Source organism: Eptesicus fuscus, chromosome 4, assembly GCF_027574615.1.
Source record: "Eptesicus fuscus isolate TK198812 chromosome 4, DD_ASM_mEF_20220401, whole genome shotgun sequence".
NCBI classification, from domain to species: Eukaryota; Metazoa; Chordata; class Mammalia; order Chiroptera; family Vespertilionidae; genus Eptesicus; species Eptesicus fuscus.
In genome coordinates this window covers 12,417,673-12,555,283 of record NC_072476.1, presented here as the reverse complement: position 1 = coordinate 12,555,283, position 137,611 = coordinate 12,417,673, and the positions used below count along the sequence as shown (strand labels likewise).

General features: G+C 51.6%; 7 protein-coding genes, 3 long non-coding RNA genes and 1 pseudogene across 15 annotated transcripts; 6 read left to right on the top strand and 5 right to left on the bottom strand.

Moving 5' to 3' along the window:
* Positions 1-6,401: 6,401 nt before the first annotated feature.
* LOC114231590 (uncharacterized) lies at positions 6,402-10,047 on the bottom strand. The gene is made up of 4 exons (XR_008555655.1): positions 9,978-10,047; positions 8,081-8,141; positions 6,804-6,917; positions 6,402-6,591 (listed from the first exon to the last, which is right to left on the bottom strand). It is a non-coding gene; the product is annotated as an uncharacterized LOC114231590 (long non-coding RNA).
* Positions 10,048-21,656: 11,609 nt separating this feature from the next.
* LOC103286329 (actin, cytoplasmic 2-like) lies at positions 21,657-22,677 on the top strand (annotated as a pseudogene).
* Positions 22,678-32,443: 9,766 nt separating this feature from the next.
* On the top strand, positions 32,444-50,663 carry SRRM2 (serine/arginine repetitive matrix 2). Of its 3 annotated transcripts, none has more exons than XM_028145717.2 (15): positions 32,444-32,591; positions 35,828-36,104; positions 36,995-37,102; positions 37,278-37,442; positions 37,622-37,699; positions 38,178-38,240; positions 38,334-38,366; positions 38,565-38,615; positions 38,776-38,868; positions 39,536-39,731; positions 40,926-47,548; positions 48,297-48,578; positions 49,647-49,748; positions 49,881-49,997; positions 50,092-50,663. In XM_028145717.2, exons 2-15 carry the CDS (start codon positions 35,863-35,865, stop codon positions 50,099-50,101), a joined length of 8,163 nt encoding a protein of 2,720 aa, XP_028001518.2. In that variant the 5' UTR covers positions 32,444-32,591; positions 35,828-35,862; the 3' UTR covers positions 50,102-50,663. The 3 variants fall into 3 exon arrangements, with proteins under 3 accessions (XP_028001518.2, XP_054570612.1, XP_028001516.2); XM_028145715.2 differs by having other exon boundaries at positions 32,591-32,648; XM_054714637.1 differs by lacking the exons at positions 39,536-39,731; positions 40,926-47,548; positions 48,297-48,578; ... (1 more) ...; positions 49,881-49,997; positions 50,092-50,663 and adding an exon at positions 38,954-39,058.
* Positions 50,664-51,155: 492 nt separating this feature from the next.
* ELOB (elongin B) lies at positions 51,156-58,427 on the bottom strand. Its single transcript, XM_054714638.1, has 4 exons — positions 58,324-58,427; positions 58,071-58,205; positions 56,852-56,957; positions 51,156-51,341 (listed from the first exon to the last, which is right to left on the bottom strand). Exons 1-4 carry the CDS (start codon positions 58,324-58,326, stop codon positions 51,229-51,231), a joined length of 357 nt encoding a protein of 118 aa, XP_054570613.1. The 5' UTR covers positions 58,327-58,427; the 3' UTR covers positions 51,156-51,228.
* Positions 58,428-58,478: 51 nt separating this feature from the next.
* On the top strand, positions 58,479-60,973 carry LOC129148691 (uncharacterized). Its single transcript, XR_008555654.1, has 2 exons — positions 58,479-58,563; positions 60,755-60,973. It is a non-coding gene; the product is annotated as an uncharacterized LOC129148691 (long non-coding RNA).
* Positions 60,974-62,999: 2,026 nt separating this feature from the next.
* Positions 63,000-67,363, bottom strand: PRSS33 (serine protease 33). Its single transcript, XM_054714636.1, has 7 exons — positions 67,224-67,363; positions 65,517-65,625; positions 65,114-65,140; positions 64,807-64,969; positions 64,389-64,660; positions 64,018-64,187; positions 63,000-63,817 (listed from the first exon to the last, which is right to left on the bottom strand). Exons 2-7 carry the CDS (start codon positions 65,560-65,562, stop codon positions 63,647-63,649), a joined length of 849 nt encoding a protein of 282 aa, XP_054570611.1. The 5' UTR covers positions 65,563-65,625; positions 67,224-67,363; the 3' UTR covers positions 63,000-63,646.
* A 16-nt stretch (positions 67,364-67,379) lies between these two features.
* On the bottom strand, positions 67,380-74,438 carry PRSS41 (serine protease 41). Of its 2 annotated transcripts, XM_054714634.1 has the most exons (7): positions 74,357-74,438; positions 74,241-74,270; positions 74,125-74,151; positions 73,755-73,923; positions 72,330-72,613; positions 68,122-68,276; positions 67,380-67,737 (listed from the first exon to the last, which is right to left on the bottom strand). In XM_054714634.1, the coding sequence occupies exons 1-7, from the start codon at positions 74,421-74,423 to the stop codon at positions 67,492-67,494; spliced, it is 978 nt and encodes a 325-aa protein (XP_054570609.1). In that variant the 5' UTR covers positions 74,424-74,438; the 3' UTR covers positions 67,380-67,491. The 2 variants fall into 2 exon arrangements, with proteins under 2 accessions (XP_054570609.1, XP_054570610.1); XM_054714635.1 differs by lacking the exon at positions 74,125-74,151.
* A 4,645-nt stretch (positions 74,439-79,083) lies between these two features.
* LOC103286334 (serine protease 21) lies at positions 79,084-90,643 on the top strand. Its single transcript, XM_054714156.1, has 11 exons — positions 79,084-79,195; positions 79,684-79,846; positions 80,400-80,677; positions 82,879-83,007; positions 83,715-83,864; positions 83,950-83,979; positions 84,069-84,095; positions 84,279-84,468; positions 85,750-86,033; positions 89,983-90,137; positions 90,404-90,643. Exons 1-11 carry the CDS (start codon positions 79,084-79,086, stop codon positions 90,641-90,643), a joined length of 1,758 nt encoding a protein of 585 aa, XP_054570131.1.
* Positions 90,644-101,714: 11,071 nt separating this feature from the next.
* ZG16B (zymogen granule protein 16B) lies at positions 101,715-103,792 on the top strand. The gene is made up of 4 exons (XM_008141786.3): positions 101,715-101,815; positions 101,906-101,988; positions 102,176-102,281; positions 103,432-103,792. Exons 1-4 carry the CDS (start codon positions 101,715-101,717, stop codon positions 103,790-103,792), a joined length of 651 nt encoding a protein of 216 aa, XP_008140008.2.
* Positions 103,793-130,587: 26,795 nt separating this feature from the next.
* On the top strand, positions 130,588-133,030 carry LOC129148795 (uncharacterized). 3 transcript variants are annotated; one of them, XR_008555764.1, is made up of 3 exons: positions 130,588-130,610; positions 132,201-132,345; positions 132,810-133,030. It is a non-coding gene; the product is annotated as an uncharacterized LOC129148795 (long non-coding RNA). The 3 variants fall into 3 exon arrangements; XR_008555762.1 differs by lacking the exon at positions 130,588-130,610 and adding an exon at positions 131,075-131,372; XR_008555763.1 differs by lacking the exon at positions 130,588-130,610 and adding an exon at positions 131,075-131,372 and having other exon boundaries at positions 132,762-133,030.
* PRSS22 (serine protease 22) lies at positions 130,881-135,559 on the bottom strand. The gene is made up of 6 exons (XM_008141680.3): positions 135,400-135,559; positions 134,376-134,402; positions 133,753-133,924; positions 133,231-133,508; positions 131,944-132,101; positions 130,881-131,354 (listed from the first exon to the last, which is right to left on the bottom strand). Exons 1-6 carry the CDS (start codon positions 135,479-135,481, stop codon positions 131,106-131,108), a joined length of 966 nt encoding a protein of 321 aa, XP_008139902.2. The 5' UTR covers positions 135,482-135,559; the 3' UTR covers positions 130,881-131,105.
* Between the last annotated feature and the right edge of the window lie 2,052 nt (positions 135,560-137,611).

Below are 137,611 nucleotides of genomic sequence, written 5' to 3'. Positions count from 1 at the left end.
GAGGGGGCCAGGAAGTATGAGAACCCTGTGACATAATGAGAAATATCGATTTGGTCTGTGCCTGTGGTTCCTGACACAGAGCTCCTAAAGCCCCTGTAATTTCCCGAGTGATAGGGGCATCAGGATAAATTTTTGTTCTAACATTTGCTCTTTGGCTCCAGATCCTGACACAGTTTCTAAACCCCTTGGAATTTCTTGGGTGACAGGAATGTCTTTTGTTCTCATGTGGTAACACTGGATGGGGGCTGGTCACCTGACATAGCAAGGCTTGATTAGATCTTGAAACTGTTGCCCAGCCAGCGTGGCTCAGGGGTTGAATCTATGAACCAGGAGGTCACAATTCAATTCCCTGTAGGAGGTATGCAGGAGGCAGCTGATCGAGGATTCATGCTCATCATGGATGCTCCTATCTCTCTTCTTCTCTGAAATCGATAAAATGTATTAAATAAAATATATTTTTAAATATATATATATAAAGAACTTGGAACTTTCAACTCCATCCTTTGGGGTTGATGGTGACTATGGGTTGAAGCTGCCATTAAAATCCTTGAACTACAGGATCTGGAGAGCATCCAGGTTGGTGAACATGTGGAGGTGCTGGGAGAGCATGGAAGCACATGTCCCTTAACCCATACCTTGCCCTGTACATCTCTTTCACTATTTCGTTTTTTTAAATCCTCACCCAAGGATATGTTTTTATTGATTTGAGAGAGAGAGGAAGAGAAAGAGAGAGAAACATCGATGTGAGAATCATCTACATCGATTGGTTGATTCCCGTATGTGAAAGATCAGTCGGAGAGCATTGCTGGGTTAAGTGATAAACATCTAAATATTTTAAAGTAGCATACAATACTGAAACATTGATTGCTAGACACGTTCTAATTTGCCTGACAGAAGGTCTCTTGTACTTTATTGAATGTATATTTTCTTGAAAATAAGATGTGTTTAAGTTTAAAAGTAAAAACAGCAAGGATTAAGGTTCAGTAAAAATAAGAAGTTAAGCCAGCGAGCAGCAGCACAGCCAGTCTGTCTTACTTCTTATCCAGCCGTCCAGGTCCCTGCCTTCCACGGCTCCTTTCCTTCCCTTTCTCTTTTCCCTTGGATAACAGCCCATTCTAACATTCCCTGCCACTTTCACTGCAGCAAAATCTCAACCACCCATCTGTCACCCCTTATTGGTAGTGCCACGGCGACTACCCTCTCAGCCTGGAGTGCGGAACTAGAAAAAGGAACCTCATACTTTTTCATCCACCTCTTCTCCTTACACCTATCAGCTTGTCTCCGTGATCAGGGATTCTTCTTCCTCTGTGGGGAAAACACATCAGCTGGACAGGAACCTGTACTCACGTCTCTCACCCAATGTGGATGCAGCCCCCAATAATCAGTCTTTACCTGTCCACGTGACCTATCATATCTGACACAAAAGAGGAGTCCAGATCATCCCTCTCCTCCTAACCCTCAGCATCACAGCAGGGCTATGAGCCATAGGGAGCTTAACCACTGCTCTACCTATTTTCAAACCCTGTCTCAGGACCTGCAACAAACATGTGGATGCCCAGCAAGGGGCAAAACTGGGAAAACAACCACCTCACCCCCTGGGTAACCTATTCTCCCCTTTCATATCACTAGTGAGGCAACTGAGACCCCCTACTCCTTCCCCCCCTAAAAATAACATCTAGGTCTCAGTTGTCTTTCAGCTCCAGGCCCAGAAAAGCAGCAAAACCAGACAAGTGATGCTATGGCAGCCTCAGGACCAGCTTTTACCTCCCAAGTCACTCAACAGGATCGCGCTCGAGACTTCACCAACCAGTCTCTTGGGGAAATCATGCTGCTGCGACCCTCGTCCAGCCCACTACTATCAAAGTCCGCTCTCCTGTGAATCTCTGCCCCCGAATTCACAGTGTATCCTGGAGGACTGGTCCTGGTGGAGACCGAGATCTGCGTCCCCGGAAGACTTACATTCATGGCTAGTGGATCTTACCTGGCAAGGGACCCTCCAATTCTTTACTCCAGAAGAAGCTCAGGTTTTCAAATTCCTTTTTATATGTCTTGTCTCCTCACCATAGTCCTCCTACAAGCGACTAACAATGAATACACCAATGTAGGTTTCTGGTCTTTTCAGGTAAAACAGGCCTGGGATGATGAGAGGGTCATCAATTCTACTGTCTGGGATGGGAAATCCTCCAGTGTCACTCTCTATGTCGATGCCTGTGCGGCCATGGCCCCGGGGTGGTCTAGCTGCGGTGGGTGGCATCGGAGCTATGCCACCAACCACAAATATCTATGTATGAAATACCATCAGAAAGGGGACTGTGACAACATAGGGGAGTTTTGTCCCCGCCATGCCATGCTCCTACTACCACTCTGGTGCTTTACGTAGCCCGCTAGTAAACCTCAGACCCCCTCCGGACTGTGATCCCCTTACGTGTAACCCTGTCAGCTTGACCATATCAAACCCAGCAGACTCACTCTGGAACCAGGCTCAGCCAGCAGGAATTAGAATAGCTGGGGGAGGTAGGGATCCCGGGGGTATAATTGTCTTTATCAAAACCTATATTAACCTAGGTCCGGGTGAGGCCACACGCCCCTGGGTCTGGGAGAGGCCAAGAGCCCCTGGGTCCAGGTGAGGCCATGTGTCCCTGGATCCGGGTGAGGCCTCGTGCGCCTAGGCCCGGGTGAGGCCACGCGCCCCTGGGTCTGGGAGAGGCCACGCGCCCCTGGGTCCGGGTGAGGCCATGTGTCCCTGGATCCGGGTGAGGCCTCGCGCGCCTAGGTCCAGGTGAGGCCACGTGCCCCTGGGCCTGGGAGAGGCCACGCGCCCCTGGGTCCGGGTGAGGCCATGTGTCCCTGGATCCGGGTGAGGCCTCGCGCACCTAGGCCCGGGTGAGGCCACGCACCCCTGGGTCTGGGAGAGGCCAAGAGCCCCTGGGTCCAGGTGAGGCCATGTGTCCCTGGATCCGGGTGAGGCCTCGCGCACCTAGGTCTGGGTGAGGCCACGCGCCCCTGGGTCTGGGAGAGGCCACACGCCCCTGGGTCCGGGTGAGGCCATGTGTCCCTGGATCCGGGTGAGGCCTTGCACGCCTAGGTCCGGGTGAGGCCACGTGCCCCTGGGTCTGGGTGAGGCCACGCGCCCCTGGGTCCGGGTGAGGCCATGTGTCCCTGGGTCCTGGTGAGGCCTCGCGCACCTAAGTCCGGGTGAGGCCACACGCCCCTGGGTCTGGGAGAGGCCACACGCCCCTGGGTCCAGGTGAGGCCACGCGTCCCTGGATCCGGGTGAGGCCACGCGCCCCTGGGTCTGGGAGAGGCCACGCGCCCCTGGACCCTGGTGTGGCTGGGTCCCTGGGCCCGGGTGAGGCCACGCGCCCCTGGGTCCGGGTGAGACCACGCGCCACTGGACCCAGATGAGGCTGGGTCCCTGGGCCCGGGTGAGGCCATGTGCCCCTGGGTCCGGGTGAGGCCGTGTGCCCCTGGATCCATCCGGGTGAGGCTGGGTCCCGGGCCCGGGTGAGGCCACGTGCCCCTTAGTCCGGGTGAAGCCGTGCCCCTGGGTCTGGCCGAGACCAAACCAGAGGGAGTCGGACCTCCGTTACCACCATTTGTCCACCATCCAGAGCTGAGGGGTCAGTGCTGACATGGACACATAAGGAACTGGTGGACATTGAAATTGGGTCTCAAAAGAACTGTTGGTCCAGAAAGAAACTCACTACAGACTGATTCATTTGCCTGTCAGCATAACTATTATTGCTCGTCTCACATTCAGTTCTTATAAGTATATATCTAGTGACATATGATCTCGCTCATCTAGGGGAAATGATGAACAACATAGACTGAGGAACAAGAACAGAACCAGAAACCAGGAGGCATCGATCGGACTATCGGGCCTCAGGGGGAGGATAGGGGAGGGTGGGGGGAGGGGGAGGGTTCAACCAAAGGACTTGTGTGCATGCATATGAGCCTATCCAACGGTTAAGTTCAACAGGGGGTTGGGGCATGCGTGGGGAGGGTGGTGGGATGGGAATGGGGGGATGAGGACAAATATGTGACACCTTAATCAATAAAGAAATTAAAAAAACAAAACAAAACAAAAAAAACCTGTTATTAATCCCCGACCTATCCCTCCCCCACTAAAGGACATTCTCTCTCGCCCTACGAACCCTGGACCTACTCCTTTGCCCACCCTCATCAACACAACTTTCCATCTACTCTCTAACATCAATCCCTCCTTCTCTACATCCTGCTGGATTTGTCTGTCACTGGCTGAAACCCTCATCATAGCCACTCCAATCCCAACCTATTGGACACTAACTTAACTCTTACCTGTACCAAACCTCGGCGCACCCTATACAACATCTCTCTCTTTAATACGGATAATAGTACCTGTTTAACAAACACTTCTCAAACTACTACCTCAACTATCCCTGCACCTTACTACTGTGCACAGTCTATAAATTTACCCCCTCCCTTAGCCTGCCCTCCACCGGGTATTTTTCTCCTCTGTGGGACTACAGCCTACACCAGTGTTCCCCAAGACCTGTCACACTCGCTCTGCCTTTATGTCTTCCTCTCCCCCAATCTCTCCATCAGAACAGAGGGAGAACTCGAATCCTCTCTGGGTCTTCTCAGGCCCCGCCACAAGAGGGCGGCCCTTGTTCCCCTCTTAGTGGGTACAGGAGTCCTCACTGCAGTGGGGACAGGAGTAGGAGGTATTTCCTCCTCTGTTCATTTCTACCACAAACTTTCTGCTAAATTTTCAGAAGATATCTCCATCATTAGCAATTCCTTGAATTCCTTCAAAGGCAGGTAGATTCCTTAGCAGTGGTAGCCCTACGGAACCGGCGCGCTTTAGATCTCTTGACAGCAGAAAAAGGGGGCACCTGTGTCTTTCTTGGGGAAGAATGCTGCTACTTTGTAAATGAATCAGGAATTGCCAAAGATCACATTAAATCCCTCTGGGACAGGATTGACCAAAGAGGACATAACCAGATAGAAGGGGGGGTATGCCATTTTGGCTCCCTTACCCCATGGCTCCTCCCACTCTTTTAGTTTTGCTCTTTGGCCCCTGTATCATGTGCTATTTCACTAGTTTTTTGCAGAACAGAATGCAGGCATTCACCAACCAGAAGGTGGGAGATATCTATCTGGCCTTGAATTCAGAACCTAGAGACACCTATGTCACCAGAATCTTTGAGACCCTGGGTAGATGCCCCTGATGACGTTCCTTCTCAGCAGGAAGCAGCTATGGAAGAAGGACCTTCACCCCCTGACCTTGCCTGGACTCTCATTTTTTTTTTTTTACTATTACCAAAACCTTGGAATGATAGATCATCCCTTCCCCGACATGACGCAGCCTACAGCTTGGAAGTACCTTATATGGACTATACATTGAATTCTGAACTGGCGGGCAGAATAACAGTAACATGATGTAACCTGCAACCCGGAAATACCTGAGTACCTAACTATGTACCTTATATAGACTATACATTGAATCACCAATCAGCATCTGCCCTTGTTGCTAAGTACCTGAGTGCCTAACTATGTGCCTTATATGGACCATACATTAAGCCACCAATCAGCGCCCGCTGAGTACCCGAAGCCCAATCCCTTCCCCTTCCTCCCCTCAAAAGGAGTGCTCACCCCTGTACGGGTTGCTGCTCTCCCCTTGCGAGACAGCCCAGCAGGTTTCTCCTCTAATAAAGCCTGTGTCACCTGGTTTTCAGCCTCCACGTGATCCTTCAGTATGCACCCCAACCAGGGATGGAACTCACAACGTAGGTATGTGCCCTGACTGGGATTTGAACCCTCAGCCTTGTGGTGCATGGGGTGATGCTCCAACCAACTGAGCCACCCAACCAGGGCCTGCGTCATATCCTTTATAATAAATTAATGATCTAATAAGTGAACCATTTTCCTGGGTTCTGTGAGCCCTTCTAGCAAATTATTGAACCCAAGGAGAAGTTGTGGGAATCCCTGGAAAGAAATTTGTGGGCAACCTGGGACCCATTATCTGGGACTGGTATCTGAAGTTGGGGCAGATTGGTGGGACTGAACCCTTAGCCTGTGGGGTCTTCAATAACTCCTGTTGGTGTCAGAATTGAGTTAAATCAGAGGAAACAAAGTTGGTGTCCCCAGAGAGCTGGAAATAGCTTGGTGGGGGAATCCCACACAGCTGGTATGTGACTGAGAGTTGCAGAGGAGAAACAGAGCTGACTTTCCCTTTTCAGGTGCTGAGGAGGCCCCAGAAGAACCAGCGGCCCTGGGTCTGAAAGGTGAATCAGATCAGGCACCCTGGGGAAGGGCCAGGTGGGGGCTGATTGGGTGTGTGGAGGCCACAGGGCTGGGTCTCAAAGGAGCCAAAATCATGGGATAAAGATTGTGGTTCTGGAAGAGTCAGGCACACAGTATGCACTCAATACATGTGTATTTAATTAATTTTCATTTTGCTCAAAAGTTGACTTTGTTCATACTCAAAGTATAAACTGTGTATAGCATGTTGCTTCACACATTCGCCAGTAGGGTGGAGCCTTCTCCTTTTGTCCAGGGGATTAGAAAGGATTCGTGTCAATACATTTTCTGGATCTTGTTTTCGCTGGCCTGCAAAAGAAAGTGGGCATGTCAGACAACGGGAGGAGGGTATGGGCAGTCAGTTTGGAGGGGCTGCCAGACCTCCAGGCCAATGGAGGGCCCCACTATCTTCTCAGATCCCCAACAATCCCCAACCTTCCCTCTTACTCATATGCAATCCCCACCCCCACCCCCAGCCAGCCCCAGACCTTCCCAGTTGTTAATTCTAGGCTTGCTCTGACCTTATTCCAGCAGAAGACTCCAATTCCTACGAGTCCTATTGCCACTGCGCCCACGGCTAGCACTAGCGCACCGGGCCCTGTTGAATATGCTAGGAATTTCACACCACCCGCTCCCTATATGGAGGAAGAAAGGGGAAGGGTGACCTGTGAGCCCAGGCTCACCCTGCAGGATGGAGACAATGAGGGGACTATGGGGCTCAGGGTCCCGGCTGACAGGATGGGTGGAACCAGAGGGAAGAGGAACACTCAAGATGGCCCCTTCACTGAGCTGAGTGGGAAGAATGGGCTTCAAGGCAGATGCTGGCTCTGCTCCCCCCTCTGTAGTGAGCAACTGGTGGCCTCAGGACGGCCCTTGGCCCTCTAGGCCCTGCCACCTCATAGGTCCTGGGGATGGCACTCTCCAACCCCTGGGCTGGAGGGAGAACGCAAGTGGCCAGTGGAACTGCTCACAGGGTGAGCTGGGCACACTGCAGAGGGTCCTTCAGGCTCTGGAGGAGGTGGCCCTTCTGGCTCCCCCAGCTGGGGATGGAGGCTGAGGAGTCCCTGTGTAACTGGACAATCAGTGGGTCCGTGCTGCTGTCACTCCTTGAGCCAATGAAGCAGAGACAGGATTGAATTATGAGCGTTTATTCCAATACTGCTGGCAGTGTTGGTGAGAAGCAGGTCATCCACAGAAATCTGCTCTGCGCCCCACCATAAACCAGCTGCTTATATTGGGTAGAAGGACAAAGATTACATGGGGAAGTGGGCAAGGGTATGCCAAATGGGCAGTTTACAGGTAATACAGGCTGGAGATTTGCCAAGGCCTGCGTTATGCAAAGACTGGGGGTCTTCAAAGGGCTGGCGATATGGGAAGGGCTCCAGGCTCTGGTTTCTACAACCAGGTTGTCAATCTTTCCATGATAACAGGCTGCTCCCTGGTGGGGATGAAGGGCTGCATTTTCAGGTGAGCTCCCAGCCATGATAGAATGTGCCTTCTTTCATCAGAACAAAACAATCACGGTTAACAGAGCGTGATTAATATTTCTTACAACTTTAGTTGGTCCCCAATATTCTATTTCTGCCCCTATCACCTGGGTCCTCTGAGAATTCCTGGCCTGTGGCTTGAGATGCCCCACCCCATGTGTCCTGGGGCCTTAGCCCAGGGGGAAGCAGTGGACCCCCTTATAGGCCCTCAGTTGTCCTGCGTGCACCCTGTCAGTGGGGGAAATGACCAGAGTCCTGTGTTTGTCCCAGTAACTGGTGGCTGGGCACGGCCAGGCCTGGCTGAATCTCACCAGCAAGAGGAGGATTTCAGAACCTTTTCTTTCCATCTTCTCAAGGAATCAGAGCTCACACCTGTGGGGAGAACACCCCAAGTCACTTTCCCACACACTCCAATTCCCCGAGGGCCTCTGGGATCTGCTCCTGCAAGGCGGAAGCCAGGTCCCAACCTCACAGGGATCCTGCCTAGAGGGGACCACCTGGCCAACAAGAGACCTGAGGGTTAATTGCCCTGGACCAGGCCCATTCTCTGGGGGTGGGGGTTGTCTGTGGAGTCCCAGGGCCAGGCTTTGCCTTGGGCTCAGGAGTCTCCTCTGTAGGCCCCTCTTCCCCCTTTGCCTCTGAGCCCCCCAGTTGGCTGGGGCTTCCCATTGTAAGAGACATGCCTCTATGATTCATCTTCATAGAAAAGAAACAACCTGTAGCCAGTCAGTTACTGAATTTCCCCAGAGCAAGCAGGATGAAGGAGGTGAGGTGGGGAGAGGATAAGAGAGCTGTGCTCCTGGCTAGTAGCACATTTTCCAGGAAGATTCCCTAGAGCAGTGGTTCTCAACCTTCCTAATGCCGTGACCCTTTAATTCAGTTCCTCATGTCGTGGTGACCCCCAACCATAAAATTATTTTCATTGCTACTTCATAACTGTAATTTTGCTACTGTTATGAATCATAATGTAAATACCCTGTTCTCCGATGGTCCCTGTGAAAGGGTCGCGACCCACAGGTTGAGAACCGCTGTCAGGGTCGCCTAAGACCATCGAAAAACACAGATATTTACATTACGATTCATAACAGTAGCAAAATTACAGTTATGAAGTAGCAACGAAAATAATTTTATGGGTGGGGGTCACCACAACATGAGGAACTGTATTAAAGGGTCGCGGCATTGGGAAGGTTGAGAACCACTGCCCTAGACAAAGGGAGGTGGGGACAACTAGCAAAGGCCTCAGCCAATGAAAAAAAAAACAAACCCAAGAGGAGACAATAAGACCTAGGGACCTATAGGATAGAATGTAAACTCCATATACTCAGCCAAAGACCTGGAGGAGGGACTCTCACACAAGAGGATAAACATTGCCTGTGCCAGCTAATTCAGGTGTGCCTGCACCAACAGACACCCGCTCTGGAGAAAGTTTTAAAGTCTCGTTTTCGCCAGACTTCTCTCTCCGAGTCCGTTATTTGAATTCAGACAGGTGAGCCTTTCTCACACTGTCTCCTTACCCACCTTGGGAAACTGTTTTTTGAGGGAGCTCCTGTGGCCACCAGCCCAGCTCTGCCCACCTCCTGCCCATCCTCTTCAGCACCCTCCGGCTGTACCCCCCACACCTTGAACACCCAGGCTTGGCTCCTGGGTCCCTGGGCCCCTCTCCTCTGCTCCCTGGGTCACATGGGGATACTCACCAGCAGCCCCTCCCCCCTTCCCTGTCCACCAGGTATTTCATTTGGCTGCTCAGAATTCCTGACACCCCTCCTCCCCCAACTCACCGCTCCCAGCAGGACCCATGGGTCCTAAGAACCTGCCATGGGACAAACCTGGGGAGGACCTGAGGGGGATGGTCATCTGACAGGTGATAGTGGGGTGAGTGGGTACAGAGAAAGGGACAGCTGGGGTCCTTGACCCACTGACACTCCCTGCCCAACTCCCCACACACATCCGAAGGCACACATTCCAAGGCCAGGTTGTCGGCAAACCCTCGCTCTCACCCTTTGTCCTCAGTCACCCCTTCTAGAAGGAAGATCTGAGTCCTGCGTGCAAATCACTTTCCTGCTGTAACTAGGCCTTCCTGGCTGAGGACCCCATTCCCTGAGGCTAAGCCTGCCGCCCTGTTCCGGATAACGAACCCCCTGTTGGACTCCCACATCTTGGTGAGGCAGCTGTCCTACCCTGGTCCCCCTGCCTGTCACCTGCTCTTACCTTCAGAAAGAGACCAACCGCTCTCCTCCTGCTCTGGCTGGTCTGACCCAGAAACAGTCTTGGGAGTTTGCTTCCTGCTCTTCCCGGTTGTGTATCCAGTGGTTTCACTGAAATCATGTGACATTTTTCCTGAGGTTATTATGCTTCATTTTATTTTGTTTCCCTTTCACTTGCTCTGCAGAAAAAGCAGTTAACACATAGCTTTTTGGGAGTCAACTAAGGACAGCTGAGGGTGAGGGACAGAGAGAGAAAATTAATTCTGCATGGCTGCTAAAGGAGAAATAATTTGAAGCCCCAGACAGTAGGGGCAGTGCCTGGGGGTGGTGGGGAGTGAGGCCAAAGACTCCATAATTCTGAGTCATTTGAAGAGGACCCCGAGCCTGTTATGTAAACAGAGCTTCAGGTCCAGTCCCTGCCCCAGTCTGCAGCCCTGTCCCGTACTCAGAATCCCCGGAGCCAACATTTTTGACAAAGGCCCTTCCCCTGGAAGCTCACAGTGTTAGAAATTCTCTCAATGATGTCACAGGAATGAGGCAAACACTCAAAACTGGATCGGGAAGGCCAATTTACCCCTGCAGAGAAGGGTGCTCTGGCCAGCTGGAAATCAAGGGCAAAGCACATGGAAAGAGAAATCCAATCTGTTTAATTTCATGACCCAGGTTCTGCCCTGCCCCTCACTTTGAACTCTGACTTGATTGGTCAGGGCTCAGAGCTCAGTTTCCCATTATTGTGAGATTGGCTAATTCAGAGGAAGGGGAAGGGGAAGACAGAGGCCAAGATGGTGGCCTCCAGGGGAGCTGCAAGTCATGAGGGCCAAATTACTGGCACCAAGTCACTGGAACCAAAATGGCGGCTGCCTAAACTGTTCTTTGACAGAAAAGATTACTTGTTTATTCTCACATCAGCCAGAAGCCTTCAGTCCTGGGAGACTTTCTGGAGGAGGTAACACTTGGGCCTGGGAGGGCAACGACCAAGCAGCATCTGGGGAAGGCCAGCAGGAGGGGGCCTGAGGCCTCCTGGGGAAAGTCCTGCAGGGGAGGACCCTCAGGGAGGGCCCCCAACACAGAAAAAATAACAATCAAGCTCACCACCCGACACCTACCCACCCACCACCCAGCACCCACCATCCCTGTGTCTCTGCATCTGCCTACCTAGCTAACCTTGCTGAGCAAACAGCCTGCCTGACATGTGTGCCTTAAGAACCACGAGGATACAGAGTTTCTGTTTTAATGCCTAATCATTTCAGGTCATTGAACTAATAGCCTATAGATGGGCATTTAGTTTTTTTCTACTTTTTTTAATATTATGAAGTTGTATCAATATTATATGTACATGAATGTATTAACATAAAGACATTCAAACCTGTAAAGAATTTTTGTGAGTTTATTTGAGCCAAACTGTTGACAATTGCCGGGAAGCAGAACCTCAAGGGACTGAAATAATGCTCCAGAGAATGTCGGGTTACATCTATATTTATACATTGCAATCAAAGGAAGAGATGTAGGTGCGTTACATGAAATCCACTGGTGATAGACTAGAGCAGTGGTCGGCAAACTCATTAGTCAACAGAGCCAAATATCAACAGTACAATGATTGAAATTTCTTTTGAGGGCCAAATTTTTTAAACTTAAACTATATAGGTAGGTACATTGTTATTAACTTAATTAGGGTACTTCTAAGCTGGCCTTTGCTAAAAACTCAAGGGGCCAAAGAGCCGCATGTGGCTGGCAAGCTGCAGTTTGTCGACCACTGGACTAGAGAGAGGGGAGAAAGCAAAGCAAGGGGGTGGGGGGGGGGGACTTGAGGGGGACCCCCTGGGATTGGGTATAAAGTAAAATGATAGACAGGTACTTAGGTGGGTGCAGGAACAATTAACATGATAACAAGGAATGAGTTTGTGGTGTCTGTCCTGGCACATTAGGTTGTACCCCAAGGGGTCCAGAAAAAGGGAAGTTAACAAGTTACCCAGACATTCCAAAGAGTATGTTATTATAGACGCAAAAAGATCGATAGGCTCAGTTAAGGTAAAGGTTGACCTTGTCAGTGAAAATGACAGCCTAGGATGTAACTGTTAGGTTTGCAGTTCTCGGCACAGGAAACAGAGTCGGAAAACCAGACAAGTTAAAAAGAGGAGCTTTAATCTGCACCTAGGGGTGAGGTTCATTGAGAAAGAGGGTAGAAAAACCAGGATTAGAGGAGAAGGACCCAGCCTGGCTGTCTCGCAAGGGGAGAACAGCAACACGTGCAGAGGTGAACATGCCTTTTGAGGGGAGGAATGGGAAAGGGTGGGGCTTAGAGTACTTGGCACGCACTGATTGGTGGTTCAATGTATAGTCCATATAAGGTGCCTGGTTAGGTGCTCCGGAATGTCCGGGTGGCAGAAGCAGGTTACATCATACTCCGCCCACCAGTTGGGGGAAGGGAGGATCTATCATTAACTACCCACCATAACTGCTTTTAGTTAAAGTTTAATTTCAGACCACCCTTTGTGGTTACTTTAGGTCTCTGAGTTTGCAAGACCGCCTAGCAGGCCTTCCCTGAGCTTGTCAGGTCAGCATGTGGCCCCTTCCATCCACAAATGTTTCTGTTGGACCTTTGAAACTCGAAAATCAAATCAAACTGGGTAGGATGCGAAAGTGGCTTCCTGGGTTCTTGTCCAGGTGGATTCAAAGAGTGAAGCCACAGACAAAAGGTGGTATAGGAAAAGGTGGAAATTTATTGAGAAACCAGCACAGACTCCCACCTGGGGCGGGGGAGAGAGTCCCACTAAGTCCCTTTTTCTAAGGTTTATAAAGGCTGCAGTTCTTTGTGTCCTGATATCCCCTCTGTTTGGTCACTATGGCGGCTTCAGAGCTCAAACCTCAGGTGAGGTTCCCCTCTTCTTCTCCCTTTTGTTTTTCTATTCCCTTGGGCCTTCCTCTTCCTTCTCTGAATGAGTGGCTTCCTTCCTTTAATCTGTAAATGCACACCTCCTGGCAGCTCCCTCATTCTGTAAGTGTATACCTTTGGGCAGCTCCCAGCTTTGCAGCCTTGTGGTTCTCCCCATGGAACCCCTAATTCCTAAAACGTCCTAAACCTGCTATTTTACCCCTAAAAACTCTTTTCACCTTCACCCTGCATGGTGCTCTGTGGCCCTTCCAGTGAGCAGCTCCCGCTGTGCCTCTGGGGGCCTCTGCAGTGCAGGGCTGAAGGGTCTGGCCAGTGAGGGAAATGCCACTTCATATTTTATAATTTTTAAGTGATGGGATTTTGACTGATTGGTCTTTTACTTTTCAGCAGGCCCCCTGCCCCTTAGTATTTTAAAATAAAAAATATCAAGCCTGGCAGTTATAATTAATCTGAAATAAAACTTCAAGCCCAGCTGGCATGGCTCAGCGGTTGAGCGTCAACCTATGAACCAGGAGGTCAAGGTTCATAGGTTAAGGTCAGGGCACATGCCCGGGTTGTGGGCTCAATCCCCAGTGTGGGGCATGCAGGAGGCAGCCTATCAATGATTCTCTCTCATCATTGAATGTTTCTATTTTTCTCTCCCTCTCCTTTCCTCTCTGAAATCAATAAAAAAATAAAAAAATAAAAAACTTCAACTGCTAACCTCTCTGAAGAGACTAAGTAAATAATCCTAACGTGGTAGGCAGTTAGGCATGAGCAGAGCAAGGATGATGGGCAGGTACAGAAAGCCACCAGGGTGGAAAGCCCCAGGTGCCTAGCCACGGGAAAAACTGGTAAAACAAGAACCTTGCCCCCAGGGTGACCTTTGCTTCCCTAGCATATCATTGGTCATTCGGTTTAGATCCCCTGACCTCTCCTATTGCTGGTCATATGGTTTGGACACTCCCCTGACCTCTCCTCCCCTGGCATGTTGCTAGCCATACAGGTTAGACCTCCTTAGAGGGGAACAAATCAGGGGGCCAGAGAATAGCCCTTAAGCATTAAGCCCCCAGGACAATGAGGCTCTGACCCCATCAAATACATCTCGGCCTCAGTTGTGTTTCAGCTGCAGGCCCAGACAAGCAGCAAAACCAGACAAGCGACACTATGGCTGACCTCAGGACCAGCTGCGGTGACTAATGACCCCCTGCCCTGGCGCCAACCCTGAAAGGCCACTGGGAAAGCTGATAAATATTCCATTGGGACCCTCCCCTCAGCTGGAGTGTGGCTCTCTCCACGGAGCACACCCTATCCCTTCCCCACGCCCTTCCCCCTCTCTTTCTCCTAAGCTCCAAGGGCCCTCCTTTTGCCTCTGTAACTTGTTTCTGAGCCCATTTCTTCTACAGCTCACTTCTTCCACCTCTGTAACTTCATAAATAAACTTTCTTTTATAGTTTGAGTCTTGAGTCTTCCTTAGCTAGAATTCAAGTACCAAGGTTGCTGAACCAGGGTTTGGTCTGACTCCACTGGTCTCATACCTGGAGCTGTCTTCACTGCCAACACTAAGAAAATAAAAGTTAGTGCTTTAAGAGCTCTAGAACCCAACCTTGGCTGGTGTGGGTCAGTGGTTGGAGTGTCGCCCTGCGCACAGAATGGTAGCAGGTTTGATTCCCAGTCAAAGGCATGTACTTCGGTTGAGGGTTCCCTCCCCACCCACCCAATATGTCTCTCTCACATTGATGTTTCTCTCTCTCTCTCCCCCTCTTTCTCCCTTCCTCTCTCTCTCTCTCTCTCTTTCTCTCTCTCTGAAAAGCAATGGGAAAAATACCCTCAGGTGAGGATTAACAGAAAACAAACACACACACACACAAAACCAACCTCTAGAAACCCCCAAATTACAGAGAGCATCCACCCTGAGAAGAAAGGAGGGGGGAGAACAGTGCCAACCTGAGCGAGGGCTGCACAAAGGCCACGGTGTGTGGTGAAGGGGGCCGTGCCTGAAAAGGCTCAGACCAGGGACCATCCCTGTTGCCCAGGGGAAGGCCTTCCCTTACAGGGGTCTTTCTTGGCCACAGGAACAGGGGTATCTTCCAGGAGCTGAATCCAAGATTTCTTTGAGGGCAAATGCTCTGCTTGCCAGCTGCCCTGCTTCGCCTGTGCTGAGGCTGCACGGTCCTGGCCAAGCCATTGTGTTACAGAAAAACCGGAGAAGAACCAGCAACACTCAGAGAGATGGAGTTACATATATTACGCGTGGGCCCAGAGGTAAATGTCTCTCAAATTCTGGGCCCCAACATGGAGGAACTTTCCCTATTTATACGTTTTTACCTTCTTTGTCTCCCAAATATGGGGTGTTTTCGGTCCCCTTTGCAAGTTCTTTTTTTTTTTTTTAATATATTTTATTGCTTTTTTACAGAGAGGAAGGGAGAGGGATAGAGAGTTAGAAACATAGATGAGAGAGAAACATCAATCAGCTGCCTCCTGCACACTCCCCACTGGGGATGTGCCCACAACCAATGTACATGCCCTTGACCGGAATCGAACCTGGGACCTTTCAGTCTGCAAGCCGACGCTCTATCCACTGAGCCAAACCGGTTAGGGCTGCAAGTTCTTAAAGAGCCCTATGTGCTGGGGCTTTGAGACCTCAACCAAAGGCTTGGCCTGGCGCCAGCACTGATAACTTTGTCCAGGGAAGGTTTAATGGCCTCTCTGAAGTGGGAGTAGTCTTATTTTTCCTTATTATTTAAAAAAGCATTTACAGAAGCCAAATAGCAGGGTTAAAATTTCAAACAGCAGTTTTTATATAAGATGGATGCTTCAATTGAAACCACACAGGGCCTGGAAGCTGCCAGGCCTGGCCAGGACCACGGTTGCAGGCCTGTGGGAGCGGGCAGGCTGGAGCTGGGACATCCAGACAAAAAGGTGACGTAGGAACCCTCTCAGGCAGCAGAGGGTGCTATAGCACCAACTCTGGGAGCTGCTCTTCCACCTCTATCTGGTCTCCCTCTGGGGAGAGGGAGGAAATAGGATGCTTTCCAGACTCAAACCCTGCCTTTACACGCCCCCTGGCGGCTCCCAGAACTGGTAATTGGTTATCTATTTGTTTGTTTGTTTGTGGTTTGTCTTGCCTCAGAGGAATGTCAACTCCAGGATTCCTGGATCCAGGAATCAGACGTGGGAGTGGGAGAGGCTGCACTCTCACCCTTGCCCCAGGAGTCACTGAGGCAGGATAGTAAGAAGCTGGGCAGATTCCTTGACAAGTGGAATAGGGAAGCTGAGACAATACAATGAAACAGGCCAAACAATCTGCGCAATTTACAGCGAGCGAGCGAGTCACAAGGTTTTACCTTCCTTAACCAAGGACACTAAGGAGCAAATGGTTTACATATTACAGATCATCTCAGGACAGAATGGACTTGGTCCCGGTCCTTTTTCAATAACATTCTTAATGACGTTTTTAAAAAAATATATTTTATTTATTTTTTTACAGAGAGGAAGGGAGAGGGATAGAGAGTCAGAAACATCGATGAGAGAGAAACGTCGATCAGCTGCCTCCTGCACACCTCCTACTGGAGATGTGCCCGCAACCAAGGTACATGCCCTTGACTGGAATCGAACCTGGGACCCTTCAGTCAGGGCCAAATACCTTCTTTTAAAAGAAACTAACCAGAAAATGACCCCTGTCCCCTCTATACACACATTTGGATGAATGAACACATCTGAGAAGCTAATGAGCCCTGGCAGGTGTGGCTCAGTTGGTTGAGCATTGTCCCATGTTCCAAAAGATCGCTGGTTCAATTCCCAGTCAGGGCACCAGCCTTGGTTGCAAGCTCAGTCCCCAGTAGGGGATGGGTAGGAGGCAGCCAATTGATATTTCTTCTTCCCATTGATGTTTCTCTCTCTCTCTCTCTCCCTTTCCCTCTCTCTCTCTCTTCTCTCCTGCTCTCTCTTTCTAAACTTTAGAATCTAAAGTCAATAAAAAAAATTTTTTTTACAGAAAAAAAAGCTAATTAATATTCTGTTAAGACCCTCCCTGAGACCTCCCCTGGGATTCTGGCAGGTCAAAGAGAGATAAAAAGCCTCAAGACAAAAGAGCCACAGTGCGCCCTCAAAAGAGGATGTCTATGCCTTGTGTCTTTGCTGGTTTTCTCCCAAACTCTAGGGGACCCCATGAGACTTGTAACCAGGAGAGCAGTGGGCAACCCCCCGGACCTATCCCCATTGCCCCCTTTCCTCTGACTTTTCCTCTCCTGTTGCTTCTCCTACCTTAAGCCCTCCGTTGTTTCACTGTCCCCAGCTTTAATAAACATACTCTCAAAACCACCTGGACTCTTGCTGTGAAATCTTTCCTACACGGAGTCAAGAACCCACACACTACCGGTGACAAACAGGCTGTGTTCTAGGAGGCCCGATTAAGGAGTTTTAGATTTTATTCCAAAGGCATTGGGGAGAGATTTGAGCATTTTAGAAGTTTTCATTTTAGAAATATTACTCTAACAATATAGATGCTTAAATGTTACGGTGATTGTCTCTGGGGGATGGAATTGCTTGTGTACATTTTTTCTTTACTTTTTTCCTTTTCTGTTCATTTATCTGTATTTTATCGTGTTTTCCACAGTGAACACGGCTTACCTGTATGTATTAGTGTCCAGGGGCTGCCATCAAGAAAGGCCCACCAACTGGGTCACTTAAGACAGCAGGAATTTATTATCTCCCAGATCGGGAGACCCTGGGAAGTCCAAAATCAAGGTGTCACAGGGCCAAGCTCCCTCCCAAGGCTCCGGGGAGGATCCTTTCTTTCTTCCTTCCTTCCTTTCTTTCTTTCTTCTCTTTCTTTCTTTCTTTCTTTCTTTCTTTCTTTCTTTCTTTCTTTCTTTCTTTCTTTCTTTCTTTTTTTTTTTTTTAACATGGGAAGGATCCTGTCTCTCTTTTTCTCTTTTTTTTACTTGGGTTTTGGCTAGGAAATAATTCAGAGCCAAAACCCAAACTGTAAGCGAACATTTATGGGTAGATTACAGAGGTAGAAGAAGTAATTCCTAGAAGAGATGGGCTTAGGAAACAAGTTATAGAGGTAAAGGAAGGGGCCTTGGAGCTTGGGAGGGAGGAAGCTCACTGTAATGTGCCTGGGACCACCGAGGGGGGGGGGAGGGGGAAGGGGGAGGCAGGAGCGTGCTTCCAGGAGAGGAGCACCCGGGGAAAGATCCTTCCTGCCTCTTCGGTTTCTGGTGGCTCCTGGTGCTCCTTGGCTGGTGGCTGCATCCCTCCGGTCTCCACCCCCACCTTCACGTGGCCTCTCCCCTGAGTGCCTCTGTGTTTCCTCTTCTTATGAGGACACCAGCCACTGGGGTTAGGGTCCCCCTTAAATTCATAATGATCTCATCCAGAGATCCTTAGCTAATTGCATCTGCAAAGCCCTTCCTTTGTTCCAAACAAGGTCACATTCTGAGGTTCCGAGTGAACATCAAGTTTTGAAGGGCTACTATTCAACCCACCACATTGTAGGATACAAATAAAGCATCAAAGGAAAATGTAAACATCATTCTGGAGGCCCCATGAGGACTGGAAGCAAAGCCTAGAGGCCAGGAGCCTGGAGAGAAGGCTGATGCTGGAGTCGCGGCCCGGGTATGGACAGCAGCAGCTGGGAATACAGAGGGCAGGGTGAGGCAGAGGCTGTGGAGGCCATGTCAGGGGGTTAACTGGAGATGGAAATCAAGTAGGGCCAACTGCTGGCTTTCTGGCTTGGACAACAATGCTACTTATCCAGATGGGAATGAGGAGGAGGAGCAGGTTCGTGAGAAAGGCATCTGCCAGAACCCTGAGAAAACACTCCACAAGCCAGGGGTACAGACTCCGAGGTACCAAGATATGTTCTCTGAAGGCAGAGTCCTAAGACTAAAGAATCCAGTGAGAAAGGTGATCATGATTTCCTACTAATGGCAAGCCTACTTTTCTAATGGACATATTTGTCTAACTGCTCCATTTTACAGGTGGGGAAACTGAAAACTAGCCTATACCATTCAGAATATATGGCTTTATCTGTTTTACCTAGTTTAATCAGACTGTAAACTTTCATCAGACTGGGAAAAATAGATCTCATGTTCAACCTCACTTGTGATTATTGAAATGCAAATTCAAATGACACTGAGATAAACTGGATCTCATTAAAATTTAAAACTTTTGTGCATAAAAAGATACTATAAAAAAGTGATAGTTTTGCTCAATGGATAGAGCATCGGCCTGAGGACCAAAGGGTCCCAGGTTCGATTCCAGTCAAGGGCACATATGGTTGCAGGCTCCTCCCTGGCGCCGGCCCTGGTCGGGGCTCGTGTGGAAGGCAACTAATCAACGTGTTTCTCTCACATCGATGTTTCTGTCTTTCCCTCTCTCTTCCACTCTCCCTAAAAATCAATGGAAAAATATCCTTGGGCAAGGATTAACAAACAACAACAACAAAAACTGAAAAACAACTCACAGAATGGGAGAGAACAGTCACAAATCTGATAAGGAATTAATCTCCAGAATATATAAAGAACTCTTACAACTCAACAACAAAAACACACACACCCCAGTTAAAAAATGGGCAAAGGACTTAAATAGATATTTCTCCAAAGAAGATATACAAATTAACAATAAACATGAAAAGAGGCTCAAAATCACTAATCATTAGAGAAATACAAATCAAAATCACAATGAGATACCACTTCATACCCACTAGGATGGCTAGAATAAAAAAGACATAATAACAAATGTTGCGCCCTAACCGGTTTGGCTCAGTGGATAGAGCCTCGGTCTGCGGACTGAAAGGTCCCAGGTTCGATTCCGGTCAAGGGCATGTACCTTGGTTGCGGGCACATCCCCAGTAGGGAGTGTGCAAGAGGCAGCTGGTCGATGTTTCTCTCTCATCGTTGTTTCTAGCTCTCTGTCCCTCTCCTTTCCTCGCTGTAAAAAGTCAATAAAATATATATTTTTTAAAAAAAATGTTGCTAGGAATGTGAAGATGTGCATTGCTGGTAGGAATATAAAATGATGAAAGCCTTGTGGAAAAGAGTCTGGCAGTTTTTCAAAAAAGTTAAACATGAAATTATCATATGAGCCAGCAAATTATCATATGAGCTAGGTATATATCCAAGAGAAATGAAAATATACCCACACAAAGACTTGTATACCAATGTTCATAAATAGCAGCATTATTCACAACAGCCAAAAAATGAGAACAACTCGAATGTCTGTTAATGAATGGATGGATAAACAAAACAGTCTATATAGTCCATGGAATATTAGTCAGCCATAAAAAGAATAAAATTATGATACATGCTACAACATGGATAAACCTTGAAAGCATTATGCTAAGTACAATAAGCCAGACACAAAAGGACAACTATTACATGATTTCCACTCATATGAGATACCTAGAGTAGTCAAATTCTTAGGTACAGAAAAAAAAAATGGAATAGAGGTTACTAGGGGCTGGGGAGAGGGTGGAATGAGGAGTTATTGTTTAATGGCCATAGTTTCAGTTTGGGGGGTAAAACATGTTCTGGAAATGGATAGCGGTGATTGTTGCACAACATTGTGAGTATACTTAATGCCACTGAATTGTACACTTGCAAATAGTTGAATTGGTAAATTTTATGTTGTAGACATTATACCGCAAAAACCAACACAGAAACACCATTTCTCACCTTTCAGGTTAGCAACATAGAAAAGTATAGCAACCCACTCTGTTGGCTAGGCTGTGGGAAAGCAGGCCCTCTTATATTTTGCTCGTGGGAATGCGACCCTTACCGAGAGGAATCTGTCATTAGTAACAAAATTTCATGTCTTTACCTTTTGCCCCAGAAACCCCACTTCTAGAACTTTACCTTGGAGATGTAGTCCCAACAATATGAAAATACATATGTACTTGGTTGCTCATTGCAGCAGGGGAACTATTTAGATGCTCATACATAAAAAAAGTGGTTGAATAAAAGTTCTTCCACACACCTCTGTGAATTGAAGGGATGTGATTTCCAGGATATAATGCTAAGTGAAAAAGGCAAAGTGGGAAAGAATATATTGTGCTACTTTTGTATGAGAAACAAGGGGAACTAAGAAAATATACATTTGCCTCCTCACTTGAGCATAAAGAAACCTAGGAAGGGAAAAGCAGAGAGAACTGAGATTGATTACCAGAAGGCACTGGGCAGGAATTGCAAGGACAGGAAGGAGGGGACAGGGGAGAAGATACTTCTCTGAATGTACCTTTTTTAAAAAAGGTTTATTTTATTGATTTTTTTACAGAGAGGAAAGGAGAGGGATAGAGTTAGAAACATCAACAAGAGAGAAACATCGATCAGCTGCCTCCTGAACACCCCCTACTGGGGATGTGTCTGCAACCAAGGTACATGCCGTTGACCGAAATTGAACCTTCAGTTAGCAGGCCGACGCTGTATCCATTGAGCCAAACCGGTCAGGGTTGAATATACCTTTTTGTACAGATCTGCCTTTGGAACCATGCCATTCTTTTATGTATTGGAAAAAGTAAGTAAAATCTCCAAGATGGGAGGGGAAAGTCCTAAAATCTAATACAAACAGAACCAAAGCACATTTCAAATGAATAACAAACACACTTGTTCTCACTCGCTGCAGCAGGCCCACACTCCTCTCGCAGCTGTGCTCTGTGCTATTCCATTCTCCAAGACTGTTGTCTCCTCCTCCAATCGCCATGGAAGAAGAGATGTCATCAACAATGGCTATGGCTGTGCTGAGCTGGCTTTGTTGGCGATGATTCCACCCATCCCCCAGCTGCGTTTCCTTCCATTGCCAGATGCCCCCAACACCAGCATCATGGTGGGCATGGGGCAGAAGGACAGCTGTATGGGCAACAAGGCCCAGAGCAAGCACGGTATTCTCACCGTTTTGGATGACATGAAAATGGGAGAAGATTTGGCACCACACCTTCTATAACAAGCTCCTAGTGGCCCCCGAGGAACATCCTGTGCTGCTTCTGACTGAGGTTCCTCTGAACCCCAAGGTCAACCATGAGAAGATGACTCAGATCATGTTCGAGACCTTTACCACTAAGGCCTTGTGCATGGCCATCCAGGCTGTGCTGTCCCTGTATGCCTCTGGCCGCACCACTGATATTGTTAAGGACTCTGGGGATGGGGTCACCCACACTATGCCCAACAATGAGGTCTACTTCCTCCCATACTCTGTCCTGTGTCTGGACCTAGCTGGCTGGGACCTGGCCGACTATCTCACTGAAGATCCTCATGGGGTGTAGCTACACTTTTACCACCACAGTGAATGGGAAATCATGTGTAACATCAAGGAGAAGCTCTGCTATGTAGCCCCGGACTTCGAGCAGGAGATGGCCACTGCAGTGTCTGCCTGCATCCTGGAGAAGAGCTATGAGCCTGAGGGGCAGGTGATCATCATCAGCAAGCAGTTCCAGTGTCCGGAGGTACTCTTTCAGCCCTCCTTCCTGGGTATGGAGTCCTGTGGCATCCAAAAGACCGCATTCAACTCTATCGTGAAGTGTAATGTTGATGTCCGGAAAGACATGTATGCCAACACAATGTTGTCTGTAGGACCACCATGTACCCCAGCATTGCCGACAGGATGCAGAAGGAGATCACAGCCCTGGCTGTGATCAAGATCAAGATCATTGCCCTGCCGAAGAACAAGTACTTGATGTGGATGAATGACTTCCTTCTGGCCTCACTGTACACCTTCCAGCAGATGTAGATCAGCAAGAGTACGACAAGTTGGGCCCGTCCATTGTCCACTGCAAATGCTTCTAAACATACTGTGGGCAGATGAGTAGCATTTGCTGCATGAGTTGATCAAGTCTGAGTTTGCCCTAGCAAATGTATACACCTCATGCTGGCCTCGTGGAACTGGAATAAGCCTTTGAAAAGAAATTGTCCTTGAAGCTTGTATCTGATCTTGTATTCAAGTTAACTGTTCCCTTGGTACATGTTTTAATACCCTGTACATATCTATGATTTTAAAAAAATATTTTTTATTGATTTCAGAGAGGAAGGGGAGAGAGAGAGAGAGATAGAAACATCACTGAAGCCCTAACTGGTTTGGCTCAGTGGATAGAGTGTCGGCCTGCGGAGTGAAGGGTCCCAGGTTCGATTCCGGTCAAGGGCATGTACCACGGTTGCGGGCACATCCCCAGTGGGGGGTGTGCAGGAGGCAGCTAATCGATGTTTCTCTCTCATCGATGTTTCTAACTCTCTATACCTCTCTCTTCTTCTCTGTAAAAAATCAACTATATACACTGGGGATGTGCCCGCAACCGTGGTACATGCCCTTGACCGGAATCGAACCTGGGACCCTTCACTCCGCAGGCTGACACTCTATCCACTGAGCCAAACCAGTTAGGGCTTCAGGGATGTTTCTATCTCTCTCTCTCTCTCCCTTCCTCTCTGAAATCAATAAAAAATATTTTTTTAAAATCATATATATATATATATACATATATATATATATATATGAACATCACTGATGAGAGAGAATCATTGATTGGCTGCCTCCTGTATACCACCTACTGGGGATCAAACTCACAATCCAGGCTTGTGCCCTTGACTGGAATCAAACCTGGGACCCTTCAGTCCATAGGCCAACGCTCTATCCACTGAGCCAAACCAGTTAGGGTCATATTTATGATTTAAACTCCTGTACATGTGGTTGGTCGCTTGGTGGCCGAAACAAAAACATGATTGTGCAAGAGAAATCCAGTGGCTTGGTGAGAATTGGGGAGACCATGCATTTCTGATTTGTTCAGGTTACTAACCTGCAGAAGATGCCTATTCCAGGATTTCTTTAGAGGCTGGCGTGAGTCCTGAACCAGCTGTCATTTCTGTGCTGCCAGTCTGATGGTGTTGGGAGAGTTTAAGGCTTGGAAAGTTTCTATCTCTCTATCCCTCTCCTTTACTCTCTCTCTAAAAATCAATGAAAATATAGTTTTTTAAAAAAGGTTTAACTATTAGGGAATCCATTAGACATTGAGAATGACTAATGTTATGATGACCTCAAAAATAGTATTTCATGCTTTATCACAGTGCTACCTCACTAAATAGGAAATTTAGTTTCTAAAAGCTCTTATCTGTTTTTTTATTTTACTGGCTTGAAAAGCAGATTCCTGTTTTGAGAATTACATGTTGTAATATAATCACATGTAAGTTAATGGTTCAAAAACAAATGATAGTACTTTAAAAAAGGAGCAAGACCCTTTTCCTTAGGTTGTGACACCAGGCTAAGAGGGCTTAGGGTTGGAACGCAAGGAGTGTGGGTAGGGCATGGGCTCAGGTATAAATCTGCTTATGCTCAAGAAGAAGGGCAGGAGATGGGATCTAGAGAACCTAGACCTTTCTTAGCTGATGTTTTTCTGCCAGAATACCAGGGATGCTTGTTTCCTGCCTTAAGTTGGAAAATAATTTGCATTTTCACCTCTAAATTTATTCATCCTTTTTAAAAAAAAAACTGATGCTTTAAAAAATAGATTTTTATTGATTTCAGAGAGGAGAGAGAAACATCTTTGAGAGAGATACATCCATAGGCTGCCTCCCTCAAGCCCCCTACTGGGGATTGAGCCCACAACCTGGGCATGTGTCCTGACCGGGAATCAAATCCGGGACCTCTTGGTTCACGGGAAGACGTTCAATCCACGGAACTACATCAGCCGGGCAATTCATCCTTTTAATTTATATAAAATTTTTGTACACAATTTTCAATTCTTTAAGAGATAACAAGTTTTGGTTTTCTACTGTCATGTGAGAACATTAGGCTCCAACAACAAGTCATTGTGAGACAAATAAAGTGCTGCAGTAAAAAAAAGAGACACATACTTAAGGGTGAGAAAAAATAAAATCAATGAACTTAAGTAACTTTTGAATGTAGTATTTAGAGCACATGCCTTCAGGTTAAAGACAAAAAAAAACCCTCTAAACAAATATTAAACTCTACTAGGTAGGCATTTTCCCCCATAGGCATGAATAGACAATTTGAAGTTACTTTTTGGAATTCTAGAATTGAGCAAATATGTAAATACTAGAGGCCCGGTGCACGAAATTCATGCACGAAGGGGGGTTGTCCCTCAGCCCAGCCTGTACCCTCTTCAATCTGGGACCCCTCGAGGGATGTCCGACTGCCCGTTTAGGCCCAATCCTGGGATCGGGCCTAAACGGGCAGTCGGACATCCCTCTTACAATCCAGGACTGCTGGCTCCCAACTGCTTGCCTGCCTGCCTTCCTGATTGCCCCTAACCGCTTCTGCCTGCCAGCCTGATCACCCCCTAACCACTCCGCTGCCAGCCTGTTTGCCCCCAACTTGCCTCCTCTGCCGACCTGGTTACCCCTAACTGCCCTCTCCTGCAGGGTTGATCACCTCCAACTGCCCTCCCTTGCAGGCCTGGTCCTTCTCAACTGCCCTCCCTTGCAGGCCGGGTGCCTCCCAACTGCCCTCCCCTGCTGGCCATCTTGTGGTGGCCATCTTGTGTCCACATGGGGGCAGGATCTTTGACCACATGGGGGCAGCTATATTGTGTGTTGCAGTGATGATCAATCTGCATAGTACTCTTTTATTAGATAGGATAGAGGCCTGGTACAGGGGTGGGGGCCAGCTGGTTTGCCCTGAAGGGCATCCCGGATCAGGTGGGGGTTCCCTTGGGGTGTGGGGAGGCCTGAGCGAGGGGCCTGTGGTGGTTTGCAGGCGGGCCATGCCCCCTGGCAACGCAAGTGGAGGCCGTGGTATCTGGAATTTATTTTCCTTCTACAATTGAAACATTGTAGCCTGAAGCAGAGCCAAGCCTGGGGCTCCCTCTGAGGCCGGTAGCCATTTGTGTTGGGGTTATAATTGAAACTTTGTTGCCTTAAGTGGGTGGGCCCGGCCAGGGTGTGCAGAAAGCTTTGTTTCCCCTGTTGCCAGCGGCAACCCTGGCCTGCTCTCTCAAGCTCCATTCTGTCGCAATTTGTTTGAATTTGTTTACCTTCTATAATTGAAACTTTGTAGCTTGAGTGGAGGCTTAGGCCTGGCAAGGGCAGGCGGAAAGCTTGGCTTCCTCTGTTACCTAGGAAACCTTGCTCTCTGTGGCTGTAGCCATCTTGGTTTGGGTTAATTTGCATGCTTGCTCTGATTGGATGGTGGGCGTGGCTTGTGGGCGTGGCTTGTGGGTGTGTCGGAGGTATGGTCAATTTGCATATTTGTCTATTATTAGATAGGATATTGGGGGGATGAAAGCCAAGTTCCTCAAGGTTGGAGAATGAAGTTACAAATATGGAGAGGGGATGCCTGGCCAGTGTGGCTCAGTTGGTTGGGCGTTGTCCCGTGCACCAAAAGGCTGCCAGTTCAAGTCCTGTTCAACGCACATGCCCAGATTTTGGGCTTAATCCCCAGTAGAGGGCATTCAGGAGGCAGCTGATCAATGTTTTGCTCACATTGATCTTTCTCTTCCTCTCCTTTACTCTCTAAAAATCAATTAAAAATATATTTAAAAAAAGAAATATGGAACCCTAGCCTGTTTGGCTCAGTGGATACAGCATTGGCCTGTGGACCAAAGGATCCTGGGTTCAATTCCAGTCAAGGGCACATACCACGGTTGCAGGCTCCTCCCCAGCCCAGACCCTGGTCAGGGTGCGTGCAGGAGGCAACCAATTGATGTGTTTCTCTCACATCAATATTTCCCTCTATCTTTCCCTCTCTCTAAAAATCAATCAATGGAAAAATATTCTTGGGTGAATATAAAAAAAAAATATGGAGAGGGGAAAGGATAGAATGAACCCTATAGCATTACACTGGAATTGGAGATATCAGTATAAACTCACAGATGTATACATCTCATCCATTTCCCAGCTCTATCCTCCAAGAGGGTGTAGAAATAATGATGCCACAGCAACTATAAGTACACTTAGTACCCAGATCTTGGTTTCTAAATACATTTCCCACTAAACACTTTTTTTTATGTTAATAGTGATCCTCTATTGGCCCGACCCGCAGGTAAAGTCAACGCGGGCCCTAGAGGGGGAGTGGGAATGAAAGGACAAGAGGCACAAGAGACGAGACAAGACAGGCTTTCTGATCAAGTCTCGTTTATTGCAAGGTATACGGGGACAGATATAGTCAGGGAGGGTGAGGGAATTCCTCTAATGATGTCAGCGGGAGGGTAGTTAGGCCGTAAATATCAAGAATAGGTTATCTCAACAGAGAGGTCTTGTTGTGCCCCAGCCGCCAGGATGTCTGCCGTCAGGGTGTCTAAGTAATAACTGTCAAGAGCCCCCTGTTGTGCAAACAATGTTATCTTTGGTCATCCAGATGCAGTTCTGGGAGCACAGTTTCCCACACTCTATGGATGGTGTTTATTCCTTTATTATTATTATTATTATTATTATTATTATTGATTTCAGAGAGGAAAGGAGAGGGAAAGATAGAAACATTAATGATGAGAGAGAATCATTGATTGGCTGCCTCCTGCATGCTCCTTACTGGGGACTGAGCCTGCAACCCAGGCATGTGTCCTTGACTGGAATAGAGCCTGGGATCCTTCAGTCTGCAGGCTGACACTCTATCCACTGAGCCAAACTGGCTAGGCTCCACTAAACACGTAAAAAAAAACAACAACAAAAAAAAACCAAAAACAGCTACAAAGGGTCAACTAGAAATTTTATAGCAGAGAAAACCTGGTTGATCAATCAAAGTCAGCCTTGGCAGTAATGAAACTATTAGGCAGTATATACCTCTTCATATTATATACCAAAAACTCAGCATCACTTCCGTAGTCTTCCTGCCAAAAGTGTATAGCCTAAATCTAAGTATGATTAAACTGAAATTGAGGGACATTCTACAAAATAAATGGCCTATACTCTTCAAAATGACAATGCAAAAAAAAACAAAAACAAAAACAAAATGACAATATCATGAATTATAATAGCTAGGAACTATATCAGATTAAAGGAGTTTAAAAACTAAATGCAAAGCTTGTATGATTTTGAATTTTCTTTTGCTATAAAGAATATTATCAGAACAATTGATAACACCTTGATAAAATCTGTAGATAATAGTATCATTTCAATGTTACTTTCCTGGTTTTGAACACTGTTCTGTGGATATATAAGGGAATTCATTGTTGTTCCCATAGGAAAAGGAGAATAATACCTACCCCATAGAGTTGTCAGGAGCATTAAATGCCCTGATTCACATACCGAATTTAGCACCAAATATTTAGTAAATATAGAGAAGAATACCACTAGGAATTTGGTTACAAGAAAGGGTCTCATTGAAAGTGGTACGGTCCAAAAAACCACCATCCTATACCCTCAACTTCAGAAATACCAGCTTAGGTGGAGAAAGACAAAGGCTCTGCCACTATGGCAGTGGTTCTCAACCTTTCTAATGCCGCGACCCTTTAATGTAGTTCCTCATGTTGTGGTGACCCCCAACCATAAAATTATTTTCGTTGCTACTTCATAACTGTAATTTTGCTACTATTATGAATCGTAATGTAAATATCTGTGTTTTCTGATGGTCTTAGGTGACCCTGCTAGCGGTTCTCAACCTGTGGGTCGTGACACAGATATTTACATTATGATTCATTAACAGTAGCAAAATTACAGTTACGAAGTAGCAACGAAAATAATCTTATGGTTGGGAGTCACCACAACATGAGGAACTATATTAAAGGGTCGCAGCATTAAAAAGGTTGAGAACCACTGCACTATGGATATATTAAAAAAACAATATATCTGCCAGGAAGGACTCATAGTTAACTGGGCACAATCTGATAACTAAAGTCTAGCTGCCATTGTTGACAGAGGCCTGTCATGCACACTGCTTTTAGGGAAAAGCTACAAACTGAACCTTTAGATTCCTGTACTGTGCTCCTAACACCAACCCTTATAGGAGATTCTGGTATTGTCTTTTAACCATTGAGCTAAGAGCTGCACTGCTATATCTTCATTTACATCTTTATGGACTAGTCAGAGCAGCTCCATAATGACCAATCAGAACTGTGATTCTAACCAATCAGGAGAGTGCTATTTGGACCAGACTATATAAATTTGAATTCCTCATTTGCATAAAATGGGCCAATCAGGGAACAGGGTAGGAATTTTCTCTATAAAAAGTGGACTATGGCCCTAACTGGTTTGGCACGTGGGCCTATGGACTGAAGGGTCCCAGGTTCAATTCCAGTCAAGGGCATGTACCTTGGTTGCGGGCACATTCCCAGTAGGCAGCTGATTGATGTTTCTTTCCCATCGATGTTTCTAACTCTCTCTCCCTCTCCCTTCCTCTCTGTAAAAAATCAATAAAATATATATATTTTTAAAAAGTGGTCTATGGAGCTCAGTTGGTTAGAGCATGACCCAACATGCCAAGGTGTGGGTTTGATCTCTGGTCAGGGCACATATAAGTATCAATCAATGAATGCATAAATCAGTGGAACAACAATGGATGTTTTTCTCTCCCCCCTTCCTCTCTCTAAAAATCTACACTAATAAAAGAGTAAGATGCAAATTGTCCATACCTCCGCGATGTCCACCAGCCAATCAGGACTGAATATGCAAATTAACCAAAGATGGCAAGTTAATTTGCATATGCAGGCGCCAAGTGGTCGGGTGCAGGGTGGGGCACTTGCATTGTCGCCATCGATGCAGGCATTCTGCACCGCCCCAACTGCTCTGGGCCTCTGGGCAGTGTGGGAAGGCTGCAAGGCAGCTCTAGGCCGGAGCGAAAAGGCAGCTCTGGCTGGAGCGAAGGCGGTGCCGGCAGCCAGGGGAAGAAAGGCACATTCTTGCACGAATCTTTGTGGATCAGGCCTCTAGTCAATAAATAAAATGTATAAAAAGCAGCCTCTTCATGCAGGGGGTGGGCTCAGTTAGTTGAGCACCATTGCAGGTTTCATTCCAGATCAGGGCCCAAGCTGGGTTACAGGCTCGATCGCCAGTAGTTGTCATGCCAGATTCATGTTTCTTTCTCATTGATGTTTCCATCTCTCTCTCCTCCCTTTCTCTCTCTGAAATCAATGAAAAATATTACATACACACACACACACACACACACACACACACACACACACCTTTGTCTCTAGGGGTATACTTCAGGTTTCCACCTGAGGCTTCATTTCCTGAGTTTGCAAACTATTCTCTTGAATAGTTTTTCCTCTTTCCATACTCCCAATTGGGGCTTTTGTCATTATTACATTGGTGGAAGTGAACTTCTGTTGAAACCACTTTGCCGTAAGTTATTCTATTGGTGGGTCCAGCTCATGGAAGCAGTATGCAAAGGTGCCCAAATTCAAGGAGGCAGGCTTAGACCAACTCTTGGGCACTGTAAGCTCGTGCAGAAAACGGTGGGTCCCCCAGTTCTAGCATCTGAGGTGAGTTTATCCTTACAAGCGCAGGTTAACAAGAAAACTTAGTAATATCAAATATAATTCCTCAATTTCAAAACAACTATACTACCTACTAAAAGAGTAATATGCAAGTTAACCATCACTCCACTACACCCACCAGCCACGCCTACCAGCCAATCAGAGCGAGTATGCAAATTAACCCAACCAGGATGGATACAGCCACAGAGAGCAGGAGGGAGGCTTGGGTTTCCCAGGCAATGGAGGAAGCCAAACTTTCCGCCTACCCTTGCCAGCCTAGGCCTCCACTCAAGGCTACAAAGTTTCAATTATAGAAGGTAAACAAATCCAAATAGAAATGGCGGCAGCCACGGACCTGGAAAGAGCGGGAGGCTAGGGTTGCCCCCGGCAATGGAGGAAGCAAAGCTTTCCGCACACCCTGGCCGGCCCAGGCCTCTGCTTAAGGCTACAAAGTTTCAATTATAGAAGATACATAAGTCCCCAACAGAAATGGCTGCTGCCACGGAGCAAACAGGAGGCTTGGCTCTGCTCAAGGCTACAAAGTTTCAATTGTAGAAGGTAAATAAATTCCAGATACCAGGGCCTCCGCTTGGGTCGCCAGGGGGTGTGGCTGGCCTGCAAACCACCACAGGCCCCTCGCTCAGGCTGCCCCACGCCCCAAGGGAACCCCCACCCTGATCCAGGACATCCTTCAGGGCAAACCAGCTGGCCCCCACCCATGCACCAGGCCTCTATCCTATCTAATAAAAGAGTAATATGCAGATTGACCATCACTCCAACACACAAGATTGCTGCCCCCATGTGGTCAAAGATCCTGCCCCCATGTGGACACAAGAGGGCCACCACAAGATGGCCAGCAGGGGAGGGCAGTTGGGAGGGACCAGGCCTGCAAGGGAGGGCAGTTGTGGGCGATCAGGCAAGCAGGGGAGGGCAGTTGGAGGCAATCAACCCTGCAGGGGAGGGCAGTTAGGGGTGACCAGGCTGGCAGGGGAGGGAAGTTGGGGGCAAACAGGCTGGCAGGGAAGCAGTTAGACATCAATCAGGCTGGCAGCGGAGTGGTTAGGGGGTGATCAGGCTGGCAGGCAGAAGAGGTTAGGGGCAATCAGGAAGGCAGGCAGGCGAGCAGTTGGGAGCCAGCAGTCCTGGTGGGATCAGGCCTGAACGGGCAGCCGGACATCCCTCGAGGGGTCCCAGATTGGAGAGGGTGCAGGCTGGGCTGAAGGACACCCCCCCCCCACCCCTGTGCATGAATTTCGTGCACCGGGCCTCTAGTCATTAAATAACTATCATGTACTGGGTATTGCTAAAGGTGCGAAACAGCCTCTCACCCCAATGATCAAGATCACTGAGTGTGAGTCCAAGGTTAAGGGGCAAGTGAGTGGCATCTGGTTCAAAATTTTGGCCTGGCTGAGAAGTTTAGCTTCTTTCAACTCTGCTCTGAGACGGCTGGTTCTCAGGCTCAAAAAGAGAATGTACTTAAATTAACAGGAGACATTCTGTAAAGGTGTAAAAATTCAGGGGTGTTTGTAACGTTTTTGCCCTGCTTTGTATATAAATCACATTGTTGCCGGCCGCTTCACCTGGAGCTAAAAGAAAATTATCCCCCATTCCCCGGGATAGAGGACCCAACTCCGCTCTTCTGCAACCGTGAAAGCTGCGAACGCAAAGGACAGCTGGATAGGCTTTTGCCTCAGGCCCTGGGCCTGAAGCTGGGCTCTGGGGTCCCGCGGGAGCCCGCTGGCTGAGGTCTGAGGGGATTTTCTCCAGGTGCGGTCGCAAGGCCGAATTCCGCAGCGCCAGCGACCCAGGAAGCCCGCGGTCACATGGAAGCAGCAGGGTCTCTAGACTCGGGGCCAACGCCTTCCAACTTGGGGAGACAAAATGGCGGCCATGCCCAGGGCCGAAACTACAAACGGGTTCCGGGCTACGCTAAAACCACAACTCCCAGAATGCTCTCGGCCAAACTCAGAGTCTGTGGAACCTTCCAGCGTCGCTCGGTGTGGGCTCTAGGCCCGGTGTTCTTCTCCCCTTCGTAATACGTTGCCCCTCCCTAGCCCGTTATCGCACTGGCCAACGGGACTCGTAGTTCTCCGGCTACGTAATTGAACCGCCCTCGGGCCTAAGAAACTACACTTCCCGGTGGGTTTCGGCGCCTGCGCACAAGGCCGCGGTGCGTACTACGGCGCCCGGTGGGGACTGCGACGCCCGCGGCTGCGTGCTGACGCACTTAGTCGTGCTGACGTGCAGCGTGGCCCAGGCGGGGTGCGAGTGGCGCAGTCGGAGCCCGCTGCGGCCCTTGAGGAAGCGAGGAGGCGTCAGTGTCGACTGAGGCGGGTGAACCGGCGAGGCGGCGGCTTCAAGCCCCTAGAGACTCGGGAGCTCGAGCAGCGGTAGCACCTCTTCCCCTAGGGAACAGCGGGCGGCGGCGGCGGCGGAGGCGGCGGCGGGTGAGAGGGTGAGGGAGCGCGCGAGCCGGGTGGGGGAGGGGCGGCGGCTCCGGCTCGAGGCCAAAGCGCGCGGAGAACGGTCTAGGCCGCCGCGCGCACGCGCGCTCGCTTCCCCTAGCTCGCGCGGACGCCCTCGCTCGCCTGCCTCCCCTCCCCCTTCCCGCGGTTTCTGTCGCGCGCGGGTTTTTACCCTATTTCCCCTCCCCCATGGCAACGGCGCGCGCCGCCGATTGCACTCAAGCGCGCAAGCGCGCTCTCGGCTAGAAGCGGGGAGCGCGCGGCTCGGCTTATCGTCTCCCCCACGCGTGCGGCCGAGGACGTTCCGGGTGTAGCTGCCCTTTCTTAGCGGGGAGGCGGCGGCGGCGGCGACCAGGGCCTGCCCCGGGGTCATTTCCCCGGCTCCACTCTGGCTTCCCCATCCTTTCGGGGCCTGTGGTCGGCTAGGAGCCTCCCAGACTTTGGGGCGCCACGCAGCCCCTTCCCCCCTCCGCCATCTCTCAAGTCCGAAAATAAGCCTTGGCTTCTCACTGCAGAGAAGCCCCAGAGGTTTAAGGTCGTTCGGACTCCTTACTGTTGGCCCTGAAAGTATTAGGAAGAGAAAAGCCCCCAAACCTTTTTAAAAAATAACCTGGGTATGTAAAGGCAGACCATGTGCTTTTTTAAAATTTAAGTTTTTTTCATCGTCTCCCCAAAAGTTGTGTTCAAGTTAGGGAGGAGGCTGGCTGTTGGAGCCTTGCTTTGGGAAGAAAACGCTGGACTCTTTCAGGCATTATTTGGCCCATAACGTTTCTGAACCTTGGTTTCCAGTCACGCTTAAGATATCTTTTGGATCAAAATTTCGAAGAGCGTCTGTTTCGCCTTCCATTTTAAGTGTGCAGGCTTAGGTCTCCGAGCTAATACTTGAAGCTTTCTGGGTTTCATAGTGTCAACTCAGCTATACAGTGCCCTAGTGCTGTGCTTGCTATGCTTATATACGTCCATTTTCCGTAACATTCCCCCTTCCATCCTGTTTGGTGCCTTTCGTTTCTTGGATACCTTAATATTGGATTTCAGGACTGCCTTCTATCTCCTCATTAGTTCAGCATCGTGATAATTTCCCAAAAGAAAAAAATTCTCTTTTGTATTCCTTTGCAGCTTTTATTTTCTGCCTTTAGCTTGGGTAACTTTTGCATTTACAATCCCTCAAAAGTCCATGGACCCCAGTTTAAGAATCCCTATTTTATAAAGTCATCCGGTTTTGGTGATGTGTGTGTTGTTAATGTGCCAGTGGTCAGTCCTTCCTTTTAATGTTTTGAACACTGCCTTGGATGCTGTGGTTTGTTTTTTTCTTTTCCTTTTTTGGCTCATTCTCTGCAAGTTCTCCAGTTCGTTGTGACTTAATACCCTTTGCTTAGCAGCTACTGGTTTAACCTCCCTAGGGAGTGGGAGGATTATTGTGTGAGGTGGTATGGAAGTGTGGGTGAATGGTTCAACTGAAGAATTAATTGCAGGTCAGAAGCATTCTGCAAGGTAAAAATTAGGTGGGGTATAGAGAGGCAAAGAAGGACCTAGGTTTAGAGTGGGGAGGATTGGTATTTGAAAAAGTGCAAGTGAGGTTTGGAAGGTAGAGAAACTGATTTCTTGTGCTATAGTTTTTCATTTCTTTGTCATTATCACTTGCCTTTCCTAGACTTAGCCTCATCTGTCATTCCCTTTACCTGTTATGGTTACTTTTTTTGCTTTCATCTTCTTGAGTCTGCTACTGGGATGGGCAGGGACCTAGAATTAGAATTGGGGGTCCCAAGCTATTCTAGAGTTTGGGCTATCTCCCTTCCATTCAACATCTCGCCATACCTCTTTTTTTTTTTTTTTAGTTGCTTTAGTACATTTTCCCAGGCATTTGTATGATGCTTCTTTATTCTGGGATTTTAAAAAACATAGCCTTCCCTTTTATCCAATTCAGTCTCTTTTCCCTCTACTTTCACTAACCTATCCACTTTGTTCCTTGAGTAGTTTTCCTAACACATTTATGTTTTGTGAAATTACCTTGGCCAGGATAAGTTGGAGAAAGAAATAGTGTATATATAATATGAGAAAGGAGTAGACTATGTGTAGCCAAGAAATCTAACAAGAAAAGCTGGGGCTTGAGGGCTCCTTAAGAGTCATGCTGAGATTGGGGCAAGTTGAGAGGATAGGACCTGGTGGGAGGCATGGAGATAACGTGAGAGGGATAAGGCAGGGCTGGAAGAGAAAAACTAGGAAGTGAGATACAGGAGACTGGTAGGGAAAGCCGACAGTTTGACATAGTGATAGTGAACTATAAAGAGGGGTTTTTCATTATAAGACAATGAATAGCAAAGGTATGGGAACAGTTGAAATAGAGGAGGCTGGTTTGATGTATTTAGAGCATTGAATTGAAAACAGGTAATATTTAACAGGTGTTAGGGAGACTTGGATGAGCTGCAAATCGTGAGAAATCCTGTAGGAAGGAAATTGAAGGAATAAGGTATCAGGGTAGTTGACAAGAGGTATAAATATTTGGAATCAAGGAAATGGCCCCTGGGAAGTAAAGTATGAAGATTGTTTCCAAGGTTTATGAGTTTCTGACATGCATGTTGGCCTTTAGTCTGGGTGTGAGGCTGCTCAGAACACTTCTGATTTCTCTTAATCAGTTGGTCTACCTGTTTAGATATCTAAGGGCTGTTTAGTCCATTTTGTATTCATAACAGGGTAGACTGTACTCCTTAGGTCAGTTCTTGGAAGTCTTTGGACTTGAGCTGTAGGCCCTTGAGTGTTTGTTGTGCCAGTTTGGAGGCCTCCTTCAGTAACCAGAGGTTAGGAGTTAGAGTAGTTGGTGGAGACACCACTTGTGTGTGTTGGGGCCAAAAGAGAATAAAGGGACAGTACGGAGAAATTTGAAAGGATCTTTGTTTGCTTAGGGTAGAAAAAAGAAAATCTAGGTGCAAGTAGGAATGGCTTTTGCACATTGAAGGAAAATGCTGTAAGAGCTGGGCTATGAGTTGGTGGAAAAAAAGCATTGTGGGAAGGAAGGTTTTGTTAGAATAGGAAGATTATGCAGCTAAAGGTTGTTTAGTGTGTATGTACATGTTGTAATAGGGATGAAGAACAGGGATTTGGGTGGTGGTAAGTGGTTAGCTTGGGGCCAGGGGCCTGACCCGTGTTTCCCCGCTCCCCCTCAGGAGCGGTGGTGCCCCCCTCCCCCGGGCACGGGGCCATGTACAACGGGATCGGGCTGCCGACGCCCCGGGGCAGCGGCACCAACGGCTACGTCCAGCGCAACCTGTCCCTGGTTCGGGGCCGCCGGGGTGAGCGGCCTGACTACAAGGGAGAGGAGGAACTGCGGCGCCTGGAGGCTGCCCTGGTGAAGCGGCCTAATCCTGACATCCTGGACCACGAGCGCAAGCGGCGAGTGGAGCTGCGATGCCTCGAGCTGGAGGAGATGATGGAAGAGCAGGGGTGAGGGGAGGGCTCGGGGAGAGCCAAGCACTGAATGAGTACAGAGCTGGGGGAGTTAGGTGGGGTAGGAAGCTTAGGACTTGTTGAAAGAGGCCTGGAGAGGAGTTGTAGGAGGGGTGGAGGTAAAGGAACTAGCACATTGAAAGGAGTTAAGGGACAGTTCAGAGTGGGAGATGAGGAAACTGTGTCTGGGACATCTGAGGGAGCTTGAATTATTTAGACAGAGGCACATGGGGAAAGGGGGCCATTGAGGAAAAAAAAAAGTGCTTTAAGGGAGAGGTGGGAAAGCAGAAACCAGGCAAGAGAAGATTTAGGTAAGCTGACCAGTGTTGTTAATTGATAGAGAAGAGGAAGGTAAATGTATTTAAGGATTGAGGCCTTGGAAAGTAGCAAAAGCAGGAAAAGTAGCAAAGGCAGGAACTGGAATACCTGGCTGGATAAGAGAGGATCATGGGTTGGATAGGAAGTGAAATTTTGGGAAAGGAGCACATTCAGGGAGAAAACCTTTTTAGAGCAGTGGTTTTCAAACTTCAGCAGTGGCGCCCCTTTTATACAAGGCACCTTATTTTATAATCCTAGGAAATGAAAGACCTGTTTTTGTTGAAGTTGAGGAGGAGCACCTGAAACTCTGCCTGTTTAACTTTATTCTCTTGGCCCGAGTATAGCATGTTTAAAATCCACTGTTCTAGAGGGTGTAGTAAGTAGAAGGAAGATGACAGGGAAAAGATCAAGAGGACTTAAGAAAAGGGTGCTTTGGGTGACAGTGAGTGAAAAGTCCTATGTGTGCATGGAGAGGGAAGGGACCCTGCTGGGAATGAGGAAACTGTAAACCTGGGACTGGGGGAAGTGTCTATAATCAAGCTTTAACCCTGAAGGGATTTGTTCTCCAGGTACGAGGAACAGCAAATTCAGGAAAAAGTGGCGACCTTTCGACTCATGTTGCTGGAGAAGGATGTGAACCCTGGGGGCAAGGAGGAGACCCCAGGACAGAGACCAGCGTGAGTGTTTCATGCTCCTTTGATTTCCTCTGGAATATATACTGCTCCTTCTGTTCTCTCGTCTTACATTGTACTTCCTATTTTGTCTTCCTTTTCCTAATTCTGTTTGGCTCCTGCCTATAATTCTGTAAAAATGATTGTGTCCTTCACAGCTTTGCTACTTTTTTCCCTCTAGGGTAACTGAGACTCACCAGTTGGCAGAATTGAATGAGAAAAAGAATGAGCGGCTCCGTGCTGCCTTTGGCATCAGTGATTCCTATGTGGATGGGAGCTCTTTTGATCCTCAGCGTCGTGCTCGAGAAGCCAAACAAACAGCACCTGAGCCTCCCAAACCTTACAGGTACATAAGTCCAAGAAACCAGTGTCAGCTTTTCTTCCTAATTCTATGTACTCTGATCTATTGTATTTATTTATTTTGGTGGACTGTTTCTTCCCAAACTTTTTGGATTTTGTTCTTCTGAAGTTGAAATATCTATGAGAAAATTTGTCTTAACACCCATCCTTTTCATTTTTCCCCAGCCTTGTCCGGGAGTCCAGTAGCTCTCGCTCACCAACCCCAAAGCAAAAGAAGAAGAAAAAGAAGAAAGATAGAGGACGGTAAGTTAGTTGGAAAGTTACTGTAGTAAGCCAGAGGATTAGTCCTGTCATGCTTGCATTTTTTTCTCCCCAATCAACCTGTATATGTGTATCTCTCTATGTCTCTGTAGAGAATTCTTGCTTTTAGAAAGCAGGAGAGAATTATCTCAGGGAAGAGCGAGTTACCATTCAGATTTCAGCTGGGAGAAGGAATGTATATGCTTCTTTAGTGGAAAGGGTTGGTTCTGTAGCTTTATCAATAAAGAACTGGCCAACAGCATTTTGGATTTCTGAGATTTTCTTTTTCACTTTGATGTTTGTTGATATAAAGAGGAGGTACCTATGCTTTTTATTTTAGTAAGTCCTGGGCTTAGGTCTGGGACATTAAAGCTGTTGGAGTTGTTCGGTGCTTTAGAAGCCTTTAGTGGTGGGGTGTTAAAAGTGGGAGGGCTAGGGAAGGAGCCAAGCAGAATAACCTTGTTTCTGAACTCATCTTTAGGAGGTCAGAGAGCAGCTCTCCTCGACGAGAGAGAAAGAAGAGCTCTAAGAAGAAGAAGCACAGGTATGAGGTGGGAGTACATGGAGTGATTCGAGAGGCTTAATGAGTCCAGGTATAGTTATTGGTTTATGTTTTATCTTTTTTCGCCCCCAATAGGTCAGAGTCTGAATCCAAGAAACGGAAGCATAGGTAAGAGCTCTTTGGGGCATAGGGGACATAGTGGCATACAGAGCGGTGAGCCATTGCTTGATGGCCTTGCTTGCTTTCTCTGGGGCTTTTTTCTTGAAATAAAGCTCAATTCCTTGATTTTTCAATAACTCCCTAATTCTTTTCATTTCATTTTTTAAATGTAATTATTACTTTTAATAATTTTAATTTAATTCCTAGGTCTCCCACTCCAAAGAGCAAACGTAAATCTAAGGACAAGAAGCGGAAGCGGTGAGTGAATTGGAGAAGAATTAGCAAGTAGATGAATGCCACCTAAGGGGTTAGGATAGAATGTGTCATGTACCTGACTGATAAAGGGTTGAGGGATGGATGAGGGGAAACCAGTACAGGTGTGACAGTACCTGAGTTATGGGTGGTGGTCTTCCTTCAGATCTCGAAGTACAACACCAGCCCCCAAGAGCCGCCGGGCCCACCATTCAACTTCTGCTGACTCTGCCTCCTCTTCTGATACTTCCCGGAGTCGGTAAGGGGTGGTCCAGGAGGAAGGGAGGGAGAGGGACTTGTGGGTTAATTAATTTAATATTTATTGAGCGCCCACGGTGTGCTAGGCGCTGCACAGACCATTCGGAAGACACGGTCCCTGCCCTCTAGGAGCTGACAGGCTAAAGCAACAGGATGGACAGACATATACATTTCCCCTTCTCTTTTTTTTTTTTTTTTTTTGGTTTATTTTTGTTTTGTTTATTTTGTTACTTTTTGTTTTGTTCTGATGTATATGGACTGCCAGAATAGGGGGGGTGGTGGTTTGTTCGTGGTGTCTGGGGGAGGAAGGAATCCTTGCCCTGGCTTCCTTAATCGGGGAAGGCTTCCTGAAGGAGGTGGGCTCAGAGGTGAGTTGTGAATGAAGTGGGTAGGGAATGGTTGGGTGGAGGGTTTTGGGAGGTTTGTGGGAGGTGAACAAAGGGGTAGAGGGAGAACATTTTTTGGCATCGTGTTGGGAAGAGAAGGACCAACCAAAGTGAATTGGACTTGAATGTCAGTGAGTGATTTGAATCTTATGAATAAGAGAAGGTTTCTTGGAAGAGGGTTGTGTACAGTCAGGAAAGGTGGATGGGTGTTGGGGAGGGGGTTTTCTGTACTCCCCTGAACTGATTTCCTTTCTCTCCCCCATCCTCAATTACCTCCCTCAGGTCTCGAAGTGCTGCAACAAAAACCCATACAACTGCCTTGACAGGGCAGAATCTTTCCCCTGCTTCAGGGCGTAGAGGGGAGGGAGATGCACCTTCCAGAGAACCAGGTACCAACAACACAGGGCATCCGAGCAGCCCAGAACCCTCTACAAAACAGCCTAGTAGCCCTTATGAAGACAAAGACAAGAAGGAGGAGGTATGTTAATGAGTTAATGGATGTTTATGGGCTTACAGGGATATGGACTTAGGGTAGGTGTTTGCATGAAGAAAAGTAAGAGCTTATTGAGATAAATGAATTTGGGGTTGTTTTTTTTAAATATGTTTTTGATTTTAGAGAAAGGAACGGAGAGGGAGAGAGAGAAAGAAAGATAATGAGAGAGAAACATTGATTGACTGCCTCTCCTGCATGCCCCCTGTTAGGGATTGAGCCTGTAACCCTGGCATTGTGCCCTGACCAGGACCTCTTGGTTCATAGGTATAAGCTCAACCACTAAACCACACTGGCTGGGTGAATTCAGTTTTTTGTGGGTTTTTTTCCCCCCCCTGTATTTCTGTCTTATTTGTCAGGTTTTCTTTTATATTTGCAAATCCTTTAGAATTGTGGTTTTCAAACTTCACTTGATGTAGGTTTTGCATCATCATCCTGTTTATGTATATAGAACTCGAAAGTTTCTTTATACTTGGTCTTAATACTTAGATTCCTCTAATATTTTATCTCATTAAATGCTGGTTGTGGTTAACTAAAATGTTTGAACCCACTGGGTTGCTACCTGAAATCTGAAAACACTATTCTGAAATGGTTTTTTTCAGCACCTGTTCTTTTATACTTGCTATTCTAATGCAAACACTAATGTTTTCTTGCTTCAACTATTTTAATTGCTGTTTTGCTAAATTCTTAGCACTCGTATCCATTTTCTATGTTCTCTCTCTTTTCCTGTGCTCCATCCCAGTGTTTTTTATTTATATAAGTCCTCAAGTTTGTGCCTTTTTTCTTTTACTTAATACAGTTATTTTTCAAGGATAAAGTCAGAGTCCACCACTTTAGTGAACTGCTTTATCTTTCCACTTAAAAATACTTTTTTCTGTGTTTACAACATTTTATAACAGCTCTTTTCTGTAAAATGTACTATGTTGTTTGCATCCTGTTTCTATATTATATGACTCTTGAGGTCACAGACTTCCTATCTATGTGTTTCCCCCAATGTTTTTTATGTTAAATGGCCTCTTGTTATTGAATAAATGTGATGGTTTATCATGGGAAAAAGGATCAGTTGGTATAATGGGAAATGCAGAAAAATTCCTTTGGAAAGGGTGTTGGAATCTTATGGGTGATAAAAAGTTTTAGTGCTTACATATCCCTATTCCTGCTTTTTTTTTCCCCCACCCTTAGAAATCTGCAGTTCGACCTAGCCCCTCTCCGGAAAGGAGCAGCACAGGCCCAGAACCATCTGCTCCCACTCTGCTCCTCGCTGAGCAACATGGCAGCTCCCCACAACCCCTTGCAAAAGCCCCCATAAGTCAGGAGCCAGTGAACCCCCCATCTGAGGCTTCCCCAACCCGGGGTCGTTTACCACCTAAGTCTCCTGAGAAACCTCCCCAATCATCTTCAGAGAGCTCCCCACCATCCCCTCAACCAACCAAAGTTTCTCGGCATGCCAGCTCTTCCCCTGAAAGTCCTAAACCCACACCAGCTCCAGGGTCCCACCGAGAGATTTCTTCTTCTCCCGCATCAAAAAGTCGCTCACATGGCAGAGCAAAGCGGGATAAGTCACATTCTCCTACTCCTCGTAGGATGGGGAGGTCCCCTAGCCCTACCACCGCGAAGAGGGGGCGATCGCGGTCTCGAACCCCTACTAAACGAGGTCATTCTCGGTCTCGGTCCCGGTCCCCTCAGTGGCATAGGTCCCGGTCTGTACAGAGGTGGGGGCGATCTAGAAGTCCCCAGCGACGTGGCCGGTCTAGGTCTCCTCAGCGACCAGGCTGGTCCAGGAGCAGAAATACCCAGAGAAGAGGCAGATCTAGATCAGCAAGGCGAGGAAGGTCACACTCCAGATCTCCAGCTGCTAGGGGCAGATCTCGTTCTAGAACACCAGCCAGACGGGGCAGATCTCGCTCTAGAACACCCACGAGGCGTAGATCACGATCCAGAACACCGAACAGGCGTAGATCTCGGTCTAGAACACCAGCCAGGAGGGGCAGATCTCGGTCTAGAACACCGGCTAGGCGCAGATCTAGGACCCGCTCAGTACGACGGAGGTCTCGTAGCAGATCGCCAGCCAGGAGAAGCGGCAGGTCTCGCTCTAGGACCCCAGCCAGGCGTGGCAGGTCTCGCTCTAGAACCTCAGCCAGGCGAGGAAAATCTCGGTCTAGGACACCAGCAAGACGAGGGAGATCTAGGTCTAGGACACCTGCAAGACGAAGATCCCGTAGTAGAAGTCTAGTTAGACGGGGAAGATCTCATTCTAGAACACCACAAAGGAGAGGCAGGTCTGGCTCATCATCAGAGCGGAAGAATAAGTCCAGAACATCACAGAGAAGGAGCAGGTCCAACTCAAGCCCAGAAATGAAAAAATTCCGAGTTTCTTCAAGGCGAAGCAGGTCTCTCTCCTCTCCACGATCCAAAGCAAAATCTCGCTTGTCTTTGAGACGAAGCCTTTCTGGGTCCTCTCCTTGTCCTAAACAAAAGTCTCAGACACCACCTAGGCGCAGCCGCTCTGGATCATCCCAATCTAAAGCTAAATCTCAAACACCACCACTAAGGCGAAGTCGCTCTGGTTCTTCACCTAATCAGAAATCTAAAACACCATCAAAACAAAGTCTTTCTGGTTCATCTCAACCTAAAGGGAAATCTGGAACACCACCAAGACAAGGATCTGTAACAAGTCCTCAGGCAAATGAACAATGTGCAACACCACAAAGGCAGAGCTGTTCTGAAACATCACCTGACCCTGAGGTGAAATCTAGAACCCCTTTGAGACAGAGCTACTCTGTGTCCTCGCCTCCTGCAGTGAAATCAAGCACATCTCCAAGACAGAGCCGGTCTGGGTCATTATCTCCACAACCCAAAGTAAAGGCAGTAAAATCACCAACCCAGAGTCATTCTGGTTCATCTTCTCCAAGTCCTGATAGGGTGACGTCTAATACACCACCAAGGCAAAACAGATCAGAGTCTCCTTGCTCCAAGGCAGAATCTACATTGTTACAAAGACACAGTCATTCTAGGTCCTCCTCACCAGATACCAAAGTGAAACCTGGAACATCACCAAGACAAAGTCACTCAGGGTCTACTTCGCCAAGCCCCAAAGTACAGCCTCAAATTTCACCAGGCCACAATCTTTCTGGATCAAGGTCACCAGGTTCCCAAGAGATGTCTAAAGATTCATCAGCACAAAGTTCTGGATCTTTCTCACTCTGTTCAGGACTAAAGTCTAACACACCACCAGGAGAGAGCTATTTTGGCACCTCTTCTCTGCAACAGGAAGGACAATCTCTTACTTTACTAGATTCTAGATCTGACACTTCGAGTCCAGAAAGGAGACAGAGTCACTATGACACACTATCTCTGCAGAGCAAATCTCAAACACCTCCTAAGGGTGGTCAGTCTAGGTCCTCTTCTCCTGTCACTGATTCTGCACCCAGATCTCCAACAACACAAGATAGAAGCAAATTGTCAATGAGTCCTAGGCTGAAATCTGGAATGTCTCCTGAACAGAACAGATCCCAGTCTGACTCTTCCCCATATCCTTCAATGGACTGTAAATCTCTTCTGGGGCAGAGTAGATTGGAGCCTTCTCCTGAATCAAAAAAGCAAACAGACTTACTCCTTCAGGAGGATATTACTGCATCATCTATGCTAAGTGACAAATTGAATCCTACAGTACAGAATAGACCTGAGTCCTCACCAGTACTCAAAGATACACCTAGCACCTCTTCAAAGGAAAGAGGTGGTGTTGGGTCATCTCCAGATACAAAAGGCCAAAGTAGTCCATTAGCTAAGCCAAGCCAAGATGAGGAATTAATGGAGGTAGCTGACAAATCTGAAGTGTCCTCAAACCAGGTCTTGTCCCATGTTTCTCCAGAACTTAAAGAAATGGCTGGAAGTAACTTTGAATCATCTTCTGAAAAAGAAGAAAGGACTGCTATGTCTTTGACTCTTGACCATAGCCAGTTGCAGGCTTCTTTGGAAGCAGAACTCCCTGCAGTGGCCTCAACTTGGAGTGGGCCACATTATTCTCAAGAACGTAAGGAACTGTCTAATACCCCTCCCAGGGAGAATAGCTATGAGTCACCTTTAGAATTTAGAAACTCGGGCGCTGTTGCAGAAATAAATACTGGATTTTCTGCTGAGGTTAAAGGTTTGAATGAACCTTTTCCTAGTCAGTTGGAGACAGACCCATCTCTAGACATGAAAGAACAATTGAGGTCCTCCAGACGCAGCAGTTCTGAGTTATCCCCAGATGGAGTGGAGAAAGCAGGAATGTCATTAAATCGGACTCTCTCTTCACCAGTACTTGATGCTATACCTAGAACACCCTCAAGGGAAAGAAGTAGTTCTGCATCTTCTCCTGAACTGAAAGATGATTTACCCAGAACCCCCTCAAGGAGAAGCAGGTCTGGGTCTTCCCCAGGACTTAGAGATGGGTCTGGGACTCCTTCAAGGCACAGCTTATCTGGATCCTCTCCTGGAATGAAAGACATACCCAGAACACCATCCAGGGGGAGAAGTGAATGTGATTCTTCTCCAGAACCAAAAGCTTTGCCTCAGACTCCTAGGCCAAGGAGTCGTTCTCCATCATCCCCAGAACTCAAGTGTATTACCCCCCAGAGAGAAAGAAGTGGGTCAGAATCATCAGTTGAACATAAGACTTTGGGTAGGTCTCCTCTTGGGCAGAGAAGTCGATCTGGATCTTCTCAAGAACTTGATGAGAAACCCAGTGCATCCACTCAGGAAAGAAGTGAATCAGACTCTTCTCCAGATGCTAAAGTTAAAACACGAATGTCACTTAGACAAAGGAGTCGTTCTGGATCATCTCCAGAGGTCGATAGCAAATCCCGACCTTCTCCTCAGCTCAGTAGATCTGGCTCATCTCCTGAAGTTAAAGATAAGCCAAGAGCAGCATCAAGGGCACAGAGTGGTTCTGATTCCTCTCCTGAACCCAAGGCTTCTGCCCCTCGGGCACTTCCCAGACGAAGCAGATCAGGTTCATCAAGCAAAGGTAGAGGTCCTTCTCCTGAAGGAAGCAGCAGTTCTGAGTCTTCTCCAGAACACCCTCCCAAATCCAGAATGGCTAGAAGAAGCTCTAGGTCATCACCACAGCCCAAGACTAAGTCTCGCACTCCACCTCGTCGTCACAGCTCTCGATCATCTGAGAGGGCTAGGAAGACTAGACTCTCCCGTAGAAGTCGTTCTGCATCTTCCTCACCAGAGACACGTTCTAGAACTCCACCACGACGCCGACGAAGTCCTTCAGTGTCTTCCCCAGAGCCAGCTGAAAAGTCAAGATCCTCACGCCGGCGGCGTTCAGCTTCATCCCCCCGCATTAAGACAACTTCAAGGAGAGGTCGTTCTCCTTCACCAAAGCCTCGTGGGCTCCAGAGGTCCCGTTCCCGGTCAAGGAGGGAGAAGACCAGAACAACCCGACGTCGAGATAGGTCTGGGTCTTCTCAGTCAACCTCTCGAAGAAGACAGCGGAGCCGGTCAAGGTCTCGGGTTACTCGTAGGCGTAGAGGAGGCTCTGGTTACCACTCAAGGTCTCCTGCCCGGCAAGAGAGTTCACGAACCTCTCGACGTCGGAGAGGTCGCTCTCGGACACCCCCAACCAGTCGGAAGCGTTCCCACTCACGCACATCACCAGCCCCATGGAAGCGTTCCAGGTCTCGGGCCTCTCCAGCCACTCATCGACGATCCAGGTCCAGAACACCCCTGGTCAGCCGACGTAGGTCCAGGTCACGTACTTCACCAGTCAGTCGAAGAAGATCAAGATCTAGGACATCAGTGACTCGAAGAAGATCTCGCTCAAGAGCATCCCCAGTGAGTCGAAGGCGATCCAGGTCCAGAACTCCACCAGTAACTCGCCGGCGTTCAAGATCCAGAACACCAACTCGCCGGCGTTCCCGTTCTAGAACACCACCAGTGACTCGCAGAAGGTCTAGATCTAGGACTCCACCAGTAATGAGGAGGCGATCTCGAAGCAGAACCTCGCCTATCACTCGCAGAAGATCCAGATCCAGAACATCCCCAGTCACCCGCAGGAGATCTCGATCTCGCACCAGTCCCATAACTCGAAGGAGATCCCGCTCTCGAACCTCTCCAGTGACACGCCGCAGATCTAGGTCTCGAACACCTCCAGCTATTCGTCGTCGCTCTAGGTCTCGAACCCCACTTTTGCCACGCAAACGCTCTCGAAGTCGTTCATCGCTTGTCCGCCGCCGTTCTAGATCTCGTACTCCACGAATGACTCGGGGCAAACGGTCCTTAACAAGATCTCCTCCAGCCATCCGTAGACGATCTGTATCTGGAAGTAGTTCCGATCGTTCACGTTCTGCTACTCCTCCTGCAACAAGGAATCATTCTGGTTCTCGGACACCTCCAGTGGCACTCAATAGCTCCAGAATGAGTTGCTTCAGTCGTCCTAGCATGTCACCAACTCCTCTTGACCGCTGTAGATCACCTGGAATGCTTGAACCCCTTGGCAGCTCTAGAACACCCATGTCTGTCCTGCAGCAAGCTGGTGGCTCCATGATGGATGGTCCAGGTCCCCGAATTCCTGATCACCCTAGAACATCTGTGCCAGAAAATCATGCTCAGTCTAGAATTGCACTTGCCCTGACAGCCATCAGTCTTGGCACTGCTCGGCCTCCTCCATCCATGTCTGCTGCAGGCCTTGCTGCAAGAATGTCCCAGGTTCCTGCTCCAGTGCCTCTCATGAGTCTCAGAACAGCCCCAGCTGCCAGCCTCGCCAGTAGGATTCCTGCAGCCTCTGCAGCAGCCATGAACCTGGCCAGCGCCAGGACACCTGCCATACCAACAGCAGTGAACCTGGCTGACTCGAGAACACCAGCTGCAGCAGCAGCCATGAACTTGACCAGCCCCAGAACAGCAGTCACACCATCTGCTGTGAACCTCGCTGATCCGCGCACCCCTACAGCCCCAGCTGTGAACCTACCAGGAGCCAGAACCCCAGCGGCATTGGCAGCTTTGAGTCTCACAGGCTCTGGCACACCCCCAAACACTGCAAACTATCCATCCAGCTCTAGAACACCCCAGGCACCAACCCCTGCAAACTTGGTGGGTCCTAGATCTACACATGCCACAGCTTCTGTGAATATTGCCAGCTCAAGAACCCCGCCATCCTTGGCCCCTGCAAGCCTCACCAGTGCTAGAATGGCTCCAGCTTTGTCTGGTGCAAACCTCACCAGCCCTAGGGTGCCCCTCTCTGCCTATGAGCGCATTAGTGGCAGAACCTCACCACCGCTCCTTGACCGAGCCAGGTCTAGAACCCCACCGGGAGGCCCAGGCTCCAGAACCCCACCAGCTGCCCCAAGCCAGTCTAGAATGACCTCTGAACGGGTTCCCTCTCCTGTTTCTAGAATGGTTCAGGCTCCTCCCTCACAGTCTGTTCTCCCTCCAGCTCAGGATCGGCCTAGGTCCCCTGGGCCATCTGCTCTTTCTGACCAATCCCAATCTTTGCTTGCCCCGACCACCCCTGTAGCAGGATCTCAGTCCCTCTCCTCTGGGTCGGCAAAGACCACATCCTCTGCTGGTGACCACAATGGCATGCTCTCTGTCCCTGTCCCTGGGGGTTCCCACCCTGAGGGGGGGGAACCACCTGCCTCTACGGGGGCCCTGCAGCCAGCAAAGGAGCGGCGGAGTTCTTCCTCCTCCTCCTCATCTAGTTCTTCCTCGTCGTCGTCATCGTCATCCTCCTCCTCCTCCTCCTCCTCCTCTGGCTCCAGTTCTAGTGACTCGGAGGGCTCTAGCCTTCCCCTTCAACCCGAAGTAGCACTGAAGAGGTAAGGGGACTTGGCTTTTAAAAATTTTCCAAGGGGAAGGTTTTATAAAGGTTGGGTCGGGATGGGGAAGGGAACGCCCTATCCAGAGGGTTCTTGGCTTGTTGTGGTATGGGGACCTGACCATTAAGCTGGGAATAGAGAGAATGTGGGTTGGGGATGTTGGAGGGTGGAATGGGACAGAAAAATCTCCAAAAGTTAATTCTCTAGAGGATAATGATAAGTTTTCCATCTCTACAGAGGACAGAACTAGAGGAAATGGACTTAATTTTACAGCAGGAGGGATGGCAGTTAGACCTCAAGAGGAACTCCCTGGGCTGGAAGGATCTTCAGAGGTCATCCCATCCCTCTTCCTGCCTCCAGGCAGGACGGCTCCTCCCCCAGCCAGCGCACACACACACAGGAGCCTACCCAAGCTGGGTCTCCAAGGAAGGAGACCACCCAGCTTTGCACCCACACCTGAGCCCAGGGGCTGTTTTCCTTCATCAGGGGCATTCTTGAGGTTTAACCTTGATCCCTTGTGCTTCAGACCCCAGCCTATTGCTTATGTTAGCAGAGGTTGGGTCAGCTTGGGGCCACTGCTCTCCAGAGAATATGCTCACTGGGTCACTGGCTCTCTGGCTTTGGCTGGGAGAGTTCCCAGGACCTTTCTCAAGCACCCCTCCCCCACTGCCCTTCCTCCCGGTCTTGGAAGGTAGGGTTGGGGTTGGGGCAGCTTGTCTCTCCTTGTGACATTGTACTCTTCCTACAGGGTCCCTAGTCCTCCCCCAGCCCCAAAAGAGAATGAACGAGAGGGACGACCTCAGGAACCAACCCCAGCCAAGAGGAAGAGGCGCGATAGCAGCTCCAGTTCCAGCTCTTCCTCCTCTTCCTCTTCCTCTTCCTCCTCTTCCTCTTCCTCCTCTTCTTCCTCCTCCTCGTCCTCCTCCTCTTCCTCTTCCTCTTCTGCATCCTCTCCTTCCCCTGCTAAGCCTGACCCTCAGGCCTTGCCCAAACCTGCAAGTCCCAAGAAGCCACCCCCTGGTGAGCGGAGGTGAGTGCTACCTTGCTTGAGATGGTAGGGGTGGGATGTGACCCTGGAAGTGTGAGATCCCTGCTGGGTGTCTCATATGGACTCTGGTGTCTGGTTGTATGGGAGGAGTCAGAATCTCTTCTCTCCACATAACTCTTGTGCCTTGTTCTGACAAGGGCTGCGCCATCCAAGTGGGTGTCCCAGCCAAAATTGGGGAGTCTTAGGTTCCTTCTCTCTGCCCCTGACATGCAGCCTGGTCCCAGGGATTCTAGCTTTTAAGTCTCCCCATTGCTATTGCCAGGGCTCTGGTCTGGCCACCGTCATCTTCTCCTGACTCTGTCCACAGCCTCTTCCCTGTCTCCCTGCCTCCACGCCATTCTCTTCCACATGTAATCAGAGGGATCTTTCTAAAACGCACATCTGGTTACTTCCCTCCACTCCACAAATCCTTCTGGGACGCCCTGTGGCCTGCAGGATAAAGCCCCATCTCTGCGGGAATGGCGTGTGAGGCTCTCCACCAACTGGCCTTGCCTGCCCTGTGTTCTCCTCTCCTGCCCGCCCCCACACATGCCCTCTGCTCCAGCCACTCCCAGCGCCTTGCAGTCTAAGGAGAACCCCATGCCTTTGGACATGCTGTTCCTTCTGCCTGGAATTCCCTTGTCCGCCTGGTGAACTCCTCGTTCTGCAAGACTCCGCTCAAACAGCACCTTCGAGAAGACTACCCTGCCCCCTTCCCTTCATCTCCCTCCCGAGTCCCCAGATCTACCTGTATCAGTCCCTGTGGGGCTGCCTCCCACACATGAGGCTGAGAGTGCACCTCTTGGCCTTCCTTCATCACCAGACAGCCCCTCCAAGGGCAGGGACTGTCTTTACCTTTGTGTCCCCCACCGTCCCATCCCCCATGCCCTGCCCACTGGGGCACTCGGTGGATGGTATGCGGGCGGATGGGTGAGTGAGCAGACAAAGGTGGGTCTGAGGCTGGCCCTGTGTGGTATGAGGTTTGGTGGTCAAGACCTGGGGGGTGGTCCTGAGTGCTGGCTGGTGGGTTTGGAAGAGTGTGGCACTATGGGGACCTTCTCTGCTCTCTAGGTCCCGCAGTCCCCGGAAGCCAATAGACTCCCTCCGGGACTCCCGGTCCCTCAGCTATTCACCTGCCGAGCGCCAACACCCCTCACCACAGGACCAACAGAGGTAGGGCCACTAATGTGTTCTTGCCAATAGCCAGCCCAGTTTGGCCGACTTCTGCAAAAAAAGTTTTCAGGCTTAAAGATGCAAGAGATTGGGGTGGAGGGGTGTATGTGATCTGATGTCTGTCTGTTGCAGGAGCAGCAGCAGTGAGCATGGTTCCCGAAGAGGTCAGCGTGGGGACAGCCGCTCCCCAGGCCACAAGCGCAGGAGGGAGACACCTAGCCCCCGCCCAGTGCGGCACCGCTCCTCCAGGTGTGTCTCCTTGTGCTCCAGGACTGAGCCTTATTTTTTTTTTTTTAGCTCTGGCTGCCTGAGATGGCATTGATGGCATTCTTCTCTGTTGCAGGTCTCCATGAATGTTTTTTGGGGGGAATGGAATCCCACCGCACCCCAAGTTCTGGAGCCACAGGGAGTGCCCCCTTTCTCCCCAATAGCTGTGTGTGTGTGTGGGGGGGGGTGCTTGTCCCCTCCGAACCCTGGCAGCATTTTGAAGGGGTTCCCTTCTTTCTCTATCCCCCCTTTTTTTTCTTTGTTCCTGTGAAATGTTTAATCTCTGTGAGTTTTTCTGGTTCACATGTTTTGGGGGGTTGGGGGTATGTGGGAGTAAGAATGGGAGTGGCTGGAGGAGGAAATAGAGTTCAGGACTCCTCCAGTCTTGAGTCAGCAAGGGCCTGGGTGGCACTGTCCCCCGCCATTTACCCCTGAGTGCAGGAGAGGGGGAGGTGAGGATTTGGGACTTGGGAACTTGTATGTTATGGAAAGGGGCAGGAGTGAAATTAGCTGGCCCTTACTGCCCCCCAGTAAGATTGTGGCCCCTTCCCCCCAACTTTTCACATTTCTTAAGGACATTTTGGTTTTTTAAAAATCTGTACAGCAAGAGCAACTTTTTCTGTCAAATAAAAATGAGAAATGCAGGAATTGGCTCCACAGACTCTTTATTAGAGGATGGAGAAGGGCAGGGAGAAGAGCTGCCCCTTCTAGTGACTGGCTACAGGGTTCTTCATAGACTGCTCTGAACCACACACTGGTTCTGGCTTACACTTTTGCTTCTGGTCTCTGAGCAGGAAAGAGGCACCTGTCTGGAAGCCAGTGTGCTGAGGTGGAGGGGGAAGCAGCAAAGGGGACTATTGATTGGGAATGAACAAAGCTTCAAACCTTTTGCCCCTAGGCAGGAGCAGGCTGAAAAGACTAGCCTAGGGCTCTGGGTTTCTCCCAGTTCTTTCCCCATGGCCTTTGAGAAGACAGGCTGGGCTGGATTGATGACCACAGAGAGCCTGTGGTCCAGCAGGCCAGCCCTGGCAGGCAAGAGAGGCTGGGAAGGAGTCTTGCAAGGAGTGAGCCCCACCCTAGTGAGGCTGATGCCTGGAGTCAGGAGAGGGAGGGTGCACATAAAGAGGCAGCAACCAGGCAGACACCCAAATCTCTTTTATTTGGGGAGGGGGAGGAGGTTGGAGCACTGGGAAGGAGCGGGCCCCAGGCCCTCTCACTGCACGGCTTGTTCATTGGCACTGCTTCCTGAGTCCTGTGGCTTCATCACGTCAGGCAGCTCTGGAGGGCTGGAGAAAGGTTCAATGCGCAGAGCTTCAAATGCATCATCTGGAGAGGAAAATAGGGGGAGCTGAAGGAGATACCCACCCTCTAACTTCTGGGGACCTCCAAGCAAACCCTCTCCTTCCCCCCACACCCCAAAGTGAGTCTCCTCCACAACCCTGACCTACCTACATCCAACTGCCTAGATTCAGTGGCCCTATTGGAATGTCTCCCACCTCTACAGGGCTAACTGACCCTGTTCTCCTCCCTGAGCCTGGCCATCCTGGGGCCCATTTCCTTACCCTCTGCACCTATCTCCTTGTTTCCTTCACATCCCTTCTCTACCAAGCAGTGATTTTAAAAATCAAAACAGCCCTAGCTGGTTTGGCTCAGTGGATAGAGTGTCAACCTGCAGACTGAAGGGTCCCAGGCTCATATCCGTTCAAGGGCATATACTTTGTTTGCAGGCTCAATCCCCAGCCTTAGTCAGGGCATGTTCGGGAGGCAACCAAGTGATGTGTCTCTCCCTCTCCCATTGTCTCTAAAAATCAATGAAAAAAATATCTTCTGGAGAGGATTTTTTTAAAAATGAAACCAAACTATTTCATCCCTCCTTAAAATCTTCCAGTATCTTGTAACATACTCTGAATAAAATGTCAAGTTCTTGCCATCATGTTTTCTCCAATCACTCCTGTGTTATTCAGTTCCCATATCAAGCTTTCTGCCTCAGAGCCTTTGCACTTAGTGGCCCAAGCCTGCCATTCCATGACATTCAAACCAAACCACCTTAGAGAAGCCTTCCCCAGCCATCCCACATGAACCACCACTCTGCATCCCGATGCCCTGTGCATTGCCTTGGAGCACTTAACTGGCCAAAATGGCTCTCTGTTCTTTAGAAACTGTGGCTTCCCTGTCAGCACAGGGCAAATGAACCCCATTTCACTTTTCCTTATTTATTGTTAATCCTCACTCGATATTTTCCCATTGATTTTTAGGGAGAGTGGGAGAGGGAAACATCGATGTGAGAGAAACACATCGGTTGGTTGCCTCTTGCACAAACCCTGACCAGGGCCTGGGCCAGGGAGAAGCCTGCAACTGAGGTACATGCCCTTGACCGGAATCGACCCCGGGACCCTTTGGTCCGCAGGCCGACGCTCTTATCCGTTGAGCAAAGTGGGCTCGGGCCCCATTTCACTTTTCTTCTGCACTTCCTTCCACCCAGGAGACTGTTCACTTGATCTGGCTCAGGGTTCCCAATCTATTAGGTCCCCCAGGGAAAATTGGCCATATCCAGCAAATCTTTGAATTATCATAACTTGGGAGGTGGAAGTCTGCAGATGGCATTTCTGGTAGTGGTCAGAGATGCTAAGCATCCTGCAATACACAAGACAACCCCACACAAGATTATCCAGCCCCAAATGTCAATAGTACTGAAGTTAAGACAGCTGACCAGCTTTATAACTAATTCATCTTAAATCCAGTGACAATTCTTGCCTTAAGCAACCTTTCCTATTCCTTGGATCAAGTCTGGATGATGCCATTTAACACTTGAGTTGAACAATGTCAACTCCCCAACTGAAGCTAGTTTGTGGGTGAGGAGACAGACCAATGTCTTGTCCTTCTGCAAGCTGCACAAGGAAACACTACCCACCTTAGCAAATGATCTGAACTCCCCACATATAGTTAACTTATCCTTAATATGGTACAAGTTTCTGGCCTGCACAGAGATGCTGGGAGATTAAGTGATGCACTGTTAAGAGAGTGCCTGCCAACCTCAGGCAAGGTCCTGGCAGCTTGCATCTAAACCATGACTCCCCTACATAACTGCTGGCAAGTCTTTGCCCACATCTCCAAAATATGGATGGCAATGCTTACCTCTCAGGGCTACCAAGAGGATGAGATAAGCCCTGGCCAGTGTTCTCAGTGGTTAGAGCACCAGCCCAAGCACCGAAGCGTCTCTATCTCCCCATTCCTCCCTCCCACTCTAAAAATCAATGGGGGGACGGGAATATCCTTGGGTGAGGATTAACAAAACAAAGAGGAGACCTTACAATGAAAATAAAACACAGAGCACAGGGCCCAGGTACTCAGTAGGTCCTCTCAGGTCCAAGATGGTGGTAGCATAGGAGAAGGTTAAACACTCCGCCTCCCATGAGCAAACTCAAGTATACAAATAATAGAGCAATTCTTCATGCAAGATAACTGAGGGTCGAATGAATAATTTCTGAACAAGAGAATAGAGAAGGTTGGGAAGTCACAAAGCCATCTAGCAGCTGTGGGAACTCTGGCCAGAGAAGCCAGTGAGCACCGTTGTTCACATTCCCCTACACTTGATAGGGCTGGGGAGCTCTATCCAAGTGCTTTGGCCTACCTGCGAGATCACCACTGGGTGTTCCTGGCTACACTGCAGTCTTTTGCCTCCCAACAGAGGGAACAAGCCAGGAATAAGGCATCACCACAAATACCTGGCCTCCCTGCTGGGAGCCACTCTAGCCCACATAGGCTAGTACTCCAGCTAAGACTACATAGAGGTAACTTCTTCACAAGACCACTTTCTGTACAATAACAAAAAAGAGCATGTACAGAGAAAGGTGGGGAGCCCCGGGACTGCAGGGAATTCTACAAGGTTGGCATTGTTTCCCCAAACTTGTTTATGTCCCCCTCCGCCTCCACAGGGTGGTCATGGGCTCTATCCAGGTGCTCTGGCCTACCTGCAAGGTCCCTGGAGCATGTTCCCAGAAACTGCCTGAGCCCATTTCAGCCCTGAACAAAGGGAGCAAGGAAAATCTACAGGTCACTACTACATGCACCTGGCTGCCTAAACCCACCTGGAGCCATTCTGGCTCAGTGGACCAATGCCCTGACGCCTCTTACCAGCCTGCCAAACCCACCCAGCACACACAGCCTACATAGGGTGCTTCTACCTCAGGCTACTTTTTCATGACTGGGGGAGAGAGCTATTTTGTGTAATTCATAAAAACAAACAGAAAGTCAAACAAAATGAAAAGACAGAAGAGTATCTCTTAAATGAATGAACATGAAAAATCCCCAGAAAAATACCTGAAGTAAACGGAAACAAGTAATTTTCCTGACAAAGAATTCAAATAATCATAAGGATGCTCTCCAAACTTGAGAGTAGAAAAGAGGAACTTAGAGAGAACTTCAACAAAGTTAGCAAGTATAATCACAAGCACAACTTTAGAATACATAACTGAAATGAAAAATACATTAGATGGAGGCCCAGGCTACCCAGCCAGCGGCTTCCCTCTGCGGAGCCCCACAATCGATCTCCCCGCAAAGGGAGGCCCAGGCCAGCCAAGCAATCGCACCCCACGCCTGTCGCCCGCAAAGGGAGGCAACTTCACATATAAATTCTACCAAGCATTCGAAGAATTAAACCTATCCTTAAACTATTTCAAAAGAGGAAGAAACACTTCCAAACTCATTCAGCATTACCCTGATACCAAAACCAGATGAAGACATTACAAAAAAACAAAAAACAAATTATAGGTCAATACCTTTGATGGACATAGATGTAAAATTCTCAACAAAATATTAGCAAACCAGGATTAAACACCATGACCAAGTGGGTCATCCCAGAGATGCAAGGATGGTTGGACAACCATAAATCAATCAATGTGATACATCATATTTACAAAATAAAACATAAAAACCATATGATCATCTCAATAGATGCAGGAAAGGTACCGTATTTTCCGGCGTATAAGACGACTTTTTAACCCAGGAAAATCTTATACGCCGGAAAATATGGTGTATCTGAAAACTATAAGACACTAAAGAAATTGAAGAAGATACAAATAAATGGAAGGGTACAGCTTTACAGCTTGCTCATGGACTGGAAGGATAAATGTTAAATGTCCTTACTACCTAAAGCAATACACAGATTCAAGGCAATCCTATTAAAATACCAATGGCATTCTTCTCAGAATTAGAACTAATTCTCAAAGACCGGCATGGCTCAATGGTTAAGCATTGACTTATTAACCAGGAGATCACCACTGAATTCCTGATTGTGGGCTTGATCCCCAGTTGCGGGGAGGGGGGGGGGGCATGCAGGAGGCAGCCAATCAATGATTCTCTTCATTCATCTTTCTTTTCTCTTCTCTCCGCCCCCCCCCTCCGCCCACCATCTCTCTCTTCCTTCTTCTCTGAAATCAATAAAAATATATATTTTTAAAAACCACACAAAGCTACACCCAGCCAGCATGCCTCAGTGGTTGAGCGTCGACCTCTGAACCAGAAGGTCACAGTTTGATTCCAGGTCAGGGCACATGCCTGGGTTTCAGGCTCAATCCCCAGTTAGGGTGGCATGCAGGAGGCAGCCAATCAGTGACTCTCTCTCAATCATTGATGTTTCTATGTCTCCCTCTCCCTTCCTCTCTGAAATCAATAAATATATATATTAAGAAAAAAGAAAAACTTAACAAATAGAACTACGTTACTAAATAATTTTTGCATTGCAAAAGATATGATCAGCAAAATGAAAAGACAACCTACTGAAGAGAGAAAATATTTGCCCTGACACATCTGTAAGGAGTTAATATCCAAAGTATATAAGGAACTCATACAACTTAACACCAAAAAAACAATCCAATTACATAAAATGGTCAGAGAACCTGAACAGACATTTCTCCCAAGAGGACATACCGATGGCCAACAAACATGACACTCAACATCACTAATGATGCAAATTAAATCACAATGAACTATCACCTCACAACTGTCAGAATGCTATCATCAATAAATCAACAAGTAACAAGTGCTGGTGAGTACGTAGAGAAAAAAGAACCCTCATACACTGTTGGTGGGACTGTAAACTTAGTGTAGCCACTATGGAAAACAGTATGGAGATTCCTCAAAAAATTAAAAATAGAGCTACCATATGACCAAGCAATTACTTCTGGATATTTATTCCAGGAAAACAAAAACACTAATTTGAAAAAAAATATGCACCCCTTTGCTCACTGCAGCATTACTAGTAATAGCCAAGATATGGACGTAACCTAGATGTCCATCAAGAGATGGATACAGAAGATGTGGAGACACACACACACACACACACACACACACACACGATGGAATATTATTCAGCAATAAAAAAGAATGAAATCTGGCCATGTGCCATAACATGGATGGACCTAGAGGGTATAATACTAAATGGAGTAAGTCAGACAGAAAAACAAATACCTTATAATTTCACTCATATGTGGGATCTAAAAAAAAACAAAACAAATGAATAAATGCAATAAAACAGACCCATAGATAAGCTGATGGTTGCCAAAGGGGGAGAAGAGAAGAGGGATGGGAATAAAAAAAGGAAAAAAAAGTCCCCTGTAAATATAAACGGGTATCATGAATAGAGACCTTTGAATCCTTCACGAAATAGGCTCCAATTTCTATAAGCATCTTGTTTGTGGGATAACAAATACAGTCACAGGATATTGCCTGATGTTTGTGGGCTGGGAAAACATTGTCCTAGAAGAATAACTGCAGGCTCCCTGATGACCCCTTAACTTCGGCTGTTCGACCCTGTCTGGCTTGGCTGCGCCTCTCACCTGCCCGGAAGGCCAGCCCCACAGTGGCTGGAGCCTGTGGCCTAGCTGTTTGACTGGTGAAGCCACACTCGCCCAGTGTCTTGCTGTCATCCAGAAGTTGGTCATCCTGAGGAGAGAGGCAGGCAGGGTTTCAGGAGAGGCCCCAGGAGGGTCAAGTCCCAAAGCCTCCTCTGGTCAACAACTACAGTGGGCGTCAGAAAGGGTAGAGACAGCCCATAGTAGGGCCCAGCACCGCCACAGAGTTTATCCAAGTTTCCAGGGCCACAGTCAAGTCTTTCCAAATTGGAACCTCCCAAGGTAGGGCTCTGGAATGTTTTTTCCCAAACTCCAGGTGAATCTAATTTTAAGAGCCAGTTACTTAATCTGGCCACAGGCAGACATGGTTTGAATCCCAGCTCTGCCATCCTGGACAAAGTAAACTTTTTGACGTGATGTTTCCTTATCTGTAAAATGGGAATTACTGGAATTCCCAACAGGAGATTTCAGAGTGATGGAGTACATTTGGCAGGGAAGCCCCAGTAGGTATCAGCCACTTAGGTGAAGGACCTCATGCTTCCAGAGACTTTACTCAGGGGCTGACATACAGATTCCCCAATAAAAACCCAAACCACAAGCCATCCTTGCTAAATAACTAGTTGGTTGTAAGAAGGAAGGGGTGGGGGTGCGGGAGCTTTTATAACAACAGCAAGGTTGGGGAGTAATAACAGTTTTGCGAAGAGTTGGTGGGACCGGACTCATCCAAACACCATTTCTTTGTGTGGAGTGTCTGGGCGTCAGTGTGATTCTGATGGGCCTGCAGAGGATTGAAGGTATCCAGAATCAAACCCTGGCTGGGCCAATGACCTTGGGCTCTTAAGTGGCCACTTGCCGAGCTGTTTCCTTAACAACAGAGCAGGGATGTCAAGAGCCGGTACGTCGCGGGTGGGACCGTTGTCGGGATCAGATGCGACGCTGCCCTCGGCGCTCAGCATAGAGCCTGGCGCGCGCCTTTAATACCATCCTTAATCGAGACCTCACGCGTGGCGAACGCTATCGGTGCTTCATCTCCCCGAGTTCGAACACCGCCCCACGTGGGGGAGGTTCAGCCCGCGGCGGCCACCACTGTTTACATCAACGACGACGCCTCCGACCAGGCTCAGGGAGGCGGTTCCCGGCAGCGTTCGCCCCCGGTCCCAGCCTTCGCCAGGCCCCCGCCCTCCCGGAACCGGCGGGGCCGCACCTTGTACAGCCGCTGCTCGTCGGGCGGCCGCTTGAGAATGCCCTCGACGATGCGCTTCAGCTCGAACACGGTGCTCGACTCCTTGGCGTCCGTGAAGATGGTGGTCTTGTGGCGCCGGATCATAAGGAAAACGTCCTGGGGGCAGCGGATGGGCATGAACAGGGAACCCGGCCCCCACGCCCCCCCCGCGCGCGGCCCGCGGCCCCCGCCGCCCCCGGCCCCAGCCCAGCGCCCCTCCCCCACGACCGCTCACCATCGCAGCAGCTGCCTCTCCCACTCGACGCGCCGGCGCGGCCGCGCTCCGCCCCCGTTCCCGGCGTCCCGCGCGCTGGCCCCCAGCGTGCCCTGCGCCCGGCGGCCCCGCCCCGAGGCCGCCATTTTAAGTGATCAGAAAGCGGATTACTCAGACTGTGTGGCCGGCCGCCATCTTGGCGCCGTGGCGCGGGATATCTCCGGCCGGGGTGTCGCGGGTGGTGGGAGTCCGGCAGCGAACGTAAGCGGGAGGGACGTTGTTGGGAATGGCGCCATCTTGGGAGTGGCGAGGTCCCTATCTTTTTTTTTTTTTTTTTATTGATTTTTTACAGAGAGGAAGGGAGAGGGATAGAGAGTAGAAACATCAATGAGAGAGAAACATCGATCAGCTGCCTCCTGCACACCCCCCACTGGGGATAGAGCCTGCAACCAAGGTACATGCCCTCCAGCCCGTCGCTCTATCCACTGAGCCAAACGGTCCGGGCGCAGGTCCCTATGGATCAGTGAGAGGGAGGCCCCCACGCAGGTCCAGCCTTCTTTTGTTGATGGGGGGGCCTAGCTTAGAGCCTAGGGCACTCCCACACCCAGGAAGAGTGAATGAATGATGTGCTTCTTGGTCGTTGGCGAGGCAAACATTAGCATCTCAGTGAGACCTGGGCTGCCATATTGAGGGGCCTGACTCATGATTCCAAGGGCTCTCTGGCGGCCATTTTGAGGAGGTTTTAAATTCTGGACCTCCTGCCACCATATAGGAGGACTGCCCGCATGCCCCTGCCAAAGCCTTAGGTGTAAGTCTGTTTCACCCAGGTCAGAGGAGCTTTATGGCCTGGAATGACCCTAGGAAGCTGCTGGTGGTGTCAGGGAGTGGGCCTGGGGAGGTTCCCTGGCCCCAGGGGCCCTGGGCACCCGCCAGCCTCCCTGCCCAGGTCCGCCTGGGCTTCGGTGGGGCCTCTAGACTTATTCCCTGGCTAGCTGCCTTCCTACGGGGGTATCCTTACCCACAGTCCTCCTTCAGTGCTGGACTCTGTCCTGGGTCACTCCCGATTGCAGTCACACTAGAGCAAGGGATAGAGGCTTTTCTTTTACTTAACCACTCCCAGGGCATTACTGGGGTGTGTCAGAGTCCATGCCGTGGCACCCAGAGCGCAGCCGATGGATGGTGCTGGCTGTCAAGAGCTCTGCAGTTGTTGGGGCTGCAATTTGAGAGTTCCTGAGAGTGGGTGGAAGCGGCTGCCCTGGCCCCGAATCAAGCTGGTGGCTCGCTGCACAGGCTCTGGGCTCAAATCAACTGATAGGCAAGTCCTGGTTCCAGCGCTGACTGTGCAGGTTTGGGCGGCCAACCTCACTCATCAAGGCCCGCTTTCCTCTTCTTCAGGATGGGGAAATAGCCGTTTGTGACGTTTGTAGAGCCTCTCCAAGAGTTAGCACGACATGGATGTTTCCTAAACTCTAACTGGAGTTATTTTTTACTTGTCCTCCCCGGCTCCTCAGGAGCCCTCTGAAGTCCCTTCTCCTCTTGTGACTCCTCCCTCCCTGGGCCCCAAGGCAGCAGCGGCTCCCTGCCAGCACGCGAGGCCCAGGCTGACGTCCACTTGGGCTTCATCCCCTGAGTCAGGAAGTGGCGGGGCAAGTCCTTGGCCAGCCTGAAAGTTTCCTTAGTATCAGCTTCTTTGTGAACAGAGAGTTGGAGGCTTTTAAGTTCCTGTGCTGCTGAGGCGGGGAGGGCTAAGAAGGCAACCAGTAGACCTCCCAGAATGAGGCAGGTACAGGTGGAGTCCTGGGGTTCAGGGACAGGAGAGGGCCCCTCTCCACCCATGATGTTCAGGCCCACCTCAGCCTGAGCACATCTTTCTGGAGCTGGGCTGTATTGCAGATCTTCCTGTGGACAGCTGACTTGTCTGCCCAGCTTGTGTTCACCAGGAGTCACCCTGGAGGTCTGGGGGTGGGGCAGCCCTCTTAGCCCCCACCCCATCCCCCTGAGAATCATGCCTGTCCCCAGCCTCCTCCAGCAGACCAAGTTCAAGCCCCAGCCTATTAAATGTGATCTTGGGCAAGGCACTGAACCTCCACCTGTTTTCCATCCTTGAAGAGAGAATATATAATTGGACCCCCTGGGATATTTGGGAGTATTAGTGAACTAATGCACAGAGAGCACAATGCCAGAGTTCAGGTAATGATGTGTCTGATTGAAACTGTCTCAGGTCACCTGGCCTGGGAGAGGCAGTGAGTCCTTCCCTTCAGAGGGGGGGTCTCTGTCCACTTGGTCGGTTGGTTGTGGGAGGTGACTGCGGGCATCCTGTCATTCAGTGCAATGATACTTCATACACGTAGGAATGGGGTGGGGATGCAATTTGAGGGAAGAACAGGGGCTGACCACCCCCAACCCCTGTGCTCTGTGGTCTCACTAGGTGTATGTATGTCCTCCCTCCTAGAGGCCATGACAGAATGGAAATCTTAAGATGAGTTGGCTAGCCAGCTGCTCTTGCTTCTCTGCCCAGAAAGGCCTGGACCTTTCTGCTCCCTTGCCTCAACTACCCAACGCTCATGACAGGTCCCTCCAAAGTAAGCCTGCAGCGTCTTGGCCTTGGTGGGCCTTCCCCTCCTGTCTATTATTTTTTTAATATTGGTTAATAAATAGTAATTATAAATGACCACTAGTTATTAGTGTGCCTCTCATTTGTCGTGTTTACAATTAACTAATCTCCATGAGGGAAATGACATGGAATTTGAGTCAGTTGCCCAAATTCAATTCTGGCTCCATCTCTTACCCGCTGTGAGCCTTAGGGCATGTCACTGAACCTCTCAAGGCCGGTTTTCACCCATGGAATGGGAAATGAAAACACCCAGGAGAGCCCCCCTCGCCTGGCACAGCACACATGCTCAGTGGGCAAATCCATGGTTGCTGTAGCTGTCAATCTGACTCTCCCAACAGCCTTGATAAGGCAGTTGTTACCAGTTCAGATTAGGGTGGGGAAATGAGGTTGAGTCAGTATTGGGAGAGACAAGGCCATCTGGTTGTAGCACCACAGGGGGAGGTGGGTAACTAGAAAATGCCTACCTTGGACAAGAGACTAGCATCCCCTGTGCAGCCATGGTGGGCCCAGGGCAGGATGCACGGCCAGGCCCTCCCCCCCCCCCCCACCACACACACACACTGACCTTGCTGACAGGATGCTGCAGTCCAGGGTGCTGTGCCAGTGAGCCTGCCAGGCTGAAAAGTGCTGCAACTTGCCCAGCCCACAAGGCTGCCACACCAGGAATAGGCCAAGAAGAACGGGGCTGGGAGGCCACAATATCAGCACAGGAAGAAGCGAAGACAGCAAAGGGAGTAATCCCCCCTCTACCATTCCCAGCTCCCCCTGGAATCAGACCACCTGGGTTCAAATTCCAGTCTATCATCTACCGGCTGCATGACGTCAGGCCTCAGTTTTCTCATCTGACAAATGAGAAAACAAACCTACCTCACAGAGCCTCCGTGAAAAACCCACTGAGATAGTCCCGTGATGCCCTCTGCACAGTGGCCCAGACGCCTGGTAAGAGCCTGACCAGGAGTAGCATTCCTCATTCACTGGCCCTTCCCTTCCCTTCCCAGTTCCTGCCCCTACCCCGCTCCCAGGTTTCGCTTCAGAAACACTGGACTCTGAATGGGAACCCATTACTACAATCACAGCAGGTCCAAGGCTGAGGAACCCTGGCTCCAGCCCCAGGCTTGTTCCCACCTCAATGCTTTGGGAGGCACCCCTTGGCTGGCTTCAGACTGAGAAAGAATTGGGAGAATGGCCAACATCACCCCACAGCGGTCCTTTGGGTCCCACCACAGATGTGACCACAGCCTTTTGCAGGCTGGTCTGCCACAGCCATACCCTGTTCTGGGCACCCTAGTCCCCGATGACCCCCAAGAAACAGCCAAGCTCTCCCCCAGATGGATGGCCCTCACACTGGGGGAGAGCAGCCTGGAGTTCCCTGCTGCCCGGTCCGGTCCGTATTCACACTGCCTGGCCTGGCCTGGCCCACAGCAACCCGGCAGGACCACCTGCTGCAGCCACTTCCTCTCCTGGGAGACAAGGAGGGAGGGAGACAAGGCTTAGGCCTCTGTGGGGGCAGCTGCTTGGGCCTGCCCCACCAGGCTGCACCTTTGATGATGGCCTTCCTGTTAACTCTTTACCGACTGCTGCTGTCAACTCCAAAGATTAGGCTTTGGATTTTCCAGGTTCTGTTCAGTTTCTTGTTCTCCCTGCAGCTCTAGAAACTGAGATCTATCTACAGAACGGGTGTCCTTGGCCTGGGGATGAGGAGATGGCAGGTCCCAGGCCCATGAAGGTGGGCAGGGAGCTGTAAAGGGTCTAAGCCCGTCTCCAGATTCAGGTGTCGGGGGTCCTGGGCGTGGGGGTTCTGTGTAAGGCTAGGACCCAGCCCCAGACTCCCCCAGGGCACGGGTGGGGTAATGACAGAAACAACAGCAGAAATGCCAGCCAGGCCTGCCTGGGGGCTCCTGGCCCCTTTTGGGCAGAGGGCACGATGCCAGGTGGTCCAGACTCCTGAGCCTGGTGGAGGCCCACCCTGCCCCCAGGTATCTTCATTGTGGTGGGGCAAAATCTGGATTCATTTCCTATTGTTGTGTAACCAGTGACGGCAAACACGGCAGCTTTAAACAACACACATTTACTAAGTCACAGCTCTGTGGGCCAGGAGTCCGGTTGGGCTCAGCTGGGTTCTCTGCCCAGGGTCTCACCAGGCCCAAATCAAGGGCTTGGCCTAGTGGACTCTCATTGGAGGCTGGGGAAGAATTCGCCTCCATGCTTGGTCAACGTGTCCAGATTCGGTTCCTTTCGGTCAGCGCGCTGAGATGTCTCTTTCCCTGACGCCTGTCAGCCAGGGCTGCCCTCAGCTCCTGGAGGCTGCTTGACGTTCCTTGCCATGTGACCCCCCTACCCACCTTCCAAGCTAGCGATGGAGAACCATCTTCTTGGTGCTGAATCCCTCTACACTTTGAACCTCTCCGACCTCCTCCAGAGAGAGGGGCACACAAGCCCAACCGGGAATGCCACTTACCGTCTCCGGGTGCCCAGGCCCAGGCCTGGCTGGAGCTGAGGAGGCTAAACGAGCAGGAAGGGAAGGCAGGAGTGGGAGACCCCCACAGATGGGAGGCTCCTGAGCGGGGCTGGCAGCTCAGGTTTGGTGAGCCCCAAGGAAGGCAGGGGATGGACAGATGGATGGCGAGATGGCTCCTTAGCTTTATCAGGCCTCTGAGCCTCAAAGGGAGAAATGGTAGGGTTGGGGGATGTACAGGTCCCCAGAGGGACCAAGTAGCTGAGGAACCCAGGTCAGTCACCACAGCAGTGGCCGAGGCGAGCCTGAATCCAGCGGCTGTACATGGCGACATTGGTATAGACACCTGGACGGTAGGGCAGAGCACAGCCCTTGCCCCAGCTCACCACGCCCACCAGGACCCAGCGCCCAGACTTCAAGCAGGTCAGGGGTCCCCCAGAATCACCCTGTAGGAGAAAGGCAAGCTTAGGGCCCAGTCCTCTGAAGACTATGGCAGTCCGAGGGCTCCAGGCCCCCGGGTGGTACATCTGGGTTGGGAGCCAGGATGCGGACCCTGGAGGTGGTACCTCCTTGGTCCTGGGTTCAAGGGAGGTAGGGTGCTGGGCACAGGAGCATGGACTCCGAGGTTCGAGGCAGCTTCACGCACCTGGCAGGCATCCTTGTGGCCCTGGGTGTAGCCAGCGCACAGGTTCCCTGGTAACACTATTTGCTCAGCACGGGGCACCTTGGTGCCTACATGGTAGAGGTGGTCACAGGTGCCCGCATCCAGCAATGGCACTCTTACTCCCTGAAGAGGTCGCCACTCTGGAAGTGACACTGGGGGACGAAGGGGGGCTTGTGAGGGATGAGCAGGGTGGGGGGAGAAGCCGCCCCTGAGAATCTAACTTGCCAGGACTGGGAGGGTCCGATTCCCAGATTGAAGCTGTGGTGGGAGGGATTCCCGGTCAGAGGAAGCAGGAGGGGGAAGGCCCGGCCCGCCCCCCCCCCCCCGCCCCCGTGCCCCGCCCTCTGCCTCACCTCCTGGGGAGAGGCTGCCCCAGCCAGTGACCCAGCAGGGAGTACCCGGGGGCGGGCGGGCCCCGGGTTCCGGCAGGCACACCGGCTGGACCCGGGAGCTCAGGAGCACTGGGCGGCGCAGCTGGAGCAATGCCAAGTCTCCACGGGCCCCGTCCTCAGAGTAGTCGGGGTGCAGCAGCACCCTCTGCACGGGCACCGAGAGAGCGCGGGGCGAGGCCTGGCCCAGACGGAGCGCCCCGAGGCGCACGCGGTACTGGGACACTGGCGCCTGCCTGCGGGACAGGAGCAGGCTGCTGACCGCAGCCCCGCACCAGGGCCCAGTCCCCGCGCCTCCGCTAGGTGGGGCCCAGCTGCCCGCTCCCCCCGCCCCCATCCCTGTACCCCTGAGTGAGCCTGAGCCTGGCGTCTGGCCGCTGACCTCTGGAAGCAGTGCCCCGCGGTCAGGACCCACTGCGGGGCGATGAGCGAGCCCCCACACACGTGCACCCCGCGGTGCTGGATGCTCGCCTGCCACGGCCACTCTCCGGCCCGGGCGTCCTGGCCCCCCACGATCCGACTGGACACACGAGGCTGCCCGCAGGCTGCGGCGAGAGGACAAGGGGGACGGCCAGAGTGGGCGGAGGACTGGAGACTTGGGAAGGGGGGGAGGGGGCGGGGAGACTTAGAGCCAGGTTAGGTAGGGGTGGGCTCCGGGGGTGGGGGGAGGGGACCTGAGGCGTCCTAACCTGCAGACTCCAGTGTCCCAGCCACGCCTGGAAGAGGAAGTAGGGAAGGCACTGGATTATGGATTTGGTATCAGATCACGGACCGAGGGGAAGGGTGGTTACAGATAAGGAAGGAAGGTGGAACATATTTGTTGCATTAACCTGGTGCCAGGATTGTGTCCACCCGGTTACCCAATTTAACTTCCCCAGAGCGCTGTGTGGCGGGGACTTAGACCCATTGTGAAGACAGCACCTCCAGGTTTGGAGAGCCCAAGGTCAGTGACAGAGAGAACGTGAGCCCTTGGAGCCAAGGTTAGAGTGCCCTGCTGTGCTCTCTGGGAGCCAGGCCCGAGAGGGGTGAGATGGGACATCTGGCAGCCAAGGTCCCTGTGGTCGGCACCCGTGGCCCCTGTCCCACACTCACCTGGCAGCAGCAGGAGCAGTGCCCGGAGGCAGGGAGCCCCCCTCATTCTGCCTTTAGGACTGTGCTGGGTAAAGGTGGCCCTGCCCAGGGCTTAGCCTCTCGTGGGAGCCTGCAGAGAGAGGAAAGAGGGTCCTAGCCCCGAGCACGTGTGTCCCAGAGGCCGTTCCGTCTTCCCTCAGCCCCCGGGAGTCTCAGGCTTATGCCCAGGGCCCAGCTGTCTGCTCCCAGGCTCCAGGGAACACCCTTGTCCCCAGCCCCTTTGAGACTTGGGCGCCCTAGGCCTCCAGGCAAGTCCCTTCCCCACCCTCTATTTCCATTGCCCCACTGCTGCCCCCCCACCCACCCTGCCAGCCCCTGGACCCTGCTCTCACCCTCACAGCCTGGTGCCCTCCCAGCTGACTGGGCTGGCAGTGTCTGTGGGGGCTTAAAAGGCCAGGAGGGCGGGCCCTGGCCAGGGGTAATTAAGGAGACCAGGGCGGGGCTGCGGCTTCACCTGTCCAGCCTCAAACAAAGATGCTTTGAGCAGCACTTACAAGGTGGCAGGAAAGGGACACGTGCAATTCTCAAAAGAAGCCTGGTTTGGGCCAAGGTGCTGGAAACGGGGGACAGGAGCCCAGCCAGGCAAGGGCAGTGAGGTGGGGGGGAGAAGGGGGGCTGCGGTCAGGCCAGGAAGTTCCAAAGGATCCTTGGCAGCTCTCCTCCAAACCTGACCCAGGCCCCAGGCTCCTTACAGGGCTGGTTGCTAAGGCACCAAGTTCCGGCTTGGCGGGCCCAACATGGAGCCCAGACCCCAGGCCTGGCCAAGTGCTCTCTGGACCCAGGCCCTGGTGAGCTGGGTGACCCCAGCGGTCCCGTCCCCTCACTGAGCATCAGTGTCCTCATGGTGGCCAGGGGGAAGGGGAGACCCAGCCTCGCAGGGCTGCCCCAGGGCACGAAGCCCAAGTGTGCTGCGCTGCTGGCAGGTGTGGGGCAGAAACCAGGCAGGTCTGCTCTCTGAGGGCCTCGCACCTGCCTCTCCACAGCAGGGAACTGTAGGGTGGGGAACCGAGGGAAGAAATGGGGACCAACCTTAGCTCCTCACACATCTTGAGCTCACAGCACGGGGGAATCTTGTGAAAACGCAGATCTGCCTGAGCAGTTCCAGGTGCCCCTGAGTGGGCCCTGCTGGCCTGATCCCTGGTCATGCTGAGGCGGAGTTCTGGGACACCAGTGAGGAGCCAGACAAACTTGGTGCTGCCCGCCTCCACCAGGCCGCCTTCTGGTGCTGCAGCAGCTCCTTGGGCACTAGCGCCCTCACCCATGCCACCAGGACAACCCTCAGCCCGTGGGGCCAGGAGAGAAGGGCCCCACACAGCACCCTTGTCCTCCCGGAGCCTGTGGTTTCTCAGGGGCCCCCAGCGGGACTCTGCCTCAGTAACCTCCTCATTCAGGCAAACGTCATGGGGTTCTTCCTTCCCTGCCTCAGTTTCCCCACTCCTCACCGGCGCTTCTTGGTATTGGCCTCCCAAATAAACTACCCGCACCCCAGTCCTTGTCCCAGGTCAGCCTTGGGGGGGAGGGGGGCACATTAAGACCAGGAGCACCTGACATCTGTGTGATGAGCACTGGGGTGTTAGGGGGCATGTCCTCCACAATACCCCACTCCAGTCTTCCTGGCCCCCGAGTGCTACTAATGTCCTTCCATAAATCCTTTCTGATTGAACTAACCTGTGAGGATTCTCCTGTTTGCAACCAAAATACGTGCAGTGCAGACAAGCAGAGAGAGAACTGGGACTTAGGGAGTGGTCTTGGAGAAGACGGGACATAAGTGACTATGAGAGTGTCCAGGAAGCCACCCAAGTCCACAAAATGCTCTGCAAGGAATCAATGAAAATGCACACATTTATTAGCAAAGGAGACAGAAGGGGACCAGAGCCTGGTCCGGCAGACAGTCCAGGCGTGTCCACCGCCCTGGGTAAATGTGCCTGGGCCCCGGTCAGGGTGCACAGGCCAGCTGCATGAGCGGGGCAGCCCAGAGCAGAGGGAGGAGCCGCAGAAGTGGGGAGGGGTCTGGCCCGGGTGTGCTGTGGGCCGTGAGCTTCTGGATCCAGCTGAAGTATCGACTGATGTTGGTGTAGACACCGGGTCGGTTGGGCCTACCACAGCCCACTCCCCAGCTCACGATTCCAATCTGAATCCACAGTCCATTCTTTTCACAGGTCAAGGGGCCACCTGAGTCACCCTGGGGAGCAGCACAGGTGAGCCTGGCCTGGGGCACGAGGGGCCAGTGGGGAGACCCCCCAGAACAGGAGGGGCTATGGAGCTGGGCAAACTAGGTGCAAATCCTATTCCTCCCCCTGGAGGTGACCAAGCCTCAGTTTTCACATCTGCAAAGGGGGGCAAACGTCGCTACCCACCAGGAGTCACATGAGGCCCCAAAGAGACACTATCAATGCAAAACGAGCTTTGATAGGCAGGGTAAGTAAGGGCGAAATCACTTTCTCATTAATCAACTCTGAGGGCAGGTTGGTCATGGGGGGTGGGGGTGAGGGATTGCTCTCAGGCCAAGGTTGAGAGCGGTGGTGCCTGTTTCCAGCAAGGCTCTGACGGGGGCGGGGGCACTCACTCTGCAGGCGTCGTGTTTGCCGTCCTCAGAGCCAGCACAGATCACGTCATCTGCCATTCTATAGAAGAAATTGGGCTGTTGGAACAGGAAATTACACCTGGAGTTGTTTATGATGGAGACCCGTACTTCCCGGAGGATGTAGGGAGCCGGCAGCTCTGCATAGGAGTTGAGGAAACAGAGAAAGAGAGCATCCTGAGCCTCTCCTCTGCCATCAGGTTGGGAGGGATGAATGGGCTGTGGGAACGGAGACCCCTGGGCACCCACAATGCCTGGGCCATTGTTCTTTAAAAACAAAAAGGTTTTTATTGATTTCTTAGGGAGAGGGAAAGAGATTGGTGTGAGAAACATCCACCGGCTGCCTCTTGCACGCCCCCTACTGGGGATTGAACCTGCAATCCGGGTATGTGCCCTAACCAGGAATTGAACTGGCGATCCATGCATGGGATGATGCTCAACCAACTGAGTGACACTGGCCAGGGCTGGGCCATTGTTCTTTTCTTTAAAAATAAATAAATAAATAAATAAATAAATAAATAAATAAATAAATAAATAAATAGATAGATAGATAGATAAAGTTGTTGATAATCCTCACTGAGGATATTTTTCCATTGATCATTTTTTTTTTTTTTAGAGAGAGAGAGGGGAAGACAGAGAGAAATGTCAATGTGAGAGAAACACATCAATTGGTTGCCTCCTGCATGTGCCCTGACCAGGGCCCAGGCTGTGGAGGAGCCTGCAACCAAGGTATGTGCCCTTGACCAGAATCGAACCCAGGACCCTTTGGTCTGCAGGCTGACGCTCTACTCAATGAGCCAAACTGGCTTTTTAAAAAAATAATTTTGATTTACTGATTTCAGAAAGAGGAGGGAGACGGAGATAGAAATATCAATGATGAGAGAGAATAATTGATCGCTGTCTCCTGCATGCTCCTTGCTGGCAATCGAGCCCACAACCCAGGCATGTGCCCTGACTGGGAATCGAACTGTGACCTCCTAGGCCATAGGTGGACACTCAACCACTGAGCCACACCAATAGGGCAAGGGCCATTGTTCTTTTTAAAATATTTATTTCTTTATTTTAAATATATTTTTATTTATTTCAGAGAGAAAGGGAGAGGGAAAGAGAGATAGAAACATTAATGATGAGAAAGAATCATTGATCAGCTGCCTCCTGCATGCCCCCTTCTGGGTATCGAGCCTGCAACTTGGGCATGTGCCCTAGACCAGAATTGAACCTGGGACCCTTTAGTCCTCAGGCCAACGCTCTGTCCATTGAGCCAAACTGGTTAGGGCTAGGATGACATATTTAAAGTGCTGAAAGAATAAAAATTAATCAAGAATTCTTTATCAGGCAAAACTATCCCTCAGAAAATGAAGAAGTTAAGACACTTTCAGATAAACAAATGTTGAGAGGATTCACGGTTAGATCTACCCAATGAAAAATGGGAAAGGGAGCCCTTCAGGCTGAAATGAAAGACACTAATCAGTAACTTAAACTCATAGGAAGAAATAAAGAACACTGGTACAGCCCTGGCCAGTGTTGCTCAGTGGTTAGAGTGCTGGCCCACACACCAAAGGGTCTCAGGGTTGATTTCCAGTCAAGGGCACATGCCTGGGTTGCAGGCTTGATCCCTGGCCCCTGTTAGGGCACGTGTGGGAGGCAACCAATCTATCTCATATTGTTTCTCTTTCGCTCTCAAAATCAATGAACATATTCTTGGGTGAGGATTAAACAAAAAAGATCCTGCCCAACTAAAAAGAAAAAGAAAAAGTGGAACAAGTTGGAGGACTCACACTGCCAAATTTTAAAACATGCTATAAAGCTAAAGGAATCAACAATGAAATCCTGGCACAAGGATAAACATACAGACCAGTGGACTAAAATTGTGAGTCTAGAAATAAATCTATGCATCTATGGTAAATCCACTTTTGACAAAGGTGCCAAGACAATTCAATGGAGGAGAGAACAATCTCTTCAACAAACGGTGCTTGCATAACTGAATACTGTACGCAATGCAAAAGAATGAAGGTGGGCCCTGGCCAGTGTTTCCCAGTGGTTAGAGTGTCATCCTGCCCACCGAAGGGTCATGGGTTCGATTCCCAGTCAAGGGCATGTACCTGGGTTGCAGGTTCGAGCCCTGCTCTTGTCAGGGCATATGTGGGAGGCAACCAATCGACGTGTCTCTCTCACATTGATGTTTCTCTCCCCCCCCTCCTCCCTCCCTTCCACTCTCTCTCTAAAATAAAAAAATCAATGGAAAAGATATCCTCGGATGAGAATTAACAATAAAAAAGAATGAAGTTGGACTCCTCCTTCATACCATATGCAAAAATAAACTCAAAATGGATCAAAGATATAAATATAAGCACTAAAACAATAAAACTTTTAAAGAAAACATAGAGGTAAATCTTCATGACCTTGTATTTTCCAATGGTTTCTTAGATGTGACTTCAAAAGCATAAACAACATAAGAAAAACATAATTTGGACTTCATAAAATATTTTTAAATTGTGCATCAAAAGACACTATCAAGAAAGTGAAAAGAAACCTCCAGAATTAGAGAAAATGTTTGCAAATCATATACCTGATAAGGGTCTAGTATGCAGAATATATAAAAAGTGATTACAATGAAACAACAAAGACAACTCAATTTAAAATAGGTAAAGAACTTGAATATTTCTCTAAGAAAGATATACAAGTGGCCATCACACACATGTAATGATGCTCAACATAACTAGTCATTAAAGAAATGCAAATCAAAACCACAATGAGATTCCACTTCACACCCACTAGGATGGCAAAAATTATAAAAATTTGGAAAATAACAAGCTGAGGAAAATGAAGAGAATTTATTACCCCCATTTATTGTTGACAGGAATGGAAAATGGTGTGGAACATTGTTAGTTCTTCAAAAGTTAAACATGGAATTACCATGTGATCCAGAATATATATGCAGAATTGAAAAAGGACGTTCAAACAATAATTTGTATACTGATGTTCATAGCAGCTCTATTTGCAATACCCAAAAGGAAGGAACAACACAAATGTCCATCAATGGATAAATAAATAAATATGGCCCTAACCGGTTTGGCTCAGTGGATAGAGCGTCGGCCTGTGGACTGAAGGGTCCCAGGTTCGATTCCGGTCAAGGGGCATGTACCTTGGTTGCAGGCACATCCCCAGTAGGTAGTGTGCAGGAGGCAGCTGATTGATGTTTCTAACTCTCTATCCCTGTCCCTTTCTCTCTGTAAAAAATCAATAAAATATATTTAAAAAGAAGAAATAAATATGATTTATCCATACATGGAATATTACTCAGTCATAAAAAGGAATGAAGTTCTGATTTCATGCTACATGAACCTTAAAAACATTATGCTCATTGAAAGAAACCAGACACAAAATGTCATATGTTGTATGATTCCATTTCTATAAAATATCCATAACCCATAGAGATAAAAAGCTGGCTCGTGACTCAGCTGGTGTGACTCAGTCATTGAGCAACAACCCATAAGACAGGAGGTCACCAATTAGATTCCTGGTCAGGGCACATACCTGGGTTTTGGGCTTGATCCCCAGTAGGGGACGTGTAGAAGGCAGCTGATGGATGTTTCTATCTCTCTATCCCTTACCCTTCCTCTCTCTCAACTCAATAAAAACATAGATATTTTTAAAAATCTGGTTAGTGGCTGCTAAGGGCTGGAGGGAGTGGGTAATGGGGAGTGACTGTTTAGTGGTTGTGGGGTTCCATTTTGAGATGATGAAAATGTTCTGCAATTAGGTGGCGACGATGGTGCAAACTGTGAGTATACTAAACCCCACTGGATTGTATATACTTTAAAATGGTGAATTTCATGGTTTGTGAATTAAATCTCAATTATAAAAAAAAGCCAACACCCAAGGCCTCACTGAAAAATCCACCCCCAAAACTCCAGTTCCCTGCAGGTTGAGGAATTTGGCCTGGGGGGTGGGGGGCTGGTCCTCTCTCAGTGCTGGCTCTGGCTCACTGTCTCTGGGGAGGACAAGGAACTGAGTGGGCACAGAAAGTCCTGCCCTTTCAGGGGGAGGAGGAGTGGCCAGCAGGTGGGGAGAGAATGCTGACCAGGCCCACAGAAGGGCCCAGCAGTACCCAGGCCAAGGTCGGGGCTGGTGGGGCTGGGAAAGGAGGATAATGCCCCCCTCTTTCCCACCCATCTGTCCCCAAGTCTCACTTTTATTCTCACGGATGTCCCCCCAGCCGGTCACCCAGCAGTTACTCTGGTTCTGGAGTTCGAAGGCGGAGGCCATAACACAGATGGGCTGGATGTACTTATTGTAGGTGACCGAGGAGGTCAGCTTCAGCAAGGCAATGTCGCTGAGTGAAGACTCCTTGACATGAGGGTACTCGATAATGTCCTGCACTCTGAAACGATGGTAGATGGCCCCCAGGTTCCAAAGAGATGGGCTGGAAGACAGCTCACCGAACTGGGCCATCCAGTTCGACGGGTCCCTGTTTCTGACAGGGGAGGAGAGAGCAGTTAGAGGTCTTTTTCCTTCTTTTTTCTTAAAATATATTTTTATTGATTTCAGAGAGGAAAGGACAGGGAGAGAGAGAGAGAAACATCAATCATGAGAGAGAATCATTGATCGGCTGCCTCCTGCAACCTCTGCATTGGGGATGGAGCCCGAAACCCAAGCATGTACCCTGACTGGGAATCCAACCATGAACTCCCGGTTCATAGGTCAACGTTCAACCACTGAGCCATGCCGGCCGGTTCAGTTAGGGGTCTTTAGCGAAGTGTGGGCCACCCGGGGCCCGCTCAAAGGGGAGACTGCCCAGGGTGCTACTAGGGCTCACCCTGGACACCAGGAGCAGTTCTCCTCACAGGACAGAGTGTCCAGGGAGCCTGCAACCAAAGCCCCAGAACCCAGAGACCTGGGGCTGGGAGGACAGAGGGTGCCTCCCCCTGCGGTCTGACTGGCCAGTCACTCAACCAGCCTGTCACCCCTCAGAGCCATCCTAAAAAAGTGAATGAGCCCTGACCGGTTTGGCTCAGTGGATGGAGCGTCCGCCTGCGGACTGAAGGGTCCCGGGTTCGATTCCGGTCAAGGGCATGTACCTTGGTTGCAAGCACATCCCCAGTGGGGGGTGTGCAGGAGGCAGCTGATCCATGTTTCTCTCTCATCGATGTTTCTAACTCTCTCTCCCTCTTCCTTCCTCTCCGTAAAAAATCAATAAAATATATTAAAAAACAACAACAACAACGAGTGAGCAGATGCACAGATGCCCAAGTGGGATGCTCAGCAGAGTGGAGTGAAAGCAGCCTCGGGGGCCCCTGCTGCCACAGGCCAGGTCTGTGCGCACTCACCCACCTGGCTCATTCCTCCCCCCGCGGCACCCCTCCCCTGGGAGCGGGAGGCGGGCGGTGAAGGCTAGTAATGCCATTTGGGAGAAGAGAACAAGAAAGTGAAAGGAACAAGACACACAAACGTGCACGGGAATGTTCTGGAAGACCCTTCTGGGAAAAACTGACGAGTTCCCTGCCGGGGCACCATTGGGACTCCCACGGTGTGGGCGGCGGCAGCGGGGCCGGGGCTCAGGAGACCAGGAGGGTCACAGGGGTGTGAGGCCCGCGGGCCGGCCGCCGCAGACTTACTTCCGGAAGCAGTGCGCCGCCGACAGCACCCAGCGCCGGCCGAGCAGGCTGCCCCCGCAGCTGTGGCCTTTGTGGCGGAGCCGCAGGCTCACCTGCCACGGCCAGCGCCCGCGCGCAGCGTCCGTTCCGCCCACGATGAGCGGGTGGATGTTCCGGCGGCCACAGGGCTCTGGGGTGGACAGACGGGCTTGCGGCTGAGCTGCAGGAGACAGCCCCCCCTGCCCGCCCCCGGCCCCAGGGAAACCGTGCTAGGGCCCTGCAGCCCGGGGGGAAGGGGGGGAAGGGGACACAGGGACCCCTTCCCCACAGGGACCCCTTTCCCTCGGTCTGCAGGCCCCGCCCCCTCCCCGCCCCTACGCCCGTCAGTTACGCGTAAGCCACGACGAATTCTTGAAACCTGGGGCGGGAGAGATGAAAAGAGATGGCGCCCTGTGCGTCCTGGCCGCGGTGCCCTGGGCAGGGGGACGCGCATCCTGGGTGCCTTACCTGAAAACAGCTGGTTCTGAACCTGCAACCCTGGGGTGAGGCGAGAAGGTGAGCTCCCCTCGGTCTCCATGCTCCCCATCCTACCCCTGTCACCCCGAGCTCCGGCCTGAGCTCACCCTGCATCTCGAGTTCGACCCTCACCAACAGCTGCACCAGCAGCAGCACCCCGATTCCAGCGCCCATGCCTCCTCTCCCGCGGCTAGACGCCCCCACTGCTTCTGCGGGCTCCAGGGCCGGCGCTGGGGCGCCCCCTGGGGGAGAAGGAGCAACAGCGACCCTGGCGCCACCTTCTCCCAGCTTGACCTCTCTGGCTCCAAGGGCTTCTGGGAACATCAGACCTCACAGCGCCCCAGCTTTGAGTTTCTCCTGCGGCTGGGTCCCCAACTACACCCCTTGATATGACCCAGGAACTAGTGAACGCACTTCCCCCCCCCCCCAATCCCTTTCCTGCCTGAACTCTGGGATCCTGGCTGCCCCCTTTGCTGCGTCCTTTTCTACCCATCTTTCCTTCGAGGAAGGACCACGACTCCCATGAGAGCACACTAACAAGTCCTCACTGAGTGCCCACCGGGGTCCTAGCACTGGGTCACCTCTGCTAACAGGGACGGTCCTTTACAGGACCCACCGAATAAAAGCTGGCCTGACTTTGACCGCTGGAGAGCTCTTCGCCGCCCACTCTGCGCGCTGTTCTGCAACGGGCCCCAGCTAACGCCACAGAGGCTACAGGCAGCTTTCCCTTCTTGTGGGCAAGGCTGCAGGGCACCCACGCCAACAAACGGGCTCTTCCATCACCGATATGAATGGACATCCAAGCCGGGTCCACAGCACCCCCTTCAGCGTCCATGGTCCACGAGAAGGAGTCACAGAACTCAGAAGAGCTATTACACTCCTGGTTATGGTTCATTGCAGTGAATGGCTACGGATAACATCAACAAATGCAAACGGCACAGAGGACGGAATCCGGGAGAGACCCGGGCGGGTGTCCTGCTGTCCTCTCCGTGGAGTCAGGTGGGCAGTGCTGAACTCTCCCAGCAATGGCGTGTGACAACACACGTGAAGTATTGCCAACCAGGGAAGCTCACCTGAACCTTGGTGTCTGAGGGGTTTTTTTTGTTTGTTGTTTGTTTTTAAATTTCTTTATTGATTAAGGTGTCACATATTTGTCCTCATCCCCCCATTCCCATCCCACACCCCTCCCCACGGATGCCCCCGTCCCCCTGTTGTCCTTAACCATTGGTTAGGCTCGTATGCATGCACACAAGTCCTTTGGTTGATCTCTCCCCCCGACCCCCACCTTCCCCTACCCTCCCTCTGAGGCTCAACAGTCCGATCGATGCCTCCTTGTTTCTGGGTCTGTTCTTGTTCATCAGTCTATGTTGTTCATCATTTCCCCTAGATGAGTGAGATCATGTGTTACTAGAAATATACTTATAAGAACCGAATGTGAGACAAGCAATAATAGTTATGCTGACAGGCAAATGAATCAGTCTGTAGTAAGTTTCTTTCTGGACCAACAGTTCTTTTGAGACCCAATTTCAATGTCCACCAGTTCCTTATGTGTACATGTCGGCACTGACTTTTCAGCTCTGGATGGTGGACAAATGGTGGTAATGCAGGTCCGACTCCTTCTGGTTTGGTCTCGCCCAGAGCCAGGGTCACGGCTTCACCCGGACTCAGGGGCGCTCAGCCTCACCCGGACCTGGGACCCAGCATCACCCGGGCCCCAGGGCACGCGGCCTCACCCAGACCCGGGGGCGTGCGGCCTCACCCTGACCCGGGACCCAGCCTCATCCGGACCCAGGGGTGCGTGGCCTCTCCCGGACCCAGGGGCGCGCGGCCTCACCCCGACCCGGGACCCAGCCTCACCTGGATCCAGGGGCACATGGCCTCACCCGGACCCAGGATCCAGCTACACCCGGACCCAAGGGCACGCGGCCTCACCCAGACCCGGGGGCGTGCGGCCTCACCCTGACCCGGGACCCAGCCTCATCCGGACCCAGGGGTGCGTGGCCTCTCCCGGACCCAGGGGCGCGCGGCCTCACCTGGGCCTGGGACCCAGCCTCACCCGGACCCAGGGGCGCGTGGCCTCACCCGGACCTAGGGGTGCGCGGCCTCACCCGGACCTGGGGGCGTGCGGCCTCACCCGGACCCGGGATCCAGCTACACCTGGACCCAGGGGCACGCGGCCTCACCCCGACCCGGGACCCAGCCTCACCTGGACCCAGGGGTGCGTGGCCTCTCCCAGACCCAGGGGCGCGTGGCCTCACCTGGGCCTGGGACCCAGCCTCACCCGGACCCAGGGGCGCGTGGCCTCACCCGGACCTAGGGGCACGCGGCCTCACCCGGACCTGGTGGCGTGCGGCCTCACCTGGACCCGGGACCAAGCCTCACCCAGACCCAGGGGCGTGTGGCCTCACCCTTACTGAATGGGTGTGGTTCTAAGGAACTCACTGATGATTACAGTAAGGACTGTTGTGATGTCTTTAAGCCAGGTTTCTTATTCAATGAGTTGGCTCTTACATAATTCTGATAATCTAGGAGTTCTCAAACCATCTCAACTAAGCAGATGTGCCTTCATCCCTATAAGGTATCAATGAATCATAAAAACCTTTTTTTGTCATCACAAAAATCAATAATTCTGTTAATGGAATTAGTTTACTACTTTACAAGTATTCTAGCAAGTATATTTCAATAAGGACAAGTAGGTTAAGACATTTAATTTTTTTGCAATTTCAAAGTGATATAGAAAAGGGGCATGGGAACTATACAAATCAACTAACGTCAAAGTCAGGGGCCTGATCTGTGCTGCCCGACATGGAACTCAGCTAGACCACTAAGAGACTCCGGACAAAGAAAACTCCTGCAAAGACTGATTAATAGCTACTCAGCCATACCTTATCGCTTACCCATCCCATAAAGGGAAAACAGACCACAAAATATACCTTGTAAAGGTAAAGGTTAATCCCAATGTTTTTTTTTTTTTTGCTTTTCCATTCTCTATTTCCCCCTATCAGCAATTTTCCATAGAAACTGCAAACATATAAGCTCAACCTCTAGAGATGGTTGGGGTCTCTCTTCCTTCTCTTGTGAGGAGAGTCTGCCCCTGTGTGTGGAGTGGCCTTTCTTGCTTGTCCTCTCTGCTCAATAAAACCTGCTTTCCTACTCCGACCTCTTGAATGGCTGGCATCCTGAATTCTTTCCCGCCCATAGCCAAGAACTCTCTGGGCTCGGGGCTTGAGTCCCCAATAAGACTTGCCCCTCAGGAATCATAAATGTTTTCATTTTGTCTTGATTGAAAGAAATATATTGGTAAAGAAATTGCAAACAATATGAAAGTGGCTGTGTGTAGTATCACATATCAGATAATTTCCGGTAAAATAGAACCCAAGGCTAACCCAATGAACTGTAGATAGGGGTGTTTTATTTTTTTTACTTATTTTTTTAAATATATTTTATTGATTTTTTACAGAGAGGAAGGGAGAGGGACAGAGAGCCAGAAACATCAATGAGAGAGAAACATCGATCAGCTGCCTCCTGCACACCCCCTACTGGGGATGTGCCTGCAACCAAGGTACATGCCCTTGACCGGAATCGAACCTGGGACCTTCCAGTCCACAGGCCGACGCTCTATCCACTGAGCCAAACCGGTTTTGGCAATAGGGGTGTTTTACATTGATAAAAGTTACAAGCCACTGAAAAGATGTAAGAGGCGTGAGCCTTTAAGCCCCTGTCAACAGAGCTTTGAAATACATAAAGAAAAAAAAAAAGTTCTAAATACTCAAGAAAAAATGAATCAACATTTTTTTTCTCAAATCAAGAGATCGGGTAGAGGGAAAAAGCAGTAACACTGGAGTACTCAGCATGATTTCAGCCTAAATCAAGCATTTGGGGCCTCGGAGAACCACTGTGCCCCCAGGGGTAATAAGCCCGTGGAGGGGGAACTACCTGGAGGTTAGGTTGATGGGAGTGGGGGCCATCGGAAGGATGGGCACTTTCCGGCAAGTGGGGAAAACTTAGGAATCAGGAAAAGTCTCCCACATCCTCCCTCCTGCTTAGTGCCCAAGGCTGGTCAGCTCTCCTTTCTGGCCCACACCACCTCTGCAAGGCCTCTGACCAAGGGGGCCAGGGTCACAGCTGCAGGCCAGGGCAGGGGGCACTTGTATTCAAAGGAGAATATCACTGGGGCGTCGTCCAGGTTGAGAATCCCTGTCTCCTCCAGCTGCTCCGCCTCCTTGAATAAAGGGTCCCTCCTCTGAACCCAGACATCCAGGGCCCACCTCGGGCCCTGGAGAGCCCCGGGTTGAAAATGAATGCTTGAGGGTACAAAGTGGGATGTACCCCAGAGTCTGCAGTTCTGCTCCCGCACCCCTTACCCCTCCCCCTCCCAGGGGTGCTGGGCACTACACAACACCGAGTAGACTTACCTGGCTTTGCCACCTGTAGGGCTTTGAGCAAATCCTTCAAACATCAGAGTCTCAGTTCCTCCGCTGTAGGAGGGTTCATAGTAGCTCCCGGGAAATCAGGCCAGAGGCATGTGGCATGGTTGACAGAGTGCCAGCACACAGTAAGTGCTCCCCCATAGGGGGCGGGAGAGGCTGGGCTGTGATGCCAGGGCCTGGGCAGAGGAGGGAAGGCCTGAGGGTCTTGCCAAGGATGTGGCAGAGGCCAGGGTCCCTGTGCTCAGGAGCACTGTAAGGGCCGAAGGCCTGGAGTGGAGGTGTCAGCTCCGCCCCAGGGAGGGCCCAGAAACCTGGGCTGGAGCTGCAGTCATCTTCCCCTTCCTGAGTGTGTCTGAGGACTCTGACCCGAAGAGCCATCCGGGAAGTGGCGGTTGGAAGGCACCATGGAGCTGGCCCGCATAGTCACCTTGTTCTCTCTCCCGCTAATCCTCCAGGGAAGCCCCCCACCTCTTCCATTCAACCTGACAAATGCCAGAGCAACCAACCTGGACTCAGGTAGGACAAATATCAGGTGGGGAGAAGGCACTGCAGGAGGGAGAGCCTGGGTTTTTCGGGAAACAGATAAAGAGAGGATTATGTAATCCCAGCCCTGCCCTGAGAGCCTGGTACATGGGCAGGTCCTCTAAGAAACCCGATCATTGGGGCCACTTCCCCAGACACAGCGCCTTCATGGCTTCTATCAAAACCCCAATGCCAGGCGCTGCGTTCAGACCCTCCCTTAGAGCCCCGGCCAAGGAGGTCTGACCTTCCTTGTGCTCACTAAGCTGGACTGAGCAATCCAGGCCCCCAGGTCTCACTTGCCCCACCTCAGCTGCTGTGTACCTCCCCCCAGGGTCATAAGTGCTCCCGTAAAGAAAGGGTCCTGAATCAGAGGGGACAAGATGTCAGCCTGAAAAGGGCAGGGATAAACGAGGGCAGGTCTGTAAGGTGAGGGGAGTGCAGAAGGGACCTCGTATAACCCGGCCCACCGCCTTACCCTGCAGTTTGTGGACGCCCACTTGTATCAGGCCGAATCATGTCCGGGCAGGATGCCCAGCCAGGCCAGTGGCCATGGCAGGTCAGCCTCAAGGAGTATGGACAGCATGTGTGTGGGGGCTCCTTGATCACCAAGGACTGGGTGCTGACTGCAGCCCACTGCTTTGACCGGTAAGCATCTGAGCCAGGGCCAGCTGGGACCTGCCCTTCACCCCTCTCTGACACCCTCTCTTCCCCATTTGAACAGGAGCCTGGGCAGGAGACAGTCCAGGAATGTGTCCTCCTAGGATCTTATCCACTCAAGACCCCCCAGTCCCCAGGCTGAGCATTGGGGAGAAAGTGGGGGAGGAGACAGACTCAGCATTGACTCTTCCAAGAAAGTGTTCATTTTCCAGAAAACAAAAGTTCCCACATTAGCATGTCCCTTGAAAATTCAAGGTCTCAAGTCCACTACTTGCCAGCTGGGCAGCCTTTGAGCAGGTGACTTTACCTCCCACCAAACAGAGGGAGAACTGGGCACCTTGCAGGGTTGCTTGTGGATTAAGCAAGGTGCTTGTCATTGTTAACATGTGCACACATACACACACAGACACACACACACACACACACACACACACACACATAGATCCTTTTGTAATGTTAGGGCCCTCAAATCAAGGTTGTCCTTAGCCCTTGCCCATGGAACCTGGCACAGCCTCAAGACCCTCTTGATTTTCGGCCCCAGGAACCAACCACTGCAAGCCTACGTTGTGATGCTGGGCACCATCTTCTCCTACCCCCCGATCAGCCAGTTTCCGCACTACCGCTCGGTGGCCCAGTTCATCCCCCACCCGAGCTACAAGGACAGGCACAGCAGTGGGGACATCGCCCTGGTGCAGCTGGCCTCCCCAGTCAACCTCAGTGAACTCATCCTTCCAGTCTGCCTCCCCAAACCTGGAGACCCACCGGGCCATGGCACCTGGTGCTGGGTGACTGGCTGGGGGAACATCAACTCCAATCAAGGTGAGGACATCCAGAGCTGGTGGCGGGCGACGGGGGGTGGGGGTTGTGGAGTGGATCCGTCATGACGCAGCGGAGGCTGCTCCTGACACGCTCCCTCGGGGCAGCTGCACCCGCCACCACCCTCACTCAGGCTGGACACGGAACCCGCACTTGTTGGCACAGCCCCTGCCAATGGCAGCCCACCACCCCAGACCCGCATCTTGGGCTCCCCTAATCCATCATCCCAGCCTCCAATAACGGAAGGATGAATGCCAGGCCCAGCGGAGGGGCTGGGCCAGAGCCTGACGGCCGGGCCTCACCCTGGCTGAGTGACCTCCACCAGTCAGCCTCGCCAGGCTGTGGTTTCCTTTGGAGATCTCAAACGTGCCGACCTCATGCGGTCGGTCGACACATGGAATGACTTTAGGCATTGCCAGCAGGGCCAAGCAAGAGTGAGTTCTCATACTGATCAGCACCTATCACCGTCGTGGTCATCATCACGTTTGTAATGTCACCTTGGATTAGTGTCCTGGGGCTCCCGTAACCAATGACCACAACCTGGGTGGCTTAAAACAACAGGAATCCATTCTCGCCCAGGTATTGAGCCCAATAATCTGAAAGCAAGATGTCGCGGGGCCTCCCTCCCTTCAGAAGCTCTAGGGGAGGCTACTTCCCGCCTCTCCCAGCTTCTGGAGGCTCCTTGGCTGCGCTCTCTGCCTCTGTCTTCCCACGGCCATCTCCGTGTGTGTCTCCCTGTGCCTCCTCCTTTTCTGTCTGATATAAGGACACTCTCACCCTAACCCAGTCTGACCTCATCCTCACTATTATATCTGCAAAGCCTGTTTCCAAACACGGTCGCATTCTGAGGTTCGAGGAGGACACGATTCAACCCATTTTTGACCTGACCCTTGGAAAGCCCAGAGGAGTAGGGCCATCGGCGGAAGTGGCTTGACTACAGTCCACGGCCAGAGCCAGGCCCTGAAACCAGGTCTCAGCTCCTGCCCAAGCCCCTACTGTGTGCCTATCCCACGCTCCTGCCCCGGCACTGGGAGGGAGGCTGAGGGGCCGGCCACACCTCCGTGCACGCCCTGCTTCCGGGAGGGAGAGACCATGTCTTCCTGGTGTTTTGAGTGGTAAACACAGGCTCACCTTGCCACACTGGCATGTCCATTGGGGCGTCCTGAGCACAAATGCAGGTTCCTGTTCCTCAGGGAGCAGAGGAGCAACACACAGAAATGGCTTCTTGTCATCAGTCCATCCAAGTGTGGGCAAGCCAGCGGGAGCCAGTAGGCCACCGTGTCCCCGCTGAGCTCTGCTTCCTGCTCCCTCCCCAGCGCTCCCTCCACCCTTCACTCTTCCAGGAACAGAGCTTAGTGTTTTCTGCTTCTGGCCCACCATCCAAGGCTGAGTCCCAGCATGCACCTCGGCTCAGGGATTCCTTTGGGGGTTTCTGGGACTCTTTGGAATGGAGGCTTCCAGCCCCCAGTGCTGGGCTGGTCCCTTTGTAGGCATGTGTGTCTGAAGGCAATAAAGATGACCTGGCAGAGGGCCATCCCACAGCAGGTGTCCTGCCATGCCTCGGGACCTGGAAGGGTGTATGTGAAGGGCTCTCCCAGCAGCTCCGGGAGGTGCACATCACTATTATTTCCATTTTTCAGATGGGGAAAATGAGGGTGCAAGCTGCAGGGCTTGCCTGAGTCCACGCTCCCCAGCAGCCCTGTCCCTAGGCTCAGCGGGTGGCAGAGCAACACATCCGGGAGGTCCTGCGGTCAGAGCAGAAGGTCGATCCCAGGGTCATGAGTGGACCTGGGGGATTCAATCAGTGTCACGGGCAGACCTAGGGTTCTGGGAGTCAGGGGCAGGGCTGGGCGTGAATCCACATCACCCTGGGCATGAATGGCAAAGGCTCGGCCAGGCTGAGCTTGCTCTCCATCTCTCCAGGGAAGCCTGGGAACTGGCTGTAGATATGCCAGCTGGCGTCTGGAGGAGCGAGCGCCGGGCTGGGACCTCAGACCTAGGCGGGTGTGTGAATGCGGGGCCCTGTGGACAACTTCCGAGGGCAGAAGAGACAGGAGGAGGGAAGGGCAGGTTGGAACCCTTTGGGTGGGAGCTTCAGCCTCTGTCCCAGGACACCTCGAACCCCTCAACCTAAGCCTGGTTCTCCCACGCACGGCTGGAGCGGTCACACCCTTCAACAGCTCTCACCTCCTCCTCTGGGGCAGCAAGCCGAGGACCCTCTCCCCTCTATGGCCCTGCCTTGGAGTCCACGGACCCTCCGGTTGGGGCGCTGCCGCTGGTGCAGCTGTCGGCGGGAGTGCCTGCTTGGGCGGACTCCCAGAAGCCAGTGCTGAGTAACTCATCATCGTGAATTCCACAGTGTCTCTGGGCATAGAGAGCTACAGGCGGGCACAGCCTTCCTGGGACCCCCACGCGGCGTCACTGGTCACAGGGACACTGGGATGGACAACCACTGGGGTATCTCTCGCTCCCATGTTGGTGATTTCCTTACCCCCAGCACCCCAGGAATGTGTTTGAAAGACCCTTTCCACCTTTCAAGATTTAATCCAGAGGAGGAGCAGGAGGAGGAGGAGGAGGAGGAAGAGAGGGGCGGAGGCCTGCCACCAGGGGGCAGCCTGGGCAGGCGGGGACCAGCCTGTGTGCCTCCTCAGGAAGAGACCAGGCCCAGGGCCCTCAGTTCCCACAGCGGGTCTTGTGCAGGATCTCCCTTCCTGGACCAGCCTAACCACCCTGCCCCGGCAGGCCTCGGTGAAGACCGTTAGCGCTTTCATGGAGCCCTGGCTGTGGGCCAGGTCCTTGCTCCTTCCTGGGAGTGGGCAGCACGCAGGGCAGCCGGGACCCCCGAGTTGCAGACAAGAAGGGGATCGTTTCGGCGCATTGGTTCCCGGGCCACATCAAGGGGGTGTGGTGGACCCAGCCCCAGGAGAAACTCAAAGCTGGGCGCTCTAAGGTCAGAAAGGTCAGATGTTCCCCAAAGCCCTTTGACCCAGAAAGGTCAAGCTTGGAGAAGGTGGCAGCCAGGGTTCCCGTCTCCCCCCAGGGGGCGCCTCAGCCCGGCCCTGGAGCAGCCAGAAGCAGAGGGGGCGCCAAACGGCGGCGGGAGGGGAGGCCATGGGCGCTCCGGTGGCGGTCGCGGGCTCGGTGCTGCTGCTGGTGCAGCTGCTGGTGCGAGTAGAACTCGACATGCTGGGTGAGATGCCGGCGACCTCGGGGTGGCGGGGGCAGGATGGGGAGCAAGGAGCCCGGGGGTGGCTCACCTTCTCGCCTCCCCTCAGGGTGGCCGGAACAAGAAACGCTGTTTCCAGGTAAGGCGCCCTGAACGCTCGCTCCCCGGCTCAGTCCGCCTGGGCTGGAGGGCAAAGGGCGCCTCACCTTTTCCTCTCTCTCGCCCCAGGCTTCGAGAACTCGTCGTTCCTCTCATGTAACTGACGGGCCCCTGGGGGGGCGGGCGCCTGCAGACCCAGGGGAGGGAGGGTCCCCAGCGTCCTCTCCTCCCTCCGCTGCGGGACCCCAGGATGCACGCGGTTTCCCGGGAAGCCCCTTCCCTTCGCGCTCCTCCCCGGGGGGCCTGGGTGGGCGGGCGGGCCCGTCTCCTGCAGCTCAGTCCAGTTCGGTCTGTCCGTCCCAGGGCCCTGTGGCCGCCGGGCTGTCGGGACACGTGTGGTGGGCGGCAAGGACGCGACGATCGGGCGCTGGCCCTGGCAGGGCAGCCTGCGCCTGTTCGGTTACCACTCCTGTGGGGCGAGCCTGCTCAACCGGCGCTGGGTGCTCTCCGCGGCGCACTGCTTTGAAAGGTGAGCCCGGGGAACCGGACCCGGGTCTGCACCGCCCCTTCTGTAGACGCCGTGCCCCTCGTGTTCTTCTGAACCCCAGGCCCCACTGCACATGGTGCCCCGGCAGGGAACTCTTCAGTGTTTCCCAGAAGGGTCTTCCGGAACATTCCCGTGCACAGTTGTGTGTCTTGTTCTTTTCTCTTTCTTGTTCTCTTCTCCCCAAATGGCATTACTAGCCTTCACCTTCCTCCTCCCACCCCCCAGCGGAGGTGTGCCGCAGGTGGGAGGAATGAGCGAGGTGGGTGAGTGCGCCCAGAACCTGGCCTGTGGCAGCCGTGGCCCCAGAAGCTGTTTTGTTTTAATCCTCACCTGAGGACACTGCCCATTGATTTTTAGGGAGAGAGAGGGAAAGACAGAGAGAAACATGGATGTGAGATAAACACATCGATTGGTTACCTCCTGCAAGAGCCCCACCAGGGCCCAGCCGGGGAGAAGCCTGCAACCAAGGTATGTGCCCTTGACCGGAATGGAACCCGGGACCAACGCTCTATCCACAGAACCAAACCAGCTAGGGCCCTGGAAGCTATTCTGACTCCACTCTGCTGAGTGTCCCACTTGGGCATCTGTGCATCTGCTCATTCTTGTTTCAGGCGGGCTGTGAGAGGTGACAGGCTGGTTGAGTGACTGGCCAGATCACTCCTGCCCCATCACCACCCCCCAAGTCCCCAGTTTCTGGGATTTGGGTTGCAACCTCTCTGGACAACCTCTCACCACTCGTTTTTATTGATTTCAGAGAGAGGAAGGGAGAGGGATAGAAGCATAAATTGTTAGAGAGAATCATTGATCGGCTGCCTCCTGTACACCCCCCCCCCACTGGGGATCGAGCCTGCAACAGGGGCATGTGCCCTGGCCGGGAATCGAACCATGACTCCTGGTTCATAGGTCTATGCTCATCCATTGAGCCACAGCGGCTGAGCTCACCACTCTTTTTTTCTTTTTAAAAAAAATATATTTTATTGATTTTTTTATAGAGAGGAAGGGAGAGGGATAGAGAGCTAGAAACATCGATGAGAGAGATGATCAGCTGCCTCCTGCACACTCCCCACTGGGGATGTGCCCGCAACCAAGGTACATGCCCTTGACCGGAATCGAACCTGGGAGCCTTGAGTCCACAGGCCGACGCTCTATCCACTGAGCCAAACCGGTTAGGGCGAGCTCACCACTCTTGGGAGCAGGCCCCAGGTGTGCTCAGGTAGCTAATCCTCTGGTAAGGCCTCCTGACTGCTCTCTCCTCTCTGCCAGGAACACTAACCCCAGTACGTGGACAGTCCAGTTTGGTGAGCTGTCTGCCGCGCCATCTATCTGGAACCTGCAGGCCTACCGCAACCGTTACCAGGTGGAGCAGATCGTTATGAACCCCAGGTACCTGGGGGCTTCAGCCTATGACATTGCCATGCTGAGGCTGGCCTCGCCTGTCACCTACTCTAAGTACATCCAGCCCATCTGTGTCCTCACCTCTTCCGATGAGTTCCAGAACCGGACTGACTGCTGGGTGACCGGCTGGGGGGACATCCAAGAAAATGAGGGTGAGGCTGGGGACAGGTGGGGGGGTCTAGGGCAGGGGAGCAGGGGCATGATCCTCCACCCCCTGTTCCAGCTGCATCAGCTGGGCCCCTCTGTGGGCCTGGTCAGCATTCTCTCCACACCTGCTGTGCACTTCTGCTCCCCCTGAAAGGGCAGGACTTTCTGTGCCCACTCAGTTCCCTCTTCCTCCCAGAGACTGAGCCAGAAGCTAGTGGTGAGAGGGAGGCCAGCTTGGCCCAGGCTATCCTCCCACGTGCAGGGGTATTGGGGGTGGGAGGGTGTAAATATTTCTCTCTTTCCACGTCCAGCACGGCTAGAGAGCGGTCCGGTTCCTGAGTAGGGGCGGCTGGGGATTGAGAAAATGAAAGAAAGAGACAGACACAGAGGTGGAAGGAAAAAACTGGGGCTGGGTGGGACTACTGTCCTCTGACAGGGACAGGGACAGTGACCCCCGAGCCAATACAGCCTGTTTATTTTATACAGCAAAAAAAACCCAGGAAGTTTTACTAAAAGTCAAGACAAAGGAGATTATGTGCATTCTTGGGTGGGCCCGAGTGGTATTCATTCCTGGTGCTTGGCTGGATTTAAATAACAAAACCCACCCCCTGGCACCTGGGCTGAAGGTCAAGCTGACAACACTCTTGCCTTTTGGCAAAGCGTGTTTCCAGGACATGGCTTTGCCAACGCTACTGGATTCAGCTGACAATAATTAAAGAAATGCCCATGTGCCTTCCCAGGCGCTCTCTACAGGAGGGCCTGTCAGAAAGGCCCCAGCCTGGTGCTCACCCCTCCCCCAGCCATCCAACCTCCCCACTCTGTCTCCTCCATACCTTCTTTATCTATCCACCTTGGCCTGCTCTCCTGGAATGCTAAGCCCATTTCTCTATCCTCAAAATGTCAAGCTATCCTCCAACCTTGGCTCTGCAGGAGGTCTTTGAGTCAGTATGAGCCACCACCTGTTTATCTCTCACCATGAATCCCCTGAAACCGCTGGGCACAGCCTCCCCATGGTGCCCTGCAGTAGGGGAGGCATAGGCCCTCCACCTGGACTTCCCCTTACACTGCTCCCTGGCCTGGCCCATTCCTGCCTCACCCTTAACAATAGTAATAATAACAGAGGAAGCTCCTGCCTGCACACTGTGCCGGGCACTGTTCTAGGCTCTAAGGACTCAGGAGTGAGCAGAGTACCGTCTATCTTCCTTCAGGAGCTTACCTGCAAATGAGGCTGGGAATATTTATACCTACTTTACAGATGAGCAAGCTGACAAGGGTATGGAAATTGCCCAAGACCCCAGAAGGGGTCCTTGGAGCAGCCAGGGCTCTCTCTGTATGGTCACACATCTGGGATTGGCAGAGGGGATAGAGACGTCAACACTAGGCTTGCCTCCCTCTGGAGTTGGGGTCCTTTCCTTTCCTGTAGAAGGGGCTAGATAAAGTGCCTCTGCCTGGCCCCAGAGGGCTGCAGGGAGGCCCAGCCAGGCAGGCTGTTCCCTCCCTCCCTGGCCCAACGCCGACAGGTAATCACATCCAGCCCGAGGCTCCACCTTATTCTCACAGGTGGCAGGTGACTTGTGGAGCCCCCTGCCTGATGTGAAACTTAGCTCTGCCATGTGCTAGCTGGAAGACCTGCTGCAGTATTTTCGCAGCAAGGGTTCAGGAATCTGGAGGAGGGCTGCGCATAAATGAATGGAGACTAGACAAGAAATATAAATTTGGGCCAAGCGTCCCTGGGTCCGGGTGAGACCATGTGTCCCTGGATCCGGGTGAGGCCTCGTACACCTAGGCCCGGGTGAGCCCAAGTGGCCCTGGGTCTGGGAGAGGCCAAGCGTCCCTGGGTCCGGGTGCGACCATGTGTCCCTGGATCCGGATGAGGCCTCGTGCACCTAGGCCCGGGTGAGGCCACGTGCCCCTGGGTCTGGGAGAGGCCAAGCGTCCCTGGGTACGGGTGAAGCCAGATCCTGGGTCCGGGTGAGGCCGTGCGCCCCTGGATCCATCCGGGTGAGGCTGGGTCCCAGGCCCGGGTGAGACCACGCGCCCCTTGGGTATGGGTGAGGCCACGTGCCCCTTAGTCCGGGTGACGCCGTGCCCCTGGGTTCGGCCGAGACCAAACCAGAGGGAGTCGGACCTCCATTACCACCATTTGTCCACCATCCAGAGCTGAGGGGTCAGTGCTGACATGTACACATAAGGAACTACTGGACATTGAAATTGGGTCTCAAAAGAACTGTTGGTCCAGGGGGAAGCTCGCTACAGATTGATTCATTTGCCTGTCAGCATAACTATTATTGCTCATCTCACATTCAGTTCTTATTAGTATATATCTAGTGACATATGATCTCGCTCATCTAGGGGAAATGATGAACAACATAGACTGAGGAACAAGAACAGAACCAGAAGCAAGGAGGCATCGATCGGACTATCGGGCCTCAGAGGGAGGATAGGGGAGGGTAGGGGGAGGGTGGGGGGGAGGGGGAGAGTTCAACCAAAGGACCTGTATGCATGCATATAAGCCTATCCAACGGTTAAGTTCAACAGGGGATTGGGGCATGCGTGGGGAGAGGGGTGGGATGGGAATGGGGGGATGAGGACAAATATGTGACACCTTAATCAATAAAGAAATTTAAAAAAATAAATAAATAAATAAAGGAAAAAAAAAAAAGAAAAGAAATATAAATTTGGGAGGCATGGGGAACCAGGCGGAAACCAGCTCTCTAGTGAAGTTGGCTTCCCGAATCTCTAGACCCACGGCTTTTTATTAACACACTAGAGGCCCAGTGCATGAAATTCGTGCACTTGAGGAGGGGGTCCCTCAGCCTGGCCTGCGCCCTCTTGCAGTTCGGGAGCCCTGGGGGGATGTCCAACTGATGGCTTAGGGACATCCTTAGCATTGCCATAGAGGTGGGGGAGGCTCCCACCACTGCAGCTGTGCTCGCCAGCCTGGCTTCTGGCTGAGTGGTGCTCCCCCTGTGGGAGCACACTGACCACCAGGGGGCAGCTCCTGCATTGAGTGTCTGCCCCTGGTGGTCAGTGGGCATCATAGTGACCGGTCATTCCACTGTTCGGTCATTTGCATATTAGCCTTTTATTATATAGGATTTTTCCCTTTAGCAAAGCAGATATACACATCAAAGGTAAGGTTTGGTAAACAATAAAGGATGATCAGGTTAGGGGAATTGCCCTCAGCTGTTTGGCAGCAGGTAATAATATGCAGATCTTTAGCCCTGCTGAAGATGTCCATCAGCCTTCTGAGGAACTTCTCACATTTATTATGCTAACTACTGTCCTTAGTCTCCAGCAAGACCTTGTGTAAGCACTTCATCTAACTGTGCCTCAACCTCCTCACCTGTACAATGGAGTGACAGTAGTTCCCACCTCATAGGGTGGCTCTGAGGTTTAAAAGCGTTCACACAGAGGGGTAGCAGAGTGCCCGGCAGACGGAAGGCTCTGCTGACACATCAGCTTTTGGTGTTATTGGGGGTCACGATCCTCTGCAGGAAAAGGTAATGATCCCAGCCTGGATTTAGGAATTGGATAGACCTGGCTTCATGTCAGGCTCTGCCATTTCTTGGGGCATCTTTCCTAAAAGTGGGTCATGACTGCGCTGCAGCCTGGGGGTGCTATGGGAGCTCTTGGCTCAGGCCCTGAAATGTATTAATCCTAAAACATCTCAGCTGCGTTACCGTGGATGCTAAAGGTCTCTCTTCACTGCTGTCATCTGCATGTTGCATGTAGGGGAACCGGGAGCAGCTGTAACGGCTTGTCCAGTCATTGGGTCCTTCTGTGATATTGCTCTTCGCCCCTGAGGTGCTGGATGCTAGGCAGGAGTAGAGGACTCATCAAGGCACTGTGGATACCCTGCCCCCGCCCGGTAACCCACACCATTCCTTCCAACCAGGTGGCAGAGGAGAGTCTCAGGATGCTCTCTTTTTCTGTCTTTTAACTCCTCTGTAGATCTGCCGGCTCCCTACACCCTCCAGGAAGTGGAGGTCGGCATCATAAACGCCACCATGTGCAACTACATGTTCACACAGCCTTCTTACCGCTACAACATCTGGGGAGACATGATTTGTGCCGGCGATGCTCAAGGCGGCAAGGACGCCTGCTTCGTGAGTGTTCCTCCCCACCCCAACCAGAGCCTCCTGGGCCCTAGTCTCCCACCAACCCGGCCCCTGGCCCCGAGAGGTGCCTGTATCAACCTGAGGAGTTGAGACGATGGCCCCCTTTTGCAGATGCAGAAACTTGGGCGCTTCCTGGGGGAGGCGTAGGATTTGTACCCAGGTTTCCCAGCTCTGCAGCCCCTCCTGCTCTCCCTACCTCTCTGCTAACCCCTCCTGCCCCGCCCCCGGCCCTGCTCATCCATTCTGCTCCCCAGGGTGACTCAGGCGGACCCTTGGCCTGCGAAAGGAAAGGGCTGTGGTATCAGGTTGGAGTCGTGAGCTGGGGAGTGGGCTGTGGTAGGCCTAACCGACCCGGTGTCTACACCAACGTCAGTACTCACTTCAAATGGATGCAGACGCTGATAGCCCGTAGCAGCATTCACAGGCCACCCCCCTGGCTGCTGCTGATGCTCCTTCTCCTTCTCTGGACTGCCCCGTTCCTGCAGCCAGCCTGAGCCCAGCAGAGCCCCCGAGAGGCAGGGCCATCTGCGGCATCCGGCCCCGTCTCCTGTCCTATTTCTAATAAACACATTTGCATGTTCTAGTGGCTGCCGAACATTCTGTGGACTCCAGGTGGCTTCCTGGACACCCTCATGGTCACGCGTGTCCTGTCCACCCCAAGACCACTCCCTAACTCCTAAATCTCTCTCCACCCGCCTGTATTATTACAGGTTTGGGTTGCAAACAGCAGGACCCGCTCGGGTTAGTTCAATCAGAAAGATAATTTATGGAAGGACATTAGTAGCACCAGGGTACCTGGGCGCCAGGAAGACTGGAGTGGGGTATTGTGGAGGAGACACCCCCAAACACCCCACTGCTCATACTGGTGACCCCCATCACACAGATGTCAGGTGCTCCTGGTCTTAACGCGGTCCCCCAAATGCTGACCTGGGACCAGGGCTGGGGTGCAGGTAGTTTATTTGGGAGGTGATACCAAAAAGCTCTAGTGGGAAGTGGGGAAACCAAGGCAGAGAGAGAGGAACCCAATGACATTTGCCCGAAAGAAGACGTTGCTGTGTGAGCAGCTGAGGCCCAGTCCTGAGGGATCCCGCCGAGAAACCACAGGGCATGTGCCCCCCGTGGGCCCCAGGGGGACAAGGATGCTGGGTGTGGGCCCTTCCCTCCTGACCGCCATGGGATTCTGCTGATGCGCCTAAATGAAGGACGTGCGATGGGGATTTTCCTGGATTATCCGGGTGAGCCCTGCGTAAAAGTGTCCTTCAAACTGGAAGGAGTCAGAAGGGGAAGTCCGGGCGATGCGATAGGAGAGGGACACAGCCCACTATTGCTGGCTTTGAAGACGGCGAAGGGGGTACAAGCCACGGACTGAGGAGCTGGAAAAGGTGAGGTAATGGTTTCTCCAGAGTCTCCAGATGGGAAGGTTTCCGTCGGGGAGATACTTGTCAGAATTCTAGGCTACAAACTTTAAGGCAATAAACCTATGTTGTTTTAGGCCACTAAGAGAGTTACAGCAGCAAATAGAAAGGTGGCACATTATGTAAGCCTGCATGCCTGCAAGTCCAGGGTGAAAACTCAGAAAATTGAAGATTCAGAATTCAAAAACAGCGAAACCCTTCCAGTGGGACACAGAAGGAGATGCAAAAGTGAGCGTGTGGCAGGACCTGAAAGCAATCGGAAGAGGAAGTCAGCAGGCGTCAGGCTGTGACGTGGACCGGACTGGAGAAATAGAATAAACAAGAAACTGCAAGAAAAACCGTCAATCAGAAATGCGGGGAGTGAAGGCGTCAGGACTCAAGGTCCAAATGCAACAAACTCAAGGTCCAAAACGAAACAGTATGTCCTCCAGCTTCTAGCCAGGAAATGGCCAGGCTGACCCAGCCGGGCCTGGGAAAGCGAGTTCCCATCAGATCCACCAGGCACCAGGCTCCGAACCTGAGGTGGGAGTGGGAGAGGGCTGGCGGTTCAGAGCGGACTTGAGGACAGGAGAAAGGTGGAGAGAGGAAGCCCCCTAGTGGCATCCACATGTCAACGCACAACTCCCTGGTGTGTCAGAAGAGGAATTTTGAGGAGTGCAGAGGTTCCAGGCCACTGCACTCACTCCCAGCTGGCTGGAGAGGTTAAGGTTGGAGATCCTCAATGTCTGGGGAGACAGGAAGCTCCCCCCGGGGCCAGAATAAGCCCCTGGGGTTAGGGAGCAGGAAGGGCCTGGGAGGTGGGCAGCAGGACCCAGTCATGTAACCAGCCCTGTTTGCTCAGGCCCAGCCCTCAGACACACTGCTGCCCAGGAGGGGATGAGAGCCCTGCATTGATCCCTTCCTGGAGACCTGGCCTGGCCGGGAGCCTGTGGGGCCAGCGGGGGCTGGGCCCAGGAGCATCTGCGTCAACACCAGGAAGACAGATAAGCCCACCCCAGTGGCGGCATTGGGGGAGGGCACCCAAGGTATGGCTGGGGGAGAACAGGACAGCTGACTAGGCCACCCAGGGCCCAAAGGCCCATATGGGACCCAGACTAGGAGCCCCAGGCCCAATGCAGGCCTTGCCGTGGAGGTGGGGGTGAAGTGGGGGTGGGGAGTGCAATTCCCTTTTTCTGGAGCCCAGACAGACCGGGGCCTGTTGGCCTGCCCTCATGAATACCACCTCCTCATTGGGGCGACGGCCAGTCAACAAATAAATGAACCAAACCAAGAAATATTCATACCTCACCTTTCCTCCACGTTCCTAGGGAAGGCTGACTGCAAAGCTGGGCCGGACAGGGAAAGGGGAGATGACCTGGGTGGGTGGGTCCTCTGGGCCCTCTGCTGAGCAGTGTGGGGGCTGGTTCTGGCCCTACAGAGATTCCTGGGGTGCCCCCTGGACGAAGTCCTGGATGGCCTCTGAAGGTCTCATCTTCCCTGACCCTCCTGGTGGAGGAGGGTGGTTCCCCACACAGCTGGGGGCACAGGTCTCTGCCCCTGCCAGGCCGCTGTACAGTTTTGGACAGTGCTCCCTCCTGGCCCTGGGAGGAAGTCCCCACTTCAACACTGATGGGCTCCTGGGGACAGAGTCAGAATGCGAGATACCAGCAGATGCAAAGAAAATGAGGATGGTGCTGCCCTTAACCCGGCTGCCTCCCGCTCCAGGAGGAATTCCTTGGGCCCTTCTACTGTGCCCCCCTCCCTTGTAGGAACAGCGGGCAGCCAGCCATCTCTCAGTCCCTACCCCACATGGCCCTCCCTCCTTCCCTCACACCTGGTCCCCCTCAGCGTCTGCCTCTGGAGAACCTCAGAAACAAGCGAGTCCTTCCCTTTTTCCTCTAGGGCAGTGATGGGCAACCTTTTGAGCTTGGTGTGTCAAACTTCGCCAAGAAACTGAGCATAACTCGGGTAGTGTGTCACTTTGAGGAAAAAACTAACTCCAAGACTCTAGTTGCAAATGTTTCATCCTCAAGAGCAGCAAATGTTTCATCCTCGGCATGCGGCCGCGTGTCATTAGAAATGGCTACGCGTGTCAGTGCTGACACGCGTGTCATAGGTTCGTCATCACTGCTCTAGGGAGACCCTCTCTTATCTGAAGAAACAGCTCCCTCAGGCTATCAGGAGACACGGCAGATGGCCCTGTGGGCGTTATTTGGATTTAGACACGTCCCAAACTGTATAGCAGTCTTCCAAAGTGGCTGTACCAGTTTTGTGTTTCCACCAGCAATGAATGAGAGTTCAACTTAGTGTGTTTTTTAAAAATATATATTTTTTTATTGATCTCAGAGAGGAAGGGAAAGGGAGAGAGACAGAAACATCAATGATGAGAGAGAATCTGATCGGCCGCCTCCCGCACGCTCCCCCATTGGGATCAAGCCCACAACCCAGGCATGTGCCCCTACCGGGAATTGAACTGTGACCTCCTGGTTCATAGGTTGACGCTCAACCACTGAGCCATGCCGGCCGGGCTCAACTTAGTTTCTTATCTATAAAAACCTGTACCTACCCTATAGACTGTTGTGAGAATGAAATGAGTGAATACATCAAATGCTTACCCATACCTGGCATAGAGTAAGCACTAAGCTACTGCCATCATCACCATCATCTGAGCCCAGCCAGCAGGACTTTGAGAGGGAGAGAGCTCCCAACTCCTGAGGCCCCAACGTGAAAACGGAGCCAAGATGACCATCGTACTCCCCGGTCTCCAGACTGATCCTAGGGCAGCCTAACCCTCCTCTTCACGTTTGGATCCTCTTCTGCAGTGGCTCCAATGGGACGTTATTTCCAAGAGATGTTAATGGGCTTTATTTGTAAAAGGACTCGGTGACCACAGATTTTTGGGAAAGCTAAATTAGTTCCTTTGTTGCAGGACTTTTTGATGACTTTAATATGCTAAAATGCATCAGGAAACTGTAAGAGGACGTACAGTAGGCAGAATTCTGCCAACTTGGAACCTGGTTTTGGAGGCGTTTCATAAGGGACTTGTGAGATGCTGCCCCATGGTCTCTAGGGCCAGACTGGATCTTCAAGATTCCTCTGGTCCCTCCCTCTTGTAGGATCTCCTGATCAGACATCCTCCATCTTCTCAGGTGGATTCTTCCTCCCTAAAATCACATTCCTTTCTGGACATGTCCCTGCCACGTGGCTCATCCAACGGGAGGGGGCGCTGGTGAGCTGAGACATAGCTGCCCAAGAGCTCATTTCCAGGTTAGGAAATGGCACCCAATTCTCGGTCCTCATTGGCTATTTGCTCAATAAAGCAGGTATGTAAAAATGGGGGTAGCTTACGGTGACTGAATCAATGCTTATTTCCAGTCTATGTCGCCATGACCCCAGTCCCCTGCCTCCCTGTTCCCATCACCCCCATTCTCAGTCTCCAGCTGAGCAGCCTCACTCTGCAGAGTCCTTCTTCAGTGGTGTCTCCCTTTCTCTCCACCTCCAGGAGGTCTTTCCCTTTCTGAGTCTATGACCAGGTGCAAAGCTACGTATCCAGATTATCTACCTGCAAAGGAGTTTCTGTTGTGGGTTTTTTGTTGTTTTTTTTTTTTTCCTGTTAATCAAGCCTCCTTTGCAGGTGAGAAGTGGATCATGGCTTGAAGAAGAATTTGCACACACCCTGTCTTTCGCAGTCTGATCACGCTGCTGCCCTGGACAACTGTTTAAGATAATGGGAGAAATGGTTCTGTCATTTCAGAACCAGACTTCTTTGCAAAGTAAAAATAGCTGTATGATGATTATAATATTAATGCATTCTGTTTAGAAAGGAGCATAAGAAAAAACTTGAAAAATCACCAGAACCAAACTGCTAACCCTTTTGGTGTTGGGCATTTGAGTTGTTGACAAATGTCATTAAAAACGACACCTCCATGAGCCCTGGCTGGTTTGCTCTGTGGTTAGAGCATTGGCCTGTGGACTGTAAGGGTCTGATTTCCATTTCCGGGCAAAGGCATGTACCTGGTTGCAGGCTCAGCATGTGTGGGAAAATGCATCTCAGTTTTCAAAAGAGTACTTTGTTTTTGTAAAATTGGTACAGTGTTATTAAAAAACTAGAGACCCAGTGCACAAAATTCATGCACAGATAGGGTCCCTAGGCCTGGCTGGTGATCAGGGCCGATCGGGGCCTCCCTTCCTCCGGCTGCTGGCTGCCAGCTGGGGCCTTCCTTTGTTCTGTGCCGCCCCCTGATGGTCAGTGCACGTCATAGTGAGCAATCGAACTCCCAGTCTCCCAGAGGAACTCCCAGGGGACACTTTGCATATTAGCTTTTTATATATATAGATTGAAGCAATTCAGAAAAAGAATAGAGAAAAATGTCTGAAATCCTATCTGGAAATAACGATAGTTTTGTTTGAACGTTGTTCCAGAAATCTGTTTGGAAAGACAGATTCAAGGACAGGCAGATGGAAGGATGGCTGGGGTGTGGGGTCAGGACGGAGGCTTGGACCCACATGCTTGTTTCTCTAAGACACCTCCAAACTCTAGGAAACAACAAGGAGATATTTATAAAGGGGATAATTCTCTAAGCATGCTGGGCCTATGGATGTGGTGGAGCTTCCCAAAGAAGGGGGGCAGATTGGGGTGGGGGCCTCAGTGGAGCTGGTGGTGGGGGTTCTGAGGACTTCAGCGAGTATACAGCCTGTTTCTTAAGCCCTCCAGGTTATAGATTTGTTACAGCAGCACAAGCTAATACACAAGGTAAAAAATCCACGTGCCAGGGCGGCCTTGGGGAATCGGAACCTGGACCTCTTCAGCTTGATACTTGGATAGTTTCATTTTATTTTCAATGCTTACACTAATGGAATTTTAATTACATAAACGATTAGGCAAAATGTGTGGTTGGGTGTCCTGGTTTTCCAAGAAAATTATTTAATTTCTCTGGGGAAAAGTGCAGATAAATTCTTAGTTTATTGCTCTGCAACCAACAAAGAATTTGAATGAGTGAGTAAACGAGTCAGGGAGCATTGAGAGGTTCAGAAATGCAAAGCTGAATTGCCCCCCTTAGGGTGGGCCTTCCAGCTTGGCAGCAGCCACTCAAGGGCAAGCTACAAAGACCACAAAATGCCCAACCAGCATGGCTCAGTGGTTGAGCATCCCACCTATGAACCAGGAGGTCATGGTTCCATTCCCTGTCAGGATACATGCACCGGTTGCAGGCTCAATCCCCAGTAGGGGGTGTGCAGGAGGCAGCCAATCAATGATTCTCTCTCATCATTGATGTTTCTATCTCTCTCTCCCTTTCCCTTCCTCTCTGAAATCAATAAAAATATATTTTCTTAAAAACCCCACACAAACAAACAAAAAGAAAGACCATAAAAATCATTTCCTTTCCCCTCACCAGCAGGCTCTTTCCTCTGATTCCTGGGTCCCCAGAGATCAGATGAGGTCACATGGAGGATCCAGCTTTGTCAGGGCCAGCCTGACAGGTGAACCGGACTGAGGTAGGGAGGTGGGAATTAAGAAAAGAAAGGCATGAAAGCTGGATCGGGAGGACTGCAAGCCATTGACAGACTGCAGCAGCTTTATTAACTGTGCAATGCCTTTTTTTAAAAATAATATATTTCTTTATTGATTTCAGAGAGGAAGGGAGAGGGAGAGAGAGATAGAAACATCAATGATGGGAGAGAATCATTGATTGGCTGCCTCCTGCACGCCCCCTATTGGGGATGGAGCCCACAACCCAGGCACGTGCCCTTGGCCGGAATCGAACCCAGGACCCTTCAGTCCGCAGGCGGATGCTCTATCCACTGAGCCAAACCAGCTAGGGCAACTGTGCAATGCCTTTTATACACAAACACTGACTGGGAGGTCAGTTAAGAGGAACATACTCTCTGTTCCTCCTAATCTCTAAGGGAAATTAAGCAGGAAGCCAAATTCCCAGTACAGCAAATCTCAGTAAATAGTTACAGACTTCTGGTAAGCCATGAATGGTCGCTCTCATTCTGCTGACAATTGGAAATCGCCATCCAAACAAGTCAGGGAACACTGTGTGGGTAGGGGACTGAATCTTATCAGTCCCTTCGGGTGCAAGGACTCTGTCAGCTTACACCCGGTCTCCAACACAGCTTCCCTACCTTTGCCCAGGCCAGGCCAGGCTTACCCCTGAAACTGAAGATCCAAGCCAAGGGCAGTTGGGGGCTCCCTGCTTAGGGGAGCAGGCAGGCTGGACCAGCTGAGAGGATAGGGGATGGAGGCCCTCTTGTCTGTTGTGTCTCATGATGTCCAAGCTCCACACCTAGACGGCAGGGAAACCAGGGCAGCCAGCCCTGACCCATCCCTCAACAAACAAGGCAGCCAGGCCAGGGCCTGCTCTGTGGGAGAAGGCCCCATTGTTCCGGGCTCCTGACAGAGTGAGTTCTGGGGCACGCCCACGGAGGTGATTATGGCCTTGTAAATGCCCAGTAAATCCCCTCGGGGGGAGCCCTGATCCCAAGGGACAAAGGGCCTTGTGTCGAGTCTTCCTCAGCCTCAGGGCCAGCTCTGGGCCAAGGTGGAAGAGGGGGTGGGTCTCCTCCAGGATTGGGGCCTCCTACACAGGTGTGCACAAGTGTCGGCAGGTGTGTGGGAGGCATGAGTAAGCTTCTATGCATAGGGTTAGTGGGCAAGTGTGTGTGTTTAGGGCACATCCGTGTGTGAGCGCATGTGTGTGCATGTGCATCTGTTATAACTCATGGCTCCATGAACATACACCTCATGTGTACTTTCGGGCAACTTGTGCCATCCCTCTTTGTTCAGGCCAGAAACTGTCCCTTCCTTCAACTCCCACCCCAGGTAGTGTTTCCTGGAGTCTGGGCCCAGACAGACCCTCCTCTGGGCTCCAAACCCTGCCAGCCTGGAGCTGGGAAGAAGGCACCTAAATTGGCAGCAAAACGCCCAAAAGTTCCCTCAGGCTGGGCTGGGGCTGGAACACAAGGCTCTTTGTGCAGCCTCCTGGCTCCCGCCACCCAGAGCTGTGCTTGTGAGGCCCTGGGCCTCTTCTGCCTCCTTCTGGCAGGAGGTTCCTGGGACCTGGGGGGAGGGCCGGGACGCCAGCTCAGGGCCAGAGGGAAAGGTGCAGTTTTCAAGACAGAGCGCCTCTCTGCTCTGGTCTCCCCAAAAGGGTGGTTGTTAAATGAAACCCTTCTACAGCCCCCCAAGCCCCGTGTGGCCAGTACCATGGACGGGGCTGTGGCTGTTCCAGAGTAGGGAAACAGGGCTCACCAGAGTTCTGCTGACTTTATGGGTGAAGGGCCATGTTTAGGTTTTCTAAGTCTTTTTTTTTTTTTTAATTGGTTTCAAAAAGGAAGGGAGAGGGAGAGAGAGATAGAAACATCAATGATGAGAATCATTGATTGGCTGCCTCCTGCATGCCCCCTACTGGGGATCGAGCCTCCAACCCAGGCATGGGCCCTGACTGGCAATCTAACCTGGGACCTCCTGGTTCATAGGTCAGAGCTCAACCACTGAGCCACGCCAGCCAGGCATCTTTTTTTCTTCTTCTTTTTTTAGCAGCTTAAAACAATACACATTTATTACCTCGCCGTTTCTGTGATGTCCAGCAAGGGTGAGTGGGGCCTTCTGCTTAACATCTCACATGGCTGAAGCCAAGGTGTCTCAGGTCAGGTCGGGAAGAACCCACTTCCATGTTCATTCATGTTGTCAGCAGAATTCAGTTTCTTGCAGTTGTAGAACCCCTACCCCTGCCCCCCGGCCCTGCTCATCTTCAAAGCCAGTAATAGCGCATGGAGTCCTTCTCCTGTCTCAAGTCTCTCTGACTTCCCCTTCGGCCGCATCTCTCTAGGTTTTCTACGTCTTAAAGTCTCTGTCACCAGGATTCAGCTCTGCCTGTAAAGGGCAGCAGCCCCAGACTGCACGCAAATTAGTGGGTGGGGCTGAATGCTGATAACGCTTCATTGATGGGTGATGGCACTGGAATTTCATGGAATGTTCATGTGTCAAAAAATGCTATTCTTGCCAAAACTGGTTTGGCTCTGTGGATAGAGCATCGGTCTGCGGACTGAAAGGTCCCAGGTTCGATTCCAGTCAAGGGCATGTACATTGGTTGCGGGCACATCCCCGGTAGGGGGCGTGCAGGAGGCAGCTGGTCGATGTTTCTCCCTCATTGATGTTTCTAGCTTTCTATCCCTCTCCCTTCCTCTCTGTAAAAAATCAATAAAATATATATTAAAATATATATATATATTTTTAAAAATGCTATTCTTTTGAATTATTTTCTAACCATTTAAACATTCGAAAAGTGTTCTTAGCTCACAGGCTGTGGAGAAACAGGAAGAGGGCCAGGTCTGGCTGCAGGCTGTAGTAGCTGACCCGGGCCTGGGAACCTAGGTAATAAAGTTGCCAGCGAAACAGGGCCTCCACGCCACCTCTCAGTCCTCACAGCACTGCCATCCCAATGAAACCAGAGTGTTCAGTTCCTGGCGAGCCAGCACTCCCAGACCAGGTCTGTCTGTGCCCACACGAGGCCATTCTCTTTTCCTGTGTAGCCAAATGGGGGCATTCGAAACCCTCGAGTCTCCACTGGCCTGTGTCCCTGGGCAATGTGTCGGAGCAGCAGGAGTGTTCTATTCCTTCTTCACGTTGTGTGCTATTTCCCTGCACAGATGGCACAACCATTTAGTTAATGGGTTTGCCTCTAGATGTGTAAGTCCGCTGTTTCGAATCTGTGATTTCAAAGGATGCTGCAAAGCAAAACCTTGTACCCCTGCCTGCATGGCGTAAGTCTTTGGTGTTCAGGCTCTTAGCTGGAGAAGCATCTTGTTGAATTGTCACAGCATCCTGTGAGTCAGTTCTGCTGTTATCCACACATATCAGATGAATCAAGGCACACAGAGGTGATGTACACTCCCCAAACCCCATGACTAGTCAGTACAAAAGACGGGATTTGGACATGATCTGGCTCCAGCACCCATGCCCACAATTAGCCCCTATCTTTTTTTTTTTGTAAAGATTTTTTTATTGATTTTGAGAGAGAGTGAGAGAAACATTGATTTGAGAGGGAAACATCTATCGGCTGTCTCTTGTATGCCCCCCGCAGGGATTAAGCCCGCAACCTGGGCCTGTGCCCCGATGAGGAATCAAACTGGCAAACCTTCGGCTGCACGGGGCAATGCCCAACCAACTGAGCCACACTGGCCAGGGTATCAGCCTCTATCTTGATGACTATGACCCTATGGCTCTTCCAAAAGGTTGGGGAGGCCCTGTGGACAGCCCTAGTTCCAGCCTTCACACACAGCCTAGACTTGCTGCACCATCAGGGTCCCCAGAACCCTGGGAAGGACCCTATTACCTCCAGTTAAAGTCTGACCCCTTGGCGTGGCCCCAGGCCCTCTCGGAAGGGCTGGCCAGGAGGTTCACCTCTTCCCAATCCGCTGTGCCTCCTGTCATGTCACCTTTGCTGCTGGTCACCCCACACCCCATTAAGCTACTCCCAGACCTGGCTCAGAGAAAAGATCACAGACACCTTCCAAGAGACAGACCCTGGGCGGCCAACACCTCGCACCAGACACACAGAACTTGATTGTCCTCTCTGGCTCTAGGAGAGGGGAGCTTGGCCTGGACTCCTGAAAGCCCAAGGGACCATGGGCTCTGCCCAGACCTGAATGAGCTCCTCAATCCAATTGTGCACAAGGCAGGAGCCCTGGACCCCACGAACCATCTGTAGACATCCCACCTATGGCCCCTCATGGGGTTGAAACCTGTCTGGCCAACCTGGAAAGGGCTGTCAGCAAACTCCCCACACCTCTGAAGTCAGGGTCTAGTTCAGGTGCTCAGAGGTGACAGCAAAATCCATGTTCCGGTCCCGTTTTGTTTGCGTGACAGCAAAATCCATGTCCCGGTCCCGTTTTGTTGGCGTGACAGCAAAATCCATGTCCCGGTCCCGTTTTGTTGGCGTGACAGCAAAATCCATGTCCCGGTCCCGTTTTGTTGGCGTGACAGCAAAATCCATGTTCCAGTCCCGTTTTGTTTGCGTGACAGCAAAATCCATGTTCCGGTCCTGTTTTGTTTGCGTAGGCTCTGGGGCCAAGACAACAAACACAGCACGTCCATCCGGGAGCCTCTCCCAGGAAGAGCCCCCACCGATCTGTCTTCAGGGTGTCCCCTGCTCCTTCCTTCTGGATGGGGGCCCACAAGGCCTGGGGTATAAAAGGCCCGGTGGAGGGTGCCCAGGTGCGAGACTCCCCAGTGCCAGGATTGGGTGACAAGACTTTCCTGGCCAGGTAAGGCGGTGCTCCCCTCCCATGGATGGGGCCAACAGGGTCAGGCAGGGCCCTTCTCTGAGCGTCTGGTGGCCTGTCCCTTCTTTCCAGGAGCCTTGGGACTCAGGAGCCAGAAACCATGCTGCTGTGGCTGACCCTCACCATCCTGTGGAGCACCACCTGCTGGGCAGATCGTAAGTCTGGCTGGGTCTGCCTCCCTCCAGCCCACGCCCCTGGGTCTGGGCTCAGCCCTGGACTAACTCTAGTCTCAGGACCGGCCCATCTGCCCGGAGGGGCTTCATCCAGTTCTGCAAAAAGATAACCGATACGTTACTGTGTCATTTTCTCTCTCTCCCTCACCTGGTTCTTTCGTCCATCTAGAGATGTATGGGAATGGAAGAGGCACGTATTTCAGTTCCTCTCCAGACAATACAAATGATATATCTGGGATCCGGGTGTCTCTAAGTCCAATAGGCATAATTAGGAGGTGAGTAGGGGCAGGGCACAAAGTCCTATCTCTGTCCCAATGCATGCCACAGTCTTGGGAACTTGGGGAGGGGGGCTTGGCGCCTCTTCTCCCACATCTTCGCTGGGCTCCTGATGACTCCTTGAGGCCAGTCTTGGAGTCATGCAGCCGCCAGCCATCACCTTTCGGTTTGTCCCTTTTCCTCAGCCACCTCCTCTCCTGCACACCAGTCCCGCTCCTTTCTGTCTCCGCCTGCAAGTGCAGACACTGCTTCTTGGGTTGGTCTAAAAAAGGGATAAATAATGCTTCTCCCTACTTGCTCCTTTCAACCCAAACTCAACTCAACCAAAAACAGCCTTTCAGTCTGAGAATGCCTGATGGGAAAATCAGGAGGGGAGGTTAGGGTCAAAGAGGAAGGAAGTGAGGGTCAGAGTGGACCACTGCATGAACACAATTCGCCAGATCCCGTAGAGGCAGAAAGCCCAGGCCCATTCCCCTAATGTTAGGGTGTGTCCTTGCTTGAAGCCTGGGGGAAATCTTTGCTCTACACTTAAGAGGTCCCGGGGACCTGGGAGAGAGAATGGAGGAGAGCAGCTGGTAGCAAAGGGGACAGAGTATGGGGCCAGGAGCAGTGGAGGAGGAGGCTCCTGGGTAGGCATCAAGGTGTGAAGAAGGACACAGATAAATTCAGATGAGCAAAGCTAGTGGGATTCCCCCAGGTGGGTGTGAGAAGTCACTCACTTCTCAGGCCTGCAACCTGATCTATTTGGAGTGATTTGGGCTCAGAAAACCCAAGCTTGGCTGGGGAACAGCTCCCAGCTCTGAGCAAGGTTGACAGCTGGCGCCGCCTGAGGGTCATGGTGACCTGGCATTTAGCAGAGCTCTCCTTGCGGATGATCTCAGTGCCTCTCCCAACACTCACCCCCACGCTGCAGATGCAGACGCTCAGGCCCGGAAGGCTGGGCAACAAGCCCAGACCACAGAGCCCGAAGGCAGCAGAGCAGCATGTCTGTCTCAGGGTCCCCAAGCCATGTGCTCAGGGACCTCTGTCGCAGTGACGGGGCTGTTCTCCTTGCTGGTGGCTGCGGGGAGGGGTGGGTGAGGGATAGAGGACCTGGGGGTGATGAGTCAGCCTGAATCCAGAGTGTTCAAAGCTCTCCCTTTCTTCCAGTATCCAGCTGAGATATGGATCCAACTGGAGCGAAACATATGGCGTCTCAGGTGGGCATGCCGAGGAATTCCTCCTGTGGCCAGATGAGTACATTATAGGGCTGGTCGGCTCATACAGGGTCTACCTCCGCTACCTGGTTGTATATACCAACATGGGGCGCTGGGCCGCATTCGGGAAGGAAAGTGGCTACAGCTTCACCGCCTACCCGGGCGAGCCCGGCAAGGTGCTCACAGGACTCTTCGGCCAGACCCAGCTCCTTGGCATCACAGGCATCGGTTTTAAATGGGATTATCCTCTAGCAGAGCCGAGCTCTGCACCACCAAGCACAACCCAGAATAATGAAACGCCAAGTAAAAAATGATACAGCAAGGTCGCGGCTTGGCCCCGGTCAGGGCACGTACAAGAATCAGCCAATGAATGCATAAATAAGCAGAACAACAAAGCTCTCTCTCTCTCTCTCAAATTAATTAATAAACATTTTTTTTTAAAGAGCAACTAAATAATGTCACAAAAAATGAGTACTCCCGGGTCCCCAGGGATGGGGGCATGGGTCACCCTGTTGAGGCCGTTGGACTGGTGGCAGCCCTGGGATAGCCAAGTCGGGGTGCTGAATCAGAATCCCCCAAATAAAGCTCCTGCTGCAGGAACAGTGTGTCCAGGTGCGGTCCTTGGGTCTGGTGTACAGCCAAAGCCCTCTGAGCTTGTGGGGAATCTGGGCTCCGGGTTAGAGCTCAGTGAACGGAGCTGCAGGATGAGACAGGAGGCGATTCCCCTGAGGAGGCAGGACCGACTCTGGGCTGATTCCACAATTTGTGAGGATTCTGGGCTCTGACGATGCCTCCCAGCCCTGCTCGCCATTCCAAGCCCAGCCAGCGGGCCCAGGCTCAGTTCACTTCTCTGAGTGTACGTGGCCTCAGGAAAGCCACTCATTCATTCACTCACTCAGCACATATTTGCCAAGACCTCACCCATGCCAGGCTCTCCTGGGAAGCAGGGGTGTAAAGAAGAGACCAGATGTTCAGCGGAAAGGCACCTCCTGGGGGTAGAGTCAGTCACTGACGCAGATGGTGGCAGTTGGCTGTGGCATCTGCGTTGAAGGGGATACATGCAGGGCATCGTACCTGGGCACCTTCCCAGAGTGGGGCGGTCGGGATGTGCTCCAGGGAAGCCTTCCTGGAAGAGCTACGTCCTAGAGGCCGAGTGAGAACTGGCCCGTTGGAGGCAAGGGGAAGAGGTCATTCCGGGCGGAGGGATCGACATGGGCAAAGGCGGGAGCCAGAGCTAGCCAAGGACCCTGCTCCTTGAAGCCTGGTGAGTGATGATAGCGGCAACGGGGAAGTAAAGCAGACCCCAGGCCTTGCACATTCTTCCCCTCTCCCTTCACAAGCCTGGACTCCCACGTGATCTCTTGCCAAGGTCCGAGTCCCAGAATCCTCCAGGGACAAGGCTTCCAGACGTTTTGGACCGTGACGCACAGGAAGAAACACATTCTGTGCTGTGACACAGAGCGCACAGCTATCAAAACGCAGCAGCCAAACAATAGTCGTGCCCAGTGCCCATCCCTCCTGAGCTCCCCGCCCACAGCGGCCCTCGGAGGACAGGGCTTCCATCATCACCATCTACAAAGGAGAAAACGAAGGCACAGAGAGCACAGTGGCGTGGCCTAGGCCACACAGCAGCGCCGGGCAGAAAAAGAGGTTCTGGCTGGAGGTGGTCTGGCTGCAAAGTCTGGGCCCAGAACCACAGACCAAGGCAGAGATTTCCCAACCGATCCCCGTCTTTCTGTGTGAGGTGCAGCGGACATATTTATTTTTCTGTGCTTCAATTTTAAATTCTGGTTGAGAGCCACTTGTGGTTCTTAACGTGAGAGTCTGTGGGGGAAATTCAGAGAGCCCGTGAACTTGGGTGAGGAAAAAATTACCTCCTTATTTCCATTGCCTTCTACTGGAAATTTTGTTTTTCCTTTGATTATTAATGTGACCTTGCTCACCTCATCAACAGTGCTGCGACTTTGTCACATTAGTGATAGTTGTCCCGGTATCTTGAAATATACGCTCATCACTACTTCAAAATGATGGGTGTTTTAGAGGTGCCTCTCAATGTGTCGGTAATAAGAGCACAGAAACATACAGAACACAGATCAGAAACATCCTGACAAGTGACCCTGAGGTGGCGGTGCAGGACTCCCTCCCCCATGTGCATCCCGCCTTCGTCCTGCTCCACCAGGCTCGAGGGCCCTGCTGTTGCATAATTAATGCCTTGCCCTTGGTTTGCTAAAAGGGAAACCTGTTTTCAGTTATAACGGGATTCTTTTTAAAAAATATATATTTTATTGATTTTTTACAGAGAGGAAGGGAGAGGGAGAGAGAGTTAGAAACATTGATGAGAGAGAAACATCGATCAGCTGCCTCCTGCACGCCCCCTACTGGGGATGTGCCCACAACCAAGGTACATGCCCTTGACCGGAATCGAACCTGGGACCTTTCAGTCCGCAGGCCACCGCTCTATCCACTGAGCCAAACCGGTTAGGGTTATAAAGGGATCCTTGACCCCTTTCACAGGTGCTCACCTTTCTTGGGACTGACAAGTGCAAAGGGGGTCCCTGCCCCCCAGTACCTCCCGGTGTGGCCACAGGACGGTCAGAAATGGGAGGAGCACTAAGTCATTGCCTTGTGATAGGGATCGGATAGGATGAGAGGAGGGGGAGGAGAGTGGGAAGAGGAAGGGGAGGGGGAGGAGCAGGGGCTGTTGTGTGGACGAACTGTGAAGCACAGTGGGTGGCACAGTCGCTCCTTATTGGTGGAAGTTCTCAGGAACCCTCCATCCTTCCGCAGCACGCCCAGCGCGTCCGCCTGCCGAGCTCCGCCGGGCACCGCGGAGCCAGGCGCTGGTTCAGACTTGGGGGTCCTCAGGGTGCAATCCTCGCATAGTGCCGGGGTCCAGGGCCAGACCCGCGGGCGTGGGAGCTTGGGGCGCCCAGGCCCACCCCTTGTGGTGACAAGGACAAAGCGGGCTCGCGGATGTGCAGGACCTTCACTCAGCACCGGCATCCGGGGGCTCTCTGGCCATGCCCGTTGGTACTCCGCGACGCCCGGCTCTGCCAGGTGAGCGGGCGCCAGGTGGGACCCAGGCCCTCAGGCGACCTCCCTGGGACCCCTTCCCCGCGCCGGGCCCTGGGCGGACAGCTTCTCAGGGCAGATCGCCACTTGAAGCCGAGCCTACGCGGCCGAAGAGTCCCTGCTGGCGGTTGGCTGACGGGAGCTGCTGGCGGCGCCGGGAGGGGAGGCGCCCCCCGGCGGCGGCGGAGCTCGGGAAGGCGGCCTGTCGCCCCCTGCTGGTGCTCGGGAGCAGCTGCTGGATGCTGGCGCGCGGCGGGCCCCAGCGGTGATGCGCGCCCCAGCGGTGATGCGCGCCCCAGCGCACTGCAGGAATTCCTGGACCCGCAGCGCGGGTGGGGGTGGGAGGTGGGGGCTCGGGAACGCGGCTTCAACGCGCCCCAAACCTCAGCAGGATTCTGGGAAGGAGTGGGACTCACTGGCGAGGCCCCGCTGCATCCCTCCTCCCAGCTCGGCCAGCCTCCTCCCGGCGCCGAGGAAGGCCTTCCTGCCATCCGTCCAGTTTCCGAGCTGGGCTGGCAGTCCGCCTCATCCCGCAGGATTATAAGGGAGGTGCAGTCACCATTCAATGTGGCTTTCAGCCCAGTTTTATATATGATGTCCTGTCGTTGTCAGCGAGGGACACGGATGCTCCTCCGCACATACAGAACGCTGTTGACAAGCTGTGATGATGTCAGTCATTTTTAATGGAAGGCCCAAGGTGTTGGCTGTTGCTCACAGCGGGGTCTGCCCTGTATGTTTCATTCTCCTGTGCAGCCATGTAGCCGGGTCTTCTGCTGGGGGTCTTCTAGCCGTCAAATGCGAGTAAACATATCTGCTTCATCATCCCCTGGACATTGTAACGCTTGATGTCCTGTGACATGATATAGGGTCACCTCTGTACTCTGTACAACCGTCCATATGCCCACCCACGTGGTTTGTCCCCACAGGGGTCTGTTGCTGATAGTCCAGTCCCGAGTATGCCATGTAGGGGGCTGTCCTTTGCGTGGCCATCGGTGTGGCACTGGACCAGTACCTGCTTTCACTGGCGAAGGGCCAATGAGTTCTTCCTTGAGTGCCTTTCAGCATCTCCTGACACGAAGGTGACTGGCCCCAACCGTGTCTGCAGTTCCTGGCTAAGAGGGGATGTTGAATGAACTCGTTTCTGCTGCAGGTAAACACTCCATCTTATTGCAGTTTGTGTCTGTGCTGCACCAGATTGCAGGGTGTGAGACACGTCCTGCAGCCACCCCGTGATCTGCACCCTTACAGCAGAGCCTCCAGTTATAGGCTCTGTTGCTTGCGGGGCATGGTAGGTGGCATGGAGCTGTTTCTTTATTGGGCTGTACCTTTCTCCAGGCCCTTTCCATACCTGGGACCAAACCCTATTGTAATGCGCAGCCTCCCCTGTCGCTGCCAGAGGCCCCACGACATCCCCTCCTGGTTACATGTACACCCAGTCCCCCAGGTAGGGCTGGGTCATAGATACCAAGCACCTGTACCTTTTAACTGCTCCTTTTGCCTCCTCACAACCCGCTGGTGCTTCTTCGGCCAACCCCACTGTTGTCTTTTCCTCAAAAGAGCATACAAAGGTTTAGGTGCACAATTCTATAATAAATTATCTGTAGACTGTATTGTGTGTTTACCGTTCCAAGTCAAGTCTCCTTTTATTATTATGTATGACCCCGATATTTTTTTTCATCTCCCTCATTCTTTTTTTCTTTTCTTTTTTTCTGGTACTCATCATATTGTTGAATGTGTTTGTGAGTTTTTCATTTACAAGAGTCAAGATTTGGACTCAGTCAAAGTCCATTTTTATTCCTTAAAGTTTTCTGGTGACATTCAGAATCTATGCATGTCTCTCTCAAACATGATATTCCATTTAAAGTTTTGGTTAATAAAATCAGTTTTCAATTGTGCCCTGTTGTAAAGAGAACAGATTCTCATTGAATTCATGCAAACAACCACATGTCAAGAAAATGAAATAATATTCATTAAAAGTTTCTAAATTCTAAAGGGAGCAGGTAGGGAGAAAAATATAAATGTGTTGGTATTGCTTACAAAGGTATAATGTACCACACTGCTCTAAGGAAAAAACAAGTGTTTTTTAAAAACATTTTTTTTAAAAAAATTAGTAACATTTATTCCTAGCAGTTTGGCTCAGTGGATAGAGCATCGGCTTGCAGACCGAAGGGTCCCAGGTTTGATTCTGACCAAGGGCATATACCTTGGTTGCAGGTTCCTCCCCCGATCCAGGTCCTGGTCAGGGCTCGTGCAGGAGGCAACCAATCGATGTGTTCTCTCACATCGATATTTCTCTCTGTCTCTCCCTCTCTTGCCCACTCTCCCTAAAATCAATGGGGGGGAAAATTAGTAATATTTTGATCAAAGTCATAAACACAATAATTATTCTCAGTTTATTCAGGCCCATATGATTACATTTTTTAATTCAGATCTGTCATATTTCTATAAATCCAGTTTGAAGTCATGATCTGAAAACTTGTTCTCAGAAAACTTTATTTTAGAATAAGTCACAGTTCTTTCCATGGATCTCTAAGATGAAATCTCTTTGCAAATGCATCAGAGTAAAACAGTGACTACCTATGAATGACAAACTTAAAATGACATGGTTGTATATTTAATTATAATAAAATTGACAAAGAACTTTGCTTTTCTGTAAGATGTAAAATTCTAAGATAAAAATTAGAATGTAAAAGTGCCAGGCTTTTCCCCCTCACATGCTGCTACTGCAGCCTGCCCAGGACTGGGGGCAGCACCAATGCCCCACTGCCCCCAGCCCCACAGCGGCCTCTGAGCCTCCAGAAGGTGCTCAAAGGACTCATTTTTATTTTTTTAAAATATACATTTTATTGATTTTTTACAGAGAGGAAGGGAGAGGGATAGAGAGCTAGAAACATCGATGAGAGAGAAACATCGACCAGCTGCCTCCTGCACACCCCACACTGGGGATGTGCCCGCAACCAAGACACATGCCCCTGACCGGAATCGAACCTGGGACCCTTGAGTCTGCAGCCCGACGCTCTATCCACTGAGCCAAACTGGCTTCGGCGCAAAAGACTCATTTTTAATTTTTCCTTCCATTTTGCCAGCAGCGCTTCCATGCCACTGATCCTAGGACTGGAAGAAGCCCTGCTTGCATTGTCCAGATGTCCCTGGAACACTCACACGTGGTTCCCAGGGTTGCCACCTCAAACCACATGGGGCTCCTTTCCCAAAGTGGGGTTCCCCACACCACCTACACAGTGCCTCCCATCCCGCTTCCGCAACCATCAACGCTACGGGGATTTCTCTGGAATCCATCTGCCCCAATATATCAATTGGCATGCAAAGTGCTAAGGTCCCAGAAAACCTCAGCATGTTGTTTGTGGATCCCAAAGAAATAATCCAGAGGACTACTTGTGAAAGACATGGGTTTATTAGGAATTAACGTGCCCTGGTGGCGGCTGACCCATGAGGGGTACTGCCACACCCGCTGCCGGGGGGATGCTGGCCGGTGCTACTGTTTTATCACCACCCAGACTTTCCCGACGCAAGGTTTTATAGAGTACGGAAAACATCAAAAACAGGGCAGATAGGGGAGGGGGGGGGGCCGTGTACAAGCTGGGGAGATCGCACACTAGCCTTTTACACTCCAGGCTCACATCTGGAAGCAGTTTCTCTTTGGCCAGGTTTCCGAGGTCTCACAGTCTTATAGGCCTTCACTATATTTCACACAGGATGGGAGGGGGCGTTGCAGCATGTGTTACCAGGCAACGAAAGAAACATTCAAACCTGTGAAGAATTTTTGTGAGTTTATTTGAGCCAAACTGTCGACAATTGCTGGGAAGCAGAATCTCAATGGATTGAGGTAATGCTCTGGAGAATGGCAGTTTTGCACCTTGTTTTCTACATTACAATCAAAAGAGGAGACGTAGTGGGTGACATGAAATCTACTATTGATAGGTTAGGGAGGTGGGAGAAAGCAAAGTGGGGAAACCTCTGGGATTGGGTAAAAAGTAAATGATAGACACATACTTTTTTTACTTAAATGGGTGCAGGATAGTTAACAGTCAGCAATTAACTGAAGCCCGGTCGGTGTGGCTCAGTGATTGAGCATCAACCTATGAACCAGGAGGTCACGGTTGGATTCCCCATCAGTGCACATTCCCAGGGTTGCAGGCTCAATCCCCAGTGTGGGGCGTGCAGGAGGCAGCCGATAGATGATTCTCTCTCATCATGGATATTTCTATCTCTCTCTCTCCCTACATCTCTGAAATCAATTTTAAAAAATTTTTAAACAAAACAAAACAATTAACTCAATAACAATGAGGGGATTTGTGGTCTCTGCAGAGTGGTGCCTGTGCTTTGAGGGGATCCAGAAAAAAAAAAAATTACTTTGACATTCCAACGATGTGTTATCACAGATGCAAAAAGACAATAGGCTCAGTTAAGGCAAAGATAGACCTTTGTCAGGGAAGATACCAGACTAGGACATCTAACCACCATAAACTCTTTAGTTTAAAGAGTTTTAATTTCAGACCATCCTTTGTGGTTATTTTAGGTCTCTGAGTTTGCAAGGCTGATCAATGATTCTCTCTCATCATTGATGTTTCTATCTCTCTCTCCCTCTCCCTTCCTCTCTGAAATCAATAAAAAAAATATTTTTAAAAGTCATATATGTATATTGCAGAAATTAAGAAATACAGCTAAGTTGAAAAGAAGTCCCACTACCCAGAGGTACTCAACTGTTGACATTTTAATGTTGCTCATTCTGATGCTGTTATAATTAACCTAGTTATTGGAAATAGAAAAGAAGCAAAGGGAAGGCCAGATATTATAGACATGTCTTTTGAGCGCTTCACCCGGAAGCTAGAGCTTTACATTCCCAGGGAGCCACAGGGCTATTGCCCTGCAGATCCCTTGGGTAAGGGATTGGGCAGGGAGGAGAATGGACACAAGCCCAGTAAAGTTGGGGTGACAGGGAAGGTATTGTTGTCAATCACACTTGAGAACAAAGGTCATTGGCCAGAATGGGCGTTGCCACTGCAAGGACACGAAATCTGGGATATTTAATCCCCTGAACAAAGGAGTTCGCTTTCTTGGTTCCTCTTGGCATGCTGGGTTCATGGCTCACACTTGACTTCCTGGCCTTCGCCCACATGGTCCACGGCCATGTGACACCCCCACACACACACACACTCAGTGGACTAATGGACTACACCCAGCCTAATGCTGAACGGGACCCAGCTCCAACATGGAAAGGAAACTCTGGACACTGGCTCTGCTTCGAGCTCTACTGAAACCCCGTCTTTTCCTACACTTCCATGACTGGACTCAGGGAATTGGAACTTTGGGAACCCAGGGGTGCAATCCCACGGAAATAAAGCTTCTGCTCTATCCCATCCTCCTGTGGGGCCTCTGGAAATGCTTATTCCAACGGTACCCCAAGAGCCCCACTTCCATTAGCAATGGAGAGAGACCACCTATGCTTTTCTCCGATAACAGTTCCCGTGTCTTCAGAATGCATGTAGACATTCAAAGGGGTTTAAGTTTGACAGTATGATGCCTAGCCATTGAAGTTGGCTTTAGGGAAGAGAGAATTGCTCTGAGGACAAGAGAAGGTGTCCAGAAGGAAACGGTGCCCAGGGAAGAAGAGACAAGAGAATCCAGATCTCGGTGTTTTCAGATGGCCCCATTTGAAGTGGAGGATTGAGAGAGCTGGGAGAGGCGAGGAGCAGACAGGTTTAGACAATAATGAGAAGTTCTGTGATGAGAGGGCCTGGTTCCCAATGCTGCTTTTGAAAACTAGTTCCTGCTGAAGTGTTTTGTGATGTGTGTGCTGCCAAGTCTCTGGGATTTGGACCTTTTTCCTGGAATGAGGGGATGGATGGATGGATGGATGGATGGATGGATGGATGGATGGATGGATGGAACTCCAGCATTCATCGTGCACCTGTTTGGGGCCAGGCTTGATGCTAGGTGGCTTCACAATTGTTACCTCATTTAGCCCTCGCCATCACCTGTGGTGTGGGCATTACCCTTTTGTTTTTACAGAGGAGGAAAACCAGGATGAGGGAGTTGAAGTAATGTACCAAGTTGTGGAATTTAAACTCAAATCCCACCATCCCTCTGCCACCCCTGCTCAGGAACCAGCCCCGTGCTCCCCATCACAGGGAAGAGATGTCCCTTCCTGAGTGTCCCTGCCCCCGAGTGCTCAATCACTCCAGCGCTCCCTTAACACAGGGGTTTCCTACAGGTTTCTTTCCGCTGCTGGGGACTGGGGGACTGGGGGCCTGGCTCACTCGGTGCCTTTGGCCGAGTGAATTCTTTCTCAATGACTCAACTACAAGTTCAGAGATAAGGACTGGGCGGGACCTGAGCCCCCAGGCCAAGCTGGGGAAGGGACTGGTCATCCTGCGCTTGGTTCCTGCTCTCATCCTTGGCCCAACAGTCCGGCCTCTGGACAGAAGTCAGGCTGTCAGCCTTCCGGAACATCCGAGTAAATGATAACCACTTCCTTGTCCGTGTACTGGCTCAGCCGTACAGGGGGCGTGTGTGTATCGACCATGAATGGTTTCTTCTTACACACACTAAACCGTGCACCTCCGGACGGTGCAGCTCCTGGCCGCTAACCTGTCCCTGAGTTATGTCGCTGACCGCAGGGCCTGCCAGAGGCTCACCAGGGAGCATGGACTGCCAGCCACTGGGGGGAGCCAGCCATTGGGGGTGCCAGCCATTGGGGTGCCCTCGAAAGACATTCCACTGGGCAGTAGGATGGGCCAGGCAGCCAGATGCTGAGAGGAGCTGCTGGGGTGGTGCAGTGCCCCCTCCACACCTACCCCCACCCCGCTTCCCAAGTGCCAGGACCCACACCTACTCCCCCCTCCCAGGCACCAAGAGAACCCTCTTTGTCTGTTGCAACCAGCCGGGGCTGGGGGTGGAGTTTTATAAGCAGAACTGTCAGTCTTCTAAATCCTCTACAAATAGCACCTGTGGATGGAGCCAGGGAAAGAGAAGACAAAGGGGGCTTGTGCTTGTATTGCAGTCAAGGTCAGGCTGAAACACCCTTTCTGTGAGTCTCTGCTGGTCCAGGCTCCTTCCTTCTAACTCACGGTTGGCAGCAGTGGGATGCATGGGGAAGGGGAGAGGGAACTGGGGGGCGGGGGGGCATCCCCTGGGGGTGAGTGGAGTGGTTTGGGCTGTCTACAGCTGGAAGCTGGGGTGGGCTCTGGGAACACACACACACACACACACACACACACACACACACACACACACATCTGTACACACAGACACACACAGCCTAGGCAGGGGCATCTGGGCGGAGTGGGTCCTGGCGCAGGGCTACGCGGTGTGAAGGCCCTGGTCAGCTGGTCATTTGGGGGGACGGGGGAGTTGAGATTTCTGAGGCGGTTCGGGCTCATGCAAGGGAGACGTGCCAAATAAAATGTTAGGCACCAATGCAAACAGAATCGAGGGTTTTGTTTTTGCTTTAATCTATCACCACCCCCTCCTCACTGTTTTCTGGAATGGAGTTATTATGAAGAAGAGTCAGAGGATTCGTTAGTACAACAACGCAGGAAAGTCATTGGTGAGAGGAAGTTATCAGACAATCAGAACGTTCGGAAACCTCCACCTGGGCACAGAGTGGAGGTCCTCAGGGTCAGGTGAGGCCCATCCAGGAGACAGCCCTGCCCCAAAGGCAGAGGGGCCGGGAGGAAGAAGGGGGCGGGGGACTGGGAGGGAGAGCAGAGGCCAGAGCTCTGAAGGCAGCTCCGCGGGGAGGAGGAGCAGCCATTCCCGAACATCCTGAGTGTGCGGCTGAGGGAGAGCAAGCCTTCCGGGTAGCAGGCCGGTCTCGGTCCTCACGCGTAACTCGGAGGCCGCCTGGCCTTGCCTGGCCCCTGGAGGGGCATAGGCTGCAGAGCTGACAAGTCCACGGCCCGCCCACCATCCTCTCCCTCTGTCTGGGGCTGACAATTCCAGTCAGGCCTGAGCTCGTGGCTTTGACTCTGGACCGGCCTCGGGGCCCTCCTCAGTGAAATGTCCCAGACCGCCACCTCCAGGGCGGAGAAGGGATGGGGGACACCGGTCAACCCCAGAGGGGTGGTCCCCCCCACAGCCCTCGTAGGCTAACTGGACTGAAAGCAGGACCACCTTGTCTCTCCAAGGCTGTGGAGTTTATCGTGGGGCGTTCCCGATGTGTCTCTCCTCAAGAAAGTGCTGAACAGGCTCTGACAGGCCTGCTTTGTCCCTGCTTCTAAGACACGGCCCGAGGGTGCTGGCCACCAGGTTGGTGACTGTTCCCAGGGCCCCCGTGGGCTGCCCTTGCGTCCCCAGAAGAGACGGTAGGAGGTGATAGGTTCACCGCTGGCTGGAGCTGGGAGATGAAGGTCTAACATGGCCAGTTGGTGGCCATGTGACCATTCAAGGAGGCAAGAGATTCAACACCACGGGGCTTCAGGGACTGGGGCTCTTAGGTTAGTTAAGTTATTACTGGGGCGACAAACATCGTCCAGCTTTTTGGACACTTATGGGAGTATTAGCAATTACACCAGGACAAGAATTAGCCAAAGCTGTCCCAAGCAAGCAAAGACATGCAGTGACCGTAACTGTGAACAGGAGCTGAAGAAGCGGCCATCGAACTGCCCGGAGCAGAGCTTCTCAAACTCTCTGTGGTGAAGAACTATTATTCTCAATCTGCTATGGTTCATCTGCTCAGGAAGTCAGGCTGTCATAACAAATGCCACAGGCTGGGCGGCGTAAACACCGGGATTCATTTTCTCACCGTCCTGGAGGCTGGAAGTCTGAGATCAAGGTGTCAGTGGATTGATTTCTCCAAAGGCCTCTCTCCTTGGTTGGCAGATGGCCGTCTCCTGCCAAGTCCTTACATAACCTTTCCTCTGTGCACAGCCCACGTCTGTATCCAAATTTCCTCTTCATAAAAGGACACCAGGCATATGACTTAGGGGCCACCCATATGACCTCATTTTACCTTAATCTGGGGTGGAATCATGTAAGGAGCCCCTTTAGCTGTGCTAACAGTAGGCCAGAGAGCACCACTGTGGGGGGAAAAAGAGGTAATAGGACCTTTTGTTTGTGGACTATTAAGGCCTGAGCTGACCTGAGACGCCTTGATATGCAAATCCAAGTGATGATATAAGTAAATTGTAATAGGGCCAAGGAGCAAATCTAGAAGGAACTCTATCCTGGTACATGAAATAAAATGAATCTAGACCACCAACTTACACCATACACAATAATAAATTCAAAATGGATAAAAGACTTAAATGTAAGTCATGAAACCATAAAAATCCTAGAAGAAAACATAGGCAGTAAAATCTCAGACACCTCATATAGCAGAATGTTTGCCAATACATCTCCTAGGGCAAGAGAAACAAAGGAAAATAGAAACAAATGGGACTACCTCAAACTGAAAAGCTTCTGCACATCACAAGAAACCATCCTCAAAATGAAAGGAAGCCCACTGTATGGGAGAACATATTTGGCAAGGATACATCTGATAAGTGTTAATTTCCAAAATAGATAAAGAAGTCATACAATTCAACAAAAGGAAGACAAACAATCCAGTTAAAAAATGGGCAAAGGACCTGAATAGACACTTCTCCAAAGAGGACATACAGATGGCCAACAGACATATGAAAAATGCTCAAAGTCACTAATCATCAGAGAGATGCAAATTTAAACTACAATGAGGTATCACCTCTCACCTGCCAGAATGGCTACCATCAATGAATCAACAAACAACAAGAGGTGGTGAGGATGTGGAGAAAGGGCAACCCTAGCACACTGGTGGTGGGAATGCAGACTGGTGCAGCCTTTATGGAAAACAGTATGGAGCTTCCTCAAAAAATTAAATATGGAACTGCCATTTGACCCAGTGATCCCACTTTTAAGAAACCTGAAACACCAATCAGAAAGAATATATGCACTCCTATGTTCATAGCAGAGTTATTTACAATAGCTAAGATCTGGAAACAGCCCACGTGCCCATCAGTAGACAAGTGAATAAAAAAGCTGTGGTACATTTACACAATGGAATACTATACAAGTGATGATATAAGTAAATTATATCATTGGTATAAGTGATGATATAAGTAAATATACAGCTGTAAAAAAGAAGGGTCTCTTAGACAACAAGAATGGACCTGGAGATTATTATGCTAAGCAAAATAAGTCAGTCAGAGAAAGAAAAATATCACATGATATCACTTACATGTGGAATCTAATGACCAAAATAAACTGATGAGCAAAATAGGTCCAGAGGCATGGATCCATGGGCAGACTCGATAGATCTCAGAGGGGAGGCAGGCGAGGGAGATGGAAAGATATTAACCAAAGAACTTATATACATACTAGAGGCCCAGTGCATGATTGAATCATGCACGTGTAGGGTCCCCTACATGCTTTCGCTTTCGATCACGGGGGAGCTGGGTGCCTGTCTGCTGGTGCACCAGGCCTTTCAGAAGCCTCCGGCGTGGCGAAGGTTTCTGAAAGGCCTGGTGCCTGAGTGGACAGGCACCCAGCTCCCACGCTTTTGCTTTCGATCGCGGGGGAGCTGAGTGCCTGTCCACTGGTGCACCAGGCCTTTCAGAAGCCTCTGCCCCGCCGGAGGCTTCTGAAAGGCCTGGTGCCTGATCGGACTGGCACCCAGCTCCCCCGCTTTTGATGGTCCGCGGTGGGACGTGAGCTCGCTGCCCCAGAGGCCCCTTCTGTGCCACAGCACAGCCATGGCGCAGACGCTGAGCTCACGCTGCCACTGGCGACGCAAGCTCAGTGTTTTGCTGGCCCAATCAGCTACCCCGACCACCCCGAGTCCCGCCCCCCCCGCGCCTCTTGGCCAATCACGGGCATAGCGAAGGTACGGTAAATTTGCATATTTGTCTATTATTAGGTAGGACTAGAGGCCCAGTGCACGAATTCTTGCACCTTGAAAGGAACTGTGGGCCAAGAGGCTGCGGTGGGCACAGGGGCGGGTCTTGGCCCCTCCTGCACGCCCCTGCCCAGCCCCTCCCACCATGGCCCAGGTCCCCTGTCTGCCAGCAGCCCTGCTCCTGCCATCACCATGCGCTGATGGCACTGGTCCTGATCACATCTGCTGACGGGCTCAGAGCAATTGGGGCTGGTGCCAGCAGCGTGTGCAAGTGGGGCCAGCACCGCATCAGTGGGTGCAAGCAGCAGGTGCTGCCCTGATTGCCTCTCAGGAGCAGGGGGAGGTGGAGAAGTCCTCAGGGGTGATCGGGGCCAGCAGCTGCCGCTTGCACCCACTGATGGCGCTGAGTGATTGGAACCAGCGCTGGGTGCCATCAGCGGGTGCAAGTGACACCAGCTGCGGGTGCGAGTGGAGCCATCACTGGCAGCAGGTATGAGGGCTGGGTGGGACCGTAGAGTGCGGGAGCAAAGAATTTTCAGTAACCATCAGAGGCTCGCCCTGATGACAGCGACCGGCACCCTGCCTTGGTCTGGTGCCCCCACTCACCTGCTCCACCATCCCACCACAGCTGACGCCCGCCATGTTCCACGCACGCCCCCTGGTGGTCAGTGCACATCATAGCGACCAGTTGTTCGGTTGTTCCAGTTGTTCTGCTGTTCGGTCTATTTGCATATTAGCCTTTTATTATATAGGATATGCAGAGCCCATGGACACAGACAATAGTGTGGTGAAGGCCTGGGGTGGGACAGGGGCTGGTTGGAAGCGGGTAAAGAGGGGGAATGGGGGGCATCTGTAATACTGTCAACAATTTTTTGAAAAGAAAGAAAACTGAAAATAAACAAATAAAAAATAAAAGGAACTCTATCCTTACCCTTTAATGGGGTCTCCAGTGAAATGGCCACCACTTCCTGGTATGTGGATTAAACACAGTATCTCTTGGCTGCACACAGTGATACACAGGCTGGTGACAAACAGTCCATGACAGGTAAATATCAGCAGCATTTCCTGGAGTCATATCATCACAGAACAGGAAATTTAAAAGATGTTACTCACACACAGGAAACTTAAAGCAACTAAAAGGATTAATGCAAAATCTACCAATGGGAAGAATAAAAAAATAACAACAAAAAAAAAATGGGTGTAAAATCCACTGGTGAATAAAACATAAAATAGTTGAAAGTCAAATTTAGAGAGGTTTGATATTATTGGTATTTCCCTGATAAATTGGGATAGTTCCACTGCATCCGTTAACAGGAAGTAAACTCCAAGTGATCCAGGGTCAACACTGTTAGTTTTGCTGAAGGAGGACTGCACGAGGCCAAAAGTGATACAGGATTATAAATGTATTAGGTCATCTGGAAACCAGATGGGCTTAGCCTCAAAATGGCATCAGCACCCAGGGATGGGGAGTCAGAGGTTTTAAAGGATTCTAGGAGGGTTTTTTCAATGGGGAACTCTCTGGGCGGATACGGATCCTGGGAAAGTCCGGAGGGGAAAGATAATGGTCTTAGCCATTGGAATGTCGTCTAAGTGAAAGGGAATGTTGGTGGTGAAGTGGTCTGAGGTAAGTTTCCAAGGGGGAGGGGGGTGATGGATTCAATTATTTGATCAGACCTAACATTCCAGCCTTTTTGTTTTATGGCTTCCTGCTGAGGGGAGATGTCAAGATCATAGGGAGATGGATGGGCTTTGATTGTAGTCAGCTGGAACTCTGTATAGATGCCTCATGGTTGGAGTGAGGGGTTGCAGCAGCATGATTTCCCCGAGAGACTGGTTGGTGAAGGCTCGAAAGTGGTCCTGAAGGAAAGATGAAAAATGGCGCAGAATACATGGGCCAAAAATGAGAATGAGGAATAGGAATGTTAATGGTCCTATGAAGGGAAGTAGCCAGGTATACCAATTTATATTCTTTTGCTAGTAGATCCATGAATTTGATTGACGTTCTCTAATCTTTCTGTTAATTGTTGGGCAGCATCCCTGACTAGGCCAGACTGATTGACATAAAAACAACATTCTTCCTCCAGAAAGAGGCATAGATCCCCTTTCTCCGCAGGTAGGAGGTCTAGTCCTCTCGGATTTTGGAGGGTGACAGCTGCTAATGAGTCTATCTGATCCTGATTTTAAACTAAACTTTTGGCAATGTCATCTAGGCTTTCTTGTAGGTCTTGAGGCAGGATTTCAAAATATGATAGAGCAGTGGGTAAGCCGCCTATGCAGTCCTAACACCTGCTGTGATGCTGAGGGTCACTCGGAGAGGGGTTCTCTGGATTCCTCTTGTGTGTTGCATTGATGAGTTACGGGGACAGGTAAAGACTGATTATTGGGGGCTACACCTACACTGGGGGAGAGGAGAGGAGAGTATAGGTTTCTGTCCAGTCGGGAGGCAGATGTACGTGTTTTCCCCACACAGGGAGAAGAATCCCTGATTCTGGAGACAAGCTGAAAGGTATGGAGAGAAGAGGTGGACTAATAGGTATGAGATTCCTTTTCCCTGTTCCTCACTCCAAACCAAGAGGGTAGTCGCCATGACGCTACCAATAAGAGGTAACTGATGAGTGGTTGAGAGTCTGTTGCAGAGAAAGTGGGTGGGAATGCCAGAATGGGCTGTTATCCAAGGGAAAATCGAAAGGGAAGGAAAGGAGCAGTTGAAGCTGTGGGCCTGGATGGTTAGATCAGAAGTGAAACGGACTGGCTATGGGAGCTAACCATTGGCTTCCAGGGAGACCTGGTAGTCAACCGTTGGGACCAATGGCTGTTCGGTAGTCCTAGGTTAACTGTGGTGTTGCAAGTTGATGGTGGGAGATGGCCTATTGTTATATTGCCCTGTGACCGGGATGGAGGGAGGAGCTACCTTAGTAAGAGATTGAACATAAGTACGGAAAATAAAGGGAGGCTTGATTTGCTTGGGCTGTAGGATAATTACCTAGAAGGGTGTCTGCCTTTTTGAGAAATATAGTTCCCTTTTCCTTTTTATAAGCTAGAGTGATTTTTGCCTGATTCTGTCTCTTGATTGGTATAGGGATGGTGGTATACACTGAAGAGGAGAGGGAAAGGCAGAGCCAGCAGTTCCTGGCTAAGTTTGGATTGGTCTGGTTTAGGAGGAAATGGGTAGGGTTAAGTTTTTGTTCCAGATGAGTGGAGGTGAGAAAGTCCCTATGGGAGTAGGAGGGGAAGGTTGGAGTAGGATGAGAAAAGAGCCAATCCCCACTTCCAGGGTCGGGATTGTCCCAGGGGGAGGGAAAGGGTATGCTTTGGACCTAGAAGGAAGGAAATTCGTCCCATGGGTAATTGAAGTCCCCTTAGAAGGGAGTCCCATAGAAAGGTGAGAATCCTGCTGCGAAGGGAGAGGGGGGCAGTAACTAGGACCTAGAGGATTTGTATTGGGAAGAGGTGGGCTTTCAGGGAAGTTGGGGTTGGTAGGGCAATACATAGAGGGCATATGCAGGGGTGCCCACCCATTCGTCCTCTTCTTCTGGGATGCGGGTAAGGCAGAGTCTGATGGGCCTGATCTGGTGGCTGAGATACTTAGGTGTCTCTAGCTAACCCGATGGTGGCGAGGGTGGCGTTCCAGGGACGGGTTTTAATGTGGAAAGGTGGAACCATGACGTATGGCCCGACAGGTTAGCTGCAGTTGGGGTTGTTAGGGGTACCTGATAAGGGCCTTGCCATTGGGGCTGTAAATTATTTAGTGGATGGATTGCCTTTAGGAGGACCCAGTCCCCTGGCTGTAGAGGAGTAGGGGGATGTCTCCATAAAAGGTCAAGGGAGGACCTGGCCAGCATGTTCTCTCAGTAACTGTCAGACGATATTTTAAATGGGGACATAGTCTCCTCAAGAGGTCTCTGTGGAAGGGAAATTTCCTAATAAGAAGGGTCGTCCACATACGAGTTCAAAGGGACTAAGAAAGGAGGGTGCAGGGGTGGGGGGGTTGCCCTGATGTGCATAAGGGCTAGAGTTAGAGAGTAGTCCAGGGTTCTTTAGGGGGTTTTTTGGTTTTGTTTTTGTTTGTTTTTTCCCCGTTGGGGCTCTTTAGTTTTGAGATTTAATTTGGTTAGGTGAGACTTAAGGAATTCGCCTTTTCTACCTTGCCTGAAGATTGGGGCTGGCCGGTAGAGGGTGTGTACGTTCACTGGATGTTCAGAGTAGAGGAGGCCGGTGGAGTTATTTGAGACATGAAAGCAGGTCCATTATCTGATTGTAATGAGGTGGGGAGGCCGAACCTGGGAATGATATACTGAATGAGAGTTTGTGTGACCTCGGAGGACTTTTCAGACATGGGGAGTGCTTCTAGCCTGAGAAGGTATCTCCTGGGGTTAAGAGATCTTTGGTTCTTTTAACAGGGGGCATGTGAGAGAAGACAATTTGCCAACCTTATCCAGGGATTTGGCCTCTTGCCTGATGAGTGGGCAAAGAAGGAGGTCTAACCTGTCCTTGGGGAGATACTGAGTAACGAGTAGAACAGGTTTTAGTGATGTCTTGCAGGAGGGAGGCTAGGCTAGGCTATGTGATGAGGGGTTTTAGGAGTTATAAAAGCGGTCTGTATCCTATATGTAGGGAATTGTGAATAGCCCGTAAGATATCACGGGCCTGTCCCTGGGGAAGGATATATTTTCCCTGAAATTTTAACCATGGATCTTCCTAAATAGCCCCAAGAGCTAAGAGGGACTGAAGTTCCTCTGGAGTGTATTAGGGTAGAGGATGGGGTGTAGCTAAGAGCTGAGGAGACAGAGGCTTCCTCTGAGCACTGCCTTGCCTCCTGGTCTGCTTTGTTATTTCCCTGTATTACAGGATCAATCCTGACTCGGTGTCCTTTGCAGTGTATGACTTTTAAGAAGGCTAGAAAAGGGAGGGGGTTGATGACAAATATGTGATACCTTAATCAATAAAGTAATTAAAAAAAAAAAAAGAAGGCTAGAAAAGGGGAGAGAGGTTCCTAAATACCAAGCAGGAAGACCTGTTGAGGCTCTCAATGATAGTGCCAAGGACTGTGAATGAGCAGGGGAGATACAGAAAGTCTAGGCTCCAACCTAAGAACTTAAGCCACAGGGGAGAGCCTGGGGGGGCTGCTTTTGCTTACTAGGAGAGAAGGGGTCCCTTCGATGTCAGGGTGATCAGGTCCTGACTCACTGGACAAACTTTTCTACAACTTTCACAAACCTTTCTACCCATTCAGAAATAACCACCTTTAGCCCTAGCCAGTTTGGCTCAGTGGTTGAGCATTGACCTATGAACCAGGAGGTCACGGTTCAATTCCCAGCCAGGACATATGCCCAGGTTGTGGGCTCATTCATTCCCCAGTGTGGGGCATGCAGGAGGCTACAGATCAATGATTCTCTCTCATCATTGATGTTTCTAAATCTCTCTCCCTTTCCCTTCCTCTCTGAAATCAATAAAAAAATATTTTAAAAAATATTTAGATGTTTATGACTTAACCCAGCAATGCTCCAAAGCTTTTAAGTTACCGAAGACTTTGGAAAATTATGTATAGGCTTATGCGGCTGGAGAAAAGGCAGGGGAAGCAAGGAGCCAGCCCTGCAGCAGTTTCCAGGCCTCCAGCTGCTTGGATTTAAGAATGCTACATTTTTCCTTAGAGATAACATGCTAAGGTTTGGGTGATAATGAGTTCTGCTTTTGATACTAGCTGGACTGTTAAGTGATTGCAGTTTTGTAGTAAAGAAAGTTGTTCTTGCCCGGCCAGTGGGTCTCAATGGTTAAGTGTTGACCTATGAATCAGAAGGTCACGGTTCAATTCCTGATCAGGGCACAAGCCTGGGTTTCAGACTCGATCCCCAGGGGGATGTGCAGGAGACAGCGGTTCAATGATTCTTTTTCATCATTTTTGTTTCTCTCTCTTTCTCTCTCTCTCTCTCTCCCTTCATCTCTGAAGTCAATAAAAATATTTTTTTTAAAAAAGAAGGTTGCCGAAACCGGTTTGGCTCAGTGGATAGAGCGTCGGCCTGCGGACTCAAGGGTCCCTGGTTCGATTCCGGTCAAGGGCAGGTACCTTGGTTTCGGGCACATCCCCGGTGGGGGGTGTGCAGGAGGCAGCTGATCGATGTTTCTCTCTCATCGATGTTTCTAACTCTCTATCCCTCTCTCTTCCTCTCTGTAAAAAATCAATAACATATATTTTTAAAAAATAATAATAATAAATAAATAAATAAATAAAGGAGGTTGGCTTACCTGCCACCACAATTGTTACTGGAGGCTCTGTCCTGGTGATGTAAGTCTGTGGGGCCTTCAGTCTTCGGTGGCCAGTCCCAGGAGGTCTGGAAGCTCCAAACCGGATCCAGAGGGCGGCCTTCCTGGACTGACTGAGGTAGACCTGGAGGGGTCAGACAACAGTCTGATTTCCAGTGGCCTTCTCTTCCACACCTGGGACAGGGCCCAGGTGGGGCCTCAGGTTTGGGCAGGACTTGGCCCAGTGTCCTTCCTTCTTGCATTAGAAGCACGGGCCCGGAGGAGGCTTAGCCCCTGACTTACCCTTGGTTGGAGGACTAGCACTTTGGGGTTCGTGAGAGCAGGGGCTGGGAGCTGAAAGGCCTCCCTCTGGGCCTCAGCCTTGGCCTGATCTCGCTTTTGTTTTTGGATTTGAGTCTCCTTGTCTCTATTATTAAAGACCTTAAAGGCCAGATTAACTAAGTCTTTTTGAGGGGTTTGTGGACCTGTATCTATTTTTCTAAGTTTACAGTATATGTCGAGGGCTACTTGGAATATAAAATGGGTGTTCAGAAGAAGGGTCCCCTCTGGGGAAGTGGGGTCTAAGGTGGTAAATTTCTGCAAGGCCTCCCTGATGTGGGAGAGGAAGAGGCCCTGAGCGATTTCATTCAGTTTGTCATAGTTGACGACCTTATGGGAAGCCTTTTTGAGTCCAGCAATGAGACAGGTGATCGTATGGCTACGGAGCCTGCACCCGAGAATTAACCAGATAGTCCCATCTCCGGTAAGTTCAGGGGTCGCGTCAGCGCCAGCCGGGTTGGCCGCTGCGTCCTGTCTACAGGGGCCTCGGCATGGTCCTGAGCTGCTAGCCAGATGCACTCCTTCTCCTCTGGGGTTAGAGAGGAGGACGGAGGACATAGATGTCCTGCCAGGTCCGGTCATCGGACTGGGTCAGGCACTCAAATTCCTCGATAAAAGTGGTCGGGTCAGTGGCAAAGGAAAAGGAGGTCAGTTCTCGCTCCCTCCCTCAGGGGTACAATGGGCACGGGAACAGAAGCGGCTGCTGAGGAAGGCGCCTGAGAGGGAGAGTTAGGTGGGGAAAGGCTGTATCGGAGCTCGGGTTCTCAGGATTTGGGCTCTCAGGGGCCCTTGGAGAAGGTGGCTGCTGGTTAGATCTGGGTTTGGGGAATCTACTGCAGGTGAGGGAGGGGGCACATAAGGGGGTGGAGGTTCCCTCAGCCCAGGTGGTGTGCTGGGTCAAAAGTAGATTCAGAATCAGAAGCTAGGGGTATGATGTTTTATGTAAATCACACAATGTCAAAATGGGAAGTGCTGTTTTCAGGCCATTGAGACTCATTATCTAGTTTATATTGTGGCCAAACAATGTTACAAAAGAAAATGAGGCGCTAGGGCCTGATCTTTACCCTGAGTCTAAGGTGGTCAAAATTTTTAAGAACACAACCAAGGGGGGTCATTTTAGTGGGTATGGAGGGAGTGTTCCCCTTGATAAGGTGAATAAGTGTGGGCTCACAAGGTCTGTGAGTGACAGATCACAAGTCCAAAGGTGACTGTTTAGGGCAGGCGTCCCCATTGCTAAACAAATCACCATGAGAAACGAGGGGCGACTCTCCGCACTGGGCATCCCCATTCCAGAAGGACCCGAAGCTGAACAGCTGAGGAGTCTTCTGGCCTAGCGCTAGGACTTTCAAGATGAGAGTACTTTCGAGAAGTCAGTGAGAGTAAGTGGGCAGAACACTCGAGACGGGAAATTGTAGAATCACTCACCTAGAGAAGATTGGCCGGTGTGGGATGGAGGGTCAGCAGTGGAGAAGGAGAGGTTCCTGACTGATCAGGTGTCTTCCTTGGCTGGCTCATGAGGGAGGCCTAATTGAGGCAGGGGATTGAGTCACTCAAGTAGGATTCAGAGGTAAGCCCAGGACGAGCTGCTGCTGTCTACTGTTCTCTGAGTAGCAAACTCGGGGTGACTGAATTGGGGCGATGACTCCCCTTGCCCATGGACCCTCCTGGAATTTTGGCACCAAATGTTAGGGTCACCGAAGGAGGAACTCACGAGGCCAAAGTGGTATGAAATTATAAATGTACTAGAGGCCCGGTGCACAAAATTCATGCATGGGGGGGGTTGTCCCTCAGCCCAGGCTGCAACCTTTCCAATCTGGGACATTCCTCTCACAATTTGGGTTCCCTCAGACTAGCCTGAACCCTCTCCAATTGGGGACCCCTAGGGGGATGTCTGACTGCCAGACATCCCTCTCACAATCTGAGACTGCTGGCTCCTAACTGCTCTCCTGCCTACCTGCCTGATCGCCCCTAACTGCCTCTGCCTGCCTGCCTGATCACCCCTAACTGCCCTCCCCTGCCAGCCTGGTTGCCCCCAACTGCCCTCCCCTGCAGGCCTGATCTCACCCCAACTGCCCTCCTCTGCTGGCCAATTTGGTTCTGATTGGTCTGTTTCTATGCCAGCATCAAAAGCTCCGCCTCCTAGGCAGCCATTTGCTCCCCACAGCACCCAGATTTGGTTCTGATTGGTTGGTTTCTATGCAATCAATGTCAAAAGTTCCGCCTCATAGGCAACCATTGGTTCTTCACAGCACCCAGATTTGGTTCTGATTGGTCAGTTCCTATGCCAATCAATGTCAAAAGCTCCGCCTCCTAGGCAGCCATTCATTCTTCACAGCACCCACATTTGATTCTGATTGGTCAGTTCCTATGCCAGTCAGCATCTCTGGGCCTATCTCTGGGCCTGATCAGAGAGGCAGGGCTGAACAGCAGCCCCTGAAGAGGCCAGGAGAGAAAGAAAAGCCCAGCTGCTGGTGAAGCTCGGAAAGAAAGAGGGAGAGAAAGAGAGAGGCAAGTACTGATCAATAGTTGCTATTGAGGCTTTGGATCAGACCCTGCCTCTCTCTCTGGGTCTCAGCCCCCTAGGCAGTCAGTGCTGGGTCACCATGGCAACCCAGCGCTGACTGAAGGACTTCCGGGTTGGTCAGCCTTCAGTGGTTACAACCCTGGCCTTTTATATATTAGGATTAGGTCATCTGGAGATCAGATGGGCTGAGCCCCAAAATGGCATCAGCACCCAGGGATGGGGAGTCAGAGGTTTTAAAAGACTCTAGGTGGGCTTTTCTGGCAGGGAACTCTCCGGGCAGCTCTGGATCCCGGGAAATTCCGGAGGGGAAAGACAATGTCTTAGCAAGTGGAATGTGGTTTTAGCAGGTGGGATGTGGTCTTAGCAGGTGGAATGTGGTCTAAGTGAAAGGGAATGTCGGTTATGAAGTGTTCTAAAGGTCAGTCCCCAGGGGAGGGGATATCAATCCAATTATTTGATCAGACCTAACAAACACAAGTACCTGAGGCATCACGCACAGCATATGGGTGAAGTTAGAAGCCCTTTGGACAAGGCCACTGAGGCACTCTGCTCTGGGGAACGATGACTGGGCCTGTATGTATGACCTTCAAGACCTGCAACCCAAGGTCGCACATGTAGGACACCAGTACAAGGCTGGCAGTGAGTGAGATGAGCAAGAGCGTCACCAGGGCATGAGAGTGGAGGTGGGGGTTGGTCTCTCAGACTGTGGGGGATCACTGTTCATCAGCATCACCACTTGACCTTGACCCAAGCAATGGAACTAAATTGGAGGATTGCTGGACTTTCCAATTCTCATAGAATTAGTCTCTTTGGACCAAATAAACCCTTAGGATTCTTGGACAATTCGTGGAGAGAGTGGGGCCGCACCAATAGAGAATGAAATTCTGCTAATAAGAGAATGTGGTGCTTGAGTGATTCATTAGAGAAACAAAAGCAGGTATGCCTACATTCCCCACCATACTGATGAAATAGATCATACTCCTTACCATTGACTCATGAAGCATTTATAACATCTGCTATTTGCCAGGCCCCTTTTTCTGGACACTGACTGTACCAAGGTGGATAAAATAAAGGTGTAACCTCTAATGAACTCAAAATATTTCTTGGGTAAGATAGTCTAGTAAACAGTAAAACAGAATATGACAAACGCAAGGACAGAGGCTTATCTCCTAGTTGTGTGTGTTTGGGCAGGGACAAGACACAAAGAACAAGTGAAATATGTAGTGTGTTGCATAGTAATCAATGTCCTGGAAAAAGAGAAAGCAAGGAAAGAAGCAATGTGGGAGGGGAACACCAGTCTTGTAAACAGGATGGTGACATGGTCATATTTGACAAAGACCTGTAGGAAGTGAGGGAGTGAGCCATGCAGTCAGGTGGGAGAAGAGGAAGCTGCAGTGCAAAGGCCCTGGGGCAGGAGCATGCCTATTGTGTTCCACAAGACAGCTGGAAGCCAAAGTGGCTGGAGCACAGGCAGCAAGGAGAGGAGAGGTAAGAAGGAAGGCCAGAGAGGTTATGTCATTTCCTCTAAGTAAAGTAAGGAGTCATCAGAGGGTTTTGAATAGAAGAATGACATGATATGACTTAGGTTTTAAGAGAACCCCTCTGGCTGCTGTGCTGAGAATGAACGGGGAGGAGCAACAACAGAAGCAGGGGGACCGGGTAGGAGGCTGTTATAGAAACCCAGGAGAAAGAGGGGAGTGGCTTGGGCCAGCGTGAAAAGAAGTAGCCATTTTTGCACAGAATTGGAAGATAGAATAGAACCAATAGGATTTGCTGATGGTTTGAATTTAGAGAAAGAGAAGAGTCAAGGAGGATTCCACATTTTTGTTGTTGGTCTTTTAAAAATCAGGTTTATGGAGTAGTTTACAGACAGTAAAATTCACCATTTTTAGTGTATAGTGATAAAGAGCCAGTTCCATCACTATGAAACAAAATCCCCCTTGCCCCTTTGTGGTCAATCCTTCCCCCATTCCAAACCCTGGCAACTACCCATCTGCTCTCTGTCCCTACAGTTTTGCCTTTTCCACAATGTCATATGAATGGAATCGTACAGTATGCAGCCTCTTAAGTTTGGCTTCTTCTCCTGCATTCAAATCTAGAAGGAGGAGGAAGGTGGGAAAGGCTAATGTCCCTTTGATCAGGAAAAAAACAGCTTCCCAAGAAACCACCCATCAGAAATCTGCTTTCATCTCATTGGCCAACACTCAGTCCCATAGGCACTGGTGACCTTGCCAGAGATTGTAGAAGTATTTAGCTTTTCCAGTCTCTAAGGTGGAGGAAGCAAAGGATGGGGGTCGGAATGGGTGTTGGCTCAGCCAAGCAAAGAAGTCTGCCACCTAGGGGAATGTTCTGGGATTAAATGTGCTTTTCCACACTGTTCTGATGCAGAGCCCCAGGCTGGGGAGGGAAAGTCTCCTCAATGCCTGTGAAGGAGCAATAGGCAGACCTCACAGCCTGCAGCTAAGTCAGCTTCTGCTGTCATGACATTTGTCACGGTGGTGTCTCCGCCCCTGCCCTTGGGAAGGTAAGAAGGACTCTGTAAAGGGCTGTTCATTGTGGGAGGCCAAATGTGAGTAGAGGCATCTGCCTGGATGGGCATTTGGGCCCTAATCCCACTGGAGGAGACTTCTCCTGGAGGGAACAGCTGAGCAGGCCCAAGGGCCTTGTCTGCAGCTTCCAGAGGCAGGTGGCATCTGTGGAGCCAAAGCAGTGAGGCCTTCCCACCGAGAGTGGCCTGGATTTGGGGCATGTTCCTGGGCCCACCTCCAACCAAGGAGCAAAGGGGCTCCTCTGTGGTATGGACCCTGCCAGGGCGGGGCTGACTGCATTTCCACCGCCTGGACCCCCGTCCTGATTGGGAAGGGGGAGTCATGGGGAATCCTGTCAGACTTCGGAGCACCTGCTCCCCACTCCAGGCCCAGCCTGTCTCAGGCTCCTTGAGGTGGGTAGAAAGGTGCCCTCAGGTTCAGGGGCTTCCTGGAGGCTGATCATCCAACTCAGAGAAAAGCCACCTCACCCGGGAGCATCCTGCTATTGATGGGGCAACTTCTCCACCCTGGCAGCTGTTTCTAGGCATCCCTTTCTCAAAGGCTTTTGTCAGAATGTCACTTTAAGGAGCTCATCTGTTTACTGAAGGGGAGGGAGGAGGGTAAGGACACCAGAGTGGCAGGTAAAGAGAGGACTAGGTCACACAGGGGAGGTCCCGGGATTCAGCTCCCACCCACTCACTCCCCAGGCTGGTTTCCAGGTGAGCAGGAGGCCAGTGTAGCATGTGTTTGTTGATTTTAATAAAACCAACCCCACAACATTTCGTGTGACCTGGTAATAACCTAAGGGTAATCAAAACAAATGGGAACAAATGTTTAAGAAAAGTACTTCCAGTAAAGGGTACCAACCAGTCAACAAACACCTGCACTCCCCTCTCAAAAACTCACTCCACTGCCTGGTTCTGGTCTGAGGCACTCCTCTCTGTTAGCATGACTGGACCTAGTTGTTTTCTTGACTTGGCTTTAGAATGAATGCCCTTTTCATGAACTATTCCAGGGAAGCCCAGGTGGACTAGGACAGGGGTCCAGACATGGGGGAGGGGAGAGGAGGAGGAAAGGGCTGGCCCAGGAGGAAGGAGGCCTAGCTGCAGAAGAGTGGACAGTGGGAAAGCATCCTAAGGGGCCCTGACCGGTTTGGCTCAGTGGACTGAAGGGTCCCAGGTTCGATTCCGGTCAAGGGCATGTATCTTGGTTGCGGGCACATCCCCAGTAGGGGTGTGCAGGAGGCAGCTGATTGATGTTTCTCTCTCATCAATGTTTCTAACTCTCTCTCCCTCTCCCTTCCTCTCAGTAAAAAATCGATGAAATATTTTTTAAAAATAAAAAAGAAAGCATCCTAAGGGAACAAGAGTGTTAGCTGGGCCTCCCCAGGGCAGGAAGCCAGGCGACTCCTGTGGCTTGGGACATGGCTCTCACCCCACCCCTGTGGGTGCAGGCAGGTGACTCAAGCCCAAGAAGAGGCAGGGCCTAAAGCCCTGCTGTCTCATTGTTGTGCTCCTTCCTCCACAGGGAGGATTCGCAGAATCGGCTGTGAGTCACTGGTGAGTCAGCCCCTGGGGGTGAGAGGCATGGCTGCCTCAGCTCCAACCCGGGGGACAGGCCTCGGGGCGCAGGGGGCGTGGTTTCTCCCGCCAGCCCTGTTTTGGAAACCCAGTCGGCAGGGCCCTGCAGCCACCAAACCCTGGGGGTCCTTTCCTGTGGCAGAGCTGGGTCTCCCGCCTTCTCTCTATGAAAGGTCAGGGGTCAGGATGCTGAACCCCAGGGGGACCCCTGCTTCCCAATGTCCCCATACAAGAGGGGAAAACAGGATCTGGGGAATAAATAATTTATTGAAATTGGGGGAATAAATAAAATATGCGGGCGGGATTACAAATAACTGTAAAAATCATTAACATATATATACACAAAGGCGCTCCCGGCCCCAGGGGTGGAGCCTGAGCCCGGGGGGCGGGGCGGGGCGAGGGCGGGGTCGCCCAGCGGAGACCTGGCGCCCCGGAGAGGTAGATGGCTTATTGACAGCGGAGGGAACCACGTGGTTAGGCTGCTGGGCGCCCCCGGGCCGCCCTGCGTCCCCGGAGGATTCTCAACCCCGACGGCTCGCCCCCGTAGGAGTGTCCGCGGAGCTGCACCCCTTGCACGATCCTCTGCACCCAGGAGCGGTGCGAGGCCAGGCTGATGTAGACGCCGGGCCGGTTGCGCTCCGCACAGCCCTCGCCCCAGCTGATGATGCCGGCCAGCAGCCAGGAGCCCTCTACCTGGCACATCAGGGGGCCTCCGGAGTCGCCCTACGGAGAGGAGGGCAGGTTAGGGGCCCACGTAAGGCAGCGGGTGGGCCCAGCCCAGGATCCCACACCGCGGATGGCAGACGGCTCCCTGTGTTGGGGAGGAGGCATTTATCCATCCTGGAGGCCGAGGCACCCGAACTCCACCCAGGCAGGGAGGGCCGGGCAGGACGTGCCTTCTGGGCTCACTCCTGGTGACAAACTCCCGGTGTGAGACCTCCTCCCTCGTCGGTGAGGCAGAGGGTATTGTTACTTGTTTCACTACTTGTTTCACGGATGGGGAACTGGGGCTCAGAAAGAAGACAGGACTTGCCCAAGTTGGCAACTTCGGGCAGCAGGGCAGGAACTGCAACCAGGCCTTACAATGTCCAAGGCCAGGCTTTGAGCGCTCTCCTGCCATCCTCCACCCGTGACAGCTCCCTGAGAGGGGGGTCTGGACACCTGAGGTGCCCAGTATATGAACAGATGGGTGAGCGACTGAACCCCCTGGAGGCCGGCTCTGCAAGCATCTAGGGGACTGCAGGCCACAGCTGGTCCTGGGAGAGGCCCAGCCAGCCAGGAGGCATCTCAGGGAAAAAGGTGGGGTGCTCACCAGACAGGCATCACGCTCCCCCTCCAGGTAGCCTGCGCACAACATGTCCTCCGTAATGGCTTCCTGCCCAGCTCCCCGCCAGTACAGGCGACCGCAGATTTCCGAGTCGATGATGGGAACCTTCAGCTTCTGGAGGGTCTGAGGGTGGGGCAGGGGCACTGGGAGCGGGGAAGAGAGAGTCAGGCCTGGGAAGTGCTCCGGGTTGCCTCACTCCCTTTAGCAGCGCTTCTCAAAGGCTAATGGGTCCCCTCTGTCAGGCTCTCCAAAGATGGTTGTGGAAAACCCGAATCCCAGGGCTCCACCTCTGGACCTGCTGAATGGGAGCGTGCGCATGCAGCTCTAAGCTCTGGATTGTCAAACAAGACCTCTGATGCCCACAGATGGTTAGACCCACTGGCCCAGGTTTGTCCTGTCTCAGGCACTACTTTACCCAGCATGGGGACTGCTACAGGGGAAGTATTCAGTAAATGAGCCCTCAGTGTTGAATGTCATGAAAACCTGAAGAATTTCCTGACAGCCTGGAGGGGGGCGGAATCGTAGACCCCTCCCCCGCCCCCACAGTCCATAGTTCCAGTTCTCACAGAAGCCCCTAAGGACCATGGGGAGGCTGGCTGAAATCTGTCAGTGGGATCTCCAGATACCCGAAATGGTGTCCTTTCTCTTAACCCTTCTGGAATCTGGTTAAAGTTCTATTTTTCTGATTTTTTTCTGATTTTTTTTGTCCTTTCTTAGTCTCTCTCTCTCTCTCTCTCTCTCTCTCATCTATCTTTTTCTGCTTCACTGCCTCTTACCCTATCTCATCTGCTTTGTGTTTCTAGATGATGTTTTCCAGACCTCCAAACTTAGTTTGCAATTATATTTTACAGTTATGGAGACTGTATTTCCTCCTGGGAATTTTGCCTGCAATTACAGCGTGCTGCCACCAGGGATGCCATTCCCATTTTGGAATCTTGGGGCTGTTTTCATATTTATGGCGTTCAGCTGGGCCCCACACATGCCTCCTTCCGGCCATTCCTAGATCACTTAATATCTGTGTTGATCTGGCTGCTGTTGCCTCAGAACACAGCGGGAGATGCCTTTAATTAAAAATGACCGAAAACTGTCTACCTAGGCTTCCGTGGTGCCACATCTTTGGGTTGTAGTCCTTTTTTCGGTCTGTCTGTCTGTCATGCTATGTCACCGGCCTCTAAGCTTTGCTGCCATGGCACCTGTGTCTCTTAGTGTCCACCACCCTCGGTCCGTGTCCTCCTTATCTGCCCCCAACCACATGGTGGAGAAGAAACGCACCTCCATCGTGGACACTCCCCCAGCCTGCAATCCAGCAGTTGGTGTTCGGAGGGAGATGGATGGAGGAATCAGGCAGGCAGATGGGCAGGATTCGCTCCGAAAACTGGATGGGGTGCTCGAGGCGCACCAGGGCGATGTCTGCACGGGAGCCCTCCTTCCAGGAGTACACAGGGTGGGGAAGCGCCCAGGCGATCCCCACCTCCTGGGACCTGGGGCCAGGATTCTCCAGCTGCCAGGCGCCCAGCAGCACAGAGAACTGGGATGGCTTGTTCAGCGTGCTGGAAGGAAGAGGGAAGGGGATGGGGTCAGGCAGGAACCACGGATGGCCAGGAAGGGTGTGGGAGGGGTGTTTGGGGAAGAGCATGCACAGGAAGTCCCCACAAAAGCACAAGAGCCTTCTGGGAAGGAGCAGGGTCCGTCCCGAGGGACCCAGACTGAAGCAGCGACGGCAGCCATGGCTGTGAGGAGCCCGGTGTGGGGCAGGAAGCTGGGGACTCCAGGGGAGGAGACTGGCTGTCATACCCCTTGAAGCAATGGGCGGCGGTGACCACCCAGCGCCGGGTGAGCAGGGAGCCTGCGCAGTGGTGGGTTCCGTTCTTCTGGATGCTCACAATCCAGGGCCACTCGGCGTCGGCGCTGTCCTCACCACCCACAATCCGGTTCAGCTGCTGCGGCTGCCCACAGGCCGGAGGGGCTGGTGGAGGAGGGTCCAGTTTTCTGTCATCCCCTCAGCACGGTCCTCTGCCGCTTCCACCTGCCCGTCTCCAGAGGCCTGTGCTCACTGCCTCTCCCTCTGCCTTCTGCCCTGCACGTACCCCCTCCTGTGCCCTTTCTTCCCCTGACCTCCTCTTCTCCCTCTGCCCTCCCTTCTGGCTGGCCTTTCCCCTCCACTTCGCTCTCAGCCTTGCCCACAACTCTATTCCTGTTACCTTCTCGGCCACTTGCCCTTCAGACTCCAGCTGTACTTGGCCCTCTCTCCTCCACATCCCAGTCTCTGCTCTGCCCTCTGGGCCTCCTTTCCTGCCTGCTCTCTAATTCACCCTGTCTGCCTCCTTCTGCCCTGCCCCCACAGACAGACACATAGACACTGCCCATCCCTTCAGACTTCCGCCATTCCCCCTCCCCTCAGGGCGGTTCCTACTCACCAGGTGTGTTGGCAGCATTGAGGATGACTGAGGACAAGAGAAGGAGAGGGTCAGGCCCCTGTGAGAGGAGGCCCCCCATGCCCAGGGACCCCTCCTAGTCTCTCATTCCCAGGCCCCTCCAGGCCTTCCCAGGTCGGGCATCGCCTGGAGCCTGGACATCATGGACAGAACGCTCATGCTCTCATTGTGAGCTGAGCCTTGCGCATCCCATCAGCTTTCTCCAGCTTATGCTCAGGATTCATCCCACATGCTGGGGGAAGAGAAGCTAGCCCCTGGGACATCTCTCACGGAGAGCGGGCACACATCCGACCCTCTCGGGCTTCCTCCCTCCCACCTAAGTCAGTGACCGGAGACTCCCTTCACCTCCAACCCCAAGCCCGAGGCCTGGATGCTGCTGGCCCACAAGACGGAAGAAACAGGAGGGAGGGAGCCCTGACCAGTGTGGTTCGGTGGTTAGAGTCTGCCCAAGCACCAAAGGGTCAGGGGTTTGATTCTCTATCAAGGGCAGGGACCTGGGTTGCAGGTTTGATCCCTGGCCCAGACGCATGCAGGAGACAACCAGTCCATGTCCCTCTCTCACATCAATGTCTCTCTCCCCCCCGCACCTCCCTCCCTCTCTTCCACTTTCTCTAAAAATCAATGGAAAAAATACCCTCCAGTGAGGATTAACACAAAAAATTAAAAATAAAGAAATAGGAGAGAGGGAGATAACGATAATCATGAATTGGGTCAAAAATAACCACCAGAGACGGAGCATATGAAACCTCTTAGTATCTATCTGCAGTGTTTCATTTAATCCTGGAGCAGTCATGGAGCAGTCAAATAACAGAGAGAGGGAGAGGGAGAGAGGAAGAGAGAGAGAGAGAGAGAGGGAGAGTGGGGGGTGAGAGGTGGGGGCAGGGGAGAGAGCCAAGGAGGAGATTGGGTTCCGGCAGGCCCTGGAAGGAAGATGGCTGAGTGTAGAGGGAGGAGGAGGGATCCTGAAGGGGCAGAGAGGGAGGGGCAGCAGGTCCTCAGGACTCACCGGTGGAAGCCAGAAGCAGCAGGGAGGTTAAAATCCTGAAACAGCCCCCACCCAGGGCTAGGGGGGTCCTGGACACAAGCATGTCCGGTGGGGGTGGGGCCCGGCCGGGCGCGCGGTGCCGTGCTGGCCACAGGAGTGTTCCGAGTTCCCTGCAGGTCACCCCTGGTTTTATCCTGGGAGGCGGAATGCTGTCCGACCAGTCCCCCCAGTGAGTGGCTCAGTCCCTGCCACCCGGGGCTGTAGGTCACCAGAAGGGGTGTGGCTGCCAGGAGGAAATGAGCCTTAACGGGAACTGGGGGGCTCTAGCTGAGACCCCTGCCTCTGGACTGGACCAATGGACTCAGGCTCTGGATCTGGGGCTCAGGACACCGGCTCCAGCTGTGGGCCCGGTGTCTGGCCTCAGGAGGACAGGCTAGGGGAATTGGACCACGGCCTTGACCCTGACTATGGGGTTGGGGGGTGCAGAGAAAGGTTCTCATAGCTTGAAAGGAAGGGGGTCCAGGTGGGGAAAGGCAGGCGCTCAGACCCAGGGTCTGGCTCCTCAGAAGCAGGAGACTCAGGTATGAGGTCTTGGAGAGGCCCCAGGGCTTTGGGGAGACGGGGTTGGGGGGGCAGGGGTGTGAGGGGGCCAGCCAAGGGGATTGCCCAAAGGCTTAGTAAGGCTACTGCCTGCAGGGGCCGGCTGACCTGACTCAGCCAGGAGACCTAGCCCAGCCCGGGGCTCTGGGATCCCGTTAACACACTTACTGGAAAGCCATGAATCAGGCCCCCAGTGGCTGCCAGTTCTGGGGCGACCTTCCTGTGGGCCCTGTCACTCAGAGGCCCTAGGACTCACCCTACTCACCCTTCACCCGCACTCCCAGGAAGCTTGGGTGGGCGGGGCCAGCCAGGTGCTCCCTGCTTATGACTTCGGAGGCTGCCTGGAAAGGGCTGGGAGACGGGGTCTCCCTCACTCTGCCCCACCCCTGAGCTCCTGGAAGCCCCTCCCCCCAGGGGGTCAAAGGGCCACCGCTCTGCAATTGTTGGAGGAGCCCAGGTCCGGTGTTGGACCCAAGGTGCTCCACCCCTCCTCCTCCTTCAGACCCTGCCCTGCCCTCCTGAATCCGAGACCCCCACCCTGAGGGCAGGTCTTCCCTGACTCAGTGCCCACACTCTTGACTCCCCACCCCAAGCAGAGGAGCTGGCTTCTTCCTCCTCTGAAACAGACTGCACCTCTGTCCCTTCTTTCTGCTCAGCAACAAACCTCAAGCTGGGCCCTTGCTGCACCTACGGAACGGGCAGGGGGCGAGAAGAATAACAATAACAGCTGGCAGTTTTTAGCGCACCAGGCGTCACCTCATTTTATCCTCAAATCCCCTTATTATTATCCCATCCTGCTGATGAGGAAACTGAGGCCACTTAGAAAGGTTAGTGAGTTGCCCAAAGTCCCCCAGCTGGTGAGTGGTGGAGCTTGGATTTGAAACCTGAGCCTGAAGACAGACAACTGGACTAGATCAGCGGAGCCGAGGGACCTCAGCCCAGTGGATGGAGACTTGTCACCAGGGGTCATCTGTGAGAGGAGGGTGGGGGCCTCAGGAGCCCAGAGGAGGCACCTGACTCCACTCAGGGGGCCAGTGAAGGCTGCGCAGAAAAGGAGGACCTTGAAACAGAGGCCCGGGGAGTAAGTCGAAGGTGGCCCTGCAGAGGCATGGGGAGAAGGAGTGAGTGCTGGGTGACTCTGGGGCTAGGCTGCAGAGGGACAGGGTGCTGGGAGGGGGCTGGGGGCTGCTACATCAGATCCTCAGCTCACCCCAGCTGAATCAACATGTGCTACCCCAGAGCCTGCCCCTGGGGTGCCACCTCCTCGCGCTGGGAGGGTTTCAGTGGTGGCAGGGTCCTGGGATCCTGCAATAGACAGCCTCCCCTGGAGACTGTCAGTGCTGAAAAGGATCACGCTGTGTGTTACTGGGCCTGCTTCCACTGACGGGCAGGAGGCAACTCAGGTTAAACTGCAGGGGCGAGCCCCCGTCCCACCTCCCCCGAACACAAGCCATGGAAGGGGCGCAGGAGCCTTGAACAGCCCCCAGGGTTCAAGGACTGGGGGAGGAGGGACTGCAGGAAAAACCCTCCCCGAGCGGCTAAGGTTAGGGGCGGTTTCAATGGGGCCCCTCAGCAGCCAAGCAGATAGTTCCTAGGTGGGCAGAGGGTGCCCCCCTCCTCACCTGCTCACTCT

Excerpts from the sequence above, each read along its gene's own strand:
- LOC103286334 (XM_054714156.1), top strand. The coding sequence starts at position 79,084 with ATGGAGCTGGCCCGCATAGTCACCTTGTTCTCTCTCCCGCTAATCCTC. Across the intron at positions 80,678-82,878 it reads GAACATCAACTCCAATCAAG|CAAGCCGAGGACCCTCTCCC; the intron begins GTGAGGACATCC and ends CCTCTGGGGCAG. Across the intron at positions 84,469-85,749 it reads GCGGCGCACTGCTTTGAAAG|GAACACTAACCCCAGTACGT; the intron begins GTGAGCCCGGGG and ends CCTCTCTGCCAG.
- PRSS22 (XM_008141680.3), bottom strand. The coding sequence starts at position 135,481 with ATGCTTGTGTCCAGGACCCCCCTAGCCCTGGGTGGGGGCTGTTTCAGG. Across the intron at positions 134,403-135,399 it reads GCTGCTTCTGGCTTCCACCG|TCATCCTCAATGCTGCCAAC; the intron begins GTGAGTCCTGAG and ends TCTTGTCCTCAG. Across the intron at positions 133,509-133,752 it reads GCCGCCCATTGCTTCAAGGG|CACGCTGAACAAGCCATCCC; the intron begins GTATGACAGCCA and ends TCTTCCTTCCAG.
- ELOB (XM_054714638.1), bottom strand. Across the intron at positions 56,958-58,070 it reads ACGAGCAGCGGCTGTACAAG|GATGACCAACTTCTGGATGA; the intron begins GTGCGGCCCCGC and ends CTCTCTCCTCAG. Across the intron at positions 51,342-56,851 it reads GGGGCTGGCCTTCCGGGCAG|ATGATGCATTTGAAGCTCTG; the intron begins GTGAGAGGCGCA and ends TTTCCTCTCCAG.
- PRSS41 (XM_054714634.1), bottom strand. The coding sequence starts at position 74,423 with ATGGGCGCTGGAATCGGGGTGCTGCTGCTGGTGCAGCTGTTGGTGAGG. Across the intron at positions 73,924-74,124 it reads GAATTCGTCGTGGCTTACGC|AGCCCTGTGGCCGCCGGAAC; the intron begins GTAACTGACGGG and ends TGTCCACCCCAG. Across the intron at positions 68,277-72,329 it reads GGACATCCGTGAGAATAAAA|AGCTGCCGGCTCCCTACATC; the intron begins GTGAGACTTGGG and ends ACTCCTATGCAG.
- PRSS33 (XM_054714636.1), bottom strand. The coding sequence starts at position 65,562 with ATGAGGGGGGCTCCCTGCCTCCGGGCACTGCTCCTGCTGCTGCCAG. Across the intron at positions 64,970-65,113 it reads TGGGACACTGGAGTCTGCAG|CCTGCGGGCAGCCTCGTGTG; the intron begins GTTAGGACGCCT and ends CTCTCGCCGCAG. Across the intron at positions 64,188-64,388 it reads GGGCAGCCTCTCCCCAGGAG|TGTCACTTCCAGAGTGGCGA; the intron begins GTGAGGCAGAGG and ends TTCGTCCCCCAG.
- ZG16B (XM_008141786.3), top strand. The coding sequence starts at position 101,715 with ATGGGGGCCCACAAGGCCTGGGGTATAAAAGGCCCGGTGGAGGGTGCC. Across the intron at positions 101,816-101,905 it reads GACAAGACTTTCCTGGCCAG|GAGCCTTGGGACTCAGGAGC; the intron begins GTAAGGCGGTGC and ends CCTTCTTTCCAG. Across the intron at positions 102,282-103,431 it reads CCAATAGGCATAATTAGGAG|TATCCAGCTGAGATATGGAT; the intron begins GTGAGTAGGGGC and ends CCTTTCTTCCAG.
- SRRM2 (XM_028145717.2), top strand. The coding sequence starts at position 35,863 with ATGTACAACGGGATCGGGCTGCCGACGCCCCGGGGCAGCGGCACCAAC. Across the intron at positions 37,103-37,277 it reads ACCCCAGGACAGAGACCAGC|GGTAACTGAGACTCACCAGT; the intron begins GTGAGTGTTTCA and ends TTTTCCCTCTAG. Across the intron at positions 37,700-38,177 it reads AAGAAGAAAGATAGAGGACG|GAGGTCAGAGAGCAGCTCTC; the intron begins GTAAGTTAGTTG and ends ACTCATCTTTAG.